General features: G+C 41.0%; 1 protein-coding gene and 1 non-coding gene across 2 annotated transcripts; both read right to left on the bottom strand.

Annotated features, from left to right (window-relative positions):
- Window positions 1-46068: 46068 nt before the first annotated feature.
- LOC148036761 (putative low-specificity L-threonine aldolase 2) lies at window positions 46069-114151 on the bottom strand. The gene is made up of 10 exons (XM_087675640.1): window positions 113608-114151; window positions 98748-98959; window positions 97867-97978; window positions 97698-97748; window positions 66316-66387; window positions 63993-64125; window positions 63866-63924; window positions 63682-63782; window positions 59309-59375; window positions 46069-46303 (listed from the first exon to the last, which is right to left on the bottom strand). The coding sequence occupies exons 1-10, from the start codon at window positions 113980-113982 to the stop codon at window positions 46235-46237; spliced, it is 1251 nt and encodes a 416-aa protein (XP_087531766.1). The 5' UTR covers window positions 113983-114151; the 3' UTR covers window positions 46069-46234.
- Window positions 75222-75323, bottom strand: LOC148036762 (U6 spliceosomal RNA). Its single transcript, XR_015690813.1, has one exon. It is a non-coding gene; the product is annotated as a U6 spliceosomal RNA (small nuclear RNA).
- Window positions 114152-144179: the final 30028 nt, after the last annotated feature.

Here is a 144179-nt window from a genome sequence, read left to right as displayed (position 1 = left end):
AGAGAGAAAGACTTGTACCTACCCATCTCTATATAACATTGTACTTGGTTGTCACTTTCATATGAGATGAATGCAATATCATGATGCTTTCTCTTTTCAGTTAGTGTCTTTGTTATTGTCAATTATTCTAGTCTAAGTCTCTGTCCTTGTTATGTCATCATGAGCTATGTCTTCATCTTCCATCCTCCATAATTACTGCCATGCTCTAAATCACGTGTTTTTCAATAATGTGATTCAAATACCAAAACAATATCATCAACATAAAGCATAATGGAGACAAGTATACCTGCTATCTCCACCCCATCATCACCTCCTCATGTGATGTGATCTTGTGTCTCATCTATGTAGAGACCAAAGAGTGTGGGGGAGAGAGGACATCCTTGCTTTACTCCAATGGTGCTAGAGACCATTCTTGAAAGTTCCTCCTAGGCATCTCACTCAGTCTACCATCCTCTCATATAGTGCATAGATATCCCAAATCATGTTTGATGGGATCCCCATTATCCTCTATAATAGTCTATCTTGTGAAATTGTATCAAAGGCTTATGGAATCTTTGTGATTTTTTTGGAGCAGTCTGTACACTGTCCACCACAGTGACCTCTATGTGCAAAAATGGCGATATCTCCTAGGCCATAGCTTTGATCTAAGAGATTCAAATAGAAGTAGATGATGCCCTCTTAAGAGGAGCTATAGGGTTCCTTTCCATACTAAATACATAATTTTCCATAGTAAGCTTTCTATAATTATCTTGAGATTCTTGCCAACTAGCACAATGTGTGTCCTAGCCCAATTTCTCATTGTTTGAGTGGTTTACGGGCTGAAAATCCCTAGCATAATGGTATCCAACATATATAACATACTGAGCATGATCTCACATACATCCAAGCATCCATTTACTCTATGAGCACTGCATATGAAAGCCTTAGTGCCATACATCCAACATTGATTGCAACTGCTATAGATAGATGCATTGGTCAATGCATGTGCCTCATATTTGAGTATATTTCATCCAAAATGAATTAATCATTGATTATATGAGAACCTACACATAAGTATCAAGCTCTAGATCACTAGGAGGTGGGCAAAGTTCTCCATAGGTCACGGGTGGTGCACCCCTTTAGTGTCTCAAGTGCTAAGGGAGGGTCACCTCTCTTTTTTCTTATCAGCCTTTTTCCTTGGCTGGAGTATACATGGCAAACATTTTTAATTAAAAAACCATCATGAAATGCATTTAGGAAAAAAATGAACAATGGTTTGGGTTGGAGAGAGGCTTACCTTGACAGTCTAGTGACTCACTAGATGCCAACTTACCCTATTACAATGGCTTACTAATTACTTTTAGGATCAAATCAATAAACACATTACAAGGGAATGTTACAGGCAAGAATCAACCAAATGGTCAAATTTTCCATGACTAATTTCATTCCTCGAGTAGTGGGTAAAGGAAATCAAATTACTAATTTTAGTTGGATAGCATTCATTTCATGAAAGAGTCATATTACAAGGCAAGATTCAATCCTTATATCTCTCCAACAAGTGGATTCAGCTTAGCAAGTGGAAATGAGAAAGAGAGACCAAAGAATGAAAGGAGTAACTTTTAGTAAGCTTAATGTAGGTTTCCTTCATAAGTCTGATGCAAATTCCTCTTCAAAAAGCTCCAATAGCTCTCCCATGATAGGTGGATGGACCCTGCTTCCTAAATTCATGCTCCATAATGCCCCATAATGCTTGCATGAGATTCTTGATGGTCAATCAACTCCAAGACTTCAATGCTTAATCCAATGTAAACATAAGATGACTATGGGGATCTCCAAGGTTCAATTTTTTATGGTTCTTGAAGAAAATTGAAGCTTCAAGAACTAGCCATGGCTACCCATGCAAAAATCCTCTTCATCCTTATGTAAATCCTTCCAAGTCGGCATCTAATTCTTCTATTATTGAGAGAGCTTGTAGGGGAGTGATCTTGGGATCAAAGAGCTAAAGCCCTTCAATTGGAGTGAGCTTGATTGAAGAATCCATGGCTACCCAAAATTGTCCACTACTATGTATTAGGATGGTCAAGGTATGGGAGCTCCAATGGTGAAGGAAAAAGTCCAATCTCGGAGCAAGACTCCCAAAAGGCCATGAAAGAAAAGCTTGATGAAAGCAAAGCATTGAAAACTATGGGGGACTACTTGGAGGCCACACACTAGGTGGGATAGTCAAATCACCACACTCAATCTCAAGCTTGGGATGCCTAGAATCCTTCTCTTCATGTCTTTAGTACCCTAGAGGAGGAAGAAGGGAGATCTTGGAGTTCTTGGCTAGGACATCCATGTCACCTCTCAAAAATCTTGGGAGGAAGAAGAAGAAGACTCACTTGTGAAAATTAGTCAGACACAAAACCTTCACCAAGTCCTCAGAACCTTTCTTGGAAAATTACCTCTTAAAATTTGAATGTGAGTTGAAAACAAGCTGCCATTTTCACTCCATTTTCACCTCTTTTCCTCTAGATTTATCCAAGCCTCCTACCATAGCTTGTGTGGTCTTTAAGAAAGTTTCCATTCCTGCATATAGTACCATGTGTACTCAAAATAACTAGGGTTTTCATTGTTCTAAAAGGGGAAAGTAGATTTGAAAGGAGAGAGAATGATCAAAGCATATGTAAGGTGCCCACCCATTGGCTGTCCAGGCATGCTTTTAGTGGTTTATCGAGAAACGAATCTAAGCGTCGCTCCTCAGCACTCCCATGGAATGTTTCCAGTTTTGTCGCCTAGGGTTTCCCAAATCTGCCTCGCAACGGAACGTTCACGACTGAACCCAGTAGGATCAACCTGAGTTTTTGAGCTCCTTGTGGCCAAGGTCTCCTAATAGCATTCTAGCATTAGATCTTGGACATTCTACTTTACGCAGAGATATCCAAGCTGAAGTAGACCCATGCCGCACTTGGTTCAAAGGGAATGGGAAACGAGAGGGATGCGCCACTCAACCTCTCTGCCCAGGGCATAGTCCCATTCTGGTCCCCTAAAACGGCATGAATCAAGGTTCTATCCTAACAATTTCTAAGGTCGAAGATGGTAAACCTTGTGAGAAGCCTCCTAGTTCTCTAGGACCACCCTGCCATAGGATGGACCCGTTGAGGGTTCCACCCACCCACTTCCCTTAATAGCTTTAGTTTTCTAATTAGGTCCTACCACATTTATGTGTGACACTTAAAGTCAGCTTCATTTATTAAGCCTTTTAGGAAACATGGTTCGTTCGCATAACTTATACCACAAACACAAAAACAAAGCAAGTAATCTATTGACAAACAAGTTCAAACAAGTTCCTTAACTTATCTTCAACTTAATCTTTGTCTCCCGCCCATACAGGAGAATTATATATCCATTCTATCCAACAAAAGTATCCCTTCTGCCCTGCAGAAGTAACTGGTCCAAATCACATGGCACCACAAATTCAACCCTTTATCTAGAATAGGATCTCCAAACATGCCCAGACATTGGGGGCCACGGAGGTCTTCAACTCCATTCTAGACCTAGCAAGGGGTGTCTAGAGCTCCACTTGACCTGCAAGTTGTCTAGGAGCGAAACATCATTCCCGTGTGGTTGGCCTTTTCACCACTCGACCTTCGGCCCATGAATCGAGCAGTGCCCTCTTTGGATTAATCCACAGTGCGATCATGGAGGTGATCCACCCGTGCAAAATATCATTCCTTAATTAAATCCTTTAAGAATCAAGCACAAACAAGGCATTCAGCCCTAATATCATTTTCCAAGAAAACATTTCTTTATTCCCATGGTGACTTGTCATCACAAAACCTTGCCATGCATTTACCATAAATCACAAGCACTTGGAATAATCATCCAAACAACAACTAACAACCAATTGAATGTAAAAGCATTTAGGATGTTGTTAGATCAACCAACAAAACCAATTGCATTCTTTCCAAACAATGCAAGAATAGACCATATAACATTTCCATCGTTTATTTGCTCTCCCCCTTGGGATCTAAGAGCATTACTATGCAAAAATGTTTCTTAACACTTCCTTTCTTTGGCTAGGGCATATGTTAAGGGTTCAAACACTATTCATGATGTAAGTTCTATAGGTCACTTATCTTGATTGATAACCCAACCTTGAATTTGGATTGGCAAAAGTCATCATTATCCGATGGATCTCAAGACATCTTAGTTTTAACCCTTATGATTAATTTCTTGTACTAGCTCTTAGTCAAGTCATGAGGCAAATAGAAAATTATCCTCATATATCAAAATATGTTATAGGCATAACGTGTAAATACTTGATAAGATAAGTGCGATATTATCTCAAGTAATTAGACTCCAACAGGCCTTGCCTTGAGCTAGAATCTAGTTCTTATTAATATTTGGGCTCTTAGGCTAAGTACTTTTGAGGTATCTAAACTAGTACTTTCTATTCATGATTCTTAATGTTGTATTCTTTTAGCAATTATGCTATTTATAACCCTTGACTATGCTTTAACCTAGCACTTGTATGCACAATCTTTTAATGTCATTCTTTTAATGACTATATCTTTCATAACCCTTGACTAATACTTCCTTGTAATTACTCTATCAACGAATAAGCCATATGCAACTAGGTGCAATTAACTTCCCTTGATTTATGCACTTCACAAGCTCCATCTTACAAATATGTGAGATGAAATTATCTATACTCGTGCATCATAGTATGGGCCTAACGTGTTGAGATATTAGCAATCACACCTAATGTAGCTTCTTTGTATAAGGCAGTTTGGGATGAAAACATGTAGGCTGCAAGAATCTCATATGCACAGAAAGGGAAAACAGTACCCATCCAACAACTATAAAGCATTGTACTTGACTACCACTTTTGATAGATGAATGAATACATGATGATGCTTTTCTTTATCAGTTAGTGTCAGTCTTGTACTTGTCAATCCTACACAAGATTGTGTTTATGAGTCCAAGATTCCATCTTGGAACCTAATTCACTTGTGTAACAGTTGGTCTCTCCTTGTCTATGTCAACATGATTCTTGCCTTCATCTTCCAGCCTCCATAGCTACTACCATGCTGTAGATCCGTGCTTTTCACATGGTATCAGAGCTTAGCTGAGCATGGCCCAACTCTCCTTTCACTCCTCTCAGTTCCTTTCCATTTCTGCTCAACTCAGTTTGAGTAGTAGACCCTATCTCCAACTTCATTCGCATTCCTACCTTCAATGAAGCTTCCATGGCGGCCATAGCTAGTAGCACCTTATCAGCTTGAAGCTTCCATATCTCTCTCCACATGCCAAATATCCCAGAACTTTCTTCTAGAGAAGTGCTTCTCTACTTCCAGAGCTCCCCCTGGCACCTCAATCATTGAGATTGGGCAACTATAGTTTCAGCATTGTCTCTTTTTAGAGTCACTGCCATAACTGTGTCTATGGACAACACCTATCTACCTCTGTTAGAGCACTCATATCTCATCAAACAGGCCATATCTCTTCAAGCTTTCTTCTCGAGAGTTGTTCTTCAGATCAAGACGCAACTTCTTGGCACAAAAATCAAGGAGATTAATGCACACCACACTCGAAATTTGCATTTTTTCAAATCTGGGTGCAGTTTTGACAGCGACCACTTTGAAGGCTTAGATCTCTCAACTTGGGCAAAATGAGTACAAGCCCTCTTAGGGGGAGTTAGACTCATTAGTGAGAATCCTCGATCTTAAAGGGTTTGAGCAAATTTGACCTGTGGAGCTCATTTACGAGTCGTTGGTCCCTGTTTTGACAGGACAGCCATAGCCACTTACCTTCAAGCTTATTTTTCCTTCATTCTCTCTCTCTTGTCACTTAAACCAAGCCAAGGCCACTCTAATCTAAAGCTTTCAGCAAGTATTCAACCATCAAATCAGCAAGGAGGAGAAGCTATGAAGAGTTTTTGAAGATCATCAAGTCAAAATCAAGCAACAAACATCAAATTTCAAACTAGTATCTTTTGATACTTCACTGCCATTACTTGTGTCTTTTGACACATACAAAGATCAACTCATTACTGGTTATTCTTAGTCATTTGAAGCTGATTTCCATCATGGGAATGACCAAAATCAAGTCTTTTATGAAGATGCTTCTCATGAAGAGTAACATTACTCTTGTTGCTCAATTCAACTACATGGAAGACTTGTTTATTCCGCTTACAGGGATGGATGGATTTACTTGTTTTGAAGAGCAATCGATGAATTTATTTGAAGATTTTGAAGACATTTCTGCTACCTCAAAGACAATGATACCTTTGCTTGAGGGGGACATGGACATAAAGACAGATGCAACTATTGCAAGAAAAGTCAATGAAGAAGCAGATCAAGAGGACCAAAAGAACAAGAATAAGAATAAGAAGAAGTAAAAAAATCATGAAGACTTTGAAGTGGCAAACAAAGTGAAGTACAAGTATAGGAAGCTAGACAACAAGAACTGCAATAAATTGAAGATCTATGTAAAAAAAAAAAAGCTAAAAACTGCAAGGGCCTTATGGTTCTTGATCATATTTTTTACTTACTTTTTTAGCCTTGTATTGCCTAGCTCAAATGTCTTTATCATAAGCTCGTAAACTTCTCATGTAGCCTTGTACTATAGCCTCTATAAGGCCCCTGCTACAGCCTCTCGATGACCATCATGTTTGTGGTACCCACACTTAGCCTTTTCTACGACAGCCCCTAGTATTTTTCCATGTTTATGGTGTGCCCACACTTTGCAGGTGTTACTTTCACTAAAGCCTCTACACACTTTGTACTTTCTGGTTGTGATTGAGGAGGGGTGTTGAGATATTAGCAATCACACCTAATATAGCCTCTTTGTATGAGGCAGTTTGGGATGATGACATGTAGGCTGTAGGAATCCCATATGCACAGAAAGGGAAAACCGTATCCATCCAACAACTATAAAGCATTGTACTTAACTACCACTTTTGATAGATGAATGAATACATGATGATGCTTTTCTTTATCAGTTAGTGTCAGTCTTGTACTTGTTAGTCCTACACAAGATTGTGTTTATGAGTCCAAGCTTCCATCTTGGAACCTAATTCACTTGTGTAACAGTTGGTCTCTCCTTGTCTATGTTAACATGATTCTTGTCTTCATCTTCCATCCTCCATAGCTCCTGCCATGCTCTAGATCCGTGCTTTTCACATAACGTATCTCATACGAGAATCAAAACAAGAATCTATCAATTTGGAAATACATTACTAACGACTGAAATCGCAATTGGATTGACAGCGATGCCTTCGTCCGAAGCTTCGTTGCTGGTTGTAGGATTACCATCCGCCTGCAACATTCTTCGCTTGGAAGCCATCATCGGCAAGTAGACTCAAGAGATTAAGAAGGCGGAATAGATTCGAGATAGGAGAGTGTAAGAGAAGATGGCTAAGTCGAGAATCAAGATAGAGGGAATTGAGCTAACTCTCTTCCTTGCAGCCTCTCGGTGTGACTTTTCTCTCTCCCCCCTCTCTCTCTCTCTCTCTCTCTCTTTCAAGCTCCCCTCACAATCTCTTGGAGAGGTATCCTTCTCTCTACCTCTCTCTTGCAGCCTCTCGAAATCTCCTTATCCTCTCTTGTGCCTCCCCATGCCTCATATTTATAGTGAATTAGAGAAGAGGGCTTGTGGCTGAGAAATGGAGCTCTTTGTGGAGAGGGATCTTGGAAAGATGAGTGATTTGATGCTCAGATCATAAATCTGATGGTTCCATTGGCTTCGAAAGGGGGGTAAAACCCTAAGAAACTTGATTAGAAAGCTCTTAGTTCACTCCTTTTCTCTGTTCGAAGTGTTGTTTTCTATCTATAGAATGCGATCGCTGCGCGGGCAATTTCGCAAATCCCTCTCTTTATTTTTTATTTTGATAAAATCTCCAAAACTAACTAAGACATCACTTGTATTTTCTTTTAAATGACATTCAATTCTAGAAATCTCTATATTTTTTTGGATAATATCTTAACTATCTAAAATATACTAGTTTTGCTTAAAATTTAATATTTTTGGACCATCCAAACTATACACATTAATAATAGTGATTAATATAGCTCATAAGTCTCGTTCATGTTGTAACTTACGTGAAGGGTGGCTATGGTCCTTGTCAATCCGAGAAAAATATCAGATTTACGACTTTTAAAAATTTTAACATATATTTTTAATTAAATAAAAATCCTTAATTATTAATGTTAGTTAGTTTTTACCTTAGTTAGTCTTTAGTTAGTCTTTAGTTAGTAATCTTACTAATTTATTATTTGACTAACTAACTTTCTAACTAACCAACTAACTTTTATTGTGTGGAAATATTACATCCTCCTCCCCTTAGAGAAATCGAGATGTCCTCATCTCGAGAAAAAACGAGGGTATCATTTTGGAACCTGTGGGTTACGGGCCCACCATGCTTTCATTGTGCTACTCTAATCACTCATAGGCATGTAGTCTTTTGAAACAACAACGTATTGTATTTGATATATCGGAGTCTTGATTACAATAGAAAATTTATTGTAGTTACATCTCATGGATATCTTCTAGGTTTTTCCTAAGCACCTAGTATATTCTAGATCATTGGAGCTTGTACAACTTCGTTTCTTGTAAGCTCAAGTTCTCTTCAAGTTCTGTTGGGACAATTGACGAAGTTATGTCCAATGTTGTGGCACTCGGAGCATCGGTGTTTATGGTGCTTTGGACTTTCCCTTTTGAAATGACCTAACTCATTTCACTGCAATAGAAACATCGCGAAACTTTATCACTTGTGGTCACAAGATTCTTGGTTGTCCTTGGTAGGATTTTCTTCTTTAGACCAAATTGTCCTAGGATTCTTTTAGCAGATCGAAGTAGTCTTCTACCTCGGAAACTATGTTCCTAGATTGTCCTCTTCTTAGTTCGGGACTGAGCTCCATGGACAATTGGCTTTACTTGTAATACTAAAGAATACTTCCAAGCTTCGACATTCTGGTAAGACCCAATCTATATTAGTTGAGAAGGAACGACTAAATAAAAATTCATTGTAATTTATAATTGTCATTCCTTGGTTGCCAGTGTATCTCTAATCATTTACAAGTTCTAGGCTCATAATAGATGCAACTCATATTACTCGAGTTAATTGTAGTTGCAAGAGTAAAGTTTATTCCAATACAAGTTGTATTTCATGTCGACAAAATTTCTAGGATTTCTAGTCATCCTGAAGAGGTGTTGTTGGTTCTAGGTCTTCATCTTCATATGATTCCTCTATATATCCATAGACTACACCTATGTAGCTTCGTTTTCTTAGAGGCTCAATGTCTTCTGGAATTAAGTCAAAACAGTCTCCTTGGACATGCCCTAGCTCATTGCAATGGAAGCATTGACGGTAGGGACATCTCCTACGTATGTGCCCTATTTCTTCGCACGTGTGGCATCTCTTTCCCTGATCTTGAGAAATATCTTTGTCACAATTTCCCGATCCAAGTTCTTGGATGATTGGATTCACTCGAAGTAATGCATCTTGCAAGTCCATTGGATGCATTGCTTCAAGACGGTGGTTCAGAGGAGTGTTTAGGCCATGGCAAAACTTAGATACTTGCTGTGCAATATCCATTGGTGGCACATATTTTAGTAGGGTTACAAACTTTGAGTAGTAAGCTTCCAAGGTTAATTCCAACTACTTGAGGTTGAAAATTTCATTCATCCTCAAAGTTTGGTAGGTTGACGGAAGGTATCGTCCACATACAACATCTTTCAGTTGAGCCCAAGTGACAGCGGCTTTGAAAATACATTGATCCTTGTACCATTGCTTCCACCATAACCAAGCCCGGCCAACTAGCTTAAGTTTGGCTATCATTGCTTGATTGGTAGAAGCAGTTCGTGAAGCAACAAAATAATCATCCATCGACTCAATCCATATCTCCGCCTCAGCTGCGACATCTATTCCTTCTCCATCAAACTCAAGTGCCTTAATTTGCTTGAGAAGAAATTTCTTCTCTTGCATGTTAGCATTAATGGGTGCAGGAGCTAACAATCAAGCCATACCATTTAGGTTATTATGTTTAGGATATGTATATGAACCATACATTAATCAATCACGCATCATTACAAAGCTTCTCTCTGATACCAACTCTAAGGTGCTCGCCCATTGGTTGTCCAGGCATGCTTTTAGTGGTCTATCAAGAAACGAATCTAAGTGTTGCTGGCTGGCACTCCCATGGAATGTTTCGAGTTTTGTCGCCTAGGGTTTCCCGAATCCGCCTCACAATGTCAGAACGTTCACGGTCGAACCCACTAGGATCGACCTAAATTTTTGGGCTCCTAGTAGCCAAGGTCTGCTAATAGCATTCTAGCATCGGATCTTGGACATCCTACTTTACGTAGAGATATCCAAGTCAAAGCAGACCCATGCCGAGAATGGAAAATGAGAAGGATGCGCCACTCAACCTCTCTGCCCGTAGGGCATAGTCCCATTCTAGTCCCCTAAAACGGCATGAATCGAGGTTCTATCCTAACAATTTCTAAGGTCGAAGATGGTAAACCTTGTGAGAAGCCTCCTAGTTCTCTAGGACCACCCTGCTGTAGAACAAACTTGTCGGGGGTTCCACCCACCCGCTTCCCTTAATAGCTTTAGTTTTCCAATTAGGTCCTACCACATTTATGTGTGACACTCAAAGTCAGCTTCATTAATTAAGCCTTTTAGGGAACATGGTTCGTTCGCATAACTTATAGCATAGACATGAAAACAAAGCCAGCAATCTATTGACAAACAAGTTCCTTAACTTATCTTCAACTTAATCTTTGTCTCCCGCCCATACAGGAGAATTATGTATCCCTTCTGTCCAACAAAAGTATCCGTTTTTTGCCCTGTAGAAGTAACTGGTCCAAATCACATGGCACTACAAATTCAATCCTTTATCTAGAATAGGATCTCCAAACATGCCCAGACATTGGGGGCCAAGAACGTCTTCAACTCCATTCTAGACCTAGCAAGTGGTGTCCAAAGCTCCATCTGACCCGCAAGCTGTCTAGGAGTGAAACATAATTCCCGTGGTTGGCCTTTTCACCACTCGACCTTTGGCCCATAAATCGAGTAGTGCTCTCTTTGGGTTAATCCATGGTGCGATCATGGAGGTGATCCACCCATGCAAAATATTCTTCCTTAATTAAATCCTTTAAGAATCAAGCACAAACAAGGCATTCAGCCCTAATATCATTTTCCAAGAAAACATTCCTTTATTCCCATGGCAACTTGTCATCACAGACCCTTGCGATGCATTTACCATAAATCACAAGCACTTGGAATAATCATCCAAACAACAACTAACAACCAGTTGAATGTAAAAGCATTTAGGATGTTGTTCGATCAACCAACAAAACCAATTGCATTCTTTCCAAACAATACAAGAATAGACGATATAACATTTCCATCATATATTTGCTCTCCCCCTTGGGATCTAAGAGCATTACTATGCAAAAATGTTTCTTAACACTTCCTTCCTTCGGCTAGGGCATATGTTAAGAGTTCAAACACTATTCATGATGTAAGTTCTATAGGTCACTTACCTTGATTAATAACCCAACCCTGGATTTGGATGGCAAAAGTCATCGTTATCTGATGGATCTCAAGACATCTTAGTTTTAATCCTTATGATTAATTTCTTGTATTAGCTCTTAATCAAGTCATGAGGCAAATAGGAAATTATCCTCATATATCAAAATATGTTATAGGCATAACATGTAAATACTTGATAAGATAAGTGCAATATTATCTCAAGTAATTAGACTCCAACAGGCCTTACCTTGAGCTAGAATCTAGTTCATCTTAATATTTGGGCTCTTAGGCTAAGTACTTTTGAGGTATCTAAACTAGTACTTTCTATTCATGATTCTTAATGTCATATTCTTTTAGCAATTATGCTATTTATAACCCTTGACTATGCTTTAACCTAGCACTTGTATGCACAATCTTTTAATGTCGTTCTTTTAATGACTATATCCTTCATAACCCTTGACTAATACTTCCTTGTAATTGCTCTATCAACGAATAAGCCATATGCAACTAGGTGCAATTAACTTCCCTTGATATATGTACTTCACAAGCTCCATCTTACAAATATGTGAGATGAAATTATCTTTACTCGTGCATCATAGTATGGGCCTAACATATCTCATACGAGAATCAAAACAAGCATCTATCAATTTGGAAATACATTACTTACGACCGGAACCACAATTGGATTGACAGTGATACCTTCGTCTGAAGCTTCATTTGCTGGTTGTAGGATTGCCATCCGCCCGTAACATTCTTCGCTTGGAGGCCATCGTCTGCAAGTAGACTCAAGAGATTAAGAAGGCGGAATAGATTTAAGATAGGAGAGGTGTAAGAGAAGATGGCTAAGTTGAGAATCAAGATAGAGGGAATTGAGCTAACTCTCTTCCTTGCAGCCTCTGGGGTGACTCTTCTTTCTCTCTCTCTCAAGCTCCCCTCACAATCTCATGGAGAGGTATCCTTCTCTCTACCTCTCTCTCGCAGCCTCTCGGGGTCTCCTTATCCTCTCTTGTGCCTCCCCATGTCTCATATTTATAGTGAATTAGAGAAGAGAGCTTGTGGCTGAGAAGTGGAGCTCTTTGTGGAGGGGGACCTTGGAAAGGTCATTGTTCTGATGCTCAGATCATAAATCTGATGGTTCCATTGGCTTTGAAAGGGGGGTAAAACCCCAAAACACTTGATTAGAAAGCTCTTAGTTCACTCCTTCTTTTCTCTGTTCGAAGTGTTGTTTTCTATCTATAGAATGCGATCGCGGCGCAGGTGATTTCGCAAATCCCTCTCTTTATTTTTTCTTTTGATAAAATCTCCAAAACTAACTAAAACATCACTTGTATTTTCTTTTAAATGACATCCAGTTCTAGAAATCTCCATATCTTTTTTTTGGATAATATCTAAAATATCTAAAATATACTAGTTTTGCTTAAAATCTAATATTTTTGGACCATCCAAACTATACACATTAATAATAGTGATTAATATAGCTTATAAGTCTCATTCACGTTGTAACTTACGTGAAGGATGGCTACGGTCCTTGTCAATCCAAAAAATATATCAAATTTACAACTCTTGATTTTTTAAACATATATTTTAAATTAAATAAAAATCATTAATTATTAATGTTAGTTAGTTTTTACCTTAGTTAGTCTTTAGTTAGTAATCTTACTAACTTATTATTTGACTAACTAACTTTCGAACTAACCAACTAACTTTTATTGCATGGAAATCTTACAACATAGAGATCTGACACCAATTGTAATGAAGGAGATCAGGGAGAGAGGTGAGAGAAGGAAGAAGACTACAGAGAGGAGAGAGAGAGAGAGAGAGAAAGAGAGAGAGAGAAGAAGAAAGAGAAATACTAGTAGAAGAGAGAGAAAGAGAAAAGAGAAGCCTTGGAAGCTAGAAGGAAGGAGAAGAATTAGTTTTTAATAATACGTGGATGGCCTAAACTAGGTCTCTTACACCTTTTATACCTTGGTCAGTGTGATTGGGTATTTACCCCTAGTTTCTATGCAGTCTCACTCTTTACACTACTAGTACTAGTAGTGATGGTGGTGATGGTTGCAAAGGATGGAAAAGTTGGACTATGTGGAATAAAAATATTGAAAATAGACAAGAGGGAATAGAGGTGAAGCACCCAAGAGCACACACACACACACACACACACACACCCCAAAGTAATGTAGACTTGAGCACATAGAGAGATAGGGCTGAAATCTTCCTCTTCTTCTTCTTCTTTCTTCCATACAAAAAAACTAAGTCTACGACATCATAAAAGACTAATATGAAAGTACCACAACATCTGTACATGCTATCACTAAGTGTGAACTTGCAAGGAAACAAGAGGTGGCACAATGAATGTGCCATAAACAAGGATAGACTACATGAGTGTAGTCCAACTATATAATCACTAGCATATCCTCATGTTGGTCATCTAACACACTAGTGAATAATATCATGCCACATCCCAAGGCACGTAGTGGATGCTAGCTCATGTAGAGCTCAACATCTCAACACTCCCCTTTGAGCTCAGCATGAGCTTGTTAACTCCAAGCGTAGTCCTAAAGCGTAGAAGCTTCTCAACTCCCAAGGCCATGGTAGAAATATCAACAGCTTGATCCTCTATACTGACATAAACCAAGTCAATATCACCTGCTAGAATCTGCTCCTGAATGAAATGGTTATGGATCTCTATGTGTTTGGTCCGCGCATGACACACTAGATTTCTAGCCAATTGAATGTTGTTAAGGTTATCACAGTAGATGATAACCTTGTTATCCACCTGCATCCCCAAATTAACAAGTAGCTTGTGTAACCAAGCTACCTCACATGATGCAATTGTAGCACTTGTACTTTGCCTCTATATTAGAACAAGCAACGCTCAGCTATTTCTTGCTACTCCAAATAACAACACCACTCTTAAAGGAAAATATAAAACCACTGGTAGATCTCCTCTCTGAAATACTATCATCCCAATTTTCATATGTGTAACCATAAAAGTCTAATGGTACACCTGCACCATAGAATAATACATAGTCCAATGTGGACTTGACATAATGCACTGTGCACCCCACTGCATTCAAATGTGGCTTTTGTGGAAGCTGCATAAACGGACTCTCCAAACCAACTGTGTAGTTTAGGTCTGGCCTAGTGATCGTCAAATAGATAAGGCTACCCACAATATTCCGATACATAGTGACATCCTCAATCAAGTCACACTCATGTGCACTGAGCTTAATATTAGCATCCAAAGGTATAGAAATAGGCTTGCAACTAGTCATACCATACTTCTTTAACATATTCAATGCATATTGTCTCTATGACAACCATATACCCACTGGAGTCCTAATTATCTCTATGCCAAGAAAATAGTGCAGTTCTCCTAAATCCTTCCTCTCAAATTTAGCCTTGAGAAGACCTTTCACATTGTCAATCTCTATCTCAATATCACCCACAATGATCAAATCATCCACATATATAGTAATGACCACAATACTCACATCACTCTCACATACATAGAGTGAGTGATCAGCTTGTGCTTTACGAAATCCAATGTTGGCAAGCTATTATGCAATATTGTCATGCCATGCCCTAGGTGCTTACTTCAACCCATAGACGACCTTATCAAAGCTTACATACATAATCTGGATGATTCTCATTCACATAACTAGGTACCTACTACACATAAACTTCCTCTTGCAACTCCCCCTACATGGAATTTTTAACATCCATTTGATGCATGATCCAAGCTTTTGATATAGCTAATGCTATGATAGCCCTTACAATGGCCATTTTAGCCACTGGAGCAAAGTTCTCATCATAATCAATACCATGAGTCTGTGCATATCCTTTGGCAACCATCCATGACTTATAGTGCTCAATAGTTCCATCTGCTAACTCAAACTTAACCTTGTAAACCCATTTGCAACTAATAGCTTTCTTCCCTTCAGATAAGAGCACCAACTCCCATGTGTCATTATCCATAAGTGCAACCATTTTTTCATCCATTGCATGATCCCAATACTCACTACCCATACTGCATTCTCAAAACAAGTGGGCTCCACATCTTGCATAACCTTAGCCATGTATGCATAATGATGAGCTACATAGTTATCATATGTCAATAGATGTGTTAGCTTTCTCACTCTACTTGAACTGTGTGGACCCGGATCACTACCAGGTGCTTTGGCATCCTCTTCTGCCTTCTACACACACCAGATGTTTTAATAGATGAAATTCCAAACTCCATCCAAGCTCTACTCAGAACCATCTGAATCAAAATCAACATGAGAGAAACTTGATGATACATCTATCATAATAGGTAAGTCCCCAACTTTGCCTTTATCTTGTCTTGATATCTCTGATGTACTTAGCGGTGTAATGTGTGACCTCAAATCTGCCAATCTAAGGTCTATCAATAGAATCATGACTAGGAAACTCTTGTGGTCCACTCAATGTCTGTGATTGTTGACCTACTTTCTACATAGCTACACTCTCATGCTCATCAACCCCAACTTCATTATGCACATTACTATACCAGCTACTCATTTCATCAAGAACAACATCCTACTAACTCTCAATTCATATGTAATAGGATTCTAACATCTATATCCCTTCTACTCAAGAGAATATTCCACAAATACACAATTTTTTACTTTGGAATCCAATTTATTGCACAACTCATTAGGAATATGCACTTAAGAAATACATCCAAATACTTTCTGATAGGACAAATTTGACTTTCTATCTGTAAACTTATCTTTAGGTATCATATCATCTACAGCAACAATAGGTGTCATGTTCATAATGTATACAGCAATAGCAACTACTTCACCCTAATAGTAATGCGGCAAGTTTCATTTTGACATCAATGCATGAGTTACCTATATAATATGCCTATTTTTTCACTCAGCAACTTCATTTTGTTGCAGAGTATATCTACATGTATATTGCCTTTGTATGCATCTTTTTGAAAAAGATTAAAAAATTCATTGAGAGATATTCTCCCCCTCCATTTGATCTTAGACATTTAATATGCAAACATGTCTCCTTCTCCACCAAAACCTTAAAGCATTTAAAGTGAGTGAACACCTCACTTTTCTCACACATAAAGTAAACCCATACTTTGCGAGTATGACATCAATGAAGGAAACATAATACCTACAACCACTCGAAGTTGAAATCTTTGTTGGATCCCATACATCAAAATGCACCAATTCAAGTGGCTTCTTGCATACATGCTTTTCATGTGAAAATGCATGCCTTTCTTGATTTCCAAGTTGACATGGTTCACAAACTTGTGTATTCCATCAACTCTAAACTTAGGCAAGCCATCCACAATCTATTTTAATTGCATGTCTTTTAGCCACTGCACATTGACATGACCAATTCTCTTATGCCAAATTTCAATATCAACCACAACACCTGAATCTTGTTCAAACATGGAAACATCCATTTCAGGTAGACTTACATCAAGAGCAAACAATCTGCCAGTACATTTTCCTTTTATAATCAACTTGCAATCATTTTTTAGATTTTCTACATAACAACCATTAGATGTGAAGTGAACCTACAATCCATGTTCTACCATATCTGACCAACAGAAACCATCCAATATGAGTAATGGGGTGAGTTGTATCATCTCCTATCTCCACATAGCCCAAAGACTCTTGATTGTGTATCTCTCTAAACCACTCTCCATGAGAACTCATGTGGTTAAAGTCACCTAAATCTACATACCATACATCATTCTTTGAACCATCAACTGTCAGTATTCATAAAGTGCTACATAATGAACACTTGTTCACTTCTGTCATCATTATTTCTACTATTGGGTGTATAGTTACCTTTTTTATTTTTCTCATTTCTAATTTCAACCTTGTTTTTGAAGCAATCTTTTAAAATATTGTCTTTTTTACCACAATGCCAGCATTGTCTGTTATCACCAGAATTCTATAGCCTATTAGAATCTACAACTTGTCCTCTTTAACTCCCCTTTCCTCGAGATTGTCCTCCTCTATTTTGTTGTGCATCATAACCTTGACCACAACCACCACCTTGGCATCTACCATAACCTCTACCTTTGCTAGTCGAGTAAAATACATGTTCAAACTTGTTCTTGCTTTGAGAAGAAGAGGAGTCCAAGCCAAGGTTCTTCTCCTCAAGTATCAACATAGAATCAAGTCTGAAAAATTAGGAATATCATCCCTCATATTCATAGATGACCTGAAGCTCATGTATTCATCTCCAAGTCCATCTAAGCATGCATGCACACCATCATCATCATCAACTACCACACTGATAGATCCAAGAGCTTCCACAATACTCTTGATCTTCAAGGCATAATCACTAATGGATAGGTTTTCTCTTATCACTTGGTTCCAACTCTGACTTGAGCTATAACTTTCTAACCTTTGTATTTACTTCGAGCAGTCTTGCCAAATTATTCCTTGCAATAGCAAGGGGTTTCAAATTCCTGCAAATAGCCCATCATGCTATCTGTGACATTGACAAATAGCCAATACATGACTTTACTATGTGTTTTCTCCCAATCTTTCTTAGCCTTTAACTATTCTATAGTAGCATTTTGTGCAGGAACTTCAAGTGCTATTGCCATGTCTCCTTTAATGTAATTCCAAGCACCTTTGCTCTTCAAGAAATTTGTCATCCTAAACTTCCATGCATGATAATTGTTCTTATCAAGCCTCCACTACATGATAATCTAGTTGAAGTTATCGGACATTTTGACAAAATAGAAAACCTTTCAAAAACCTATAATCTACAAGCAAGTTGATACCATGTGCACCATAACTAAACATGCAGCCTTTTTCACTGACTGCACAATAGTAACTACAATATACAATCTTTATGCAAATGTCTTTTGTGTTTGCAACCTAGCAAATACTTGAAATCTTATAAATTCAAAATCTGTAATGTGTGCATCTATAAATGGTGGACAAAGAGTTGAAACTATAGTATATCCAGAAACTGCTGTCAACACTACTTGCAGGTTCAGAAAAGAGGCTAAAATGACCTCAGATGCCAAAAATCACAGTGCGAAAAGCCTAAAGGGCTTATTTGTAGTACATACACATTTCTTCCTACTTAGCAAGTTTCACTACAATCGGAGATTGCAACCGCGCCAGCCTCAGGAGCCTCTTATGGTTATAACCTAAGGCAAATCAAGCAAGGTGGAAGAGCTTCATACTCATTGCTTGCTTGCTTGCTTACGTGCTCTGATTCCTTTACCTCAGCCTTCAATCAAGCTCCGCACAACCATAAGATAGCTTTAATACCATGAAAACAGACAAGAGGGGAGAGAGATGAAGCACCTAAGAGCACACACACACACACCAAAGTAATGGAGACTTGAGCACACAAAAACATATGGATAAAATCTTCATCTTCTTCTTCCACACAAAAAAACTAAGTCTACAACTCTAAGGTGTCCGCCCTAGCGACTATCAAGGTATGCTTTTAGTGGTCTATCAAGAAATAAATCTAAGCGTCGCTGCCCAACACTCCCATGGAATGTCCCGAGTTTTGTCGCCTAGGGTTTCCCGAATCCACCTCGCAATGGAACGTTAACGGCCGAACCCACTAAGATTGACTTGAAATTTGGGCTCTTAGTGGTGGCCAAGATCTCCTAACAACATTCTAGCATTGGATCCTGGACATCCTACTTTACGCAAAGATACACAAGCCGAAGCAGACCCATGTTGCACTTGGTTCAAAGAGAATGGGAAACGAGAGGGATGCACTGCTCAACCTCTCTGCCCGTAGGGCATAGTCCCATTTCGGTCCCCTAAAATGGCATGAATCGAGGTTCTATCCTAACAATTTCTAAGGTCAAAGACGGTAAACCTTGTGAAAAGCCTCCCAGTTCTCTAGGACTACCTTGCCGTAGGACGGTCCCGTCAAGGGTTTTGCCCACCCACTTCCCTTAATAGCTTAGTTTTCTCATTAGATCCTACCACATTTATATGTGACTAAAGTCAACTTCATTAATTAAGCCTTTTAGGAAACAGGGTTCGTTCGCATAACTTACATCACAGACATGAAAACATAGTAAAGCAATCTATTAACAAACAAGTTCCTTAACTTATCTTCAAGTTAATCTTTGTCTCCCACCCATATAGGAGAAATTATGTATCCATTCTGTCCAACAGAAGTATCCCTTCTACCCTGCAGAAGTAACTGGTCCAAATCACATGGCACCACAAATTCAATCCTTTATCTAGAATAGGATCTCCCAAAATGCCCAAATGTTGGGCACCATGAAGGTTTTCAACTCCATTCTAGACCTAGCAAGGGGTGTGCAGAGCTCCATTTGACCTACAAGCTATCTAGGAGCGAAACATCATTCCCGTGGTTAGCCTTTTTACCACTCAACCTTTGGCCCATGAATCGAGCAATGCCCTCTTTGGGTTAATCCGCGGTGCGATCATGGAGGTGATCCACCCGTGCAAAATATCCTTCCTTAATTAAATCCTTTAGGAATCTAGCACAACTAGGCATTCAGCCCTAATATCATTTTCTAGGAAAACATTCCTTTATTCCCATGGCAACTTGTCATCACAGACCCTTGCCATGCATTTATCATAAATCACAAGCACTTGGAACAATCACCCAAATAACAAACTAACAACCAGTTTAATGTAAAAGCATTTAGGATGTTGTTAGATCAACCAACAAAAAACCAATTGTATTCTTGCCAAACAATGCAAGAATAGTCGCGATAACTTTATCATCGCATATATGTTCTTCCCCTTGGGATCAAAGAGTGACTCTATGTAAAATTTACTTGACACTTGTATGCATAATTTTTAATGACATGATTATGCCATTCATAACCCTTGACCGATTTCTCCTTCTAATTGCTTTATCAAACGAAGAAGCCATATGCAACTAGGTGCAATTAACTTTCCTTAATACATGCACTTTGCAAGCTCGATCTTTTGAATACGTGAGATAAAATTTATCCCTTCCGATGACCTGTACTCGTGCATCATAGTATGGGGCCTAATGTATCTCATACGAAAATCCAAACAAGCATCTATCAATTTGGAAATACATTACTTACGATGGAAACCACAGTTGGATTGACAGTGATGCCTTTGCCCAAAGCTTCATTTCTAGTTGTGGGATTGCCATCCGCATGCAACATTCTTCGCTTGGAGACCATCGTCCGCAAGTAGACTCAAGAGATTAAGAAGGCGAAATAGATTCGAGATGGGAGAGCGTAAGAGAAGATGGTTAAGTCGAGGATCGAGATAGAGGGAATTGTGCAGTCTCTCAGGGTAACTCTTCTCTCTCTCTATGGTTAAGTCGAGGATTGAGATAGAGGGAATTGTGCAGCCTCTCTCTCTCTCTCTCTCTCTCTCTCTCTCTCTCTCTCTCTCTCTCTCTCTCTCTCTCTCTCTCAAGCTCTCTTTCAAGCTCTTCCTCACAATCTCTTGGAGGGGTATCCTTCTCTCTACCTCTCTCTCGTAGCCTCTTGGGGTGTCCTTATGCTTCCTTGTGCCTCCCCATGCCTCATATTTATAGTGAATTAGAGAAGAGAGCTTGTGGCTGAGAAGTGGAGCTCTTTGTGGAGGGGGATCTTGGGAAGATGAGTGATCTGATGCTCAGATCATAAATCTAATGGTTCCATTGGCTCCAAAAGGGGGGTAAAACCCTAAGACACTTAACTAGAAAGCTCTTAATTCACTCCTTCTTTTCTCTGTTCGAAGTGTTGTTTTCTGTCTATAGATTGCGATCGCGGTGCGCGATTTCGCAAATCCCTCTCTTTATTTTTCCTTTTGATAAAATCTCCAAAACTAACTAAAACATCACTTGTATTTTCTTTAAATGACATCCAATTCTAGAAATCTCCATATCTTTTTAAGATAATATCTAAAATATTTAAAACATACTAGTTTTGCTCAAAATCTAATATTTTTGGACCATCCAAACTATACACATTAATACTAGTGATTAATATAGCTCATAAGTCTCGTTCACGTTGTAACTTACGTGAAGGGTGGCTACCGTCCTTGTCAATCCGAGAAAAATATTGGATTTACGACTCTCGATTTTTTAACATATATTTTTACTTAAAAATCCTTAATTATTAACGTTAGTTAGTTTTTTACTTTAATTAGTCTTTAGTTAGTAATCTTACTAACTTATTAATTTACTAACTAACTTTCGAACTAACCAACTAACTTTTATTGTGTGAAAATATTACAACAACATCATAAAAGACTAATATGAAAGTACCACAATATATATACACGTGGTCACTAAGTGTGAATCTACTAGGAAAGAAGAGATGGCACAATGAATGTGCCATATCCAAGGATGGATTACATGGGTGTAGTCCAGCTGTAGAATCATTGACATATCCTCATGTCAACCACCTAACACGCCAGTGAATAATATCATGCCACATCCCAAGGCACGTAGTGGATGCCAGGTCATGTGTAGAGCTCAACATCTCAACAAATATAGGGGTTGTCAAAAAAAAAAAAACTCATTGCAAAGATCACTACAAAAGCTTTCTCCTTGCATACATTGGGTATGGGGTCAAACTTTCACCTATAAGGAGTTCCTAGTTAGGTCTATGTAATGATAAAGTCCCATGGTGGTATGAGGGGTTGCTTTTGATCGAATTGCCCACGAGAAACATTACTTAAAAGTTACATCATGAAGGAGAAAAAAAAAGAAGAAAATACAAAGCTAGGAGATCATTGTCACCTAGCAAGGGCTTGTTAGATACCTAAAGCATGGGGTTGATGTCTTGTGCTTCTTAGGATGAGACCTATATGTGGGGTCTAATAATGAAAAGAAAAAAGAAAAAACCATACATTGCCTTGTGAGATTCTTCTAGGATGAGGTGCTGCCTTAATCTCCTTGAGGCATGGATGAAAAATAAAATGGTTGAGGAGTCACCCCAATCAATAAAATAGTAAAAAAAGTGATGATGGCGATAAGAATATATAAAGGGTAAATAGTGGGCTTGATCATTTTTCCTTTAGGATCCTAAGTGGTAAGAAGTTGGCATGGGGTTCCCCTAGTATTAGTGCACCTTCTTTGGAGCAAGATGAGTCCTAGGTACATGTTAAGATAGTGTAGGTCTCCTCTTGTTTGATTTAGGTTTACCTGATGGGAGGAAGCATTATAGAGTGTTATTCTCTTGGGTGACTCTCACACTTAGACTTAGTCTTGGCTATGATCCATGTTTATGGGGTTATTATATTTTTTACATTCATAGTGGTTGTGCTTTCACCATGTCCTTGTTTTGGTAAGTTGAGTTTATAGAATCAACGTGTCACCCTATCTTGTGATCACCAATGAGAGCAGATTTTTGGGTGCACTTTATAAGTATTCTTCTGGCAATTTAAAGCATTTCATGAAGATTCACAACATATTGGAGGTCTAAAATTCAAGAAAATGTAATAGACATGACATTTTTTTGAAGGTATAAAAATCATATACTATAGAGAATTTAATAATCAAAAGTGGTATGTGGCACTGGTTAAAGTTGCAACCAAAAGTGGAGTGTTTAAGCGCAACAAAACAATACATTTGCATGAAAAATTAATATCAACATAGACATAGGATACTAGGAATAGGAGGGATCCAAAATGAAATGAAATTTATTTTTTTTTAAAAAGAAATGAAAATGCATTTTAATTTTTGAAAACTTGTGGTGCCAAAAAGCATACAGGAAAAATAAGGGAATAATAGGAAACATGCCAAATTCATGCTCTCCTTTCCATCATGTTCTTTATCATTTGTGCCCTTTCATTATTCTTTGCATGCATAATGAGAGCAATTCCATGATGCCACTTTTGTTGAATATAATAAATAATGTGCATGTCTAAAATTCTAATATTTCTTTCTTCTGTTTGTAATAATTCTCTCTCCTCTATCCATGCCAACTAGTTCTTGTTCATAGGGGTTGGAAAATGGAAAAAGAAGGAGTTAAGGGGATTGAAAGATATGTTTGTTGGAGCATAATGGAGATCGGAGGGATTGCATCAGCAATGTTTTAGCATGTTAGTATATTGCAAAGGCTTATCACATCCCACATACTAGAAAACACCCAAAAATTTGTAGACTAGACATGTTAGTAGTCATTTCTTTTATATAGTTCAGAAAAATATGGATCTTAGGTGTTTGCATGGGCTGAATTATGTTATTCTTACTATTTTTCATAATTTTTCTAATTTTATGCAAAAAATACTAATTTTTCTCATGAAAAATTTGCACAAAATAAGAAAAATATACAAAACCGTATGAAAAGCTGATAAAAATGCTTTAAAATAGCAAAAAGTGTACAATGTTCTTCAAATCATTCTTTCTTTAAAAATACACTCATTTGATCTAGAAAACATGAGATAATGAGTAATTAAGTGGATGTGTGATGGCTAGATAACACAACAAGGATCACCTAGTGCATCCCATGTTGTGTGAAAATGGAATCACGTAAACAAAGATTTTCATAATGGAATGAATATATTGATTATGTTGCTATTCATTTAGCATCATTATGTGTATTCTTTTGTGATTCTATATTATTATGGTAGTATGAGATAGGAGGTCTCTATGTGTAATGTCCCTCGTGCTTCCTTTCCCTCGTGCCTCATGAGAACCTCCCCCTAAGAAAAAAAAATCAATTTTTTAAACTTCCTCTCTCTCCCCCTGCTGACTGCATGGTAGGAGAGAGAGAGAGAGAGTAGTGGGAGAAGGGGGGCCATGCAGCCCCCCAGGTGGCGGGTGGCACCGCCTTGCCACCTCCCCCTCCACCTATAAAACAACGCCCCCCTCCCTAGGATGCCACCACCTCCCTGCAGCAGCAGCCCCTAAGGGCATCGACGACAACTTCTTCCCCCCCCCCCCCCCCTTGATTCGTCATCCATCGTGCAACAGCAGTGGCCTTGGGCATCCACCAGTACGCCCCCCCTCCTCGTTCATCAGGCGGCCAGGAGCACCCCCCTTGGGGCATTCCGTCAGCGTACTCCACCCCCCCCTCCCTCCCTTGAGCAGAAAAGAGGAGTGGAAGAGAAGAAGTGGAGGGAGAGAGAAGAGAAGAAGAGGAAGGGAAGGAGAGAAGAAGAAGGAGAGGGAGAGAGAAGAGAAGAAGAGGGTGAGAAGGAGAAGTGGGAAAGAAGAATGAGAGGAAGAAAAGAGGGAGAGAGAAGAGAAGAAGAGGAAGGGAAGGAGAGAAGAAGAAGGAGAGGGAGAGAGAAGAGAAGAAGAGGGAGAAGTGGGAAAGAAGAAGGAGAGGAAGAAAAGAGGGAGAGAGAAGAGGAAGAGGAGAGGGAGAGAAGAAGAGAAAGGGAGACAGAAGGGAGAAGAAGAAGAGGGAGAAGAGAAGAAGGAGAGGAGGAGAAAAAGTAGTAGAAGAGAAAGAGGAGAAGAGGGAGAAGAGAAGAGAAGAAGAAGAGGGAGAGAGAGCTTTTGAGAAATCATAATACTCAAATTTGATGGGTCGGGGGCTAGGTTTTGGTTTTGGGTCAATTCCCAACATCGTCTCCAAAAGGTCATAAGAATCAAGGATAGTTGTAATTTTAAACTTCCACAAAGTGTAGTTTGTACAATCTAACTTGCCTTCGCTAAAGGTTGGTGGAAAAATACTCAAGGTTTGAATTTTTGATACAATAGCATCACCACTGATGTGTCAATATGGCTACCTGATATAGTACAAGATATTTCTCATCTTCGCTATTGAAGCCCTTGTCTCTCACATATTGTTCACTCCTGATAATCTCATGGGACTTAATACCATCTAAAAATTACACCATGCAATGAATAAAATCTAAGCAAGGAGTAGAGAATATAGAGCAAATATGAGAAGAACAAAAACTACTTTAATTTCAAATGAATTGATACAAAGATGGCTCTATCCACCCATACACTTGCACTATGAAGCTTAGATGGCAATCTAAACAAATGATAGGTAAAGAGCTTAATGCTAGCTGGAAGAACTCTGACTGGGTGAAGTACAGATTGACAATAGCTTTGGAGGAGTCTTTCTTTTATAGCCCAGGATTTCTTTCTGACACATAGCTACTCGATGGGTCTTCTCTAATTGGAACACTGCCATGGACTCCTTTTCAGCTTCTAACTAAGTCACTCATTGCTACCTTCTTATCCTCCTTTTCTTTCTCTAACTACGAAAGAAGCTCTTGGACATAATCATCATAGTTTGTAGGGGGCATCATTGTTATGGAAATGGAGGTCGTGGAGGTTTCCACCCTCTACCTCTCTTAGGGTCATGTCTCAACTTGACATCTATGCTGCTACCGGTCTCTTAGTTCCTACCTTGGGAGTTCCTTCACCTGCCCCTTGGGCCATTTCCTTATTCACCAAGAATTGCACCCACAGGACAAGACATTGCTGGCATCGACTTTATGCATGGAGCCTTGGGTGGTTGTGGTTGTAGGGGTGGTGGTGGGCACTAGGAGAGTAGGGATGGGATCAATTAGGTCCTTGCCCTTGCCTTCTTTCACCGAAGGTAGCATGATCTCTAGAACTTGGACACTTAAGCATGGGCCTTCATCTCGTGGTGGGCTCATAGCACCCAGCTCATCCTGTCTGCACCACTGCTGTTCTATTGACATGCACATTGCTAGCGCAATATCGTCTTCTTCCTTCCTCTTCAATTCTTCCTCTTTTTCAGCTACTTTCCTCCTTTCTTCTTCGGCTCTTCTTGATTCTTCATTTAATCTCTCAAACTCTTCTTTTTCTTTTTTCTTCCTTTCTTCCTCTTCTTTTTTAGACTCTCTTCAAGCCTTTTGCAGATCTGCTTTCTCCTTTTTCCTCCTTTCTTCTTCTTGCTTCTCTTGTGTAGCCTTTTTCTTTGCTTTCTTAGGCCCTCCATGGCTAGATTGTGTTTCCTTTTCCTCCTCTTCATCACTTACTATTCTCTCACCAGATTGTTCTCATTCCTAGTAGGGAGGCGACTTGTCGGGTGTTTCATCAACTCCTTCTCCATCTCCATGTCCTTCCCCCAAGGCTTCCCTAATGATAGCAGTTAAGGCCCTACCAAACCCGATGGTCGAGGCCTTTGAGGATGATGCCTTTTTTGTTGCCTTAGAAGCAAGGGACTCTCCTCCTACTGCAGGTCTTCCTCCTATTGCCAATGCCTTTGTTGAAGACTCAATGGTCTTTCACACGAAACCATTCAGGTTTATTTCATCTAGAAATCTGGTGGCGATGCTCTCCAACATAGGCACATTGATTTGGCTCATTATTGAGTTGTACCTTTGGCTAGAGAGCAGTGCATGCACCATTTTGGCCCGCAACTGAATTTCTGGATCAAGAATATCAACCAAGCTGATAGCATCGTTAGTGTGGACCATCACTTTGTTCATTCCTAGCATGGGATACACGTCTGTCTTCGGCCATCTTTCCACCTTGTTGGGGGCTAGGCCCAATGCCTTCTCCACCAACTCGGGTGTCAACTTAATCTGTACCTGGTGGGTTTCCTCTCCTTTTCGCATGGTCCCAATGCCGCGGTTCATGTTGAAGATCCAAAGGAACTCTGCACATCGGTTATAGTCCACCATCTCACCAACTGTCTCCACATAATTTTCTAGATTGCATTGCTCCACAATCTGTTTTATGGCTTGCTCCTCGATGGCTATATCAAGACATGCATGTACTTAAACTGATTAAAGGCCCTCATTTCAACTGAGAGGTCATACTTTGCGTGCTCTTCCTCCGAGAATGGAAATTTGTTGGTCTTTTCCTGTCTTGCCATAGTGGGTGCCTATCATTAAACCATGCTCATGATTAGTTATCTTAAAACAATCTCTTGCGGAAAGAAAAAGATTATGTGCTTATGGACTATTGAAATGCTTAAGTATAGAAAGAGACGTTTCCTTCGAGCAGTTCTATCCATTTTCAAAATTTTATGACACTTTCTCTCAATCACATGTTGATTTTTAATCGTTCTTTTCTTTTGGACATTGATTGAGGCTTTGTTTTTTCCTTGCATATTTCATTCACCTTACATGTTTGATTCATCTTACCCTGTCCCCCTCCCCCTTGGAATTGAGAAGAATCCTTCCTAGGATTAAGGGTTGAGAGGTCAACGGCATTCAACTCGTCCTCTCAGTGCTTTACTTTTGCATGAGCCAAGCATAGAAGTTCAGATCATACTCCAAATTAGTATAATGGCCAATGTCGAAAGGGCGGATGCCTACTCGAGTGATGTAGGTGAGAACATCCATGAGGAAGTCACCATATTCTATTCGACTGGAAATGTGTAACTCCTCGTCAGTCAGAATTCGATCTAAATATGGATGGGTCAGGAGTGCTCTTCTAGGGGTCATTTATGAATGGTGGTCAACACCCTATAGGAGGTTGGAGCTACATAAGTGGGGTCATACTCCGAGGTTTGGATGGCACAGTGTTGCTCATCGTTACTCATGATTTGGTAGACCTATAGCTCCCATTGAAGTCAGAGAGCATACCATTTCCTCAAGAAAGAGGAGTCATTGTCAACAAGTCGCTTCAACTCCTCCATTTCCTGGTCGATGGGCAAGGATTGTGCTCTTGTCATAAGACGTAATGAGGCATTGTTTTTGTGTGTGTTCTCGGGATATCTCTATGGCAATTAATTCCTCGACTACCTGGGGAGCCTTAACAAATACAAATTTGGTTTCCTCCCATGAGCAAGGTAGCATATGTACCTCGATTGCTAAAGGCTCGTCCAAAAGACAGGCTAGATCTAGTTGATCATAGCTTTTCGCAAGTGTGGTAAATGTGGTGTCCAACCATCAAATTCCAATGCGGACTTCACCCCATTAGAACTTCTAATCAAATGATTTTTGGACAACTTTGCAACTAGCAGAAGTAATGTTACCTAGCCAACTCTATCTTAGTAGGGCTAGAAGTGACACCCAACTCATGAAGCCAATCAAAGACCCCCATAGTTATGAAGCAAGTCAAGAAGTACATGGAAGGAGATTATCTCTATAGCTTCATTAAACAATTTGAGCAAGTTTGTGAGGTTAACAACTTGTAGGATGCTAACAAAAGAGCATAATCATGTGGGCCATGTCTAGGTGAAAAAGGCCAACCTTGATTTACTAGCTACGAAGATGTTGAGAGGAACAATTTTAACATACTCAATAACCTATTCATCAAGAGATTCTTGGAAGGAAGGTATAGAGATAACCTCATTGTCAGAGCCCATGAATGTGAGTCAAAAGGACAAAGAAAATCTAGACTACATCATGCATGTGTGCAGTCTCTATTAGAGAATCCCTACTACTAAATGGCCTACATAAAGAGGTGTGTCAACACTCTTGTCCAATCTTTTCTCAGGGCCTTCTCGACTTCAGCCATGTCTATCTCATGGTATTGCAGTGCTTGTCTCTAATCGAGTGTTTGGCATTGGGGTTGGTCATGCATTGCCTTTGTTTGCTGACCACCCATGCATTCGTGTGTGCCACATGGCGTACTAATGGGACTTAAATGGCCCACTCTCACCATGTCAAGCTATAATGGCCTATTAGACAAGTTACTCTCCACCTCCTTTTTCTTGACACATCACCGAACCTCACTTCAATCTTTCTTTCCCCAAAGTCATTATTGTAAACCACCATAAAAGTTTCATGGCATCTAAAAGGATCGAAGAGCTTTCATGCATATGCATGTAATTTGAAACCTTTTAAAACAAAGTCTACAAATCTTATGAAGTCTGTCGACAAAGGGCACACTCTTGCCAAGGTGGAGTCGGCTTAAATCAATTTAGGGAGAATCAAACTTTAACGCCATGGAGTATATGCCATACATTATGAGGCGGCTCAAGGACTTAGAAAGATTTGTGGAGTTTCCAAATCTCATGAATAGGAACACATATGATGCCCTTGGTTGCACTTTGAGATCTTATTCCTAATTGGGCAAATGGAAAACATATGACAAGTTTTCGAATTATAATGCTTGGCAATTGCTTTGGTAAACAGAAAAATTAAGGAGTTTGAAGCAACGAGGAAAGATCAGTACATGTAAAGGCAACCACGCATAATTCGTATACAAGGTAGCATCAACGTGACTTGACTTGATTCCATGTCGAAGCATCGCTTAGCTTGCTCGATGCTTTGTGTTTTGTCATTGCAACTTGTCTCCCGAGTGAGTCCGCGTGGTGCCATAAAACGCAACCGAGCAAGGCTCCCTCGATCTAGATGTTAATCAAGAGATGGATGTTTGCAGGGTACGATTCGAGTACGACATCCTCAGGAATACTATTCGTGAATTCATCCGAGAGAAGTGGACACAATCTGTAATAGTTCGAATGTTTAATGGCATAGTTAGATATGCACTTCTTTTCTTGAGGTATATTAAGCGCACACTCTGTCAGCGGCTGCATGAAAGAAGAGATCTGTCAACCGCTGCATGCAGAATTAAGAAGTAGATCTCCTGATGCGTGCATGCCCGCCGTCTCGACGGTGATAAATTATAATTACGTAAAGGAGTGGCCATTGCAGGAGAGATCATGTAATGTACGGGTAAGCATCAGAACTCTATCATTTGAGCCGCTCGCAACGATTACTGGTAGCACACGATTACCAGTATTAAGGGAGCTTCCAACGAGGTGTTGGGAAAGAACTTCGAGAGAGAAGGCGCGCGCAGGCCGCAGGCACAGAGAGAGCGCGCTGTGTTACGTGGAGTAAAACCCCAGCCTCAGGCCCCTGCCTGTCTGAGACGCCTTGCTCTCCCTGATCTTAATTCCAAGAGTTCTGCGCAGATATCGACTTGGCCGGTTGGTACATCATGTACTGTGGATTTCCAAAATCAGACTTATAAATTGAGCATATGTGACATAAGCCCAGTGCTATGATAGCTTTTCTGTACAAGATACACGCTTGAGAATATTCTAGCAAACTGTATAAGTGGTGTGTATTCATGAGTCGAACTTCCTTATACCGATGAATGGCACAATTTATGTTCCTGCAACATCAATCTTGCATTCATGCCTTCTGACTATCACCAGACTTTCCATTCAAATCTTTTGCTGACTTACTTCTGGTGAAACTTGAAAATACACTTTTGATAGAGTGAGAAATCTTTCCGGTTATAAGTTGGATAGTCCCTTAAATACCCTATTGTGTGATACCATTGCAGCCATGGCTGCTTCACCTTTAAGAGCGGTGTCTATGGATGATACCATAGCTTTGCTATGAGGAAAGGTCCTGTTATGATTGAAATTTGCAAACATCTCGTTAGAGATGGGATTGCATTATGAACAAAATGCAAGCCAAATTCAATAGATGGAATGATCTAAAGATGAACATTACATCTAGGCTAGTGATACATAGTAGTATAATCCTTCACTATTGAATGTAATTTTTAGCCTATTGGAGGCCTCCCAAGAACAACCTCAACCAACTTGAAGTACTATGTAGAAAGTTGCTAATGTAACCTGGCAAACTTGTGTGCTACCAAAAAAACAAGGGGGTTTGGGGTTAATGAATATACATAACATGGCTGATAAGTTGGCGAAGAGCAAGTGGGTGCTTAAGTGTTGGGATTGCCAAGGAAACCTGGCCATCCTCTTCCTACACAATCTAAGTAACTTTGGAGCTACTAGCTACCCAAGACTTACCAAACTCCTGGTACACAATGTCATCTTCTCCACAACATAATGCTCCTTAGAGGAGGCTCTCTAAATTAAATGCATATATAATGGGAGACACGGAAGAAATACATGCCATATCTGGAATTCTTGGAAAAACTTAAAGGCAACAATTGGGCAGATGAAGACTTGATTTGGTACAACATCACAATAGCTCGTCGAGAGGCTAAAGAGTTCTTTTAAAACACTGCTTGATTGGATAGGAAAGGTGTCAAAACCTAGGGGGGATAAGTGGGATTTCAATAATAAATGTTGGTTACCAGATACTAGAGAACTCAAAGAAAGATTTAGACTTAATGTTGTGGATTTGTAGGTGTGAAGTACTAGAAAAGCATGCTGGGTTGAATCTAGTCCTAAGAAGATCCAATGTAACTTAAAAGTTATTGAAAAATATAGGAGGACCTACTCCCTATTTGGAACCTCCCCTTAGCTAACACATATTTGATCTATAAGTTGAATAGATGTGGCTCATTTAGTGGAGTTCAAGGCAATGGAACTATAGGTTCCAACCAATATGGTCCCAGTGCATTCAGCCCAAAATCTATTGCTTACTATGGCTCATTTTACACAAGAGTGTGTGGACCTAGGAAAAGGCATCCATGATTAGCCTCAGCAATGGACTTTTTCCTAGATGTGGAAATGAAAAAAACGGATGCATTGAAAATTAGAAGTATTTGAATTGGATGCAACAATCGATAATAATAATCTATCACCCTTACTAGCTTGGCTGGAAGGAGATTTTGCTAAGGGAAGCCAATAATTTTCCCCCCCTGATCTAGACATGCATTAGGGTGATATACTAATTTCTTGTTATCTAGAAATGGAAAATTTTTCTTGCAAAAAACGAGTGACAGAGTCAGAAATCTATATATATATATATATATATATCACATGTATTGTAGATTGCAGAGGACATAGCTAAAAAAGAGGTGGAAATCAAAATCAAAGATGCTCCAAGAAGCTAAGCAAGAGGGGGAAGGAGGCAATTCTCAACCATAAAGTTGAGGAAGTATCCCATATCCTCTCCAACATGAAAACATCACTCTATGGAGGAGTTCCCCTATACATGATCACAAAAGAGCAATGGACCTAGATGAGAGAGAAACATGAAGAGAAGCAGTCCATCACCTTGAAAAGATTTACGGTGCATGAGGAATGCAATCTCAAGATGGGATGTAAAGAGGCATTGTCTTTTGATCCTATAGTCCTCCCTGTTGAGATATCGAGCTCCACTCGTGATACGCCAGGGTGACCATTGTGTATTTATGTCACCGACTTGTCAGTTGCAGACGCGGTTGGTACACCGCCTATGAATAATAGCTACATAATAGCTATCCTTATCTACTCTAGTTCATGGCTCAGTTAGTATGCCACCTTAGTTAGTTGAGTTTGGTTTGAGACCCATATATAGGGTTCTTCTATTTCTTTGTACTTGAGTTCTTTTGGCTTACACAACTAAGAAGAGGAAAACTGTTTTCAGCCTCCACCCTTGTGTGTCTTCCCCCATTGTGCAAGCAAGAAAGCTTCAAGCGAGACTCCTTCCTTCTCTCCCACAATCTTGACATGGTATCAGAGCCTTGTTCATGGTAAGGAGCTCAAGAAAGCAAGCCAAGCTCGCGGTGTTCTGGTAAGAGGAGCAGTGTTGCTTTCATTTTCTGTTTTGGGAGCAGATCTCTGCAGGTAGCACAGCCGGAAAGTGCAGGAGTGCATTGTCTCAGGTTGAGACGCCCTTCGCGGTGAAGCAAGAGGGCAGATTTGAGGCCATTTCGGGGCCTGTTTTGGAGGCGGAAGTTTTCTGCACGCACTCAGGAAAAGGCCCAGTTTTATGCTTTGCAGCCACTGTTCTACAGGTCGGTGAAAAGTTACTGTAGAAATTGCATCGTATGCTTGTGTACAGAGACATTGGGAGTTACAGAATCATCCCTGTTGCCTGTTGATGCAAAATCGTCACTAGGAAGTGACTGTGTGGTCAAATACCACTTTCGCCAGTTTTGCAGATTTTCCCTTGTGAGGGTGAAGCTGTGTTTTTTGCAGTGACAGAATTTTTTGCAGTGTTTTGTAATGGCATCTGATTCTCTTTCACAGATTGTCACTGAAAAGCTTGACAAGAACAACTTCCAAGCATGGAAGTTTAGAATGACGAATTTCCTTATGGGAAAAGGATATTGGGAATTTGTTGCAGGAAATGAAGAAGAACCAGTTCTTCCTGATGTTCCCAATCAACAGCAAATGCAGGCATTTAAAACATGGCATGAGAGAGCAAGGAAAGTTATGTACTGGCTGTCTATCAGCATTTCAGACTCTATGATTGTGCATATTCAGGATGCAAGTACGCCAAAGGAGGCATGGGATACTTTGTCAAAAATGTATAGCACAAATACGCAAGCCAGGAAAATGTAGCTCAAGCAAGAGTTGCATAATGTGCAAAGAGAAAATATGAGCATCAATGACTACCACATGAAAGTGAAAAAGATTGCAGATGCACTTGCTTCCATCGGGTCACCAGTGGAAGATGATGATTTAGTTTCTGTGACCTTGAATGGTCTAGGAAAGGATTATGCACAGTTTCGGACATCCGTTTCAGTTCGTGAAAGATTTCCTGATTTTGAGGAGCTGATTGCTCTTCTAATTTCTGAGGAGCAAAGAAATGGTGGTGCATCTTCTTCAGGAGGAACTTCAAAAGAAGCTGTCTTCTACTCAAATGCTGGAAGAGGGTAGAGGCAGAGGTAGAGGAGGCCGATTTGGAGGCCGTGGCAGAAATCAGAATATGCAGCAAACTCAAGAAAACCAGTCCTATGGAGGAGGACGTGGTAACTCTAGAGGCAGGGGGAGCCAAAGAGGTCATGGTGGATGGCAAAGAGATCAAAATGCAAATAGTAATGTTGAATGCTACTACTGTGGTAAAATGGGTCATATGGCTAAAGACTGCTATAAAAAGCAGAATGGCATCATGAATGGAAAACTGCAACAAGGGAATTATGCATCTTCTAGCAGACAAGGTGATGACAGAAATGAGCATTTGTTCATGGTGCAGCACATGAACAATTCTGTGACAAGTGCAGAAGAAAGCAATGATGTATGATATATTGACTCAGGTGCATCAAACCACATGACAGGTCATGCAGAATGGATGGAGGATGTGAGAAAAATGGAAAAACCAGGATTTGTGGAGACTGGTGATGATACTGCACATCCTATTGTGCAGATTGGAAAATTTCCCTTGTCTATGCAGGATGGGAAAAAGAAATACCTGTCCGATGTATTTCATGTCCCGAATATCACCAAGAATCTGGTTTCTGTCAGTCAAATGGTTGAACAGGGCTTGCAGGTCAGATTTAATCCTCATGGATGCTTTGTTGAGGATATGAAAAATAAAGGTCGCTTGATAGCAAAAGGAAAGAAGAAGGGCAGAATGTTTACGTTGGATGCAGACATGTCTGAATTGAGTGCAGCAATGTTTGCACATGGGACCGGTGTAGTTGCAGATATTGATATCTGGCATAAACGCATTGGTCATGTTAATGTACAGCGACTTAAATCAATGCAGGCCCAAAATATTGTTGCAAGATTGCCAAAATTCAAGGTTGCAGAAATGCATAAGGTATGTGAAGCCTGTCAGTTTGGAAAACAGGCAAGGAAACCATTTCCTAGACATGTTCAAGAGAGTGAGAAGCCATTGGAATTAATCCACTCTGATGTGTGGACTACTAAAGCTGCATCTCTTGGAGGCTGTCATTATTTTGTCACTTTTATTGATGACTATAGCAGAAAAGTTTGGGTGTATTTTATGAAAAAGAAAAGTGAAGTTTTTGGGTATTTCAAAACCCTTAAAGCTATGGCTGAAAAATAAACAGGTCTGCAAATAAAATGCCTAAGGTCAGATGGAGGGGGAGAGTACCTCTCAAATGAGTTTGCAAAGTTCTTGCAAGAGCATGGCATAAAGCAGCAATATTCATGCAGTTATACCCCACAACAAAATGGAATTGCAGAAAGGAAAAACATGCATATTGGAGAGGTATCTCGTGCCATGCTCAATGAAAAAGACTTGCCAGATTTTTATTGGGCTGAAGCAGTTGCTACAACAGTCTATATAATGAACAGGACTCCCATTGCAGCAATACATGGGATGACTCCAGAGGAGAGGTATACTGGTAGGAAACCAGATATTTCTCATTTGAAAATTTTTGGTTGCATTGCCTATGTACATGTGCCAGATGAGTTGAGATCCAAGTTGGATCCAAAAGCTGAGAAGTGCATCTTTATTGGTTACTCTCTGCAGCAAAAAGGGTATAGATGCTATAACCCTTCTACTCGTAAGTTTATAGTGAGCAAAGATGTTTTTGATGAGATGAGTAACTGGTATAAACCAGTAAATGTGATTGATGATGTAGATGCACAAAATGGTAATGCTGCACAGAATTCACAGCAGCAGTCACAAAATATTAGTGGACCTGGAGCGTCCTCTAGCAGTGGTTCACATTCTTCGCCGTGGAGAGGCAGATTGAGATCAAGAGAATCTTCTCAAAGCAATGCAGATAGTTGTATGCAGGTATCACGAAAAGGAAAAGAGAAGGTTGATCAGCCCATGTTTGATGTGAATGCAGGTCACTCTTATGTGGATGGTGAATCCAGTGGCTCAGAACAGAGCATTGATGATGAGTTGGGTATTCCTTCTATTGTTACACCTGGAGTAAGGAAGACCAGGGATGTTTTGAGAGCACCTGGGAGTGAACCTACTTTGCGCAGGTCTACGAGAGCTAGGTATCCTGTGGATAAGCTGAAATATGATGGATTTACAACCATTCACTATGCATATATGGTCAAAGTGATACATGAACCAGAACCCACATCTTTTGAGCAAGCCATGGGAAAAGAAAAATGGGAGAAAGCCATGGATGAAGAAATGGATGCCTTGGAAGCAAATGCTACATGGGAGTTAGTACCTTTGCCTAAAGGTAAGAATGCAATTGGCTGTAAGTGGGTTTATAAGGTGAAGCACAATGCAGATGGTTCTGTGAACAGATACAAGGCAAGATTAGTAGTCAAGGGGTATGCACAAACATATGGCATTGACTATGAAGAAACATTCAGTCCAGTTGCAAGGATGGCAACTGTAAGAGCAGTCATTGCTATGGCTGCATCAAAGGGATGGTCTTTACATCAGATGGATGTAAAGAATGCCTTCTTGCATGGTGATTTGCAAGAAGAGGTCTATATGGAGCAGCCACCAGGTTATGTGCATGCTGTTCATCCTGAGTTTGTTTGCAGGTTGAAGAAAGCCTTGTATGGCTTGAAGCAAGCACCTAGAGCATGGTCTGACAAGATAGGACAGTATCTTGTCACTATTGGCTTTCAGATTTCCAAGGCAGATTTTTCACTTTATGTGAGAAAAACAGAGAAAGGTATTATGCTACTTGTCATTTATGTTGATGATTTGATTATGACAGGTGACAGTGATGAAGATATCCTTCATGTGAAAATGCTATTGAAGCAGAATTTTGAGATGAAGGATTTGGGAGAGCTGCGTTATTTCTTGGGCATTGAGGTGATTAGATCACCAAGTGGGATACAGCTCTTGCAGAGGCAGTATGGATTGGACATGCTGTCCAAATATGGGATGACAGGCTGTAAGCCTATTTCAGTTCCTTTGGAGCAAAATGTGAAGCTCAGCACGGATGCAGGTGAGCTTCTAGAAGACCCTACTATGTACAGACGCATAGTAGGAAGTTTGATTTATATGACTATTACCAGGCCAGATTTGAGCTATGCTGTTGGATTGGTAAGTCAGTTTATGCAGGCTCCAAGGAAACCACATTTGGATGTGGCTAGACGCATACTCAGGTATGTGAAGTCCACATTGCAGTATGGACTATTTTATGAGACTGGGGTTCAGATACAGTTGCATGGATACACTGATGCTGATTGGGCTGGTAGTATTTCTGATAGACGATCTACCAGTGGATATGTGTTCTCTTTTGGGAGTGCTGCAGTCACTTGGAGCAGTAAGAAACAACCTACAGTTGCCTTGTCGAGCACAGAGGCTGAGCACAGGGGTGCAGCAATGGCTGCATGTGAGGTAGTTTGGTTGCATAAGCTACTTTATGATATGCATCAGTCTATAGATGGACCAGTTGTCATTTATTGTGACAACATGAGTAGTATACACTTGGCAAATAACCCAGTCTATCATGCTAGAACAAAGCACATTGAGGTGCATTATCACTATGTGCGAGAGAGGGTTTTACTAGGTCTTATTGATCTAGTTTATGTCAGCACAGAGGATCAGGTAGCTGACATATTCACGAAGGCATTGGGCGCAGAGAAGCTGCGCAAGTTCACAGACCTGCTTGGTGTGCAGGAATTGGGATTGAGCTCGAGGGGGAGTGTTGAGATATCGAGCTCCACTCGTGATACGCCAGGGTGACCGTTGTGTATTTATGTCACCGACTTGTCAGTTGCAGACGCGGTCGGTACACCGCCCATGAATAATAGCTACATGATAGCTATCCTTATCTACTCTAGTTCGTGGCTCAGTTAGTATGCCACCTTAGTTAGTTGAGTTTGGTTTGAGACCCATATATAGGGTTCTTCTATTTCTTTGTACTTGAGTTCTTTTGGCTTACACAACTAAGAAGAGGAAAACTGTTTTTAGCCTCCACCCTTGTGTGTCTTTCCCCATTGTGCAAGCAAGAAAGCTTCAAGCGAGACTCCTTCCTTCTCTCCCACAATCTTGACACTCCCAGTTAATATGTATGTCTAGTTATGTTCCTTTCTCCAATCAACAATGGAACTTTAGAACCTTGGAAGCTCCCCCTTGGTGTTGATCTTCTTTTGTGGGCTAAGCCACTCTACTTGAAAAAAAACCTCCTTTAAACCTTTAATACATTTTATTGCAATTCTCTTTTTTAAAAACTTCGATAAGTCATCATGATGGAATATTAGGCAAGAAAAACAAGGTTATCAACCTTTCAAATTCTATCACCATGGATTCTTGGTGTAGGCTTGCTTTTGCATCATCTCAAGGGGGTGATTGACTTGAGACAGAGCGCGAGAGAGAGATATCCGTGATGCATTCCAAACCTCTCCTCCTTGTATCACTATAGACACAGGGCCTTCTTATTGGTTTGGAGATTCCCGAATCAAAACTTTAAACAATATGCAGAATATGGGAATTATATGTTATGGATTATAGAATATATATTATAGATACTTCCAAGATAGGCAATTAGAAAGGTTGATGATAAGAAAGCCCTACTGCTTGGTGGAGGATATATTATAGATACTTCCATGATAGACAATTAAAAAGGTTGATGATAAGAAACCCCTATTGCTTGGTGGAGCTTGGGTATCCATTGTATTATTTATCCCTAGTATCAAATGCTTTTGTGCATATTAAAGCATTGCTTATGCATATCAATGCTCCCATGATAGACAATTAAAAAGGTTGATGATAAGAAAGCCCTATTGCTTGGTGGAGCTTGGGTATCCTTTGTATTATTTATCCCTAGTATCAAATGCTTTTGTGCATATTAAAGCATTGCTTATGCATATCAATGCTCCTAAAAAAATCATAGTAAGATAACTTGTGTAGAGAATGTGTCCCAAGTGGTTAATTGAATTTGTTAAATAATTGCATATTGAATTATGCCATTTTCTATTAATATTAGGTGTATAATATAAGTATACAAATATATATATCAAAATAATAATATACATATAATATAAAATATATTAATTTATTACTTTGGTATTATAATTATAATCTTATATTGGATTATATGTAATATTACATGCACTTATATTTTGCACATGATTGTACAACATAATAATTAACATATGTGTATAATATAATTGTATTATCATAATTATATTAATAATTATAATATACATAATATGTTATGATAACTAGAATAAATGTTGTGTTGTATATATGCTGAAACAATCTCGTCTACCTCTTTACACAAGATGATAGCCTATGATGTTGGATTGTGTCCATCTCTCTCTTTTGATCCTATAGTCCTCCCAATTAATATGTATGTCTACTTATGTTCCTTTCTCCGATCAACAATGGAACTTTAGAACCCTAGCAACTCCTCCTAAGTTTTGATTTCCTTTTGTGGGCTAAGCCCCTTTACTTGTAAAAAAACCTCCTTTCAACCTTTAATACAACTTATTGCGATTCTCTTTTTAAAAAACTTCTACAAGTCATCATAATGGAATATTAGGCAAGAAAAAAAAGGTTATCAACCTTTCAAATTCTATCACCATGGATTCCCACTGTAGGCTTGCTTTTGCACCATCTCAGGGGTGATTGACTTGAGAGAGAGAGCAAGAGAGATGTACCACTATAGGCACAAGGCCTTCTACTAGTTTGGAGATTCCCAAATCAAAACTTTAAACAATATGTGGAATATTATGAGAATTATATGCTATGGATTATAGAAGATATATTATAGATACTTCCAAGTTAGACAATTAGAAAGGTTGATGGTAAGAAAGCCCCATTGCTTGGTGGAGCTTGGGTATCCTTTGTATTATTTATCCCTGGTATCAAATGCTTTTGTGCATATTGAAGCATTGCTTATGCATAACAATGCTCCTAAAATAATCATAGTAGAGAACATGTGTAGAGAATGTGTCCAAAGTGGTTATATCTATTCTATATATTAGAGGAAAATTTGTGGGGGGAAAAGTGCATGTCACCATCTAGACTCACCTCCCTTGCAAACCTTCCATAGGTGGCCACATGTCCAGGCCAAGTGTCTGAACACAATCTCCCTCCATCGTGCTTGACATCCCCATGCCCCTTGCAAATTATTGCGTTAATATATTATGTACATATATTATATTATAGTGTATTTGTATTCTATATATTAAACGAATGCTTGTTTGTGCCCCCCCCCTTTTCCCACCCAAACAAAAAGCCTTGCATAGTAGGTCGCCACGTGTCTAAACACAATCTCCCTTCATGCTTGTTTGTGCCCCCCCCCCCCCCCCCCCCTTCCCACCCAAACAAAAAGCCTTGCCTAGCAGGTGGCCACGTGTCTAAACACAATCTCCCTTCATGGTGTCCCCCTACCCGCCCCCAAGGACCCCCATTATTATGTCAATATATTGTATAGCAATATATAATATAGATTTATACATTACGTATTGATATATTATGTTAATTATAATACGTATATATAATATATATAAGGCATATACCATGTTAATTATTAATGTGTGGTGTTTAAATGGTTGATATATTAATTATTAATATATACTTTATTTTAATAATATTATATATTCTTATACATAATTGGATTTGTTAAATAATTTCATATTGAATTATGTCATTTTCTATTAATATTAGGTGTATAATATAAGTATATATACACACACACACACACACACACACACACACACACACACACACACACACACACACACACACACACACACACACACACACACACACACACACACACACACACACACACACATACATACATAATATTATTATATATAAATATATTAATTTATTACTATGGTATTATAATTATTTTCATATACTATATTATATGTAATATTATACGCACTTATATTTTGTACATGATTGTATTACATAATGATTAACATATGCATATAATATAATTTTAGTATTATTATGTTATATTACTATTTAGGTATTATTATAACTACATATAATTGTAATTTTAACATAATTATATACATAATAGTATGTATATAATATTGCATACATGCATTAATATTTGAGTATATAATAAGTATACGTGTCTGCACTCACACATGTGCATGTGCCCACGCGCACGCGCACCCACACGCGCACACGATTATATATTTAGTCTATATACCACAATTTCTATGAGTATAATTGTATGTATATGTCTTATTTAATTACATATACACTATTAATAACATGTTAGTACATATAACATTAATTAAACTTGTTCTCCTTTTTCTTCTTTTTTTTGGGCTCTTGTTCCTCCCCCTACCAAATGCAAATGGAACATAAGGGGGCCCATGTGTCACCTCCCTACTTTCTACCCTTGGTTCATATGTAAGCTGGGATAGCCCTTGGTTCCATGGAGTTTCTAAAAGTTTCTAGAAGATTATAAAACATTTTACAAGATATCTATATCATCACTTATGTCATCACTGATATAAGTGAACATTCCAAAATATATATGCATCACTGATGTTAGCATACCATTTGTAAGTATGCATGCTATGCCATGGATCAATGTGCATATCATGCCATGTAGCATCCTCTTGTTAAGACATGAGTTTCCCTTAACCTCCCTAGGTTATGATATAAATAGGGGTCATGGGCTACAAGCCTTTTAGTCTTTCCAACACCAATTATGAGGCTCTTACAAGGTCAGTATTGTTCCAGTTCTCGTCTTGTTCTAAAGATAATGTTAAATATCTTCTGAGCTCACTATGCCAAACGTGCACACACAATGAATTTCTCTCTCAAGCAATTGAATGTGACAACCCCCTATTTGAGAGAAGACAAGAAAGACATTGAGGAGCAACCTTGAAATCAAGCAAGACGAAGACTTTTGAAGACCCAACCAGCCATAAGACCAAGTATCTAAGGCAAAGCCTATGCAAATTGATATGACAGAGGTCAAGAAATTGACAACTCAAGAAAAACAAAGGGGGCATATTAATGGATTATGCATGTGTAATGAAGCTAGTTGGGACACATAGCTAAATATTGTCCTAACAACGGAAGGATGAGAATTTATGGCACCACTACTTCATCATTGTCGAGAAACATCAACGTCCACAGCCTCAGTAGAGACCATATGTCTAGACAAAGCTTCAAGAAACCCAAAATAAAGTCTCTTTCTATCTGCAAATCTAGCATTTATTTTTATGTTACTAATAAAGATTCTCATGGAGGGAAGATTGACAGAGAGACAAGCTTTCTTAGATTGAGGAGTCACAACATGCTTGATGGATAAGCAACATGATATAAAGCTTCTAAGCAAAGCAAAGCTAATATGTGCATAAGTAATTGATGGGCTCTTGCTCCAGGATACTTTACATATGAGACTCAACCTATAAAAGCATGTCTGCATTCTTCTTTTCAAACACATCCTTGAACTCTACATATTGAGTTGGGAGTGTTGTGTCCATGCTCTCATCCTTTGGCTTTTCCATTGGAATTGAATGAATAAAAAAGGATGGATTTTTCTTTGCTTGACACACCTTTTCCCCAATGTATGTTGATCGAGAATTCTTCCTTTTATTATTTTGCACTAGCTTTGGTTCAAAATTTCTAAACCTCCAACTTATGTCGAGATTATGTAATTCTAGCCAAGGTATCCCGATAACAACGTGACTATTTGGACAATGGATGATTTTAGATGCACGATCAACCATAATCAAGACAATTGGGTGAATCTATTATCCCTTGTTGATTTTGCATATAATAATTCCTCTCATGCCTCCACTCAATTCACACTATTCTTTCCTAATTATGGTCAACATCCAAGGATAGAAAACAAGAGAAGAATCCAACTACTATAGACTTGGCTCAACACCTCTTTGATATTCATAAAGATTTGCAAGCATAGATCAAACAGGCTCAAGAGAAATATAAGAGGAATGTAGATAAGCTTTGCATGCAACATCCACCATATAAAATTGGAGATCGATTTTAGCTTCTTTGACATGATCTATGTTCTTCTCACCCCCCCTAAAAACTAGATTATCAATGACTTAGGCCTTTCAAGATTCTTGGCTAAGTCCATCCATATTGCCTCTAGCTTTTCAATCCATAAAAATCATTTCAATCTTGGAGCCATGTCATACATCTAGTATCCCCTAAAGAATATCAAAGCCATCACCTCCAATCATAATTAAAGATCGCTAGAAATATAAAGCAGACAAAATCTTGGATCTGAGAATTTCAAGCAGTAAATTATAATCTCTTCACCATTGGAAGAGCTACAATGCAAGTGAATGAACATGGGAACCAATTTCACATCTTCAAAGAGCTCATATTAAGATTCACGAATTTCATCTTCAACACCCAACCAAACCAAAGCATATTCAAAAGCACACCACCGCCCCTAGTGGAACTTGATGCTAGAAAGGGCCGGGGAGGGGGGGAGGGGTTTTTGTAAATGTAACGGATGCTCATGCAAGGACATCCCTTGGTTCATATGTAAGATGGGATAGTCCCTAGTTCTAGGAAGTTTCTAAAAGATTTTAGAAGATTCTGGAGCATTTTAAAAGATAATTGTATCATTGCTTATGTCATTATTGATGTTGGCATGTCAACATGCATGTCATGCCATTTATCGACGTGTATGTCATGCCATGTGGCATCCTCTTGTAAAGACATGTATTCCCCTTCACCTTCCTAGGCTATAGTATAAATAGGGGTCATTGGCTACAATCCCTTCAGTCTTCCCAATACTAGTTGTCAGGCTCCTATAAGATAAGTCCTCTTTCAGTTATTGCCTTATTGTAGTCTTTTCTTCTATCAAGTCTTGTCTTGTAGTCAAGCCACTATGAGCATTCTCTTATCTCTTGCAATCAAGTTCTAGTTCAATTTCTATTTCAACTTCTCTTGTAAGTTAAATCTCCTCACTCTCAAAGAGCACATGCCATGCCCATAATGGATACTACAAAGAGGAGGATAATGATAATGATATTGTTGCTTTACATGCCTTGCAAGCCTTATGTGAACTAGTGGATATAGTCTCTCAAAAGGCAATCCCCACCTGTAAGCTTAGACGTATACTATCTATTCAAGATAAGCTTCTATCAACACAAACAATACCATGAAGTATTCAAGACATTTAATTTTAACTTTATTATCAATTTTATTTTAATCCTTTGTTCATTATTACTCTCTATTAATCAAAGGAAATGCTTTAACATTAGGTTATCAATACTACAGTAGATTGCAAAAATATTGATGGGAGTTTTCGATGAAAGTATGAAAAAAAAAACTATGCTTAATATAGTCGTTAGCATTTTCTATGCCAAGATCATCAAAATAACCCATCAATATATGTATTGATAATATAAGGTTGAATATTTCAACGTATATTTCAACTAATTATTGGTGCATATTCTGATGCCAATATCAGTGTGTGTGTTTATTTTGATATAGTCATTGATACAATTTAAATTTACCCTACAATCGAAAGATTTCTTTGTAAAATTTACATAAATACGAGTACCATGAGTTAAGGCATTCAAAATACTATGGTAAGAGCTCATTACCTCCATACTTTTGAATTTTTTTAATTTCTTTGCTTGCCTCTCTCTCTCTCTCTCTCTCTATGTTGTTGTTGAGAAAAACTATGGCTTTAAGGCATATTTTGATATTTTTGCATATATGCATAAGATGCGTGCAAGATCAATAAAGATAGAGAGAATGACAATGTACTTTGTTGTTGAAAATTTTTAGTTAATAACGAAATTTGTATGTAAGCAAGAGATAGAAAGAGAAAGAGACTAGATTTATGGTTTAGTTGTTTTAGAGAAAGAGAGATAAAATATTTTAGTTTGGTTGCTTTTATTTACTTGGCTTGTTTATATGAATTAAGTATCATCTTATTACAGATTATATATATATATATATATATATATATATATATATATATATATATATATATATACACGTATACGTGTTTTACAAATGAGGTATTTAATGCTATGGTTGATGGAGACAATTTGTATATATAAGAGAGCAACTAATTTTCTCAATTTTCTCCAATGAAAGTCGCTTTATGCTTTAGAGAAAACTTCATAAATGATTCATGCTTGCATGAGAGAGATAGAGAGAGGGAGGGAGAGAGAAAGAGAGAGACGATGTATAACATGGGCAACATGACATGGACACAACCTTTCACTATGTGACAATGACAAACGTTAGTATTAGGAATGACACATTCCTATTGACATGACAATTTTGGTGCCATGCATTAACAAGGATCTCTCGACATCGAGAGAATGGGATCCCTCCAAAAGAGCCATCTATGGCAAGTTGATCTCAACCTACCGACAGGTCACTTGCTGGCCAACCAAGTTTTATAGGATATGAAGGCTTCTCCCAAGTATTAAAGTCCCCACCATCACAAAAATCTTATTAATAGATTAATATGTTAATAAAATAATTATTCATTAATGCATTAGCATTAATTCACCTTATTAATTAATATATTCATTAATATTAGTACTAAGAACACATTAATTAGCATATTATTACCATGTTTATTACATTGTGAAGCATCGATCTAAACAACTTTCTTGATTTTATTCTAAATACATCCTAAAATCATATTGAAAAAACATTTAAATCCTATAAAGCATGTTTATATATGTATAAATCTATGTTCTCAAATACATCATTACTTATGAATAACACATAAGTTTTGGGGTCTCTTGAGATTTGTTTCTTTATGACTCAACCAACCATGAACCCTCTTGCCACATGAAACATACATTAGGACTCAAAGTGCCATAATTGTTATTGGCATTGGTGTTTCAAACCCCACACAAAGCATCGGGATAATCTAAGCATTGAGCGCCTAGTATACATTAATATATAAGTCTATTGTGGGACCTATCCTAGTCCCATAAAGTTTAATCAAAATTCTTGTTGCATGTGTAATAAACATACTACATTACTAATATATGAAACTTGAACTAATTGTGAGTTGCAATTTCCTTTACATGTTTCACCAAAGGTTCCAAGGAGCTTTTGAAAAAACATATCAAACATATGCATGCAAAAATAATGAGATGGAAATACATTGATCTTCAAGTGTAAAAGGGATCAAGATAAAATGAGGTGTTCATGTTCAATCCTTGAAACTTTTAACGTGTATTTGTTACCATTTTACAATTCTTGATGGTAGTTAAAAACTCTCTAATAATAGAAAAGAAAGCATGCAATAGACAACAATTGTGCACATTGTATAACTCTCTCTTTCATGACATGAATAATATCCCCTTGTCCTTGGAATGATTATTTCCTTACATATTCAACTCCATAAAACAAAAATTATTTACAACCAATATTCCCAACATTAGCAAATTGAGCAATGAAAATATTTTCTTTACATATAAAGTCAAGAATAGTTGGGTTGCTGAGTTGCAATGGGCACATGTCCATTTGGAATACTACCAGACAATAAATTCTGCAAGTGTAGAAACAAGACGTGTTAAAATTTGCATAACACCAAAATTTGCATAACAATATAAAATGGTGCCAAAACCTACTTTAGGAAAGACTTCATTGTATTCCCTCCTTATCCACCCTTCATACATTCTAGTAACAATATACGTATTTTGGCATAATCAAGTAGTTATATTTTCCACAATGCTTGTTAATATCTTTACAAAACTCCATCACCAAAGCTTGTGATCTTAATTCTTGAACCTCAATAGTCGCCTTGTTTGCTATCCTTGCTACCTACATTTATTGCTCCTGCAACCCGGCATCAAATCATCCTACAATTGTCGACCAGCTCTAGCTTGCTGCCAATGATCAGCTGCCATCATCTTCTGATAGTTACATTACTGAGTTTACCAATTCCAACCCTAGAGACTACTGTGTTTTGGTTTCCAGCCTTGCCCTTCCACTTTCAATATCATTGCAACTCCAACTAGTGGTTATAGCACTCTGAATCCATCTACGATTGACATCACTTTCAACTACTCCCTTAGCCTACTCCCACAAGAGTTATTGACTATTGCACAACTCTACCTTTGAGCATATTGTACTCTCTCCTTCGTTTATAACATTCATTCATTCACTTCAACATTCTCTTCTCTATTTGTGTTTTTGCATTGGCTTCTGTGTTTTGCCTTTCTCTTTGAGTTCTCAGTACTTCAATTGTGCTCGTAGACTCAATGTTTTCTTTTGCAAAACCTAGCATATCTCCATAGCAGGTTCTCTACACAGGGCGCTCCTACAATGGGGAAGCTTGAAGTGCTTTAATTTTCTCAATTTACCAACTAAGACTCTAAAGACAAAAGCTTTAAGGCCTTAGGGGGACCAAATCCATGATGGAGATCATTATGAAGAGAGTACCCCCGAAGTGGAGTATAGAGATAAATACTTTTGCACCAAAGGAGACATTCTTCTTGTAATGGTGGTTGTCACTAGGGAGCCTTAATTTTTTTAGTGTAGGAGGATGGCAAGATCATGAGAGGATTTAGATGAATGGATATATGCTACTAGCAAGTTAAACAAGGTTTCTCATAAGCATTCATGGCCAACTTGTAGAGGAGATTTGATGATAGCCTCAATCTCAAACCCTTTGGCTCTTGGCTTGACTATGATAGGTTCACATTCACTTGTGCTAGATGTGGAGAGTTAGAAGTACTCCTTAGGGGACTACCCAAAGGCCTCGTATATATGGAGGTGATCCCTCAACAAAATCTTGTGGTACATCAAAGATTATGGTAGCAACATCAAGGATGGTAGTCTAGGTCACAAACAAAGGCCTTGCATAAGAATATCCAATGACTTAGTCCTATCTCATTTTTTATCAACTTCAAACTTCTATGATGAAATGATATTTTCATGATTGGGAACTAATTACCAATATTATTGCTTGGTTCATGTGGATTGCAAAATATAGCCATGCTATAAAACTCCAAGATATGGCAAGATATTGACGAAGATAGTCTACACTTTCCATAAGAGATCCAAGAGGCTACAAGGTAGACTTGGAGACTATGAGGAGGAGAGATGCCTTTCTTAAGTTCTATGATTCTAACACTTACTTTCAATTGGAGTCAAATATGGTCCAGTATTATAGACCTCTTGATTCATTTAAATCCACTAGAGGACTACTAGAGTCCTCTATTTTATTGTATATTTGTCATATCTTGTAAATCCTTTACAAGGCTTATATTCTGCCTCAATATAATCTATTCTAAGGTAACTATTAATATAGGGATCTTGTAAGTCCTTTACGGGGCTTGTACTCTGCCTCAAGATAATCTATTCCAAGGTAACTATTAATAAAATATTCAATTCTTTGCAAAAATAGCAAGGTAGTTCTATATAATGACTTGATATCAAACATGACATAAAAATGGCCACATGAGAAGGTCAATATTACTGTGGCGCTACAAGCGATGTTCATGAAAGACCAAGACTAGCATCAAAGCTATCTAAAAAATGGATTAAAAACGTTAAAATTAAATGATTACGGTTACTGAATTTATAGAGTTAATAGAAGCGTATTTTATTAAATCCCATTCAAAGCCATGATTTTGTATGGCTAATCAAAAATGTTTTGCATGAACACTAGGTATAACAAGAAAAAGCAAGAAGGAAACGTAAGATAGAACACGTCAGGTTTGGCACAAGGGTAGTGTTTGTTAACAGTGTATATTTCATGGGTTTAGGCATGTTCATCAAGCTTATTATTGAGAATGTGTGGACAATTGGGTGGCTTATATAGAGCAAGCTTGTTTGTTCTGGTCTCGTCCTATAGGCTAATATACACCACCACTCCACTCTTGTTGCATCAAATCAATTCCACTTGGAGAGCATGAGACCGATGGTAAGCTACTCATCCCATGTGCCATCACCTATATGGTTTGTATGGTACATCTCGTCTCATATAATGGATTGAATTGCCCTTTCCTTCATTGTTTTTCTTATGTTCTCTCTTTCACTTTTCATTGATCTTAATGTTCAAGAGCAGTGATTCTGTCACTAAATTGATTGCTTATTACGCATTCTATATTTAATAAATTTATGCCAATAAATTAATAACTCACTTTTCTTTTAAGTGTTGATGATGATCTAGCATGGCCATGAGACCATTTAGAGACCAATATTCCTAGTGCATCACTTACCGGGATGATTAGAGCACTGTGATGGGGATATCTGGTACAGACAATACATGTTATAAAGGGAGAAAGAAGTGTTTGCCAAGTGTAAGATTGTGCACAAGAACCAAGGATTTACACATAAATAAAGATGGATTAAGTTCTAAGAAGAGGAAGTGCATTAGCATTGTGTAGATGTATTTACGTGTGCACTCGGGGACGCATGGGAATGTTTACTTGTGTGTAATGAGCATTGCATTCATTTGGGGTCATCCTCTCCCTTACAAGTCAAGGTTTAAGATCTTTTATTTCATTAAGAAAGACGAGAGAGGTAATTCTCTCACTGAGAAAGATGAGAAACATGATCCTCTAGAAGTGAAGAGAGAAGTGATTTTCTCTTTCTAAGGTCTAAAATGACACAAGCTTTTGTGTGGAAGTCAATCTTAATGTTGAGGCCCAAGGCAATTTAATGAACTCTCCTTAAGGTGGTTGCATGGACCACAAGTTAAGAGTACAAGTTTGAGAAGCTATTTTTTTTTTTTTTAAAAGACATGGTGAATCCATTTTTTAAAATATCTCGCGATAGAAAGATGATCTCTAAAAATGGCCCACAAGGTTATCGAAAACAACGATATCTACAACTTTCGTGTTGAGCGTTTTTTCATCCGAGCAACACACAGAGAGAGATCTTGAAATTGGTGCTGCAAAGTAGGTCCTGGAACACCCACATCTTGCATGAAGATCAACTCAAGTCTCTCTCCAAGAAGAGAAGCTCTTGAAAGCCTATAAAAGAGGAGACTCTCCTTGGGTGTGATAGAAGCAAAGGAAGCATCACTTTGCAATCAAGTTCCAAGAGGAGAAGAGAAGGTGCAAGTGTTGCAAAAGCTCTGTTGAAATTAAGTACTGCGGAAGCTTTGCTGAAATCAAGTGTTGCAAAAGCTCCACTAAAATCAAGTTCCAAGAGGAGAAGAGAAGGTGCAAGTGCTACGGAAGCTCTGCTGAAATCAAGTTCCAAGAGGAGAAGAGAAGGTGCAAGTGTTGCGAAAGCTCTGTTAAAATCAAGCGCCAAGAGGAGAGCCCTACACATATTGTGTAAGAGAGAAGGAGACTCGAGAAGGATCAAAAGGTGTCAACTTCCAAGTTGTGCAAGTGTTAGCCGGTTGTATATCGTGCAAGGAACCGTGATCTTATCTCCAAGATCTACAAGTAAGAACTGGTTTATGTGTAGCGAAGGAGCTTGCTCCTTATCAATAATATAACTCCACAAGGGGAGGGACTCGCCCATCTTCCAATCCCTAGTGTGTTGTCAATTTCTCTACCTCTCTCTCTACATCTTTCTTTTCTCATCTTTTCTCTCTGCACCAGCATAATATTCACCATATATATTTTAAGTATTATAAGAAAGTTGAGCGTGTACCTCGGATCTTCTAACAGATTCTTCCACGTCTATTGTTCATTCTCACATGACAGCACACAACCAATGTTGCTAGTTTTAATGCCTTTGTGCTACTACAATCCTTGTTTCAGATTTCCTACTGCCAAGGGTTATCCATAATTGTTGCATTTTAAGCTAGGCAATCTGTTTTGAAGGTTGACCAATGTGTTTTTTGGCTCTGCTAATGATCATTATTTCCCCTCTTTGGAAACAATCCCAATATGTTGTAACTGTTGTGTTTTGCACTAGGCGACCTGTTGAGTGTTGGTGGGGAGCTTCTACTTGCTTGGTGACCAAGTTTTCACGCTTAGCTGGCTAGTGATAGGAAGGCTCAAACATAGAAATTGAAGCTCAAATAATGCTAAAAATGCAGGTTATGTGACCGACTACCTCCAGCCACAGTCATGCTTAAACTGTCATAATTGTTGCATTTTAAGTTAGGCAATCTGTTTTGAAGGTTGACCAATGTGTTTTTTGGTTCTGCTAATGATCATTATTTCCCCTCTTTGGAAACAATCCCAATATGTTGTAACTGTTGTGTTTTGCACTAGGCGACCTGTTGAGTGTTGGTGAGGAGCTTCTCATTGCTTGGTGACCAAGTTTTCACGCTTAGCTGACTAGTGATAGGAAGGCTCAAACATAGAAATTGAAGCTCAAATAATGCTAAAAATGCAAGTTATGTGACCGACTACCTCCAGTCACATCATGCTTAAACTGTCATTTTTTACTTTTGAAGTTGAGGTTTTGGCATGTCAACATTCATTAATTCCACATGATTGGTTTTTTATGGTTTTTAGTAACTTTGTTTGGATTTATGCTTTAGAAAGGGTTCGCATGTGTGGGCTGTTGTGTTCTTGCACTACACTCTCTACATTGTTACCTCTATGTGCTTTGATTGAACTCAAACATTTCTAATTGTTTAAGTTGGTTGACCACAAGAACCCAAGCATCTCTTTTTCTATTCTCCATCATCCTACATATCACCAATGTTCGTTATGACTTTTCTATTTGAGTGGCTTAAGATTTCCTCACCATGATCTAACCTTTGATCTTTTGAGGCTTCCTTTTTGAGCAATTGCAAATTCTATCTTCTCCCTCAGCTTGTTTTGAGCTTCGCAGATACTCTCCACCTCTCTAGTGCTCCTATGTTAGGATTCACCAGCACATGCACACACATACACACTCAAAGTGAACAAGTGAATGGCAAGAGAGAAGAGAGTGCTAGAGGGTGACATCCACTATGTGCGAATGATAATCACACCCACTAATGGGTGTTCACAGTGGGAAAAAAAACCCTTCTCTGACTAGAATGTACAAAGTGCCCATAGATAAGGAATGTATACAAGGTATTGGCAAATCAATCCCCAAAGGCTATGGCCTTGCGAAAAGCTTCAAACTTCTCTCTAGAGAGAGATTTTGTAAACACAATTGCCAAGTTGTTCTATGTGGGGACATAAACCAAGCCAATCTCCCTTGCATGGAGCCTCTCTCTAGCATAATGATAATGCATCTCAATGTGCTTAGTACAAGCATGAAATACTAGAATCCTCACAAGTACCATGGCACTCTTAACTATCAATATGGATATTCAATTTGGGGTCTCACAATTGGCACACTTCATACACAGCCTTGCTACTGCGCATTGGCGAGCAATCAAACATGTCTTTCACTATCTTAAAGGTATGCAAACATTGGGCATTTTCTATCCTAAAGGCACTTACTTCTCTTTTGCTTGTATGCATTCACAAACAATGACTAGACTAGATGTTTTAACATGCAAGTGTCCACTAGTGGTAATTGTTTTAAGCTTGTGAATCATGTGTCTCTTGGCTGAGCAAGAAGTAACCTACATATCTAGCTATGAAGCTGAATATAAAGCAATATCTACAACTGCATTGAAATGTGTATAGCTCAAAAGCCTTTTAGTCAATGTTAGTGCGGGACAGCAGGCACCCCGGCCAAGTATTACACAAATACAATAGACAGCCAATCACCTACTGATAGAGAAGCATCAAATGGATCATCTACATCTTCTAGTATAAACCTATAACATGTCTTAACTAGAGTAGAGATAGGCTTGCAATCTTGCATTTGAAAATGCTCAAGGATCTACCTAATGTGCTTAGACTATTACAAAACAGTACCTACCTCAACTATAGTAAACTATATCCCAAGAAAATAGTGCAAGTGGCCAAGAATTAAGATTTGTGACATCAAAAGCATGCTGAAAGTCAGCCTTTAAGGCTGCAATCTATGTCTCACAAGGTCCAATCAAAAGCATATCATCCACTTTAAGAATGAGAATTGAGAGATTATCCCCATCTTTGCTAGCATAAAGCATGCTTTCAATGTATGAATTACTGAAGCCAAGAGCAATAAAATATACATGTCTTTTCATACCATGCCCTAGGTGCCTATTTCAAACCATAGAAAACCTTGTGCAACTAGCACACTTTGCTCTCTAAGCCTTTCTGACCAAAGCTAGGTAGTTATGTCACATAAACCTCCTCGTGAAGATCACCTCTAAAAAGCAATCTTCACATCCAACTGATACACATGCCAATCAAAATGGGCAACCAAAGCAATAACATTGTGAATGGTAGTCATACATGAAGTGGGTGCAAATGCCTCATCATAATCAATCCCTTTGGCAACAAAACATGCCATGTAGCAATCAATACTCTCATCAAATCTGAGTTTTAATTCGTATACGGACTTTTGAGTCTATAGCATGTTTACTAGCAAGCAAGTCATATAACTTCCATGTGCCATTTTTATGAATAAAGTCCATCTTTGACCGCATAGTTGCCATCCAATGCTCATCCTCTAACGCATTCTGTAAGAAAACAGGCTCCTCGTTGCATGCAATAGCTACAAGTGCCTACGCAACAAGTTCTACCCGGAAGTGGAATGGACTATTTGTTGTCACATAATGTATCCAACACACATCTAGGGACTGTTTTAGCTTTCCAAATAGCAACCCTCTCACTGGCCACTTTATCATCAGCAATACCTAATCAATGGGCTCAAAAGCAAGCTATTGTTCAGCGTGTGTTTGCTGCCAATTTTGCTACTATAAACCCTCAACAAGTTGCTAAAATTAACCCAAACCAAGTACATTTTGCTGAAACAATGGCAACAAACTATCAAGCATATCCATAGGCCCTACATTGGGCTGATTTTTGCAATCCATGAAGGGCAACCCTTTACTTTCTACACTAAAACCAATGAAAATGCATTTGATAGCCTGGTCTTGCAACGTACATCTTTGTGTTACCAAGTAGGCCAGCCTACACCTTTTCAACATTCAGACCACACTCAAGTCAATCACCTCCTTTGGGACACACCTAGAGTCACCATGCTAGGCACTTCATGCCACATGTAACACCTAGTCACCCCCACTTCTATCCCATGCTATGTTGTTATCCACCACCTCACACAACCATCCATCCATCCATTTGCATCACTCAAGCATGCATTTATGAATAAGACTCATTTTAACACGTCTAACTTTACCACTTAATCTAATTTGATATTACATCTTCTAGATTCCTAAGGCTTGTGGAACTTTTTCAAGGGCAAGAACCCCAACCTAACCATCATTGATTCTCATATGAGGTAGTTCCCTCTTGAAAGAGCAAAAATACCATAGCTATTGTCGAATTAATGCAACGTCTTATACTCGAGTTTCACTCATAACTTCAAGACTTTTGACCTTGCATTTGAGTGTTGGGAACATTTCGTCAACCTCCATCTCACCATCATTACCCAACATATCAACCTCAACCACCTACTCTAAGGGTTCAAAATCACTGAGAGGATGAATTTGCCTATCAAGTTGGTTGAGTATCGACTATTGCTCGCTATATTTACCACAACTAGCTTACCCAAGTCAATAGATGATTAAATCACCTTGTTCATGAATAAGCTGCCCCAAAAACATTTCAATTTTATCCAACAAGTTATCTCATAACCGCAGTTACCCACCTTCTATAAGTTCGAATGTCAAGACTTCCATTTCACAAGGTTGACTGATCAATTTCACAAGAAATCCAATTTATCGTATTCTTAAGGGGGCCTTGACTTCCCAGAAGGTAAAGCAAGAAGATGGAAAATACAAAACCAAAACCGAGATGGGTAATGAGTAACAAAGTAACTCCACTTTAGGATTGAAAACCACATTGGCGAAATTATCCCCAAAAGGAATAGGTAATGTCAACATTACTAAAATGCTACTCATTTTGACGACGAGTATTGCTCAACCCCCAAAACACACCAAGGGTATGACTTGTTCAAGGGCTTGTAAGGACTTGTTCCACGAGGAAATACCTTAGTCTGACCCTCATTAGTTCTCATATGAGGTAGTTCACTCTTGGAAGAGAAAAAATGTCATAGCTATCATCAAATTGATGCAAGGTCTTACACCCGAGTTTCGCTCATAACTTCAACACTTTGACCTTCCATTTAAGCATTGGGCACATCTTGTCAATCGTTATCTCATGATCATACCTAACATATCAACCTCAACCACGAACTCTAAGAGTACAAAATCACTGAGAGGATGAATTTTACTATCAAGTAGGCTACGCATTTGCTATTACTTGCTAAACTTGCCACAATTGGCTTTCCCAAGTCAGTTGACAATAAAGTCACTTTGTTCATGAATTGACTCCCCCCAAAATATTTCAATTTTATCTAGCAAGTTATCTCACAACCCTAGTTACCCACCTTCTATGAGTTTGAATGTCAACTCTTATATTTCGCAATGTTGTTCGATCAATTTCACAAGAAACCCAATTTTTCATATTCTAATGGGGCCTTGACTTCCCAAAAGGTGAAGCAAGAAAGTAAAAATAACAAAACCAAGACTAAGACAAATAGCGAGGAGCAAGGTAACTCCCCTTGAAGATTGAAAGTTGGCAAAATATCCCCAAAAGAAATAGGTATTGCCAATGTTGTCAAAAAGGCCAATCATTTTGATAACAATTATCACTCGAATGCCAACAGAAGCCTCGTCTACAACTAGGAACACAAGCACATCAAGCAAGAGCACTTCTCCTCCACGTCCACAACCAAGAGGGAGTCATCCTCCACACCAATAAGGAAAACCCACTAGGAACATGGCTTTTTGGGCCGACTCCCCATGCCACACCCAAAACATCGGAGGGGTCATATGATTAGTCTACCATCACTACTACTTTAGACTTTGGTCCTCTAGCACTTCTCTTCCTTGAGAATAGACTAGATTTATCCTCTACTCTTTCTCAGTTGCCATCTACATCTAGTGTGCAATCAAAAGCATTTGAGCCCACTTTTCTCTAGAGACCCTTCAGTTGAACAGATTGTGGAGCATTCCTCTGTTTCAAATATCAACAATATTAACCATATTTCCAACACACTTCCCACCTAGATTACCTTTGATTCTTGCAAGGCAAGCTCAAGCTTGTATTCTCTCTTCTGTTGCACATTCCTACTCTTATTTTCCCACATCTATGTATGTTTTATGGACTTATATAGTAATTTTGCTACTCAATTGTCTTTTTAGTTTGGCACTAACCCCTACAAAACCTACCGATTTGATCAGAGTGGAGACTTGGATTGGTTGGCACTCCTTTATCTTGGCTTTCCTTCTTTGAGAAAGGCTACCTTGAAGGCCATTCATTTCACACATTTTCAACTGGACATGCATCTCATTCGTCTTCTTTGATGCTTCTCCCTCCCCCCCTCCCCCAAATCTACATCTACATCTACACCTTGGGGTGAGAGGAGATGCTTACTTCTCCAACCATTCGATGGTGAGAGGGAGCAATATTCTTCTCTTGGTGCTTACAGACTCTTGGTCCTTCATACCTTCATATTATCATCTATTTGCATCTTGATGATCATGACTGTAAAAAGGAGCTTGGGCAAGTGAACACTACCCCTAGGAGGGCATTGTCCAAGTGGCACCATTGCATTGTATTTTGCTTGAGCATGACACTCTGCATTGGCGCTTGCAATGATATTCTATTCTTGTAAGCATGCATCTTTGTATATCTATCCATTTTCCTTCATCAACGAGTAGTTGACTTGGATCCACCATATTCATGGCAATTCACATACCATTCTCTATGGAAATATTCCACCTATGGCAGCATACATGACATACCTACATATTTTCTTCATCACCAACACCTATGGTTGGTTGGGATAGCTTTCTATTTTGTGATATTGAATCTTACCATCCCCTATTTTTCCCATGGGCACAATTACTTTCCAAAAGAAAAAAAAGTTCAAAGTGATTTCATCACCTTTAGGCCATGGGCAACCGATGAGCACCCTTTGTCCAATGTCTTGGCCTCTCTAGGGTGACCTTTTGGGCTCCCAAGGTAAGATAACCATCACATTTATGGTCTTGGTAGGCCACTCAATAGCTGATGTGCACCCTTTTCCAATGCCCTAGCTGCTTTGGGGTGAGACACCTTGAGATATTTTGAGTTGAACTTTGCTGGGCAATCCCTCTTGGGTTCCAATATTGAGCCTAAGAGGGGGTATTAAGCTAAAGAGGAGCATTACACAGGCCTCACCCTTGAGATATTCTAGGTTGAACTTTGCTGGGCAATCCCTCTTGGGTTCCAATATTGAGCCTAAGAGGGGGTATTAAGCTAAAGAGGAGCATTACACATTTAAAACCTTACTTAGCTTTTTAAAACAGCCCCAAAACAAAAAATTACCATATTTCCTAGAGATTACCAAAGAGTTTGTGTCCCATAAACCCTAAGTTTGGGAGGATCCACATCTATAAAATTTAAATGGAAGGGCAGCCTTCCACCCAGCCTGTCCTTGTTTTGCAGATTTCTTAATCAGCTAGCCCCATCATCCACTGCTATTTACACCCATCCATTGGTGGATACCTCAGTTCGTAGCACAGCCAGCCATCGCCTCACGCTGTGTTTACAACAGGCAACTTGTTTTCAGGCCATCAGGAGCAAGTTGCAGCAGCCACCAACCTCTATAGGTTGCATTTTACAATGCAGGTCATCCCCAGGCAGCTAACATCAGCATTCTATCAGTTGCCAGCATCTATGCAGTATGCAGCAAGCTGTGTTTCCAGCATACTGCTGCCACCAGCAACATTCTACCCCTCTTTTGCCTGATGCCCATCTTCCAGAGCTGCCTGCTGTGATTCAGGAACCATTCAGAGTATGACACACTCTCCAACTCATCTCTGCCCCGGTCCATTCTAAGACATGAGAGTTCAAGGTTTTGTATTTACCCTTGCATAGTGTGTTTACTACATTGAGCATCATATCATTCATTATTCATTCCTCAATCTTCATGATCTCTAAGTTACTCTTCACCTCTTTGTTCCTTCATCATCACTTTGTGTTTTATCATACACTTGTGTTTATCTTTGGTGCTCGGAGTGTTTCTTTACAATTTTTGACAAACCTTCTATGGCATGGGAAATGGTGGGGTTTCCTAGAGACTTGTAAGCCTACCATCATTACATGTGTCATTGCACTAATTACCCATGATCTAAGAGAGGGTGTGTGTTGTATATATTTCACGTGTTTTTGGTAAGTTTCTTAGGCTTGTTATTGGGTGCCTATATGGGAAATTAGGCGGCTCATTTAGGGCTCCTACAACAAGAGGGAAGTTGGGCGGCTTATTTAGGGTTCCTTCACTCTTGTTGTATCGGATCACATCTACTTGAAGAGGGAAACTAGAGGTACTATTGGTCAACACGCATGCAATCACTTGTCTGGTTTGTGCAACACATTTCATGCTTCACGTTACGAATTCCATTGCCCATTTCATTCATTGTTTGAGTTCTTCTGTTCTCTCTTTCATTGCTCATTCATCTCAATGTTCAACAATTGTGATTCTTCCATTTGCATTGCTCATTCTCACAATGTTGTGTAATTCTCTGGTGAAACTCAACTTGGCAATACTAGCATAGTAACAAGATGGTTGGAGGGCCAAGCATCAAGCGCTTTACTTGGTCAATCAAGCCAGGGGCCGTCTACAAGCTTTACCCAAAGGCTCTGAATGGCATCTAACAAGAATATAACCAAAATGACCTTAACTTTGTCAAATTAGAAACCTCTCGCAATTCACTTGACAGTAAACCTCAATTTTCCACAGACACTTGTTTCTGAAAATCATTGACAAGCTGGAGAGGACCTGCATCTAACTTCAAGGATGGCAGCAACCCTAAACTCACCACCTCTCCTATAAGAGTTTTAATTGCTAATTGTTAGGAGAAGCTAATGAAGACAGTGATTCGTTCCTTTTCCTAGCTGTAAACAAAGGCAAAGACCCTACAGAGGACACATATGACTCCTTGTGTTGCAATATCTAGAGGAGTCATCACCATTGCACCAATAACAATGTAAGATGCCCAATGAAAGGTACGTGTACCAATCTTATTGATACAAGAAATTAATAAATTGATAGGTACTGCTCTACACAGTGAAAGCATCAGTAGCCTGATACATAACTTGAGAAGCTTTGTACCATATGTTTGGAATATCGAATTTAGGTATGTGCATTTACAAATAACAAGAAAAAATAATCATCTCAGACCAGGATGCAGTGCGGCCTAGGCATAAAAACCTTCGTGGATGATGGCCCTCATTAAGAAAAGTGTCTAGTTTGAATTGTTCTAGCTATGTGAATGTGAAGACAAGAAAAGTGTTCCCTTTAGAAGTGTGAAGCTTGTAGCTAAAAAATAGAAATTGACAAAAGAAATAACATCCAGCTCTAAGAAGTTAAAATACTCTTAATAATCTCCCCCCCCCCCTTCCCACCAAGACATGCAAAAGAAGTAAAACAACTTACACTTTACCAACCCAGCACCCAGTAAAAGGCATGTTGCACACATTATCTGCGAAGCAAAGACACACACTTGTTTTACAAAAAATGTGAAACTAACCTGAAAGCAATTGATTGCATACTTCACATCATCTTCAGATATTTGATGATGCAGCACAGCACGGAACCTGCAAATGTTGGAATACTTGCATTACTCTATATACAAAACAGTTTTTGTGTATTAAGAATGAACACATACAAATAACTTTCTCTAGTACCATAAAACAAACATGATGTTACAATCATTTGAACCACCCTATACATAATAACATTCTCAGGGAAGCTTTAATTGAACCAACTCTCATCAGAACTTGCACTCCTATACTGGTTATGGTTAGAGAGATGCACTTCAAACAAATCTTGCTGCTTCTGATTAACTGCGAGCCTCTAAAGTTATCATGTAGTGTGACAGACAGTTATGTGGTGTATCATCAGAAGACATGCTTGCAACAACAAGCTGTAAACCAGGAAGATGCAAGAAAAACAGGTGTATAGCATACATGTTGTCACGGTCCTTAACTAAGGAATTATTGTGAGCACTAGCTCTTTTTGGGCCTGTAATGGATATCTTTTTGAAGAAGAAGAAAGAACTACTCACAAAACGCAATTTGTTTGCTTCCAAACACAAAGGAAGCCATCTAAGACATCCTTATCCTCTACAAACATTCCTAATCTTGCCAATGGCCTGTCAAGGAGGGAATATGTATAGCTGGATGGCTGTCTAAGAAGGTTTGTTTGTATTTGAATTTTGCCCACTTTCTAGACATACCAAGCTACTTTACCATCTCTTTTGCCTCAATAATGTCTGCCACTCCTATGTCTGCATGACAGGTCATCAAGTACCTTATGTGACATCAATAGCCAAGCTGTCTGCAAAAGCAAATGCAACTGGGAAAGTCTTCTCTGGAATGGTCTTATGCTTGCCAAGCTACTAAGTTGTCTATAATCTCCCATCTTTGGCAGACACTCCCCTGTAAGGGGGATTCCCTCAAGCCGTGACTCAGAGGAGCAACCGACAATGGAAGAACTAACCCTCAGTGATGAATCCAACTCCAGCAACCATCAGAGACAGTGATGCACTCCAGCCATTGAGTTCCCATGCTTGACATTATCCCTGAAGACCAAGTCCCTCCTTCAACTTCCTTGGAAGTATCCTCTTTGTCTCGAAGGGTGGTTGGAGACCAATCATCCCTCATGAATACTTAAAGACGCTCCAGGCAGAGCTCTAACAAAAGGCTCAGCCCAAGTTATGCCAGTCTCGAAAAAAAGGGGGTTTTCAAAGTTTAGCTTGGCAGCTCTCAGCAGGCTGAGGACATCCGTAGGAAAAGCCCCCCAGGGCCTTCACACAGTACTATCCTTCTTCAATAGTTGGATACAGGCAAAGGACTTCTGGCTGCTTCTTCATACTTGCAAGGACTTCAGTCCCTCCCCAAAATCAGCAACGTTTAAGGACAATCAATTAAGAGAACCCTATGTAAATGCGGTAGAGAAGGGAGCCCTCTTTGGGCTCTACCTCACTTCACCTCACATAGGTGATTTAATATATCGATGCACTAAATGTGTGTAGTAGTGTACTAAATGTGCACAATCTTGGGAGTTTTGGGTGGCCCTTTTTTTTTCAGGAGAGTGTTTTTTCAGGGTTTTGTTCACCAGGGGGTGCGGGGCATGCTCTAGGAGCCACAGACAATTAGACTGTTGTCAGACTGGAGAAAAGGGCTAGCATTAGGATGACACTGGAGGATAGAGAGCCCTTGCTAGAGGAGTGAGAGCCCTGCCATGCCTAAGTATATGGACTTGGCGTGCAGGGGCTCTGCAAGTGCAAGTAGAAGCCTGTGGTCATGCTACAGTAGCTTGCCAGTTGGGACTTGTGTGGACCCCGCCACACAGCACACCATTTCAGCAATATAATTTACAAATAAGAAAAATCGATTAGATAAGCATTTCGGTTGGGGGGGGGGGGGAGAGAGAGAGAGAGAGAGAGAAGAGATTTCTGTGGTGCCACATAGCCACATAGCAAGGCTTGAAGGAGTCCTTGTAGTCCCTCTAAAAATGGAGGGACTACAAGGACTGAGTGAAGTTCCACAAAAAATGCTGATGAGTGGGCCCTGGTGCTTACACAGGTCAAGTATAGCTTCCACGCGGGCATAAATTTTGACTTTCTGGACTCGCGTGGCCTGACTCTGAGATGGATGGAGCAAGGGTCTGAAGAGTGATCTTTGACTTTTGGCATATGCTCAAACCACGTCCCTTGCTCTATTTAGAAATGCAAGATTCTAGGAATCCCTGTCATCTTTAATGAGCAGTTGCACCAGAAAACCCTATGTTTTGGCCATTGGTTAGTTGATCTTAACAAGATACTAAGTGCTTTGTTTGCCCATAGTTCGACCCTCATCTTTGATGATGCTACGCACAAACATATTTGTCTGGTCCACCGTCCACAGCAGGATTCAGGAAGATGATTTACTGGCCAGCCAGTTTTTTTGAACAAATTAATAATTTTCTTCTATAGGAGCACAAGCTCACCAATTCACAAGCCATATGCATTTGGAAGGTACTCCAAGGAGGGGTCTTTTACTTATTAAATGTATTCCATCAGCACTCATTGCCAAATTGGGCGAGTGTGCAATCTAATTGGAGAAAGTATTCTTTCTTGCATCATAGATTGCATCACAATTGTAGCAAGAAAAGCACTTTCGATGACACTAAGACATTAGGGTTTCTTGTATTGGGGTCCTCAATACTGATGTGGAGGTCAACCCATATTGGTACCATTAGTATCGATGTGAAGAAGTCCATCCCTACTGGGATCCTCATTCCTCAATATCAACACAAAGAAGTCGCCTATTTTCTTCAGTACTGAGAGGATGCAAGCACGCACACTCATTTTTGTCTTTTGTAAAACCAATGATCTTACTTTGTAAATATTTTATAGTACTATTTTGGAAACCAAAATGAGGTCAAAAGGGGTGAAACCACCATAAAATACAGAAGCTAAATAATGCAACTAAATCCCTACTCATAACAAAGCACAGAATTGAAAAAATAACTAAAAGAAAATCTTACTTTACTCAAAAGGGCAAGTAGGTGACAGCTTTCTCATTAAGAATTTGCAATGGCCAGGAGTTGCTCAGCAAAATCCAAGTCGTCATCAAATATGAGATAACATTCATCAAATGAAAAGGGCAATACCCTAATGAAGTAGCAAGCATCTATATAGATTATGCATCCACCTCTGACAAATGGGGAAGGTCCAAATAACTAGGATTTTTGTGAGAACCAACCAGTGAGAAGGTTGGACATTTTCAGTCCAATCCATATCAACTACTGTGTCATAACCCAGTTGTTAATGAACATGTGTGGCAGTGGACTCCCACTTTTGGTCACTTGAACACTGACACCTAGAGCTGGCTCCAGCATTGCCTAAAGAGTAAGAGTCTCCTGTGTCAAAGTCCCCTCCTATACATTTTGCATCTCGTGATTTCCATTTGAATCATGGTGAACGTGAATCTGCATTGGACTTGCCTCTCTAGGCCAATCATCTTTTCTCACCACGGGTTAGAGAAGGAGACCATTAAAACAAAGTCCACCTTTCCTTCCTCTTTATATCAACCTAACAGATGATTAGCAATGTGTTAGGAAGGAGACCATTAAACCCAAGTCCATTCTCTCGGTGTCTTTGTCCACACATGTGGTAGCACTGCCTTGCAAAATAACCTAGCAGATTAAAAAAGAATTTGAATAAGAACTGGAGTTCTATGCATTAATCTACATCTATGTCCACATTGAGGCATCCCAAGTTTCATTTTCCATATTCCATAAAAACACAGTCTGATATATCTCTTCACGAAGATAACTCTTAGGTACTCTTTCCAGCAATTCCACGAAGGAAGAAATCTGTAGTAAAAGGTACATTTGCAATGGTTTAAGAGTCACCCATACCAGACAAAATATAGACATGTATCATATCATTCTAATGCATCTTGTGCCCAAATACGTCATCTCTTCACCTCATGTAGCCCATAAATTATCTGGCATAATGATACCACATAGGTTATTGCTTTCTGTGCAACATAGTCTAAAAAGTAATTGGAAGCATGCCTTCACCATCATGCGTCCAAATACGAGTGAAGCTCTAATTTATTCAAGTTAAAAGAAGTAAAGACCTTCCAAAAAGATCCTTATGACTGTGAACCTATGCCCTGCTACTAGAGGCCTCTTTAAGGTACACAATGCTTTGTTCAAGAAGTGACTCTCTTGCAGGAGGTAGGGGGCTTCAGATCTATAAGTGACCTTACTGTATGCACTACACAACAACTGCACGTCTATAACCATCTTCAGGACTCACGACAAATGCTAGGAAACTTATACACAACTTCAAACAGATTGAGATCTATCATTTTCTTCAAATTTAATGCCAAATGCCAGAAGACTTACTTATTTGAGTGCCAAGCCATAAGCATGACACCATGCTGCTTAACTGCCTCACAAATTTCTTCAACATTATATGCTGATTCTTCTGTGACATCAATGATGACCTATTTTGCAAAAACAACAGTGTCAGCTATTAATCCAAAACATGTTAATGGTGAGAGGAAATAGATGGCATCATACAGCTTACCATATTGGTTTGCACTGATTCTAGATCAACATGCAGACCTTGCAAAGCGTTCAGCTCCTCTGAAACACAGACACGTGGTAAGGAAATGTTCTTTCTTTTTTGTTGAAGCATGCTGACCTGCACATACCTGCAAACAGACGAGCATTTTGATGGTCTATATGGAGCCTTCCAACTATGTCCCGCAAAGAGATTAAAGCTGGGGCAGCCAAAACACCCAGTTGCCGCATGCCTCCTCCAAGTGCTTTCCTCAGCCTGCGCGCCTGATTAGTTTTCTTATTAGTCAACAAATGATTAACAAGTGCAATGGTCACTCATTTTTTGCAAGGATTATGGTACAAAGTTGGATAGACATTCAAACATATCATCACACTCACCAACTTTTCAGCTAATAAATCACTTAGAAACTCATCCAAAAAGAATTGAATGATTGTACCCATTTTGACTAGTGATTTTCTTGAGTAAAAAACATGTAACTAATGCCTGATTCATCAAACAGATTTTGTACCGAAGATGTGAAAGAATCAGGGAAAAATGCGAAAGTTTTTCCCTCAGTGCACAGGCTCCAATCACAGGTGTTACTCGAGTTCAATAATTAGCCTAAATGCACTTTAAACATGGACAATGAAGCATAACAACAGAACTACATGTTTTCAAATGAGCATCTCAATGTCAGGCTTCCAGTGGGAGTTAATGCTTTACTTTTGGTAGTTTTGTGGCATGTTGAAACCCCTCTTCCAATCTATCATCCATTTTAACATCATCAATGTGTCCTAGAAGCTCCACAAAACCTACTAATACTCTTTATAAGAAGGCCCATGAAGTCCATGCTTCCCCCATGAAGTCTCAATGCAGCCATTCATAGGCCTTCATAACATCCAAGAACGAAGAACACCATGAAGATCTATAGAGGATGCTCCAATCTTGGACAATCCTATTTGAGTGACATGGATAGCATCTTGAAGCAAGGATCAAAATTCTCCAACAATGATATTTCACCCATGCCTTAAAGGCAACTAATACAACAGAGATGGCATCCACCAACTCAACTTCAATATACATGGCACATTTATTGAGGATGAGATGAGTGCAAGAAGTGATGGAGGCAGCACATTGCAACTAGCCATGATAAAGAATTCGAAGGGAATGAGGTGTCGGTATTGTGATAAAAAGGGTAGTACAGTTAAGTTCAAAGCTTCCAAGGACAATGGCCATATCAACAAATGGTTCAACACCTAAAGGCCATCATTTGGCATTCTAGATGGGGGGGGTGGTTGTAGGGAGCTTCCAAAAGAAGAGTTTTCAGACATAGATTGAGTACCTCAAGCTTGTTCGTCTATCTTGTCTAACTTGATATGGAGTATGAGAGTCATCCTCCCTGACAATGCTCTTAATGCATGTGCATCCCATCAAACCCAATCAATCTGTTTCAAAGTAGCAGGAACAAAAATAGCAAGAGTATAAGACAAGTAATACCAGAGGAGGAACAAAAGTAGCAGGATTAGAAGAGCACGTAACACCAGAGGAGGAACAAAACTAGCCAGGGTAGACGAGGAAACATCTGATGCATCTATACTCCTTGACTGACTCAGTAGGGGCAGCATTCTGGTCACAAATCCATAGCAAATGCAATAGAGTACAACCAGAACAAGCTTCATCATGTATGTCTCATTTAGAATATGTCCCATCTTGTTATCCTTGATGATAGTATGCAGACATCATTTTCCTATCAGAATGCCCACACCAATGGACATGGCGAAGTACAGTTGCACAAAGTGCATTCCAGCTGCAACGAGAAAAATGTGGGAATTGTTACACTGCTACGCTCGAAGTTCAAGATGTTCACAGTTCAACCAATGATATGGCACAGAAAATAATGGTATGGCAATCAGCTGATAAAGTGGCAAGGGTCTCATCATGTGGTGCTAGCCATACAATAGTCAAATCTGACATGGTATTTTTGCTAGACATGGCAGATATCATGACGTGGTGCAGCAAGCTTGGTTGTCACATTGTGAATCAGCAAATACCACGATGAGCCCCCAAAAATGCAGAGATATACAGAAAGAATCAAGATGACAAGAGCTCAGCACAACGACAAGTGAGCTACTGGGCCCATATGTGTAGGTCCTTGTGCAAGCTGCAGGAGGAGGAGACTGTCCATGGTAAGCTGCACCTGACATTAGGGCTATTGCAGCAGGAATCACCAATGGTGAGGTGACGAAAAGGCCCAAAGGAGGCAGCACCACATTGAAAACCGACACTATACAAATTACTCAAACACTTGACATACTTGTGTGCCAACATAACATTTTGCCAAAAACAAACAGGATCCTCACTGCTTGACATTTTATTTACACAAAAGCAAACAAGATCCTTGCTGCTTGACATTTTATTTACACAAATTCCAATTCCAAAATTGTTAAATGACAGAAACTGGAGGACTCGCATACCTTTGCAATGAAATTTGAAGACCCAACAATTACAGAACCAATTGGTGCTCCCAATCCTTTTGATAAGCAAACCTATTTAACAAATGATTGGAAATGCATTAGAAAGACAGATTGCAATGAAAGCATTCTTTTCTTATTTTTCCCCAAAGCATCCTCATTTGGTTTTGCCAAAAATAAACCATTCTAACACTATTAAGTAAGAGCTAGACCTTACATACTTCCAGAACCTCCAGTATATTTAGATGTCCAAAATTCCAGTAGAACCTCAATTCCATTTCAACACATGTAGAAACTTTTACCCAATATTAACACCTCGATATCAAACAAATTTTGACAAGCCATTGTCATAAGATCATACATAGGTGAAAGCAACCACTCTGAAAGAAAATCCTTGTCGCAATATTGGTAGGCCTTTCCCAACCTTAGAAATGCCTACTTGAAGGGTGCATAGCGTGACAACTGCACCTACAAGAATGCATCAAATGCATGTCGCAAGGCTGCACATCTCTGGAAGGAAAAGAAGTTTCTTGTGTCATGTCAAACACAACCAACATATCCAGTGACACTAATATCACCATATAGCAAAAATATAAAAAGTGCTAATAGTCATGGTCATCTCCTGCTTGTGAGCTCTACATTGCATTGGTAATGAGGGAGATTAGGAGCTTTTTCCATTCATCTTCACATTTGTCCAATTTTGGTCAGTGTTCTACTTTTGGCCTACCCACTATTTTCAGGCACTGGAGTCAAGGTCATCAAGCCATGTGCATCTGTTTAGAGATGCCCACTCAGTCAAATCCTTCGGGTCTTCTTTTGCATGTACACTCTACCAGGTGTAAGGCCTGCATTCAATCAACCTTCTTCATCACTTTTGCTAATTATTCAGGGCTTTTATGAACTCTTCAGTGGTCAGTCATTATGATGGAACAGAGATGCAGAGTGGACGGCTAGGAAAATTTGAATACAATGATGATGTAGGCAGAAGAACCCAGGCTATGGACTCCAGGTTGAAAACATTGAATGAGAATGGAAAGTTCAATGTAGGGGTACAGCTCATAAATAGTTATTAGCATAAGAGAAAATGGCAGGCCTGGAAATAGAGAAAAAGTGCCCACTTAAAAAACAGGGCCCATGGAAGGGATTGAAAGGTCTCATATGGAGCTGGGCATCCCCAAACTCAACACTCCTCTCAACTACATATCCCAAAGTGCCCACCATGCATGCAGGAAGTGTGTGCACAGTGGATTCAAATGTGGGAATGAACTGACTAGGCATGGGCATGGTGACTACATGAGTAGCCAATGGAGGAGGGATAATAACACACCGGGTAGAGGATGAAATTGCTGTGCAGGAGTGACCCATGGAGTGTGTGATAGTGCAACATAAATAAAGGATGAGGCCTACCCCCATTACCTACCTTTTCCCTCCTACAGCACTACCGCTCCTATTGCTATGGCCAAGAATGCCTTCACAAATAAGACTCGTTTTAATGGGTCGAATTTCACTACTTGGCCGAACTTCATACAACAAGTGCTTAAATATTATGGACTTTGGGACCTCATCGCTGGTCTCGAGCCTATGCCGAACCCTCAATTAGCTCATCCTAAGCACATCCGTCAATTGAGAGCCCACAATGCCACAGCCAATGTTGAGTTCATGCAAGGGTTGTTTCCTAAGTTTCACTCTCAATTACAACATTTCCCCCTCGCATCTGAGTGTTGGAGTCATCTTATTGATTGTTGCTATGCGGCACAAGATACACTTTGTATCAATCTCGATTTGAGCTTCATGAGTTTCCATTAAGGAAGGGGATGATCTAAAAGTCAAGTTGACCGAATATTAGTGCTTACTCTCTGAGATTGCCACTACTCACTCACCAAAGTCAGACGTAGGTCACATTCTTTTTTGAACAAGCTGCCTGAAAAATACTTTCATTTCATTCAGCACATTATCTCATTGCCCTGATTGCCCTTTCAATGAGTTCAAGTGTCAATTCTTACATTACGCAAGTCTGCATGATCAAGTCCACAAGAAGTCTTCCACATACTCTTATTCCGAGAGGGGTATGCCTCTTCTTCGCAAGGGAAAACCGACGGTGGCAAGAACCCACAAGATGTGAAGGCATGCCCAAACAAGGGTAACACCCCTTCCTCTGACAAAACCAAAGAAACAAAACCCATATAGCAACAACTTCCTAAGAAAAATAGGTTTTACACACACTACTAAAGATCCGGCCATGTGGACGAGGAGTGTCATACCAAGACCCAAGGTCTCCTAAGAAACCCCAACAAACCACTGCGACTCCCTCTACTCCTATTGGACAACCCAATGGGGCTACACCTCCCATTGTTGCCCCATCTGCTCCTTCAGCCCTAAGGGCCGCTAGACATGTGGCACGCAGTCAACCTCAACAACCTATATCTTTCAATACTCTTGAAGGATTAGCTGATTGGTCTGCTAGCTCCCCACCCATCGCACTCTTTGCATCCATTCCTAGGTCATCCTCTGCACCTTTATCTAGGACCACTTCTCCACCTCATCAAGCGTTTCATTGGCATCGACCTACTAATGGATGCACGCGATGGTGGCCATGTCTTTAGTTTTTCCTTCTTTAGTGTTCCACTGCATTCACTTCCACATACACTCTTGTTCATTGTTCTTTCATTTTACTTTACTTTCTGTTTTGGCTTGCCTTGGAGCATCTCACTACTGACCTCTTTTTTGCAAATTCTGATCTCTTTTGCAAGGTTTTGTATTTCAGTGTAGGGCTAATATGTAGGTTTGCACCCATCCTTCTTGGGCTAGAGACATGGGATGCACATCATTCCTTTCATGGTTTCATCTTCATAGAATATTTGCTCTTTTCTATCAACATGGAGGTTTTCCCTCTCGAGGTGGATCTTGTAGCATCTCTCTTGATGCTATCATGGCAGTGGCTTCTACCTTACTCTTCCAATCAAGGTGCTTCATCCTCATCTTCGTCTTCATCATCATGGTTCCCAACACTACACAAAGTCTAACATTATGCTCCTCTTCCTCCTTTGGCACCAATATCCAATTTTGAGAGGGGCTTCCTACACTTTCATGGTATTCTACAGGTTCTGACACTTGTCTTCAACATCAATCTCCCTTCCCTATTGTACCTCTCCTTTGAATTGCATCATTTCATCATCTTTGTAAAGGGTGCTTAGGCAAGTGAGCAATTTCCCCACAATGAACACTATCCAAGTGGCACCTGCTACATGAGCGTTCTCAGCATGTAGCATACTATGTATCTCATTGTGCAGAGCACCCCAAAGCAGATCCCAAGCTATCTTCACCGGCAGTTCTTCACCACCTTACCACCACCTCGCCATTCTTCATCACCCTTTCCCTCCCCATTGACACCTGAGTGGTTGGGTTAGCTTGTTTGTTTTAAGGTATGTTGGATCTGACCATCCCTCTTCATTCTCCCATATCGGCACAGTTAATCAATCAACCGCAAACCATCTCTAATCACATCTTTTTTTTTTTTATAAAGTTGAATGTGGTTCCATCCACCTTTGCAAGACTGGGTAGCCAAAATGCCTGGCCTCTCTAGGGTGACTACTTGGACTCCCTTGGTAAGATAAACCATTGTCTTTGTAGTCTTGGTGGGCCACTAGGTAGCCACCGTGCACCCTTTGTCCAATGCCTTGGCTACTTTGGCGTGGGACGCCTTAAAATAAAATTGGGTTGGCCTTCCTTTCTAGCCCTATTTTGAACCTAAGAGGGGGTATTGAGCTAAAAAATGCATCACATGCTAATTGACCTCTTAAATAGCCCCAAAACATACTTAATTAATGAAAAACCCTAAAACAAGGAGTGGTTCGAGAGAGTTTTTGCGTAAACCCTAATTTGGGAGGGTTCATCCACATCTATAAATAGACAAGCTATCCACCATTCAACCCATCCTTTTGTGCAAGTTTCTCACTCTATCGTGCAGATTTTAACCATCAACCACCAATCATCTACTATCCAACCATCACCGATTGCAACCCATCACTATCCAACCCTACGTGGCTTGTTTTTTACCATCACCCTACTGTTTGGAGGTTTCCATCTATTGCGTCATCATAGCACCTAGTCAACCTACGTTTTCAATAACTCATGCCAAGCAACAGGCTATTGCCATCTCTCCCACTAGGTGATTGCTATAGTACCTGCATTTTTGTTGTCTAGCAAGCCGCCCACATCAGCAAACATCTCTCCTGCTATCACCTGACTGTTCTCTTCCTCGGGTGATTAGTTTTCAGCCTTCTCTAGTGGTACACCACTGCGTTTATCAAAATTTAGCCTCCGACTACTATGTCTTAGTGACCAGCCTGTTGCCCTTCATTATTCAACACTCTCTCATCTCCTACTAGTGGTTACAACACTCGGGATCCATCTCTAGTGGATATCACACTCCGACACTGCTACTTTGCCCTTGAGCATTCTGTATACTCTTGCATTGATTCATTCACTTTAGAGTTCTTCTCTCTCTCTCTCTCTCTCTCTCTCTCTCTCTCTCTCTCTCTCTCTTTTCGTAAAAGGTAATTGTATTAATTACGAAAAAAAGGTACAAGATTACATGATTACATGATTACAAGAGACACGAGGGCCCTAGGCCAACGTGTGGGAAATCCCCGTACTAATGCACGAAAAAGGTTACACCAATCATGGCAACGACCCAGAGGCAATTGCCATGTGCCCTCCCGAGGGAGCAAGTCGGAGTGCCGGATGAGATCTATCTGCCAATGCAAGAGCCCTTTAAGCCTGGCAATATGTCTCGGTACATTAGAGGCCGAATCAAAGAGAAAAGCATTGCGCGTGGTCCAAATGTGCCAACATCCCCAGTATCTGAAAAAGTGAAATAAGATCTTCATATGCAACTGTGGCGGTGTGGGGTACTTTGGGCGCACAAAAACCCAATCGAAAGGAGTTAGTGAGGACCCCACCACTGCGCGCCAGATTTGCGACAAGAGTGACCAGATATTCTTGGCGAGCGGGAAAGAAAGAAATCGATGTCGGGCCGATTCCGCAATAGTGGTACAGAAGAAACAATTGCCATTCGAGATTCTACGCTTGGAAAGGGCCGAGGCAAGAGGAAGACCACCAATCATTACCCGCCAAAGAAAGACCTTGCATTTGAAAGGTGCCCTATTCAGCCAGCCCTCCATCACTGTTGCCTGCCACCATGACTGCGATTTCCGCAGTCCCCAAACAATATTAGCTTTCACACCCAACCATTGATGATCTTGAATCAGAAGATGATACACCTAATTAGTAGAGACCTTTTCCAGACTCAACCGGCCTGCAAGGTCCCAGTCCTGCCAAGGACGATCCACAGCCAGGGCAGGAAAGGGTTGCCTACCCTGAAGCTCCGACAAAAGCTGTTCCCATAAACCACGGTATCCGCGCGGGATCCTAAAAAGTCTCCTAGCAGTCCGAAACGATGCGAGGACATTGCGAGTGGCAAGGGTAGCATCCGCAATCGAAGTCACACCTAAACGGGCCATGCGGTTAAATCTCGATCTGAGCTGATGTTTGTCTTCCCATGAAAGTAATCGCGATACTGCCAACAATTCCAACTGAAAGGAGTTAGTCTGCAAGCGGTCTCCCACTGGATACCAACGGGCCTTTTGGAGCACCACTTTCCAAGAGCCGACCAAGTGCAGTAACAGAGAGGAAGAGGGACTGGAAAATCGAGAGTCAGCATTAAGGACATGCCACCAGGAGGCCCGAAGTGGTGTATTACCATGGCGTAGCCCGCTGTCCTCAAGAAAATAACGGGCTATAATGGTCCACGGGTGATGATCCACACACATGGCACGAAAAAGAGACCAACGAAGAGCCAGCATATGAGTTTCTGCATCCAAAATAGCTCCACCGCCCATGCGTTTAGGGGTACATGTATGTGACCATGAAATCCACGAAATACCTGCCTGCAGTGAATCCTTCTTCCATAGCATGAAACGAATGGGATGAGTGAGAGCCTTCAAAGTAGTAGGCGTCCACGGCAGCAGTGGCAGGAAATACGTTAGCATTGGTAGCATAATTATCTGAGCCACTTTGAGGCAGACATGGAATGGCCACGCTTGCGACTTCCAATACATAAACTTCGCCGCCAGTTTTTGTGAAATCCACTCCAGTAGTTCCTTTGGTCGTACATCCACCCCCAATGTGTATCTAAGATGCCTGACAATGGAGCCACGGGAAACCATTTGGCCCTGCCAACCTAATGACTGTAAATCAGGCTCCGTGCAACTGAGTATGGCTGATTTAAAGGCATTGATGCGAAGACCAGAGGCCTGACCAAAGAGTGTCCAAACATCTAATGCCTTTCGAATGTTGTCCCTGTCCGCCCGCAAAATCATAAAGGTGTCATCAGCCAAAGATTGGGTAATGAAGTGCTGCCCCAAAGGAAGAGACAATCCTGCCAGCTGAGCAGAAGCCGCCATTGAGGATAACATTGAAAGGACCGGGTGAGTCGCCAGGGCAAAGAAGCGAGGACTCAAAGGGCAACCCTGTCTGACCGAGCGTGCAAGGAGAAATGGCTCTGTAACCCCACCATTGAGCATAACTCTTGAAGAAGCCGCAGCACTAATGGTGTAGATCAATCGGGACATCCGAGTACCAAAACCCATAGCAGACATGAGATCTGCAATGAAAGACCAGTCCACATAGTCAAAAGCCTGTTCCAAGTCCAATTGAATCAATACCACTTCCTGACTGGAGTGCCGCGCATAGTCAATAGCCATTTGCACATTTAAGATATTATGCAGAATGTTGCGGCCCTTAATGAAACCATATTGGAGAGGATGCACAATAGCTGGAAGGTGCTTGTGAAGCCGATTCGCCAGCACTTTGGAGAAGATTTTATACATCGAGCCCATCAAAGAATTTGGTCTCCAGTGTTGCAGCCTTGACGGCGAAGGGACCTTTGGAATCAGTCTGATAAGGCCTTCTTTCCATGAGGAAGGCATGACCCCTGTTTCCCAAACCTGCTGAAACATAACCGCCAATGGCTTCACCAGCTGCGTGGCCGAGTTCTCAAAGAATTCATTAGTGAGACCATCCCAACCAGGACTTTTATCCTTAGCCACGTGTAACAAAACATCCATAACCTCCTCCTCGCAAATATCCACCTCCAAAGTGGCTTGCATATCAAGTGGAACCTGCTGGCGGACCAGATGATAGAAGACCGAGCGGGCATGCGTAACCTGGCTAGAAGGCGAGGGAGAAGAACCAAGAAGTTCCATAAAATAATTTCTGCACATATTGACAATGGTCTGCGGATCAGTGACCATGCGACCTTCCAAATCCTGGAGTCTAGTCATATTTTCGCGAGCGGGAGAAGCATGCAAGGCGCGAAAGAACTTATGAGACTGGCAGGCACTATCTTGCAATGTGGCAGTCAAGTTATGCAGCTTGGCCTGCTGATAAGATTTCAACTGAAACGCTTGAATAAGATGGGCCAAACGCATCTCCAGTGACAGCAGAAAATCATCATCTAGGGTATCCACGAGCAACGAACGGACCAAAGCCAATAAGTCCTGTGCTGCATGTCGACGTCGCCGACAAAGAGAGGCATGATGGATCCCATACTTCCGAGCAACCCGTTGCACATTAGAGAGCAGCCGTGCAAATGAAGCCAAGCCCTCAGAGGCGAAGTCCAATAAGAACCTCTCAATCAATTGCTGCATATAGCCCTGAAAAATTGGATGCTTCAAATAAGAGGAGTTGAAACGTAAAGGGAGCCTATCTAGCAATTGCATAAAAGGTGCAATAGGTTGTGCCCGCATCTCAAGCTGGAGGGGAAATGGTCCAACAATGCATATTGCTGCAAGACCTTCATTTCCAGCATCTCGGGAAGAAAATCATCCCCGTGTATGATATACATTCGGTCCAACCGCGACCAAGTAGTTGCATATTGTGCGGAATGAAAAGTAAACCCTGAAAAAGAAGGGTGAAGCCACGACCAAAGATCTTGCTTAAGTACGCGCAAAGCAAAGGAATTCCACACCCGGCTTTCCGGCGCATCCATTACCGAATGCCCTGAAGTGGACTGAGAAGAGTCAACACACATATTGAAATCTCCCATCAAAAACCCCCTTCGGCCAAGTGACATCGAGCCCTGCAAAGTCGACCAAAGATCCCGTCGGGATGCGGAATCATTCGGAGCATAGAGGCCCAGCAACCATAAAATCTCTCCTTCAAATAAGACTTCAATTACCAGAAAGCGGCCCTGCACATCATTTTTAACAAGAACAGGCTGGTATTTCTCATGGACAATCATCAACATGCCCGAATAGTGCGTAGCATGTGTCCCTGCATAAAACAGATGGAATCCATGACAATCCACAACTTTTCCTGCTTCACCATGACTTTTGTGCTCAACTGCACACAATACATCCCACTGGTTTTCATGCAAGACAGTCCACATGGCATGTTGCTTATGGCGAGAGCAAATGCCTCGCACATTCCACGTGGCTATCTTCATATATCTTCAAAAAAAGGAAGCCAGGAACGAGGCGCCTGTTGCCTCGATTTCACCTTTTCCGCGAGAGCATCCAGGACACCCTCATCCAGAAAATCAGCCAATACTGCAAACGAATTCTGGCGACCTGCTTTAGAGGTAGAAGGAAAATCCGCTGCCTTGGGAGTGGGGCGGGGATAACGCCGATCCCAGGGTGTAATCACATTACCTTTTGTATCAAACGCCAGCTTAGCAGGTGGGCCCTTGGGACCGTCTGTATAGACTTTCCTTGTAGACTGATTACAGGGGGCAGACGGGGCCATAGTACGCACAGCATGCTGTGAAGTGAACAGTTCTTTCCTGCGCATATACGTGCGCACGGAATCCTGTGAAGCATTAGGCCCAGGATCCACCAGGCCTGCATCCAAAAAATTTGGACCATTTCTCGATTTGTGCATGTCATCCTTGCGCAGGGGCCATGCTAATCTTCTCTGTATCGTTCCAATTTTATCAGATGCTCCGAAGAGACTCTCTCTCTCTCTCTCTCTCTCTCTCTCTATTTGTGTTTGTGTTTTTGCATTTTGAGTTTTGCATTTGGTGTTTAGGGTTTGAGTTTTACACATCACTCTCTGTGTCTTTGTGTTTCTATCATGGACGTACGCTCTTTGTTTCCTCAATGCAAACCCTAGCAATTTCTTCACATGGGGGACTCCTAGTGTCGATGTTGCTGGCCCAATGTGACTCTAAGTACCCCTATAAAATAGTACTTTACTACTAGAGATGTCTACCTTTGACATAGTGAAGGATTAGCATGTTGAATTGCCAATGAGTCAAATGAGAAGAAATAGAAAACTAACTTGCAATGTTAAGTGAAAAGAAAACGTACAGCCCGGTGTTGGCTAACTATTGAAGGAACTCAATATTGGGTAGCATCAATCAACTCTTCAGACTGTTTAAGCATAAGCCTAGTGTTCGGATTCAAGTCTTCATGCTAAGAAAATAGTGAGCTAACCTAAGTCAATCATGTCAAATACAGTGCAAAGTTGATACATTGCATCATCTAGCTTGGCAGTGTGTAAACTTATAACAGTCAAATCATCCACATAAAGAATAAGGAAGAGTAGATGACACTCAACTAAACACAAATAGAGATCCATATCCACATGACTATCAATGAATCCATGTAAAGTGAAGAACGAGTCAATCCCATGGTATCAAGCTCAAGGAACATGTTCCAATCCATAAAGAGCCTTTTACAAGCAGTAGTACATCTACGAAGGCACTTTTAAGGTACATCTAGTAAATGGGCCACCAATAATGGGGCCCAAAAGGTAGGACCAATCTTATGATGGTCACCATAGAAGCAAGGTCTCTATGTAGTTGATACCCTCCTATTGAACATATCTTTTGGTCACTAAAAGGCTTGTACCTGTCAGAGTGCAGCGGTGCGGAAGCGTAGGACTGAGAGAGAGAGAACGCAGAGAGAGAAGGGAGAGAAAGAGACAGTGGACAATGAAGATCTGCTGTATAAAGAATGCTGAATACAAAGATATACACGGGCGCAGTGCGCTGGACTGCGTGTCTCCACCTCGACGATGCGACCTGCTGTCCACCTCGAAGTCTGCTACAGTCTGCACCGTCTGCTGTCTGAAATCTGTGAACAGAGACAGAAAACTGCGCGGCACCGGTCTGTAATCTGCGACAGAGAAAAGTGTCCAGACTGCTGGAAATGTTGACTATAAATAGTCGAAAACTGCCATGAACTGGGGCGCCAGAAATAGGGCGCAGCCTGGAATAAGTCGGCTGCATTAAATGCAGCCGACTGGGCTGCAGACAGTCGGACTGCCACGTGGCAGTCCAACTGCACAGTCCGACTGACTGTGCAGCTGCCCTCCAAAACAGGCTATGATCTCTAACACCCCCTCTCAGAGCCTGGACAGGGCAGAAGCCTGAGGGAGCTGGAATGTTGCCGAAGTAGAGCCTGAGGAAGCGCCTTCGTAAACAAATCCGCAAGATTGTCCTCCGTCTTGCAATACTCCACAGTGATGGTCTCATCCAGAAGCTTTTCTTGGATGAAGTGGTACTGAATCTCAATGTGCTTCGTCCGGGCATGAAAAACAGGGTTCCTTGCCAAGGCAATGCAACTCTCATTGTCACATCGCAGCAATGTAGGACGAGTCTGGGGGCACCCAAGCTCCTCCAACAATCTCCGAAGCCACACAACCTCGCATGTGGTGGAAGACGCGGCCCGATACTCTGCCTCAGGAGACGAAAGGGCTACCGTGGGCTGCTTCTTGCTACTCCATGAAATAACACCTGCACCCAAAGTAAACCAGTAACCTGTAGTAGACCGCCTGTGGTCCACGTCACCGGCCCAATCCGAGTCGCTCCAACCTGCAAGTACAAGATCTGACCCATCTGTCCCTGCGGGGTAATGAATCCCCAAATCAGACGTCCCCCTCAGATACCGAAGTATCCTTTGAGCAGCCTGCCAATGCACCGTCTTAGGTTCACTCATGAACCCTGCCAAGAGTCCAACAGCAAAACATAGATCAACCCTGGTGTTGAGAAGCCAAATCAAGGACCCTATCAACTGTCGATAGCGGGACGAATCCGCCAAAGGAGAAGCTGAATGAGAAGTGGCCTTCCAGTTCGGATCCATAGGAGTAGAGAGGGCCCGACAATCTTCCATCTCAAAAGACACCAAGAGCTCCTGTACATATCTCTGTTGGGAGAGAAAGATCCCCCTCTGGGACTGATAAATCTCATGGCCTAAAAAGAAATGAAGTAGCCCCAAATCCGTCATCTCGAACGTCCGATGTAAAGCTAACTTTGTCTCCTGGACCTGCTGTGCATCATCACCTGTGACAATCAAATCATCAACATATAATACAAACAGCACACAACCATCCTCGGAAGTGTGAACATACAGCTGCGGATCGGCCTTGGACCGCCGATATCCCAACTGAGACTGGAGGAACGAATCAATCTTCTCGTTCCAAGCTCGCGGGGCCTGCTTGAGGCCATACAGGGCCTTCTTCAACCTGTAGACTTTCCCATCTGAAGAACCAAAGCCAGGAGGCTGCTCAACGTAGATCTCCTCCTTCAAATCACCATTCAGGAAGGCCGACTTCACATCCAACTGATAAACAAGCCATCTCCTATGGCCAGCCAAAGCAAGAACAGCTCTAATGGTTGCCATACGAGTTGTGGGGGCAAAGGTGTCATGGCAGTCAATCCCTGGGCGCTGGGCAAAACCCTTAGCAACAAGGCGAGCCTTGTGCTTATCCAAAGTACCATCACTGAGATATTTGGTCTTGAAGACCCACTTGACTCCAATCACCTTCTTCTTCGGGGGGCGTGGCACAAGTGACCAAGTGCCATTCCTCTCAATAGCCTCCAACTCAGCTTCCATAGCTTTCTTCCATGGGGCAGACTGTAAAGCCTCCGTTACGGAGGTGGGCTCTCGGTCCTGCATAACACGGGACATCAAACAATAATTGAAGCAAACAAGCTCCGAAGAATGCGCCTGGTGCCTCCGTGACCGCGGCGGACCATCCTGCGGTCCCCGCTCCTCAGGAACCCCCTCGATCCCTGAATCACGGAGTGTGTCACGGGCCCAACGAGGAGGAGGCCGAACCTCCCCTCGTCGTTCTCCATCAGCAGAAGACTCTGGAATATCCACCGGTGGTAACTCCTCAGAGGGGTCCGGTGGAACAGTAGACTCTGTGTCAGAAACAGAATCATAATCAAAAGGCACGGGCTCCAGTGGAACTGTAGAAGGAGCCCAACTCTCCCCTGGATCTCCAAGAACGGGATGCTCCTCACCCGTTGAAGAAGCCGGAACCTCCACAAACCGCACATCACGGCTAGTATACACATCCCGCTTGACGGGATCATACAGTGGGTAGCCTTGGGACTGGGAGCTGTAGCCAACAAATACCTGTTTTCGGGAAGCCGCTTCAAATTTATCACGGTGAGCCTTGGGAATGTGAACATAGGCATCACACCCAAAGACTCGAAAGTAAGAAACATCTGGCTTCGTCCCAAAATAAGCCTCAAATGGAGTCATCCCTTCCACGGCCGAAGTAGGGGATCGATTAAGAATGTGGACTGCAGTAGCCACAGCCTCGGCCCACAGAACCTAAGGGGTCTGTCGGTGCTCCATCATGGTGCTCGCCATCTCGATCACACTGCGGTTCTTCCGTTCTAGAATACCATTTTCTTGAGGAGTATTGGTATTGGCAAACTCCTGGTGAATTCCTCTATCTGCACAAAACCGAGCAAATTCATTAGACACAAATTCACCTCCCTTGTCGGATCGCAAGGTCTTCAACTTCCGGCCTGATCGGTTCTCCTCAAAGAGAAGCCAATCCTTGAAGTGCGAGAAAGCTTCTGACTTTAGTGCCAAAAAGTAGGCCCATGTCATCCTGCTGTAGTCATCCACGATCAGCATGAAGTACGAGCTCCCACGCAGGGACTCATTCCTCATAGGGCCACATAGATCCGTAGATACTAGCTCCATCTATGAAGTAGACTGCCGCGAAGCGGTGTGGGGAATGGCATCTCTATGCTGCTTCCCCCGTATGCAGGAGACACATGGCTGCTGGCTCACCACTATATCCGGCAACCCGCGAACAAGCTGTCCACGTGACGCCCTCCGAAGATAGTCATAGTTCAGGTGACCAAACCGAGCATGCCATAACTCAGACTGTGACTGTGAGGTAAGAAGAAGAGTAGAGAGGGCAGTGGAAGACTTCAGTTTGTAAATGCCGTTCTCCTCATATCCGGATGAGAGAACCTTCCTCGATCCACGATCAAGGACTCGCACAGTAGAACTGTCAAACTCCACCAAAAGACCAAGGGAGCAAATCTTATGAACTGAAAGGAGATGGTACCCTAATCCTGGTACATGCAAAACCTCTGAGGTATGGGTGCCACCTCGTCCATCCGGAATAAGCTGCATCTTACCCCGACCTACAACAGAAACTGAAGAGCTGTCTCCAATGAGAACCTGCCCACGCGAAGGTCGCAGCTGGGCAACACCATCTGATGAAGGAGTCATGTGCCGTGAGGCACCACTATCAACAATCCACTCTTGAGCTTGGGGAGCCGTCATCGCAACATCAGAAGCATTCGGTGAAGCGTCCTCAATGACAACTAGATGTAGAAATGCAACTGATGAGGGTGCAGCCACCGCTCCAGAATCCTTGGTATCCTTCTTCTTGGTGTCCTTCGTGTCTTTGTCAGGGCAATCCTTCTTCCAATGGCCAGTCTTTCCACAAATATGACATGTGGAGTCTTTGTCCTTGTCCTTATCCTTGTCCTTCTTGGACTTGTTATCCCCCTTCTTCTTCTTTTGGTCCTTCCCCTTCTTCTGAGAGGCTTGACCTGTCAACGCCTCCGACTTGGAAGCATTCTGTCCCTTTAACTGTTCCTCTTGGTCCAAGACCATAGGAACCAACTCTTCCCAACGAAGAGTAGACTCTCGCCCCGAAGCAATAAGAGCAGAGTAAAATGTACCGAATCGTGGCGGCAACTGGGACAATAGTGTGATCGCCATGTCTTCGGAGAAAATCGGCTTCCCCGCATTCTGAACCTGCATCTGTAGCTGCCTTAGCTTGTTAATGTGTTCCCTTAGCGAAGAAGACTTATTGACGGACAAGGTCCGCATCTGTACCTCCAAAGAAACCCTCTTCATCAGGGTCATCCGATTGTACATTTGATCAAGCTCCAGCCATATCTCACGAGCCACCGTCAAGTGCTCGATGTGAGCGATCACGGCTATAGTGCATGATAAAAAGAGAAAGGATCGAATCCTGGCATTCAGTTTGTCCCAATGAGACTGGGCCCTGGCCAATTCCGCACGAGCATCGAAAGAGAGTTTGGACTCATCTCTTACCGAAGGCCGGTCAATATCCTCCTGTACCAACTCCGCCAAATCATAGGACTCAAGGATGGCCAACATCATAACGCGCCAAATGCGGTAGTTGTCGCCGTCGAGCTTCTGATCTGTAGGAAGAGCCGGTAAGACAGGCACCTTCCGGTCCATAATCGCCTTGAACTCCAAGTCCATCTCTGTAGACATCTTCACCTGCAATGCCTTCTCAAACGCAAAAGCAGCCCCCTCTGACTGGGCAAACTCAGCCTGCTAAGGCTCTTCCGCGTCCCGAAGCTTCTTCACCCGCCGGAGGCGATGAAAAAGTAAAACCTGCACTTTTAGGTTGAAAACTCAAACTTCCTCCGCGTCAAACAGCAGTAACAGCAGCAAATCCACCACCTGTACTCCTTTCCTGTGCGCCCACACTCGTTTCAGCCTTGTTCCAAGGCGCAGCCCTCCTGTCTACCCTTAAACGCAAAAAACGCAAATTTGTGTCGCGATGGAAACTCCTCTTCAGGTTGATTCTGCGCTCAGTCAACCCTCAAACACTGCTCTGATACCATGTCAGAGTGCAGCGGTGCGGAAGCGTAGGACTGAGAGAGAGAGAACGCAGAGAGAGAAGGGAGAGAAAGAGACAGTGGACAATGAAGATCTGCTGTATAAAGAAAGCTGAATACAAAGATATACACGGGCGCAGTGCGCTGGACTGTGTGTCTCCACCTCGACGATGCGACCTGCTGTCCACCTCGAAGTCTGCTGCAGTCTGCACTGTCTGCTGTCTGAAATCTGTGAACAGAGACAGAAAACTGCGCGGCACCGGTCTGTAATCTGCGACAGAGAAAAGTGTCCAGACTGCTGGAAATGTCGACTATAAATAGTCGAAAACTGCCATGAACTGGGGCGCCAGAAATAGGGCGCAGCCTGGAATAAGTCGGCTGCATGGGCTGCAGACAGTCGGACTGCCACGTGGCAGTCCGACTGCACAGTCCGACTGACTGTGCAGCTGCCCTCCAAAACAGGCTATGATCTCTAACAGTACCTAGTCGAGGTACCATCTAAGTGGAACTTCACCTTCTTGAAGGTCCACTTTTGGATTGATGATTTGTTGATGCAAGGGTCTAACCATCAAGACGCAAGTCTAATTCCTAGCAATGGAATCAAGCTCCTCCTCCATGGCTTATCTCGATTCTCCACTCATACACAATAAGGGCATCTAAAATTGAAGAGCGATCACTTGTCTTCGAGATAAGCATGACTCTTTGAAAGGATGGCACCTCATGTTGGTGTGTCACAATGGGTCAAGAATGGGGGCCTTGCTAAAGGCTTTGGCAAATAAGTGATGCCAAAGTCTTGAAGGGTCTACATAGAATGGATATGTGTGAAAGGGAGGACGAGTACAAGAGTGAGGTAGAATAGGCAAACCCTACAAATGGGACAACCAAGAGGAACTAGAGGCACGGGGAAGCCTAAATGAAGGATGGAAAAAGCTCAGGGGAAAGAAAGGGGTGCCTAATAGGGGCAAGGGTGGGTTGGCCATACTTGGAACCTAACACTTGAGATCTAAAGTAGAGAGTGTCTTGTCTTGCAACGATAGGAAAGGATAGGGCTCAAGATCAACCCCATTTAAAGAATAACCATCGAGAAGCACATCATAATTGGTGACAACAAACCACACAATGCAAATAGACCTTGGACACCATATAGAGGTTCGATGCAAATATGTTGTTTGGACTTAACATCCAACTTCATCCTCTTCCTCTACATAGAAAGTCCTACATGAAATCGATTCGACATACTAGAAAGCAAGGAAAGTTGACGGGTCGATTTGGCTCCATGAGCATTCAAAAACAAGGAGAAAAATGAGGATCAATGATGCTAGTCACTATTTTAGGTTGGATATTGATGTCGGCCACTGTTTTGGGGATGAAAATCGGATATTTCTCTCATGCTATTCTCCCTTATCTTTGTTAGATGCATGATAGAATTTGCTGATAGAAATTGAAGATTTGAGCCTTGAAGTTGAACCTAAAGTGTTGCTGACGGGGAATTGCTATCAGCTGATCCCAAGTCTAAAACCAGCAAGGTTTAGGGTTTGCATGGCTACATTAGGATGCATGCATGCATATCTCAATATTCTATGAAGGTTGTGGATGCAAACTTGATCAGTGGACAGCAGGTTAAGTGTGTTTTTCAAGGACTCCAAGGCTGATTTTCATGCAATTGAAGAAGATTCAATTTGGGACTTCCTTGAGTGTGGAATCGAGGGGTGAATTGGATTTTATGGCTACTAGTGACAGAGAACAGCAAGATATTCCAAATATTCTAAGGGAATTGGCTTCAACAATAGAGAAAGTTGGAATCTCAAAGCATATCTCTTGAGTTTGAGGCAAGGCTTGACATCGTCTTAGGGATTCAAGCCAAATCTCAGTTTTACAATAGGATTTTTTAAACTTACGTGAAAAGGAATACTGCAAGGGACACCGATGTTTTGGGACCAATCACACGTTGGCTCGTCTCAATTTCTTGATTGAAGTTGAGGGCAATTTAGCCTAAAGTGTTAAAATGTGAAATTTCTCAATATATTATTTTATTTTTTATAAGTTTATTGCTTGCCGCAAATTCATGTAATCAGTACTATCTAGGATTTCACCACCCTTTCTCAATAAGGAATGCTTGTTTCATTCATTCAAACCTCTACAAACGGCACAGATACATCTACATGCATGAGCACAAAAAGAGAAATGAGCGGGCTCGTGAATTGAGCTGATCCCATCAAACTACCAAGTCCAAGGTCACTCCAACATGGGGATCTAAGGTAGGTCAATGATGAGGGAATGTGAAAAGGCCCCATTGGTCAAAGGTGCTAAGGATGCACTCAGCTTTGTAGGACCATAGAGAATAGTTGGTCCCATCCAACTTTTCAAAAGTAGGGAGAGAGGGTAGGACAAGCTTCTAAACAAGTGGTGCCATAATTGCCAATCATGGACTCCAAGCCACAAAAGGGAACAAGGAGAGAATAATATGAAGGTGGTCCATCAATCGATCAACATCACAGTCTCTACCCTGATTTTCAAGGTCTTTATAATGCTCATCACAGTCAAAGTGGTCAAAATGTTGGTCTTCACAACTTCAATTGACACTTTCATGGTCCTCATGATGCAAATCCACATGATCCTACAAATTGTAACAGTCTCGAATTTGTTAAAGTGTATGGTCCTAGAGGTTGTGCTACATGCATAATCAAAGAGAGGAAAGTGTGTTCAAGCTAGAAAGCTATAAAACAATGTACTTGCAGACCATCAAATCAATAAGCCTCTTTCATGCCAACATGATTCCCTACTTTTTCTTCTTTCTACCATAATCTATTGTTATCTTCTTGCTTAACCATGTTTTTCAACATGGTATTAGAGTCTCCTTCCTAGAGGTTGTGAGGTTGTGGGAGCTTCCATAGCTGCTATTCAAAGTCCAGGAGCTCAAGCATTGGAATCATTCTTCTCCAACAAGTCCTTGAAGTGAAGATTGAAGTTGGAAGTGCCAAGCTCATTGAGAACACAAGAAGGCTATCATCCATTGAAACATAGCTCTCTATTGTGCTCATATCATATTTTTGGTTCACTTTGAAGACTTCCATAATCAAGAGGAGGAAGAAGGATAGCCATTGAAGTGCTTGTACAAGGTTATTTGGTCAAGCTTTTTGTGTTGTCTACCATCTACAAGGGGAAAACTTATCAACAAGTCGAGGCCCTGCTTGAGACTATAAGCTCAAGGCTTGCTTGTCACCTAAGCACAAGGTTTGCTTCTGTCACACAAACAGAGAAGAAGGAAGAGTAGCTTGACTAGTGAAGCTCTAATGCTTCATCTCGGCATCGTACAGTAACTCAATGTGCTCTCAAGGAAAATTGGGGCAAAAAATCTACTTTTTGGGCTTTGAATGAATTTTTGGCACTAGAATAGGCGTCAGCCTGTTTCAACAATTTCCTTTCTTAATCTTTTCTTTAAAATCCTTACTTCAAAGGCTCAATTAAGCCACTATCCAAATAATCCCCTTTCACACCTACTCTTGAGAAGAAATGTCAGAGAATTCGTGCAAGAGCTGCAGAACACGGGGTTCAAGATACAGCAAAGAAAGAGGCTAACAAGAAGATCTCAATATTTGATGCCAAAGTTCACTATATTGCATGTCATAATCGTAGAGTTACAACAAAGAAATGGAGCAAACTCATGTTCTTTATATGCTGTCATGAACAGTTTTGGTATTTCAACAAGTGATCCTCTCCTTGGTAACCAAAGATCCATATATTTTATAAGTGGCAAAAAGCAGCAGCAATTCCCTGATTGTATTTGTCTAAATCCTTCGGCTAAGTGTTGAAGAAGAAATTCAGAATTTCTCTGTAGTCCAGGAAACCAATGAAATCTTGGACTTGGGGATAAGAGCACCAGAGAATAACTGAGTTGACTGTAATTTTGGACCTTGCCAGGACCAGGAAACTAATGAAAGGTATCCAACAAAGTCCAAATTCACTGAGAGGAGTAATTATTGAATTTCTTCCAAAGATATCATACTCTCCAACAGAGATCCAGAGGCCAATGAATAAAGTCTGTAAACATTATTACCAGCACGAATAGGTAAGAAAAATAGATTTATGGAAACAGACGGTTGTAGGGAACACTTGACCCCAATGACTCTCTCTCTTTTCTCTCTGCTTTGACCAATTTAAGCATGTCCTGTAGATATGGCTGAAAAGGGGTTTGCTTGCCCTGCAGCTCCTTTGGTAAGTGTGAGTGCTTCAAGGAAAGGTCAATAGCCCGTCTGAGGCGTTGATTGCGAGCATTGACCACAGACTGAGGAAATCTATTCAGTGCTTCCTTCACATCAAGATCCTGATTCTCATCATACAAGTCATCATAGCGCAAGCCGTAGCTTCTGAGCTTGGCGCCTAGAGCCACAGTGTATCGCTATCGTTTTCCTACTATTTTGCCTCCCATCCTCTGTTGCTGAAATGAATTTCTTCTTTGGCATCACTCCAGGACCTGTATCTATGCCTTCCTAAGCAGTGGCACCAGTTAATCGTTCATCAATAGACATAAGATGGCGAATAAGAGGTAAATATGCAGGCAAGTCATTGCTGCTGGGCTGTGTCTCCCAAGAGCTGAAGACCTCTTTGACATGATTCCATGCGACACGCTCTGAATCAGTAGGATTCATGGCAACATAGTTGAGAAATTGGGTAACACTCACAATGGGTCTAATGATCTCCTCGTAACTCTTGCGGGGCTTCACAAGCCGAATCCAATACTTCTCTTATCAGAGACTGCCACCGCATCCTCAGCTGAGTCCGCATACGGCAGAGTGGCAAAGGAGATGGGATTCTCGTCGCCGTCCTCGAGCCGCACAGAGCCTCCGCGTCGAAGCTTCATCCCGCCTTTCGTCACCTTCCTCATCCTTTGCTCTGCAACCTCCTCATCTTCTTCACCTTCTGTGTAACATCGTCTTCAGCTTCACAACATCCTTTTTCCATGATCTCTCCTCGTCTCCTTCTACTATGCCCTTAATCTCCACTTCCTTCTGCTCGATCAAGGAAACGATGCGCCCAGAGGCCCCTTATCATTGGTGTTTGTGATCTTCTTCATCTGCCCCGCCGTCTTATCCTCAGCGGAAACATTCAGAATGCCGTTGGCATCGATATTGTAGCAGACAGTGATTTGAGGCACACCACGAGGAGCAGGGAATATCGATCCCACACACCATGGAGTCTCCATAAAAAATTGGGTTTTTATTTGTCTCGATCTGCGTGGCTCTAAGACTCAATGTTGCAGTTAATAACGACCTTCCCTATCCTTGTCATGAAGAGCGGAAGCAATCCAAACTCGGTAGGCAGGAGCAGTCCCTTCTTATCATCGACAGTTATGGACGATCTTGGAGCTTCCTTCCGGCTCGCTTCTCTGCTTTCGCCCCTCCCTGTAGGTAAAGAGGCTGATAAATCACCTCAGAAAGGCCATCTAAGGCCACAAGCATGGGCCCGTCATGTACAAGCTGTTGGATGCCGCACAAGCTATCAGATTTGCTGTTGGGTGCCAAGCCAGGTGCTGTCGCTTTGTTGAAAATGCGTATGATCCATTAGAATCGGATCCACAGTTCTCATTTCCACGACGAGGATAGCCAGTTAGAACTCTCCCGCCTCTAGAAGGTGTGCTCTGTGCAGACCGCCTACTTGGAGTCCTCGTAGCCTCCAAAGTTGTGGCCTCTCCCTCTCTCCCCGTCAATTCGAATTCTTTCCCCAGAAAGCGAAAAGGAAGGGCCTTCCCCATTCCAATTCAGGCGCAGCCCGCCACTTTACCTTTTTCAAAAATATACCCTTTTCTCCCAGAATAGACACAGCATCATCATCCACTTAATCTCGTATTAAGGGCATTCATTTTGGTTCATGTTCTGCATAAAGCTTTCACGGTTTTCGACCCCATACATTCTTGTCAGATAACCAAAAGATCAATTGCTTCTTCTGTTAGCTTGATTCATAACAAGCAATGGATGTATCCATAAGACTTTACAATGTAAAAGCTTTCACATATTACCCTTTGTTCATCTCCTTGCTTCTGACGTAGTGATTTTCCACAACATCTGATGTCTGACATCTCTTTGCAATCAGCATTTCAGTCCTATTGATGGAATTCATCCTCCTCGAAACCTGTTCAGCCACTGTGACGGCCTCTGTCAGTTTATATTTGCCTCTGATAGTTTATATACTATCAATCTCTCATGAGGATTTCAGTGAGAAAGGAGCAATGGTGAATGAGCCTGTAAGCAGGCTAGAGGGCAGTGCCTTGGCTGTTATTCAAAGCAGCAGGACAAAGATCCTTTGGCATCAGTTTTTCATATTTTTCTAATACACGCACATCATGCATCCAAACAAAATCATGCGCATGCACTAAGGGAATATATACATTGGATGCGGATTATTAAAATGCATCACACAAACAATGAATCACACGCGGAAATTAACACAAATGCACAACAAAAGAAATGGAGGTGTATACGACTCGGATGCGCAGCATCACGACATCCAACTAGTTTATTGGTAACCCATGTTTACACCGTCTATTTGAACTAGTTTAATCTTCAGCATTGTCCACACTGCCCAATTTTAACTCATTCTTACAACATGCTATTTACACTACTTACTACTCCAAAATTGGATATAGTAAAAGCGAAAGTTTTTATACATTGATATATACACTTGTAATCTTTAAATATTTTCCTTTCCGTGTAAACCAAAGTTAGACTGCCATATGAATCACCCGTAAAACCTTTTCGTTTCCAAAATGTCTGAAACAAAATCAGTGGCCAAATTTAACGGTCATATTTTTATACATGGAGGATGAAAACTATGTACCACCTCATGCACAAGGACTTATGGGAGTTATTTCTAGAAATGGAAGATTCTAATGATTTGCAATGGAGAAGAAAAAATAATAAGGCATTGCCAATTATTGCATGGGGCCTTTCAGATGATGTACTCACCACATCTTAGATATAAAAAGAGCAAAAGAAGCCTAAAAGAAACTTGATAAATTTTTTGGTTCACAAGCAAAAAATCCAAATCTCTTAATGGACTTTTTCATATTGGACTTGAATGGCTTTGATTCTCTCTCATCACTTATCAACAAATTCAAAAGCCTAAAGGTGCAACTCTTATCCATTGGAAAAGATATTAAAGAAGATGAGGCAATAGTTGTACTCTAAAACAATGTTGATAAACTAGACAAAGGCTATGAACAAGTTGTGGCTATACTAAGAATGTACCTGATAGAAAGCTAAATGCACTAGAAGTTGCTTTATATAGGCAAGAGAGCAAGATTAAAACAAAGACCCAAGAGACTACACCGAGCCCCATAGTATCTACATTCTATAGAAAAAAATCTTCAAAGATTGTTTGCAAGACATGCAAGAAAGCTAGACACGAGAAGCAAGACTACTGAAACAAGGGAAAACCCAAGTGCAAGAATTGCAACAAATACGGACACACTGAGAAGAATTGCTAGAATGAAAAAGCCAACCATGCACAAGAATTATCATCCTCTGAACAATGTAATGACACTCTTTTCTAGATAGTTGTAACTTGTATTGCCTACACTTTGTTTGTCACTACATGAGCTAAAGTCCTTGGAGGCAATCAAAGAGAGAACATGCATCCTTAGGTGCACTTATCTAGAGGGTGATCTAGCACCAACAAGGGGTGTTGAAAGTGTATGGTGCTAGAGGCTATGCTAAAGCACATGACAAAGCATTGCATCCCATAAGCAAAGAGAGAAAAGTGTGTTCAAACTAGAAAGCTATAAAACAAGGTACTTGTAAACAATCAAATCAATCAAGTCCCTTTCATGCCAACACGATTCCCTACTTGTTCTTCTTCTTTCCACCCTAATCTACTTTTATCTTCTTACTCAACCATGTTTTTCAACACAATTTATATCCTTCAAAAAAACCTGCAAAAAACAAGAAAAGGTTGTCATTGATGTGGAAAATGACCTGCAAGATGATGACATCAACCTATTTACGGTCCACCTAGATGCTAAATGGCAAAGTCTTGAGACTTAACAGCATCAACACATAGGACAAGGAGTATCTAAGGAAAATCTAGCAAAACGCTCCTATATGATTATGCATGGCCGTAGAAGGCAAAAGGGAAGGTGCCACGACAGAAAAACATAACCATGGGAATGATGGGACTGACCAGACAGAGCAGCTTGTGGCCCTTCTAATGTGAAATGCAGCCTCATCTAATGTCACCAGCAGTCTAGGATGGTTGCACAACACCCAGATGGGTCTGCCCATCAAAAAACCATCAACATGATGATTTTGCAAAGGGAAATGGAGTTGGAGCAGATTGAAAACTGGATGTTTTGCCTAAAAATGCTGATCTGCAGCTCTTAGATGGTTGCCCACCTATGCCACAAACAGATGCTTCTCTTCAATCTTTTCTGTTGTTAGGTCCTATGATGTTGCTTTCGGTTGTTGCAGGTCTGCCTGCTTCTTCCCTTGTTCCTGATCAATCTTTTCCTGTCTGCTGTAGCCTAGGCAACCAGTTTTTGGGTACAAGCGGCCTGTTTCCAGCCTCCTACCATCTGCATTTTGATCTGCAGTCTGCATTTTTAGGGTTTCTACCTCCGTTCCTGCAATACAGGGGTATTTAATGCATCTCCTATCTGCAATTTTACGATTTTTCCCTTGTGCACGCTAGGGGACTGTATTTTCAGGCTTTTGTCAATGTTTGGTGGCTATAATCTCTCTGACTAATCCTTTTCTAGCTGTGTTTTACAAAAGCGCCTGTGGTACATGGTTTCAAGAGCTATTACGCATCCCAAGAAGCAACCATGCTGAAGCAATCCTTACATGGGAGTCTAATGATACACATGTTTATTCTACTCTTCTCAAGTGTATATCTAGAGAGGTCCTTCTGATGGTTACCTCCTGTAGAATAGCTTCAAATATATGGGAGAAGTTACAAATGTTGTATGAGGCTCCATCCACCATGGTTTGGACACAACCTCTACACTTGTAGAGCAAACAACCACCAAAAATGGTAAATTGTTTCTACTTGATTCCATGTTGAGCACCCCAATTCTACAATATTGTGGTAACAGCTCCTTTTTAAAGAAGGCCCTAAACTCAAGATCTTTATATTCATGGATCTCAATTCCCAAAATGGATTTCATAATGCCATACTATATTACCTTGTCCCCCCATCATCTTAACCACATATTGATGCTAACTAGATAGTTAGAGAATCTTCTAATTTTTTGACAATGGTATAAATGATAAAATTATGGGTGGCTAGATCCTCTATCATGATTGTAACCCCATGATGGTTGACCATCCAAAGGATACTATTCAATCTTTTCTACTTCACATTACACAAGTACATGACCAGTAGAGATTGTGCTCTATAAGCTCTCTCTAGAGTTTGATGGAGTAGCCAATGCTCTGCAAGCCCAAACATCATCTATACACATGAGCTTTACTCATATGTCCTCCATGTTGTTTGAGCATGAGGCGTCTGTGGTTACACAGGACGCTCAATCTCACTATGGTAGCCATGAGGAGGCTTTTGTCACATTAGAAAGGGCTGAAAGAAAGAAGACGAAAAAGGCCCAATGTTATCACTTTGGTAAGAAGAGACATATATGCAAGGAACTGAGGCATCACAAAAGAAGAAGAAGAAGGATATGGACTCCTCCAATCAATTGTCATCCTCCTCCAACTCCAACTCTGATTCAAATCCTCCAACAAAGACAAAAACTAAGGCACAGAAGGGTTCATCTTCTTTAGTGAAGGGGAAGGGCATAGCAGCTCCTTCCTCTACTACCTTCTAGTGTTGGCGATGCATGTCAAGAAAAATGATGAGAGGGTATGCGCTCATACCATATCAAAGAGACAATAGGGTTTGTGGGGAGAAACCTAGAGTGTACGGCAAATGCTGAGAGAAAAAAAACTCAAAAGAAAGTGGAGAATGATGAATGTTGAATCGTGCTAAATAAATCATGCCGATACAATGGAGCAAATCTTGAAGATGATTAAACTATCCTGGCTGATCAAGCGGCAATATCTGTAGGGCCCAGTGAAGGGAGCGAAGCACAATTCTCCAGATAGTAGGATATTGAGGTAAATGCTGAATGGTGAAGGACAGTTGCAGAGGGAGCGGAATGCAGTCTTCGGATCCTGTCTGAGTGCTGGAAGAATATCACCAGCAACCACCACACTCCAATGTCTAAAGGACAGCAGGGCAGCTTGCCTCCAGTTGAAACACAGCAGTAGAGGACCCAACAGCAGCAAAACGCAACATATTGGGTGTGCAAACTACATGTCAAAGACGATGCAGATGCCAAGGAGGTGCCACACTGCAAAAGGCAAATCCTAGAGGGTGAGGAAGATGACACATGCTGCAACCCTATGAACGCCAGTCAAGCTAAAGGTGTAGAGCAGCTAGGCAGCACCATCTAACCAATAAACCCAGCTTGCAAAGTAGAACAGGCCGCCAGGCATTAGACAGCTACAAAGGATCGTCCACAAACTGAGATGCCTTCTTGATAGGGGTGTAAACAACAAGGGAGAGGCTAAGGAATACAACGGAGACTAATAGAATGGAGTGATCTAATAGAGAAATTGAATGAATGAATGTGTGGCAATGTGTGGAATGAAGGGAGTCACTACCCTATTTATAGGCACAAACAATCTAGAGTGGCACCCAGCCCTTTCTGGGGCTATAAGAGTGAAACATAAATGAATTAATGAGAAGAAATGCAATTAATGAATGGGTTTTTCAACACCCCCCCGCAAGTTCAAAAAGGAGCCATAAGAGGGGTGTGAGAGAGAGAGAGAGAGAGAGAGAGAGAGAGAGAGAGAGAGAGATCAACCCTGAAATCCAAGCGTTCCACCTATCACCTATGAGGTGACCTATAGTCAAGAACAATAGACAAGATGAGCTTATAGTGCCCGAAACTCAACCTTGAGAGGCTGCTCAAGAACTCCATACTGGAAGGAATACAAAGGCCTAGGCACCAAATCATGGCTACAACATCAAAGGCCCCAAACTAGGAACAACCTGTATATCTTGGATACAACATCCAAGGCCCCACACTAGGAACAACTTGTAGATCCTGGGTATCAATGGGTGAGATGGCATGGAGATGTCAATCACCCGAAGAAGATAAAGGGTGTGTGAAGAACTGTATGATGAGTAGGGATCCCCTTTTGAAGTTGGAAGAATGGGATCCCCCTAAGTAGAAGAAAAATGAGCCTCCATTGAATCCCCCCTCTAAGAGAGAGAGAGGGAACCTAAGAACTCATGGATCACGGCCTCCATAGTGTGGGATGACAAAAAAATGCGGCCAATAGTGTTGAACAAGTTATATGGGGCTCCAATGGAATGGAAGCTACATAGCTCCCAAAGGTGGCCTCTCGAACCTAAGTAAAGGGGGGGAGTGGAGGGAGGGGTATCACACAAAAACTCCTCAATACCCGCATCTCGGACTTGGTGTCTGTGGACTTTGGAGCAATACAAGGGAGGGGAAATGGGTAGCTCCTGTTGAGCCACAGGTGGAGAACAACCTCTAGCTCTCAGTGGAGTAGACTACGGAGCCAAAGGAGTGGAAAGATTTGAACAACCACTCTCTCTCGAAGGAGCAAACTATCTAGGAGATAGTACCCAAGAGCCACTATCTCTAGGTGGAGCGGACTACAAAACCGTGTCCTGTGAAAGCCACTGGACCCGAAAATGGGTGGGGAAAACATCCGTAGCACATTGAAGTGGCCTCCAAGAGGGTTTATCACCACGTGGGGTCTTAGAGCCTCCTTTTGCTCGCAAGGGCTTAGTGCACATCATGTGAGTCGTATTGCCTTGAGCATAAAAATTTGATAGCCAATGCAGAATGAGTTTGATGGCTTAAAAAGGTGAGGTGGCACAGCTCAAAGATGATTACACTGTCTTGGTTGATCAAATATCAGTATGTGCAGGGAATCTACATAGTGAAGGAAGTGAAACACAATCCTCCCAGCAATAGGGTATCGAGGTAAATGTTGAATGGTGAAGGACAAATCTAGAGAGAGCCAAACACAGCCCTCAAATGCCATCAAAGTGAGGGAAGAAGATCACCAGCAACAACCGCAGGTGATCGCACTCCAGAGTCTGAAGAACAACAAGGTGGCCTGCCCCCTCTAGCTGAAACACAGCCATAGAGGAACCAACAGCAGCAAAACGCAGCATATTGGGTGTTCAAATTGCCTATCAAAGACGATGCGGATATCAAGAAGGTGCCTAGCTGCAAAAGGCGAATCTTGGAGGGTGAGAAAGATGACACCTACTGCAATCCTATGAATGCTAGTCGACCTGAAGGTGTAGACCAACTGGGCAGCAGCATCTGACCAATAAACACAGCCTGCAAAGAGTAGAACAGGCCGCCAAGCATCAAACAGCTACAAAGGATAATCCATGAGCTGAGATGTCCTTTTGGTAGGGGTGTAAACAATAGTAAAGAGACTGATGAATAGACTGCAAACTGATAGAATGGACTGATGTGATAGAAAGAGTGAATAAATGAAATGTGGCAATGTGTGGAATGGAGGGAGTGAGTGCCCTATTTATAGGCACAAACAGACTCAAGTGGCACCCTAGAATGTGGGCATCCAGCCCTTTTTGGGGGCTATAAGAGTGAAACCTGAATGAATTAATGAAAAGAAATGCAATTAATGAATGGGTACTATTCAGACTTTTCTATGCTCTACTAGCCCAAATATTATCTACACCCATTAGTTTTACTCATATGTCTTCCATGCTACTTGAGCATGAGGCATCTTTGAGGTTATAGGGGAGGCTTCGATCTCACTATGGTGGCCATGAGGAGGCTTTTGTAGCATTAGAGACAGCTAATAGGAGGCAAATGACAAAGGCCCAATGTTATCACTATGGTAAGAAGGGACATCTATGCAAGGATTGCAAGGAACTAGAGGCACCACTGAAGAAGAAGAAGAAGAAGAAGAAGAAGAAGAAGAAGAAGAAGTAAGATTGTGTGCTCCACATCTCTCCGAGCTTTTCATCATGATGGCCTATTTATGACCAAGGCTCCCTCCTCGTCAAAAACATCTTCAGCATACTCCATTACTTGCAAGTCCTATTGGAGAGAGGGAGCCAATGCCAATGCCTAGGCCCTACATTTGCCAATGACTCAATACTATTAAGTTGCATTGTCTCTTGTGTTGGTATATGCATTCCAATTCCTGACCGTTCTTCTTTTGAGTTCTTTTGCAGTGTTCATATTTCTTTGCAATCTCTCTTTTCTATTAGTTGTGCTATCTATTACAGGAGATTCATATGCTTTCATCGTTGCATCAACTTTTGACAATAAGAGAATTGCAGCAGAGTGAAGGAACAAAACTAACAACTAACTAAATGATAAAAGCCACCACATAGCTCAAAGCATCAATGTGGAAACCAAACAAAGTCAAGAGGATGAGAAGATGATGCAAAGGGCTGGTTGAGAATGAACAACTCATCGACCAGTGGAATGGGAGGGCAGCCATAAATAGGGACTCATCAACAAATTGGCTGACCATTTAATGCAGGTCGGACCATTAAAAAGTGCAATAAGTGCCAAAGAAAATGCACTAATACTATCTCATTGCCCTAAGATGTCCACCCTAGCAAGGCAATGAATGCCTACCCCAAAATGGGGAAAACAAGCTGCCTAGACTGAAATGTAGGTGTTGACCTCCACCTTAAATGTCTTTGACAAATGGAATGGCATAAAATACACAGTCAGAGCTCCAAATGTCCTTGTCTAACTGAAACTAAGCTTCACAAGCAAGAGATGACCATACCTGACACACATGATTGCCAACAATTTCTCGGCAGGCATTTAGCTCTAGCTGTTCTAAACCTGCCTCCAAGATGAAGGTTTGAACAATGGATTGATATGCCAAAGCTAATGGAGGAGAATTATGAGAAATTCCATGCAAAGAGATGGCTTGCATCTTCTAATCGTCTCTATTCTCTCTCTATCTTAAGATTTCACAATATTCTTCAGAAGAACTACAATAGTAATCCTTCTATTCAAGGTATTCCTTCTCAACCCTAGTTGAAGAGTTAGAATACCACTTGCTCAAAACCTGTAAAGAGGATAAAATAGGAACCATGGGAGAAGGCTCTGAGAGGGAATGCTTTAGTGAGGTTGTTTGAGACGTCTTCAAAAGTGTTTTCGTATGCTCTTGGATTCCAAGCTTTTCAAATCTAGGTTCATGTGTCAGTCAAGAACAATGTAGGGAGAAGCTATAGAGAAATATAGAATGTATGACACAATAAACACAATCTAATGAATGCTCAATGAAGAAGAAGGCATATAGAAATGAGAATGATACAATGGGACCTTAACCTATCTCAAGGACCGGGGGAAAAAGTGGGCTGAGAGAGGTTTGAAGATGCCAAGAATAACTGGGGGAGAGAGAGAGAGAGAGAGAGAGAGAGAGTGTGTGTGTGTGTATGTGCACGCACGCGCGTGTGCCTGTGTCTTTGTGTGTCATACCCAAGACAAATCCTGAAACACAGCAGCGCCAGTCCACCATGAATGATGATGATGTCAACAGCAGCAAAGGGAGCAAACCACAGTCCTCCATGAAACAATCTGATGAAGAAGACTCCTGCAGCAGAAACACAGTAGGCAGGCTGGAAACGCAGCCTTGATGACGGCAATGAGGCAGCAGCTAATAGCGATGATAATGCAGGGCAAGGCACCACCCTCCTCCTCATGATGGCAATGATGCAGGCAGCAGCTCTCCACGGCAGGCCACAGCAGAAAACAGTCCACCAGCAGTGTGAGATGACAGGTCATGGATGAGCTGGAGGCTGGAACAATCTGAATTGATGGGTGACAGCACAGAGGATGTTGGTGGCTGATGGCAAGAGGCGTGAAGATAATAATGATGAGGGATGGGGAGGAATGCCCAAAACATCCTTTCATAGGAAATTTTTTGGCATTTATCCTACTATCATTAAAAACATTGTTTTCCTTGATTAATTCTTTTTGGGGCTGGTTCTATGGAGTTAAATTAGGCCAAAATGCATGATAATTTTTCTGTAATCAGGTCTTTGCTCAACAAATACTTTTAGAAAAGTATGAAAATAAAGTTGTTACATACCTGATAAACCTCCATGAATATTTGTAAGTTTCTTTTGTATGACTAGGCACTACTCTGGTATAGGAGTAAAACTCTAAAACTCCCTCGCAGCATATGCATATAGTCTAGGATTAGACATTGCCTTGTAAAAGGTAAGACCTTCTTGCTAGAATGCAGTTCTGTTTCATGTCGTAGTCGGGAATGTTATGAGTATTTTTCCTCATGTGAACACACTTATGTATGTGAATGTGCCTCTTTAGTGTGTCAATACGTAAAACTATTTGAACACGCTTTAGGTGCATTGAATAGAGGTCAAGTCAGTTGGTGTGCTTCTAGGGCTATATAAATGAGGCCATGGACATTTACTGTGCATACTCTCTTCCTCATTTTATCAAGAAAAACTCTCTTGATTCTTTCTCGCTCTTTGAGCCTCGTGCTTTCTAATGTTTCAACTCCACTGATTCCAACATTGCTTTCTAAATATACCTGCAACTGGCATGATGGAATTTTGTGTTTCCCATGGAGTGTCTGTTTGAGGACCTTCTTCAGGGTAAGAGCTCTAATCATGGACTTGCAAAGTAGATCTTGCTTCAGGACAAAGCTTACTGTCGCTCATAGGCAGCCATGTGGACAGCAAATACTCCCTTTGGAAAACAATGGCACTTTGCACACTTGCAGGTGCCAGGGCCAGATTTCAGGCTTCTATTCTCAATATAGAGCTCGTCTTAAATCGTTGCTTTCTAGTTTTTTCTGTTTCAGCAGTTGCATTTGTAAACCATATCAGGAGAATTTTGGAATTTTTGAAAATTTTGGAAAAATTACTTCCAAGTTGATGTGTGCTTTCTAGTGTTGATTCCTACATTTCTTTCTGACTATGCCTGCAACTGGCATGACAGTATGACTAATGTTAGTTCAGACTAAACCACCAGGTATGCACATTGCGGACTGGCAATGAGCACTGAAGGAACTTTGACCAAAATGATAGGAAATTTTGCATTTCACACAGAGTGACTGTTTGAGGACCTTTTTCTTCAAGGTAAAAGCTTTAATCATAGACTGGCAAAGAAGATGTTCCTTCAGGGCAAAGCTTACTGTTGCTCATAGGAAGCCATGTGGACAGCAAATGCTCCCTTGGAAACCATTGGCACCTTGCACATTTGCAGGGTCAGATTTCAGGGATTTATTCTCAATATACAACTCCTGTCTTAAATTATTGCTTTGTAGGCTTTTTGTTTCAGCAGTTGCATTTGTAAACCATATCAGGAGAATTTTGGAAGTTTTGAAAAGATTACTTCCAATTTGGTATGTGATACTTCCAAATGCAGAATCAACATAAATGTATATAAGAAGCCTCTTACTGAGACAGAATCTGCAGCTTGTACTAATCTTTTAACTGGTACTCCCAAAGCCTGCAAATGTAAGGCAAGAATGGCTATGTGAGTGTTGATAATGCATCTAGAAGAGAAATTGAGCAATAGAACTTGAAACATAAGTTTTGGGTGGTTAGGACATCATATAGTAACCTACAACTGCAGCATTGAAGATCCTTGCTCCATCTACGTGAAGCTTCAATCCATAGCATTTTGCCAGGCATCCTATTTTGTCTGTGTATTCAACACTAATACACCTTCCTCCAGAACTGCAAAATCCAGAAAATATGCTTCTTAAGACATCCACAATCAAGTATGTCAAAAGAAGTTTCAACAATGAGAACTATAATGTTACTAAACAGGTTTCCAATCCATAACTGCATTATGGCCAGCTAGATGTTTATGTCCACCTCAATTAGTGTGCAGGTGGCATCCTGCAAGGAAGAGTGTACAGATTACAATGCTCAGAAGATTGACTTTATTTATGTTTCCCACTGAGCCATATAGTTCCTCTCACAGGCAACGGGCCAACCTAAATCAGTGAAATAGAATTCTCTGCGAAGATGCAGAGTACCAATCACTAGAACGTAAGACCTCATGCACCTTCACTTCTACAGTGGCATCCCCGATTGAATGTGTATGATAGATGGGAGGTAATAGCATATAATGCTGTTGCCGATTTTGGAATGCCATTCTTTCATTGTCAGATGCCTAACCACTGTCACTAAAGTTTGAGAGTCACACACCCCCTAATTCCTCTGTCGCTCTCAGAATTGAGCCTGGACTTGTAGTTGCAAAGAGCCTGCCTGACTGATTGAAGAATGACTCCCTTACTGAGTTATGAACAGTAACTTATGGCCAGCCAGATATCCGCTGGAAATGAGGATGTGCATGGGACAGTGGGAGTGCCACCAAAGTTGAAACAATAGGATGCAGTGCACAAAGGTTTCTTTGTTTACATTTTCAGATAGGTCTGAGCCTACTTAGGGAACTAGAACACTTGCATAGCAGTCCAAATAAATAAATTAAGGAGTTCACCTGGCATGCGTGTTTTCAATACAAATGAGCTGAGTAACTGGTACATGGATATTATCAGACCGAATTGCAGCCTCCACCTTTCTTAAGTCCAGAGTGCCATCTTTCTCATTGGGAATCACGTTTGAATATACACCACCGATGGTAGAAATTCCTCCTTGTTCATATAGATGTATATGACTTTCAGAACCAATTATAACCTCACTACCTCGCACCTGCTAAATTCAAAATCCAGGGCATTATATTTTGATTCAATTAGTATGTTTTCAACATCAATCAGACATATCGCAAAACAATATAGCTACACTTGTTTGGCTCAAAAACAAAAGCTTCACCCAAAAAAAAAAAGAGGTACAGTTAGAAATGTTGAAATTCTCAATAACTGCAGTCAAAATAAATACAAATCAAAGACAAAAAACAAGCCACTTGTAGAAATTGAGCATTGTAGTAATATACTGCAGCAATATTATGTATATAAGGGGAACATTTGCTTGATAATATATCCAGGCTACTTCCATCTCCAGTGCATTCCTAAACTCTATGCAGCATATTCACAGAAAACACCTGCTGAAGAAGGAGGAAGAAATAAAGAAGAAAAGGAAGGAAAAAGAAGAGGAAGAAGAAAAAGAAAGAGAAAGAAAGAAAAAAAGTGGAAGAAGGAAGGAGGCACAAAAAAGGCAGACTCACCTTCACGTTGCCATGGCATCAACAAAAGACCACCAATCAGTCGTGATCAGTCCTTCAACAGCCGCATTCACAATCTGGCAACTCCTGAACCTCCTACTGTTCGGCACTCTTGAGTAGTCAGTGGAGTCTGCTTATGAACTCCCACTTGAGGAAAAGACTTCAAGGCTTTAGGCAAACTTGATTCGAATGATCAATGAGAAGTGCCCACATAGGCCAACTCAACTATTGACACGTCCCACAGCAACCTCCACACCATCATTGCTGTCAACATACCAGCCATGCTTAGTCCATCCTTGCCTGCACTGCGCCCAAAAGCTGCTATGAACCTTTACACTGCAGTCAATCTCCCAATCCGCCAGATGCTCCACCAACCAGACCATACACCATTCCTACCCACAGTAAGCTCAGCACAATACACTTCCACCACTCAAACTATCTGTTATTAGCTGCACTGCACCTGTCTGAGTTCACAAACTCCAACTTAGCTGCTTGAAGATTTGCCACGAGACTTTAGCCCATGTAGTCAACCCATAAAATCTTTTTTTGCCTTCTCTTCTAAAAGTTTCCTCATTCTTAGAATGATGTAGTGAAGGACGAAAAGGGATTTAGAAAAAAAAAAGGATGAACCACGGGAAGGGTCAAACACCAATCTTGCTCCCCATACAAACCTCCATACTCTTGGTGAGAACCACTGTTCTAACCAAACGTGGTAGCACACAAGGTGCTTGAATGATGATGTGCATTGTCTGCCCTCAAACTCAATGCCATCCCTAACAAAAAGGGTTTCTTCAGTTAAGGCAAGAGCAAGTTCTTTAGACATTCCTCCTAGTGCTCCAAACATCATCTGGTGTCTGTAGACTCCCTCACAGTTCAGAAACCACCATTCAAGATAAAGTCATTTAGCTTTGCACAAGAACCATCATTTCCATGCATGTCGCCTCCAATTGCAACTATGACCTCTTCCTATGAGGATGAAGAAGACATTTTTGTGCCGATATTTAGGCCCTAGGGTGAAGAGAGAACTTTGGAATATGCCAAACTCCAAATCCCCATCAAAGCTTTAACACAATGGTAAAGCTAGGGAACAAATACAAGAGCCCTTTGACCCAATGTGCGATGACACTTGGTGTCAAAAGATGACGTACCAACAAGACAGTAAGGTTTGCAAGGAGGAACATGGAGTGAACTCCGCGAACATGGAGAAGAGAAGAGAAGAGAAGAGAGAAGAAACTCTCATGAATGGAATGATGAAGTTTTGAATCATGGAGTGAATGTGATACAAGGGAACAAGGGTGCTGTAGCACAAGGAAGATAAAGACAGCCACGAACCATGAACCACAATGTCCTCCTGAAGGGGGGTGAGGGCAGTGGAGAGGCTAGAGAGTAGAGGTAACAGACTGAATGAATCAACCGTGAGGAATAAATGAGAGAGTGACCTATAAATAGGCACAGTCACTCTAGGATGGCGCCCCTTTTTGGGGCTACAAAACCTAAACGTAAAACGCAGAAACGCAAACTATAGGTGAAGGGTGAAGGGTTTCTCAACACCCTCTCTCAGACCCAAAAAGGGAAAGAAGAGAAGAGTGAGGTGGAGATGGAATGCTACATACTGAAGAATGCTCATGCAACAAGTGCCACTTAGATAGTGTCCCCCCTGGGAAAATTGTTCACTTGCCCAAGCGCCCTAGTACAAAGATGTTGAACACATGCAATGCATAGGAGGAATGTCGGACTTTGTGTGGTGCCAAGAACCATAAGGATATGCCCGTACTCGATCTCAAGAGTTGACTCCATGCTAACCAAGTGACCAAGGCAAGAAGAAGAGAAGAAAGAAGATGTAGAGGATCCCTAAGATCCAAGATTTCCACCTAAAAGGTAACCTACATTAAAGAACAGTGGACAAAATGAACTAGAGAACCCGAAACTCAACCTCGGGAGAGAAGTCACTAGCTCCGCACATCAATGCGAGAAGGAATGCGAAGGCCTCGTCACCAAGTCACGACTGAACCTCCAAGGCCCTGATCTAGATAGATTCTCGAGATCCTGGGAATCAATAGGTGAGATGACCACTGGAAGGAAGCCACCCCATCCAAGGGTAGAAGAAGAAGGTAAAAGGCCTCTGCCGAGGTGTGCAAAGGACTGAGCGGTGGGTGGGGACCCCCTGTGAAACTAGAGGAATAGGAGTCCCCCCTGAAGTTGTAGTAGATGTAGATGCCCCCTCGAAGGGCAAAGAAAGATCATCCCCCTCTAAGGTAGATAGGGAATCCAAAAACTCATGGATCATAAACTCCTAAATGTCTGAGGATAAAGGAAGTGCCGCCGGTCATGCCAAAGAAGGTATCTGGGGTGGTGAAGAACTCCCAGAGGTGGCCTCTCGAACTTGAGTAGACGACGGTAGAGAAGGGTGAGGCTCAAACTGAGCAATGAGTGGGCAACACTCATTGCTTCTCAATGGAGCAAACCGGGAAGCCAAAGAAGAGGCAAGAGTCAAGCAACCACTCTCTCGAAAGAGCGAACTGACGAGGAAACGATATCAAACAATCATTGTCCCTCGATAGAGCGGACTGCAGAACCACGGGCCGTGATAGCCACTGTACCCGAAAATAGGCGGGAGAAGACTGCCGCTGGCATTGCGACGATCTCCAAGAGGTCGTAGCACTAATCGATCCTCCATGTGCTCGAAAGGACTTAGTGCGCATCAGATGTGTCTTATTGCCTTGAGCATAGTACTTTGATAGCCGATGCAAAACAATCTCTGTGGCCCAGAAAGGAGAGGTGGCACAAGGAGTGCCTGGTGAAAGACGCATATACTCCGGGGAGGTTGGGAGCAAAGGTCGAAATCGGCAATCTTCGATGAGATAACCGTTCGAGCCACAATAGGAGAACCTAGTAGCCTAGTCATCTGTTGGTAAAGAAGCCATGGATACCAGTGTGCCTTGCTGAAGAAGGAAGAGGTCAGCCATGAACCATGAAATACAATTTCCACCTTAAGGGTTGGGAGGGCAGTGGAAGGGCTGGAAGTGAGTTGTCAGTGGAAGGAGGATGCGACCAGCAGTAAGAAGTTGCAGCCAGTAGAAAAGTGCCTGTGAGGAGAGAGAAATACTAAAAAAGCAGGCTGCAAAAAGGAGAGAGAAAATAGCAAACACATGCAATGAAGAGAGAAAATCTGCTACGACAAATTGATTAGAGAAAATCCGTTGTGATAGGCTGAGGAGAGAGAATCTGCTACAACAAGCTGAGAGAGAAAAACAGCAGCAACAGTAATGAGAGAGAAAGACTGAAAACGCAAGGTGCAAGAGAGAAAACAGCAAACGCAGGTTGCAAGAGAGAGAAAGACTAAAAACGCAGAAAAAAAACCAGCAGTAGTAGTCAGCATGCTAAAATTAGCTCCAAACAGTGTGCGATAGGCTGGAAATAGGCGCCAGACTATTGTAGATAGCAATGGCCAACTTGGACCACGATGTCCTCTGCGGCTGGGGTGTAGGCAGCAAGCTGAAATGCCTAAAATCTGCAAAAACGAGATTGTTTTTTGAATGGAGAGCGATCAGCAATAGTCACTCTGCTGTAAACAGCTGCAAACTGTGGGTGGAAGGCTGGAAACAGGCGCCAGGCTGTAGATGACAGCAAGGGACAGCTGAGACTACAATGTCCTCCGCGAAAGGGCTATGGCCAGCAAGTTGAAAACACCTGAAACCTGCAAAAAACGAGATTTTGATACAGCAGAAGAACAAGAGAAATGGATGCCGAACCCGCCACCGATCTTTGCCGTCACTGGAGTGGAGAATCTTTGCCACTGTTTGAGCAGATCCAGCTTTGATACCATGTCAAAAGATTACGTACCAACAAGACAATAGGGTTTGTGGGGAGGAACACGGAGTGAACTCGACTAACATGGAGAAGAGAAGAGAGAAGAAACTCTCATGAATGGAATGATGAAGTTCTGAATCATGGACTGAATGTGATACAGGGGAACAAGGGTGCCGTAGCACAAGGAAGATGATGAAGACAGCCACAAACCACAAACCACAATGTCCTCCTAAAGGGGTGTGAGGGCAATGGAGAGGCTAGAGAGAAGAGGTAACGGACTGAACGAACATGAGGAATGAAAGAGAAAGTGGCCTATAAATAGGCATAGTCAGTCTAGGATGGTGCCCCTTTTTGGGGCTGCAAACCCTAAACGCAAAACTCAAAAACGCAAAAAATGCAAACTGTGGGTGAAGGGTGAAGGGTTTTTCAACACTTGGGAGGGTGTGGCTACTAACCATTAGTCTACAACTAAGGGTCCTACATCCATTATATCAAACAAAAAATTACCCAAAATTACAACAAATAAACAAGAAACAAACAAAATTTGTGTCACAACTTGCAATGTCAATCTTTCACTCTTCATTTATCATAATTTGCCTTTGATGCCAATTATAAGACAAATGTATCCAAATTCGCACAGCAAGTGTAGGGTAGATGAGCGTGGTGCGGCCCTTTCCGCAAGTCCCAAGCAAAACACCAAGGGAAATGGTTGAATAATAGATATGAGATGATTTTCTTTATAAACAATGAGTTGCAACTTACACATTTATACCATGCAAATCCTTTCATATCAACAAATGATATCTATCATATATGCAGTGTCTAAAAACTCTCAAAAAAGCAAGAAAAAACAATTGTTTTCCATTTAAAGATTATGTTTCAATCAACCATTTCACTCAAGCGTTTCGCGTTTTAGTGAAACATTTAGAATTTCAGTGCCAATAAAACGTGTTTCACGAATACCATGTGTCAAGAAATGGCTGAGCAACTAGAGAGACAATAGGGTTTGCAAGGAGAAACATAGAGTCTGTACGGCAAACACTGAGAAGAGAGAAGAAACTCAAATGAATAAGATGATGGAGAACTGAAATGATGAATTGAATCTAATACAAGGGTGCTGTAGCACAAAAGATGCCTTGGAGCAAGGAGATTGCCAAAGAAGCCTCTGAGTCTGCAAACACAAGGATGATGAGGTGAGGTGTCGCCTAGAGCATGAAGACTGTTGAAAAAGAGGAGCCTTTGAATCTGCAACGCAAGGATGAAGACTGGTGCCTAGAGCAAGTAGACAACTGAAGAAGCCTCCAAGTCTACAAACACAAGCCTAATGAGCTAAAGCCAACAACTAGATGATGAAACTGAATCCGAAAACACAAATGAAGACAGCCTCTGATGATGATGACGCCAGCTGAAGGTGTGACGCCTAATGGAAGGGGAGCAATCCCAAAACCAAAACACAAGTGTATAGAACCTGAAAACTGATGCCAAGCTGTGATGAAGAGGCTAGGTGAAGGAAGACCTCCAAGCAGCCAAATGCAAGGGGTAGAGTGACACCTAATAGGTGGAATATGACACCAGGCAAGTGAAAGCTGACACCAAGAGGGGGTAAGAACCAAACACAAGGGGGAAGGGCTCAAGGAAGCTGTCGCCTGTATGTAGGAAGGAGCGCCAGCAGAGAAGAAAGCCACTACAACCATAAACGCAGCCCAAGACTAACACATGGCAATAGGGATAGAGATGGTGGAAGGAGAGGGGGGAGAGAGATGATGGTCTCATGAAAAGGAGAGAGTGATTGAGTGAAGAATGAATGGGTGGTGCCGAATATATAGGCACAAACAGTCTCGAATCTCACCCACTAAAGTCTTTGGAGTGGTGTTCCAACTCTATCAGAAGGCCCTAGAAAGACTTTTTGGGGCTGGAAATGGAACCAAAAATGGAAATGAAGAAGCTAAACTGTACAGAATAATGTGGTTTCTCAACACCCCCTCTCATGCCCAAAAAGGAGCACAAAAAGAGAAGTGAGGGGAAGAGAAGAAGATCCAACCTGTAATTCGAGAATGCCACCTGAAAGGAGACATGTGAAGATAGTCAAGAGACTAAATGAACAATAGAACTTAAAACAAAATCTCAAGTGAGAAGCCACTAGCTCTGTTACATCATGTTGAAAGGAATACAAAGGCATAGTCATAAAGCCGCTATTGCAGATCCAAGGGCCCCGATCAAAGATACAACCTGTAGATGTTGGATTGTAGTGGAGGTAAAACTGCTTGAAAGTTCCAGACCTTGGAAGTAAAAGATGTGGTGGGAAAAACTTCAAGAGTAGTAGGGTCCCCCTTTGAAATTGGAGATGGAGGAGCCCCCCCGGCCCTCTGAAGCTGAAGAAGGAGATACCCCCTCTGAGGACAAAGGACCCCCCTCTGAGAGAGAGAAAGTTCAACTCATGGATCACGAACTCCAAGGTTTTTGATGACGAAGGAAGTACCACCGATCATGCCACAGAAGGTATCTGAAGCTCAAAAGGAGCAAAAGCCAAAGAGTGCCCAGAGGTGTCTTCTCAAATCTAAGTAGAAGAGGGTGGGATAGGAGGAGGCTCAATGTGAGCCAAGGGTAGAAAAGCCAAAGAGTGCCCAGAGATGCCTTCTCAAACCTAAGTAGAAGAGGGTGGGATCGGAGGAGGCTCAATGTGAGCCAAGGGTGGAAAATAGTCACGTGCTCTCAATGGTGTGGACTATGGAGGAGGTGGGCCACGGTAGCCACTAGACCTGAAAATGGGAGGAGGAAACCTCCGCGCAACGTGGTGGTCTCCACCAAAAAGACTGATCACCTCGCAAGGTCTTAGTGCCTCCATTTGCTTGTGAGGACTTAGTGCACCTTGGATGCACCTTATTGCCTTGAGCATAATAAGCCGAGAGCCAAGACAAAACGATCTCTATGGACCAAAAAGGAGAGGTAGCACATGGAGTGCCAAGTGGAAGATGCATATACTCTAGTGGGGTAGGAAGCAAAGGTCAATGTCAACAATCTTCGAGTGTATGATTGTTCTTACTGCAATAGAGGCACCTAGTAAACAAGCCATCTGTCGGTGGCGACACCATGGTACCGAAGTGGCAACTTGTAAAAGGGAGGGTGGGAGGGAGAAGAAGGATGTCTCCCAATGATGCATCAAAAGTAGAGTAATAATCAGATGTTGATGCTGAACTAGGAACCTGTCTTTGCCTTCTCTGATGAAGAGGATCTTCGCAACTCACTTAATACCTTTGGCTTTGATACCATGTCAAGAAATGACAGCAACCAGAGAGAATAAGGTTTGCAAGGAGAAACACAAAGTGTGTACGGCAAACACTGAGAAGAGAAGAGAAACTCAGATGAATAGATGATGGAGAACAGAGATAATGAATTGAATCTAATACAAGGGTGTCATAGTATGAAAGATGCCTAGAGCAAGGAGACTGCCAACGTGTGCAAATGCAAGAATGATGAGGTGAGGTGTTGCCTAGAGTAGGGAGACTGCCGCAAAAGCAAAGCCTCTGAATCTGCAACACACAGATGAAGACCGGTGCCTAGAGCAGGGAGACAATTGAAGAAGCCTCCAAGTCTGCAAACACAGGCTTGATGAGCTAACCCTAGCAGCTGGATGTGAGCCAGGTGGTGATGATGAGCCAGAATCTAAAAACGCAAATGAAGACAACCCTTGATGATGATGACACCAACTAGAGGTGTGACACCTAATGGAAGGGGAGCAGTCCAGGAATCAAAACGTAACTGTATGGAGCCTGAAAACTAACGCCAAGCTAACGAAGACACCAAGTGAGGAAAGACCTCCAGGCAGCCAAACGCAAGGAGTAGGGTGATCCCTAATAGATGGAAGATGACGCCAATCAAGTGGAAGCTAACGCCAGGAGGGCATGAGCATCAAACACAAGGGGGAAGGGCTCAAGGAAGTTGTCACCTATGCGTAGGAAGGGGCGCCAGCAAAGAAGGAAGCCACTACAACCATAAACCAGCCCAAGGGAGCTAGAGACTGGCACGTGGCAATAGGGATAGAGATGGTGGAAGAAGAGGAGAGAGAGATGATGATCTCATGAAAAGGAATGAGTGAGTGGTGAAGAATGAATGGGTGGTGCTGAATACATAGGCACAAACTGTCTTGAGTCTCACCCACTAAAGTTTCTCATGTGGCACTCCAACTCTCTCGAAAGACCCTAGAAAACCTTTTTGGGGCTGGAAACACAAACCAAAAATGGAAACGAAGAAGGGAAACTGTATGGAATGATGTGGTTTCTCAAGACCATGCTTTGCATTCAGCCATAACCTCTTTGGTATGCCTCAAGGTCACCTCTAAAAATGCATAAAGAATTTAGAAAGGTATTGCACAAAAGGGTGAGTTGGCCTCATGAAGTTGAAGAGACGTTAGGAGGAAATGCATGAGTCTACAAAGAAAGTTCTGAGAGAAGTCCTCAAAAAAGGTTCGGGAAAAGTCTAGAGGAATGCAAAAGTCTAAAGAAAAAGAGTCTGGAGAAAAGTCTAAAGAAGTCTGCAAAAAAGTTTGAGAGAAATTGGAGAATTTGGTAGGAAAGGTCCAAGAGATGTCCAAGAAAAGAAAAATCTGAAGTAGTTTGACAAAATGTCTACAAGAAGTCCAAGGACACAAAGGTTCAAAGAGGAGCCAAGTGAAGAGAGAACAAACATGAAAGAAAATGCTAGAATAAGGTGGCAAGAGAGAACAAAGAGAAGAGAAAATGCAAGAAAGGGACAAAACAAAACAAAGAGAAGAGAGAATGCCAGACAGAAGTGATGAGAGAGAGAGTTGGAGAGAGGGTATTCCAAGATGATCCTTTATATAAGAGAGTTGCCCCCTTTCATAGAAAAGGAGGGTGACACCAAAAAATTTTCTACATCTTTTCTCTCTCTCAAATCTTTTACGAAACCAACTCTAAGAAGTTTTGGAAATTTTTCCCTAGAGAAAATAAAAATCACCATGGAGAAATGAGGACCCAAAGTCCAATCCTAATTTTTGGGTTTGTTCCAAAAATATAGGTTCGGTCCAAAAAAGGACCTGACTCCAAGTCCAAAAAGGAATCAATCTAGAGTCCAATTCAAAAAAGGACAAGAGAAGTCTCTAGAAAAGTCAAAGCTACCTAAAGTGGCTTAATCTATAAAAGTAACATAAAAGCCAATTTCTATGTTGTATACACAGGTAGTGTACCAAGCAATCAAAAGCATGTTCTATGTTGTATACATAAATGGTGTATGGCAACACATGTAAGAGAATTCAAAAGAAATAATCCTCCTCCTCGTACATCATAGGAAGACTAATGCTTGCATAGAATATTATATTTCTAGCCTTACCCTACTTGTGGAATTGTTAGCAGACGTGTCTTGTACCATCTTCTCCTACTTGTGAGTCTTAGTCTGAATCAGATGAGGACATTAGGAGCTCTGACATTGTATTTATTCATCATTTTATGTGCTTTAGGTACTTTATATGGAAGGCACATTAGTGCATTTCTTTTTGGGCACTGTGGGCTGTCCTAGGTGCCCACATTTTAGGCCTGGCCACTTTTACTCTTTGTGGCCCCAATTTGCCTATTTATAGGCAGCCTGCCCTCTCACTCTCATTATCCATCAGCCAGTCCTCCTCACTCTCATCCCCCTGCTACCATCTGGCACCCACACTAATGCATAGGGCTGCGTGTTGGGGCTGACCATTGCAGCCTTGTACCTTTCAGTCATTGCTATCGGATTGTTCCTTCTCTCACCTACATTCTCTTTCAATCTCCTCCACTCCATGTTCACTTTCCTTTCCGTTGTGCACTCTCACATGATTAGAGCCACATGTGGGAGCCAGAGTTTCTCAAAGATGAGCAGCTGTCCATCTTTCAACCAGCTGGGCGACATTTCTCAGGTGTGAAGATCTGTTTTTGATCATCAATCAATGCAGGAAAGCCTGTTTCTTAGCCCCTTACTGCTGCATTTTTGCAGGACAGCCACTGTTACAACTGCATTTTGTGCAGATCGTCACTTTACCTGCTGCATTTTATATCTCCTTGCAGCTGACCTGGGTGGCAAGTTTACACCCTGGGTGACACAGCTGCAGGATGGACTGCACTTATTTCAGGTGGACAAACCCATTTCAGATCTGCATTTACAGCCTGGGAGCCTTCTCCTGCAGCTAGACAACACATCAGCATATTGGCCGGCACATAGGACAGACCATGCAGCCTCTTTGACAAGGACATCTTCATTTTTTTCCTGCATTTCAGTGCAGGCAGCCCTTTCGTGTTCAGCATTTCTGCATGGGCAGCTTACTACTACTCGGGAGACTGCTGTTGAGCAGGCCATTGCAGTTCTGGGCACTCCTAGTCCTCTATCAGCCCCTCAATTAGCTGTGTTTACAGGCTGAACACCTGTTTTCATCTGCGTTTACTGCTCCGCCTCTCTATTCGGCATCGTGTCACCTCTCACACCTTGGATACTCCCTATCTATTCTACTATACATCCACTTTTGTTGACCACCGACGGACCCTGAACAGGTGAAGATCATCCCAATTGCAGCATCTTCTTTTGATTTCTTGCAGGTATTCTTGTTGGACATCTATGGCCAACATGTATGCTTTGGCTGATTGTGTGGATTGGCATCGTGAAAACCAACCACCATCCTATCATTCTCTCCGGAGTCCCTTCATATTCTCCGAGGGCTTCTAATCCCCACTTGGCAGTGATGGCACCCCCCTATGCAAGTGCCTGTCCTACCCTCTCTACCTGCATCCAAGAATATAGATGGGACGACCTACCCCCTATGGTTGTGCAAAGTTGAGTGCATCATCAACATCTATGACATTTCGGATCTTGTCGCAGTTCCTATACCCAGAGCTACCGTGGATCCTGTGATGCAACGATCTCAAACTCGGTAGCTTTATGGGATTGGTTGAATGCTAGAGCCTACTCCATTCTCTTTTTGAGTTCTACAAATTTTGTGCTCATTCATGTAAGTCATATCTGCACTATTGCAAAGGTTTGGAAGAGATTGGCAACTCTTTGTCGGATCCAAACATTTGGGTATCATCTCTCTCTCGAGTTGCAACTACGATAGCTCTCTATCGCAAATTCCCCTACAACGAGGGATCACATCCGCAAGATGGAGGAGATACAAAATGAGCTTGCAACCCTTGGTTGGGACATCTTTTCAAACAACCTAGCTATGGCACTTCTCTCTGACATCTTCCATCACTGACCTTCATGTGTTCTACACCAATCTTCTCACCTCTCGTATATGGGAGACTTATCACTTGGGAGGCCCAAGCCCCGAGCTATCTTTGTTAAGAATTCTTCTACAAGAACCACTCTTGTAACAGGTTAGCAAGAGAGGGGGCTATACATGCAAGAGAAGGGGCTGCATTCCCCTTCCCTTGTTAAGGGCCCTACAATGTAGTTTTCCATTGCTGCATTCGTTCCCAAATAAGCACCCCCCTTTCCACAAGTTTCATTCCATCCCCCACCATCTCTTTCAATGGTTCCCTTTTACCTCCAATCTCTTTTAGAGGCGGACGATATTGGTGATCCAACTATGGATTCCTTGGCCCTCTCCGTCTCAGAGGAGGATTCCCAATGATTGTGAGGAGCTTCTTCGCAGATTATAGTCTACTTTGGGCCTCTCCTTTATGCGGCGACCTCTTTCCTTCATCATCAAGATACTAGCCCTTGCCGCTTGGTCCTTGGTCCCTGTTTTTTCTATGCAAGTTATGATACCTTTGATAGTTCCTTACTATCATCTCACAGATGAGTCAAAGGCTTGGCTCACCCAAGAGCTTTGGAGAGTGATCCATTCGAGGCCTCTCTATTTCCATTGGCCTATGGTGGCCTTCCATTTGATTAGTTTTCATCTAGAGGGGGGGTCTTGGTCCTTGGTTAGCATTCTTTATCAATGGACTTCATCGGCATCGGCACTCTTCTAACCACCCTCGAATCCATATCTTCTTTGTCCTTTTGCCACATTCAAGATCTGAGAGGGGGTCTTAGCAAACATATATGTCTTCTATCGCCATCTCTTGCCCATAAGCCTCAGTCTGAGTCTAACAAGGACATTATAAGCTTTGATATTGTATTTGTCTATCATTTTATGTGCTTTAGGCACTTTAAATGGAGGTCACATTAGTGCATTTCTTTTTGGGCGTTGTAGGCTGTCCTATGAGCCCTGAGTACAGTCACTTTATTACCAATCGTGGGCCCAGTTTGCCTATTTATAGGCGGCCTGCCCTCTCACTCTCATTATCCATCATTGATCTTTTGTAATCAGCCAGGACTCCTCATTCTCTCATCCCCCTACTATCGCCCAGTACCCACACTAACGTGTAGAGTTGCATGTTGCAAGTGACCATTGCAGCCTTGTATCCTTCAGCCATTGCTATCATATTATTCCTTCTCTCACCTAAATTCTCATTCAATCTCCTCTCCATATTCACTTTCCTTTCCACTGCAGACTCTCACAAGAATGGTCCCCCAATAACCAAACACTTTCATAATCTAGTAAAAAAATATTCTACAAGCAATCACAACTCTTTGCATACAATCACAACTCCCTAATGATGGTGCAATATTAGAAGTGACATGGCACAATTTACACCATGAGAAGCCATCCAAATCCTATCTCATTACCAATCCTTCTTTGTCATCTTTCAAGGTCCTTGTAGGGGACAGAGCTGAAATCTACCTTGCACCTTCAACTCCACCCTAGGTTGCAACAACACTCCACAAAGCAACAAACTCGTCCAACATTGTAAAGACAAAGGAAGAAAAGCTTTTTCATTCGGCTATTGTCCCCTCTCCCCTACTCCTTGGTTGCGATCCAATGGAGAACATGCAGCATTTTCCCACCATAAGATTGTAGCAATTTGGCTTAACTTGAAATTTCGAAAGCATATTGTCAATAAAGCCACATGCAACACACTACATATCATCAATCTCTATCAACTAAATTTCCCGTACATTTTGCACCAAAAACCCAGAATAACTCTGCATTCCAAGTGTTCTGTTTTTCTTTTTCTTTTTCTTTTTCTTTTTTAGGTGATATTTTGAAACATCCACCTAGAATCCAATCTACACACGAGACATGAAACAAGCTATATTCACAAACATATAGGGACTCGACATCAAACTCATCTCCCTTACTCAACTAGCAACACTCTGGGGTCATAAACATGTCCCAAGAAGGCATCCCATACCACCAACCCACACCATCACACATCGGCCTACGGGCCAAGAATCCAAGAGTGGTGATCACACAATGATGTGCACAATAAGGCCTTGAATCCTATAAATAGTATTTGGCTGCCCTAACCCCAACTTGCCCTTAGTGCACTCACACTAAGTCACTTCATGACCATGGTGACCAATCCTACAAGTGCCCGTCCGGGTATTCGAGGATGTAACACCCTCAATATATCAGTGTGTAGTGCAACTTTGTACTTCTAAGTGGGTTTAGGCTTCTCCCAAGTAAGATGATGTGATTCACACTTGCATTTTCCATGTAAAGGCATTCTACAGCCACTTTATTGAATCTTTGGAGCCCACATACTCTCTCAATCAACTCTGCCCAACAGGAATATAAGTTGTTCTGTATGAACTTTGAAAGACTCCACCTCCATTGTTTATATCTATTTTTTTTTTATTAAAGTTTTGAGTTATCTCTGCAATATATATAGCATAAACAGATATTTTTCTTTCAATATCAATATGCTGCACTTACCACAAAAGATGTTGCAAATTCTTCAAGTTGTAAAGATTCATGAGTCATCCAAGTCACACGACATTTCCAAGTTCAATGACTCTATTTATCACACATCGCAGCAGTCACTGGATCACTAGAAAGTCAGAGGCTTCAAATATCATGGTATAATAGGATTTCCAAAACCGGCCACTGAGTCACTAGGAAGTCATTACAGTCAGAGACCTCACATGTCATGGTATAATACGCTTTCCAGAACCATATATCATGTCTTTATTGACACTGGGATTAACAGTAGGCTACACAATTAATAGCAGAGGGTGCCCACAAATTTGCTCAATTTTGCAGATGCGAAAGACTGCGGGGTCTGAACAAGATATTGGATTCTAGTCGTTACACAGCTTCACCTACATTCCTTGCTTGTCCTCGACTGATGAGAAACGTAATCTCCTTACACCTAGTACACAAAGCGAGCTCTACAGGCCAATAATAAGGTGTAATTTTCTATGAAGTCCTCTCATGCGGAGTGCTAACTGATGAGGCAATCAGCGTTAAGCACGATGCTCGGGTAAGATCAATGAAGCAACAATTATCCAGCTCTTCGATTATGAAATTATTTTACCGCATTGACAGGCCCTTGTACGTTACCTCGCAATGCACAAGGACGCTGATGAGGTTGCCCATGGTGCCCGAAGGCACGAACAGGCCAGCTTCTTTGCCACATATTTCGGCCACCTGCTGCTGAAGCTTGTGTGCGGTGGGGTCGGAACCGAGCACGTCATCGTCCACCTCCGCGCTCGCCATGGCCTCACGCATTGCCGTGGTAGGCTTGGTGACCGTGTCAGAGCGCATGTCCACAACCCTGGGAGGCAAGGCAGCGCCAGGCCGCTGCGGAGGCTTTCCTTCCTCGTCATTACAGCCGCATGCTCGTTCAGGTCGCTGCACATGCTTTCCTTCGTCATCGACTGCATGGCCGCATGCTTGCTGGTGGCTTGGGTGATAAGCACCCTTTACGAAGGACATCTCGAAGCTTCTGCTGTGTTTTCCTGTGACAGGAAGCGCAGCTCTTTGCGGTGCTTCTTTGTGGGAAGGAAGCTCTCGCAGACTCTATCTGATCGGTCTGTCTACCTTCCCGTTCGCGTTAAAGAGATTACAGCAACAACAAAGAAGCCAAAGAGCTGGGAAATTCCCATGCACGAAAACTCTAATAAACGAACATTTTTAACGCCTAATAATAATAATAATAATAATAATAATAATAATACAAACAAACAAAGCACGCATGCAGCACTCTCCCCCTCCCACTTTGCAATTTCGCCCTTTTCCTGTGTTTGTGTTTTTTTCCTACGTGGCGCGCACCTACTTCGCACGTGCGAGATGCCGTCCACACTCTGCCATCCTACGTGGCCTTGTCCATGTCTAGCCCACAGGAAAGTGGAAATTTTCCCCACTCTTAGGCTACCTTCTTAGGATACATGTAGCTCCTCCGACCTTTCCAACAACTCATATGGCTGACATAAGGACTTATTTTTAAAAAGCTTGTATGGCTGGCTTTTCAGTTCTTCTCGTACACCATTACTCATTTTACGTGGTCATTAAGAAAATACCTTCCTCATTTTCCAAAATAAACACTATTTACACGTGCAGCTTATCACTACCTTTTTTGGTAAGAATTTTTGTGGTTTCTTTGAGTTTATAAAGCCTCAATATATGTTTTGAAACAATATGCACTATACTTGATTAATTCTTTTAAAAACACCTCGCCTCTATCACTCTTGCCAAATTAATTAAAGCTTAGGCGGTCACTTTGTCTCCTGACACGCTTTTCGTATTCCACGGTGATGTTGATGAGGGTTGAGGGGTATACACAATAGAGTGCTTGAAGCAAGGTGAGCAGTGATGTGATGCAACTTTTGTTGGGGCTGGTGGTAGTTTAATAGGGAGACCTTGAAACTTGAGTGGCTTAATATTTTGGTGCTTCTGCTTGAAAACATGTCGAGGATGCACTCCCCTCATGGCCTGTTGCTTGCCTCTTCCAAAGATGTGTTGTCTTACGACAGCTAGTTTCCAACATTTCCAAATTTCAAGATCATAGAACTAGCTATTCTGCTAAGATTACTAACTTGTTGCTAGGACATCTACAAGAATGCGACATGGCACACATGAAATCCATGCGATGATGACATGATGCAATGACAAGCTCAAGTGAAATCCATGTGATGACAACACAATGCAACATCCAAGTGTGACAACAAATTAACCACATGATGCAACTTTGACTATGTGATGACAACACAATGCAACATCCAAGTGTGACATCAAATTAACCACATGATGCAACTTTGACTATGTGAGACAATGAATTGACCGTGGATGGAGGTGAGATTGATTGGATGTCCTATGTAGTATTAACTTCATGAGAGATGACCATATGGTGCAAGTAGAAATGTGAGACAATGGCTCTACTACCATCAATGCATATAGCTCTATCACCACCCAAATAACTTAAACACACAAATTAATATCTCAAACGTGTCCATAGACACATCATGGCCTTCACAAATTGATCAAGGGCATGCCCACTAAAAAGACTCAATAACATAAGGCGCATCTATTGGTATGAGCTTACTTGCGAGGTACAAGCTTACTTGTGTATGAGTGTATCAAGGATTATGCAATGCTATCAAGTGAATTTTGGCTAATATCATATGTTCAACGATGCATGCTTCTCTATTGAGATAAAAGCAATGCACCTTGCACCATACTTTTTACATGTGCGTATATATGCACCACAGTTTTTACACGTAAGTATGTATTATGCATGAGTTTTCTATTGTGCAGTTCAACTTTCAAGAGCAAGATATATGCATCACGGTTTTTACACATAAGTATGTACTACGCATGAGTTTTCTATTGTGTATATCAACTTTCAAGAGAAAGATATACGCACCACAATTTTTACATGCAAGTCTATATTATGCATGACTTTTCTATTGTGCATGTCAACTTTCAAGAGCAAGACATACAATGTATGCACTAGAAGAGGAGCAAGCTACACAATGTATGCGTTAGTAAAGGTTAATATTGCTTGCAAATTCCTAAGCTCTCGACAATAGCTCTATCTCTTGCCTACTTTGAAAAGTTAACATAGGTATTGGAATTATAAGCATTGCTTGTCTTAAACTCTCAACAACTAATATGCATTACTATACATTTTTTCACCTTGGCTTTTTTATATGCCTCTTATATACTGATATGTGATTTTTTTAAATTAGAACTAAACTTTCAACAAAATAAGAAGATGCACATGACTTATATACTATGTCAGCTCAATGAGTTCTAGTTCTTTCGCTTATTCTTACAAAACAAAATAGTACATTGATTATCTTTCAAAAGCTTAAGGGGAAAGGGCACTCTATCTTATAATTATGAAATTTGGAGAGAGCTTGTGCCACCTTTGCACCATGCTATGGAAGTAGCATGTTTTTGTGTTTCGTGTTGATTCAATACTCATGTATGTCATAATTCTATATACATGTTCCTTGCACAAAAGATTGTGTAATGATTGTACTCTTCAAACATTTAACTTTGATGTTTTTTATATTTTGCAAGTGTTGTACTAGAGACTCATAGAAGTCATACAGCCAAATTCCTTATTGTTATTTAAAAATGGTATATTCTTATACTTGTCTTCTAGTTCCAAAATAAACAATGAGTTGTACTTCTAATAAGTGTATAAAATACAGAGAGAAGATCTGCTCCTTTAGGACAAACAAAACATATGTATTCGTGATTATTTTTCAAAATGCATGTCATGTATGTTTAACGTTGATTGATAACTACACTAGTCGCAAGTGAAGTATAGCTCAGGCCAACCTCATGAGTAAAACTTTTGTGGGTTTCTCAAAAACATTTGTATACTTTAAGTTATTATCAAGTATAAAAGCTAATTTGGTCAAAAGCTTATTTGAAAGCTAAGAGCTATACCAAACTCAAATAAGTATATTTGTGGTTAGAGACATGATGGCATTAGGCATGTTGAGGTCAAGTGATACCAACATATAGAACCCTTATGGTCATTGGTGATGTGCACCACTCCTTATGAAGAACTCCCAAGGGTGGCACTCAAGTTGCTATCAACATAGCCCTATACCTCACTAGTTCCCTTCATGTCTCTAGAACTATGCTTTGTGGCCTTGGTGACGTGCTACCCCAAGTTTAATAACTAGACCTCCATATGAGCTACATTATGGCCTACTTTGTATACATTGCAATTGGTTTCTTATACACATGACCCACGCTGACTTGTGAGACACCTAAGCTATAGGTTTAGGCATTTGGACTCATGCACATGAAGTTCACATGGACCTTGGTGATCACTTCTAATCGGTTGAGTCCTTTTGTTGAAGTCATACTGCATGTGACGATTGGATCTTGTGTGGATGTTAGCTCTTGAGAATATTTATTCTCACAACTCCAAGAAAGTTACTTTATGTTGAGATAGCAAGCACAACATATGTGAACATTGATGATGGACCGCGTGGCTAGATGGGTTTGCACGTCTACACTTAGCACGTTGATAGTCATTATGATTCTCACATGGCCACTGACTTATCACTTATTATATTTACTTTGTTGCACCTACCTATAGCTGGCATAGTTATAGTGCCAGTCGTCGATTAGTATAGTCAGATATATATTGTTTGACTTAGTGGGCCGCTTTCCTTTATATTGTATCTTATCTATGCTTTGTGTACATTGTATTGTGTGTGGAGGAATAAGAAGAAACCAGCAATAAAATTTTTTGGCCTCTATCTCTCTCCTTGTGTTTTTACGTGAGCTTCTCTTGAATGTATGGTGTGTGTTTGGCACAGCAACTCAAGAAAGTCCCCCTATCACACAATTTTGGACTTGGTATCAGAGTAGTGCCACACTGAGAGAGGCTAGTTTTGAAAGCTAAAGTGAAGGAGAAGAAACAAGGATTCAAGCAATGAGTAAAATGCTCTCCCATTCTTCCACTCTTTCTCTTGGATAGTGCCTATGGAGGCACTGGAAGTAGGGTAGAGTGAAAATCTCAAATTGATGTGAGATTTAGTGTACGAGTATGAGACTGTATATTTTACAAATTTATCCTTTAGGGCTTTTTCACTGCTTTTTTGGGGATGTAAGGCCATTTCGGGCCCTATTTTGGACAAAAAAGGTAGCGGACGACAATTTTAACACACATTGCAATTTCGATTGTGTCAGCCGAAAGTGGGAGCATAGGTTATAAATTTCAAATCTGTAAGTTCTGAGGTGTTTGCAAGAAGTACACATAAGTTTTATTTGCAAACAAGTTACAAATTACATGTATTGATGAGCAGTTAAGTGAAAAAGGCTGCTTGGTATATCGATGTGCACTTGTTGTGAAATGTTGCAGAAGACTTGCTTACTATTTGGTATCATTTTTGTGATAATGATAGAGAACAATGGAAACCCCATTGTTGAGAAGTTGAACAAGAATAACTACCATCATAGAAGTTCAGTGTGATGAACTTCCTTATTGGAAAATGCCTTTATGAGTTCACTTTATGTGAAGAAAATGAGCCACAATTGAGTAACCCTATGAATTAAAGGCATGGAAAGAATGGAATGCAAAGGACAAAAAGGTGATGTATTGGCTATCCGCAGTCATTGATAATACTATGTTGGGGCATATCAAGAATGCAGAAACTTCAAATGTAGCTTGGATAATTTTTGTGAATATGTTTTCAGTAAATATAAAGGCATGGAAGATTCAACTCAAGCAAGAGTTGAATACTTTAAAAAAAGAAAAAATGAATGTCAATGAGTATGTTTTGAAGGTGAGAAGCATTGCAAATGCTTTGACAACGATTGATACAGTGCACGATGATGATGATTCGGTTTCATCCACTTTGGGTAGCCTTAACAATGAGAAGGCTTGGAAATCACTTGTCACTTTTGTATATGTACGAAAGCCATTTTCAGATTTTGATGAGTTAGTGTTTCTCATGATTACCGAAGAGTTCAATATACAATGTGACTCTTCAGAAAGAAATGGTGAATATGTCCATGCATTTTACTCAAGTTCAAGAGGGAGATGTGGTAGATCCTATTCGAGAGGCCATGGTATGGGACATGTTGGTGATAACAAGCAAAACATGTTAAATTGGTAATTTGGTAAAATGCAGGTTTCCGGAGGTCATGGAAACTTTAGAGACAAGGGGAGCTCTAGAGAAAGAGGTGGATGGGAGAATAGAGGTTCTAGAAATTCTACTGTTGCTTTCCATTATTGTGGCAAAACAAGTCATATTGCAGCACATTTGTTATGCAATTACACAAAATGTTGCAAAAATATAATGTTCTCTCATTGACAAATAATAGATTGAATAAATTGCGCTTCATCTTAGTAACAAATGGTGCCTAAGTTAATATATTGAAAGCTACATAGATTATCTATTTTCAAAATTGTTTCCAATACTTGATCGGGCCTTTTGCTTTATGTTCTTCATCACCTTTTGAGGTTGGAACCTCAAGTTTTGATTTTGGAATCCTTTCAAAAGCGAAAAAGATGCATAAATTATGGTCTTTATTTGGGCCTTTTCCTTTGTGTTCTTCATCACCTTTAGAGGTTGGAACGTCAAGTTTTGATTTTGGAATCCTTTCAAAAGCCAAAAAGATGCATAAATTATGGTCTTTATCTATGGTGCATCAACTTTATGAAGTCACAACAAATGTTTCGGCATCATTTTAATAAATGTATTAAAGGCAAAAAAGGAATGAATTTACAATTCATGGAATATTGAGGTGGAACCCATGGTTCACAGAGTCAGTGATGAAGCAACTTGTTATTTTCAAACGTCTTTGTTGATTCATGTCTTTAGGCATTCCACTCAATGAAACTTTTGAAGAATGTGCTTCGATTCCTCAAGATGTTTCAATAAATTCTCTATATCAACATTTATTGGAATGTACGTTTCTAGATATGGAAAGCAACAACATATTATTCCTTTATTAAAATTCTTCTCAATGATTCAAGACTAGAAAGGGTCACTCCACTAACTTCACACACACACACACACATTAATATGTCCAAATGGCTTCTTGCAAATAAAAGTCATAACAAATTGAGATTATGCAAAACTAAGAAAGTAATCCAAGCATGTTGCTACAACTTACTCTTAAGAGACCTTGTGAAAGTCTTGAAGTAAATTGGACATAATGTGGGATGCTCCCTTTTCTCACTAAAAGTTTGGCTACCTTTACTCTCTCTCTCTCTCTCTCTCTCTCTCTCTCTCTCTCTCTCTCTCTCTCTCTCTCTCTCTCTCTCTCTCTCTCTCTCTCTCTCTCTCTCTCTCTCTCTCTCTCTCCTTCCTTTAGTATATGATATTTTGTTTGTAGCGGGCAATGCTATGGGGCATGAGTGAGATGCCATGTTAGAGTTAATGGAATCAATTAGATTTGACCGGCCTATCTAGGAGCATTAACATTGAAATAGCAAAATTAGAAACACAATTCTTATTTGCATTTAGAGCAACATAAAGATATTTCAAGAAGAATGATATTGCCGATGATTTACTAACTACACACCAATGGAGACTTGTGTAAAAGACACGAATTTGACTAGTTTTACACTAGTAAAAATGCGTTGCTAAAGGGTTGGCTTGGTAGCTATTGTAAAATACAAAAGCATAAAAAATATTGCATTTGCAATATTTCATGAAGTATGGACACAATTATTGATGGGTAATGGATAAAATAATAATAATGTAAGTCACTTGTCAACATTGTGACCATATGTCCAAGAGGAACTATGTTTCTAGAAAATTTTAATACTTCTCCTCATATGAAAAATGCAAAGTTTATAGAGGGAATCTATGAGAGATCCATTGCAAGGTTGAGGGGTCTCGCGATTTGCATTGTCATAGTCTCTATCAATATATCTACTTATAAGTTGCATGGAGAGCTCATAATGACAAAGTATATTGAGATAATTTTGGTTTGTTATGCTACTCATGCCACAGTATCCAAAATTTGGTTTGTTATGATACTCATGCCACATCGGTTAAATTCTAGTGCACTTATGTACGTGCACTTGCATGTTTTTTTTGCACAAAGAAGACATAAGGACTAAGAAGCATATCCATGTCTTAAAACAATTAAAGTTTATAGACTATCTCATTGTCCAATCATATGCATTGCATTTTTACACATCTTAGAAAAGTTAAATTCAACATTGCCTTGTGCTTATGGTTTTTCATACAAGAAGGTTTATCAACATTTGGTTACCATTAATCATTGCAAGCATAAGACCTTATGGTAGAGCACTAGGAGCAATGGTTGGCAAAAGTTCTATTTGTGGGAAAAGTGTGAAACGGTTTTATATTTATATGAGTTTTTATGGTGTGTATGTGCACATGTACTTGTCTAACATTTGAAAGTGCACATATCCACAATGATCTCTCCACCACCACCCATAGCTCTCATGTGATGACCACATGTGTGGGGTGAGTTGGGGGTAGATGGGTGAGGATGTGTGTGATCCTTTTGTTTCCTTTGTATTGCATGACAATTAGCCACATACGGAGTTATAAAAAGATGTCAATATATATCAATCAATAAGTGATCCTATGACATTAGTGGGACCTCAATGAGTGGATAGTAAAGTAATGTTAGAATCTAACATTTCATCACCATATTATTCTCTCCACAGAAAGAATATTGACTCACAAAAGTGGGATCTACATACTTTAAAGCATAATTTAGATATGGAATTTTCGTTGAGGATGGGACAGCATCTTTCCCACCCTTTCTTTACCCTATGAAGGGATTACTGTTATGTTCTTAGTCTTTATGATACCTCAAGCATGCCCTCAAATGATATCTAGATTTCCTTATATCGACATGTTCACTCTTCTAAACACAAACAACCTTTGCATTTCCCTTTTATATGTAAATCTTAGTTTCTGAGGTAATTGAGGTCTCATAATCTTTTTATCATTCTACTTCATTGAACATTATCCACAAATTAAGATATGTAGTTTGAATCAAATGATGCCTCTACAACTTCTTTTCTATGGCCTTTTTGTTTATCTCACTTAAGCAATTGCTAAAGAAAAAATAGTGAGAGTAAAAGGAACCAAAAGTCAACAAATCTAGGTTAGTATGTCATGGCATCAAAATTGGGTCTTTTAATTTAGCCACATATGCAAAGCAAGAATGAGCATAATAAAAGGATCCATGTTTAAAAGACTCTCAATGGTCCTTTGTAAGAAATCTACTCACACATTAAAGAAGTATTCATTTATTTTTACATCCAACTTGCACTTTTGTAAATGCAAGTTGCATAGGTTGTATAGGCTCTTTTAGCTTAGTACTTAAAATTAAAGTCCCAAAATTAAGTAAGATAGTGGGTAGCCCACTCTGTTGTTGCATTCTCTAAAGTGCAAACCATGCTCACATATAAAATGATGCAATTGTGCTGCACATTATTGACATTAGAATACATTTGGTATTTTAAGAATGGTGTGATTCAAAACAAGAATAAAATGCCCATTGCACATTTTAAGCCCACGATGAAAATTTAAGATAAACTTGGTGAGAGTAAACACTAAAGACCCTTCCTACGCGTGCTTATCAAGGAGCTTGCTGAAAAAATTAGCAAAAGAAAACAAAACTTTGATGGAAAGCAAATATCTCTCTCTCATGTGTGTGTGTGTGGGGGGGGGGGTGCACATGCACACATACACACACAAAGAAATAGACTTATATTTGAAAAAAAAAGAGCATGGTATAGAATTGGACATAATATCTTCCCATTCTAAGAGTGAGCTCTTCCCTTAGCATTATTTAGTGCTTAGACTTAAGCACATTCAAATTTGACAAATATTCTACTTTGAGTAAGTCCAAAGCACTATCTAGTTTCTCATGATCATAAGACCCAAATAGAAAATTATTTTTTGGTGACCAAATGAATCTTATGGTTATAGTAGTTAGGAGATTGATCAACTTCCAATTGCTATCATCTATTGAGGTTTGATTAGCAAAGAGGCTTCCCTAAGCCATCTTTTGAGCCCTCTCCAAACATGCAAATAGTCCCAAAAGAGACGTTTTTCCATCTCTTGTGTTCTTCCATAGAAAGGGCATAGGGGGAGACTTGGAATTTCTCAAGTACCTTGTAGCATAAAGTAAGTTTTTTCAATACCATAGCCACCACCTCATGAAATTAAGGTTGAATGATGCATGGCATGGCTTTCAAAAGCTTCTTGATACATCTTCTCCATGTAGAGGCTTTAGTGAAGGGGAAGTCCTTTTTCCATTTGGTTTGGAGGTTGATGGAGATTGCTAGGGAAGAAGTGCAGAGATCTCCAGCCAATTTGCAATGCCAAAGATGTTTCCTTATTGGATTGACAAGAACCCTCACTAAAGAATTATCTTTTTTTGACTATTGATGTAGACCAATCATCTTTCCTTTGTTGTATACATATGTTACAATATCTTTTTTCCACTTTCATAGTTGGAATGATTGATTTTGGATCTCCATTGGGTGCCATGAACCACCATTTGAATTCCATACAACATTTCAAATTCAAACTCCCTTCTCATGGAAAGATTTTGGAAGTCTAGGATACTTATGGATTGGTGAGTGTGTAGCATCCAAGGCAAATAGAGATAGCCATATACTCCTGTTAACCCTCAAACGAACAAGGTGAAAAAGCCGAAAAATCTAAAGCAGAAGACAAGGCCAAGGCAAAAGTGAAACAAAAGATGAAGGCGCGCCAATAAGAATCTGGAAACACAAGAAGTGCAGAAAAGTCCTAAATCAAAGAGAAAGGTGCACAAGAGGAGCGCAAGTTAATACTCGTGTAAAAGATCGCAAGGGCGCACCAGGATTTATTTTAAAAGAGTGCCGGGCTCTCATTCGTGTAAATTGTAAAGGTAGGTGAGCGGTAGGAAGAAAGCTAGGAAGATAGGAGGACAATAGAAAAAAGGGCCTAGGCCACGGCCGACCATGTAAAAAAGGGGATAAGGGGATGACCGCCCAAAAGGGATTTAGGATTTTGTATATAAAGTTGGAAAGTGAATGAGAAGCTCATTCTTGTGTGTGGCCAAAAGTGGCTCTCCTCTTTCTTCTTCTTCTTCTTCTTCTTCTAGCTTGCTTGAGCTTGTGCTTGAGAGAGGGAGTGTGAGAGTGTGAGGGAGTGAGTGTGTGAGGGTGAGGGATCGGGGAGGAGAAGCTCTCAATTTTCTCATCTCTTCTTCTCTTCTCTTGACTTGCTCACAGCAATGGAGCTTGGAGCGTGGAGCTTGGGGATGGAGCTTGCTTGAAGCTTGCACTTGGATCATGGAGCTACCAGAGTGCCCGTGAGAGGAGGTAACTCGATCGATCATGGCGGTAAGCTCACTACACCCATAGAGATGGATGGCACATCGACTATGTGAGAGGTAGCCATTAGTGCTCGGCTTGGAACACTTGAAACAATAAGTAGTCAGTGGTTCCTGGCGGTTGAGCTAGAGCTCCCACATTTTGGTTCCATTGCCGGGACAAATAGATTCAAGCCTTGAGCGCTTGTGCGCTTCGAATCGAGCATTGAAGTAGGGTTTTTCTCGAACCAGTCCTTGAGGTAGATAGGTAGGAAGCGAGGGAGTTTGAAGAGGTATTCGATCTCCTTAGCAAGTAGGTTTTTGGTGTTTTGGATTTGGAAAAGTATGTTGGAGTAGGGAGGCATTCTCTTTGTGATTCGGATGCATTAGGGTAGGAAAAAACAAAGAAAAAGAAGAAAAACAAGCGTTGGGATTTTTGATGTCATAATAGGGCAAGAGGGTTTGATTTGTTTGCTGATTTGCATTTTGGAGTTTATTTGCTATTTCAGGTATATACAACTCTTCCCCTCCACCCATGGCTTTGATCTAGAGGTGTGGGTGATAGGCCGTGACCTAAATTGTATGATTTGAGTGATTTATTGTTGTGCCAAGTGTTGAGATATTTGCAATCACACCTACTTCAATCCCTTTGTGAGGAGCAATGAGGGCTCAGGACTAGAATCCCATATGCATAGTAGGAGAAAGTAGCACCACTCAAATCCTATAAAGCATTGTACTTGCACTCTTTTTCTATTGCAATGATAATACTCTTTTCTTTCCAGTAAAGTGTCATGTCATTGTCAATATACAAGATTGTGTTTATGAGTCCAATATACAAGATTGTGTTTATGAGTCCAAGTCTCAATCAAGATTGTGTAACAATTTGTCCTAGTCAAGGTCAATGTCTTCATGAGTTTCTTTTTCCTCTTTCAACCTCCATAGCTTCCACATTTGCCATGCTCTAGATCCCGCGTATTTCACCGGCCAAAATTGCATTGCGTTTGGCCCGCTGTCCGAGTGACAGTGATTCTAGGTCGAGTCCCACAATCGGCCCTCAGCGGCCAAATCAACCATTCGGCCCATTGTATTCGGACGCCCTTTGCTCGGCCCGTCTGAATGAGGCATTCGTACCAACCTGATATTTGGCCCAACCCCACTCAGACAAGTTGCCATTCGGCTTGGTGAATTCACCATTCGGCCCTTGGCCGGTCCTCGGCCCACTTGGCCACTTGGCTCTCGGACACCCATACTCGCACCGGTCGAATTCGACATTCGGACCAGTTACTTTCAACCCTTTTGCATTCGGCCCTCGGCCATTCAAACAGGCCGAATCGGGCATTCGGCTCCTGCAATTCGGACCTATTGGGCCAAATTTGGATTTTTTTCTAATTTTAACATGTAGACCTTGAAATTGATCGAGGGACCATATAGAGCCGAAACCACACTATAGATCTATCATTGGGCTGAAATCTAGAGCAAGTAGTTCAAAATTTGGCTATAAACGGTCCTTCAATTCAACGGCCCTATGGGCCGGGGGGGACTATCCTCCCCCCCATGTGGACCCTCGCAGAGGGGGCTCTCTCCGCACCTCCCCCAAGTAGGTTGGAGTTGGAGAGAAAACGTGCACCGTGATAGGTCCTCCAAATTAGATCCTATTGTAGTAATGGCTCTACACAAGCATGGATTCTCACTTGCAAAAGAGCAACCAAAAGCCCATATCCGAACAAAGACAAAGAGAGACCCTAGAACCTCAATGGGCCAATCTAGCCTATAAGGGAAAAAAGGCCATACCACAAAAACATATCTAGATTGTGTTCAGACTGCATCTAGTTAAAGAGGAATGGAACAACATCAAGCTACGACTGCGAGGATGACTAGACATGACAATCTTAATGATAGATGCACCTTGAACAGCACTGCACAGACGACCCAAGACATCAATGAAGAATCCATATCTAGTTGTGTAATTGGGGACTCAAGGGCATGTATTAGAAGGATTTAATTTACAAGCCAAGACCTGGAAGACGAAGATATAGTACCACCTGCTTATCTTAGGGTCAAATTCACTGCAAAAAAAGGGAGCACTGTGTCGATGCTCTCATCGACAAAGGAGATGATTTTAATATATTGACCTATGAAGCATGGACTTTGCTAGGCCAACCAGAGCTCACACCGACTAATGCAACTCTTAGTCCCTATTACGGGGGACACTCCCAAGCACTTATGGGAAAGTGTAAAATCCTTGTAACCATTGAAATGGAAAGCTTGCCTATCATATTCCATGTTCCTCCAAATAGTGCTAATTGTGGAAAGGAGACCCTCCTCGGATGCCCTTTCAAAAGGGCGATGAAGTGTGAGGCCGACTATGTAGCACAGAGGATACACTTGACGATATCATGTGTGAGGATAATCACAACCTTTAGTAAGGATGACCTCATCAAACCTCGAGGGAAAGGCAAGGAAGGTGCTGACATAACAGTCAAGCCTACTAACGAGAGCAAGGACTTGTTGAAAGAGTTGATACAAGCACATGTCAAATAGAGAGAACCAGTGAGCGAGGCCATGCTTGAAACAAAAGGGTCAGGAGACAATGCCAAGGACAAGCTTTGGACTTACAGATATCATAGAAGACCACAAAAGAATCCCAAGCCTTACAAACGAAGGCATCGATGGAGAGCTAGCACAATACTAGGATGGATATCCAAAGCATTGCAACATGCTCAAGGGTATTATGTAGGTAACCGATGGATTTGGATACCAAAGCCCCTTGCTAAATCACCTCTATTAGCTGAAGGCCAGATCGTGTCAAAAGAAAAGAAGCAAAGGAGGAAATCTAGACGAAAATCCAAGTCTTCACTCAACAAGGTTGGAGTGACTGAGCCCCTCACGAAAATCAAGAAACTAAACATGACTATTCGAAGGGTAGATTCTTAGCCTAGCATGCTTAACAAGCCAATATCATATGTATCTATCAAGTGTGCACAAAGAACACTAGTGCCCAAGGAGCCTTTGATTTCCAGGAGGATAATGAGCACTACAGGCACAACGTTGCTCATGGTAAGGTTGATTGTCAACAAAGCACATGGCAGAATTATCTAACAGCCGTGAGCAAATCTTCCAGCCAGTGCCAAGTCCACCTAGGAGTCCCAAATCTCCTACACCCTCTTTCCCTAAATGGACACAAGAAGCACAACAATAGTCGTCAAGTGCAACTGCTCAATCCCAATCTATATCTCCAGCTAAGCTTCCAAATGTCCAAGAGGTGGGACATGACACCACCCATAGCTCTCTGCCCAAGGATATGCATGTGCGATCTATTGTGACTAGATCAACTGAGGCTCAATTTGCACAAGTGAATGCTCCAAGGGCAACAAAAGACTCTACCACTTTTGATCTGCCTAAGGACTTGACACTGCAGTCTACCAACAGTAGCCAGTCCATTGAACTAGCCATTACTACTTCCAATTAGGGATCACAGCAGTCATAGCCTTTGGCCATGATGACACCCCTGCGGAATATGTCCTTAGCAATTCACCTATGGAAGAGGTGTCGCAACCAACATCCTTGATACCTCCAACACTTCCAAAGGACCTAAAGCCTAGGCTTGAGGAGAAATCTCTCAAAGAGGTGGCCAAGGAGAGGGCGCATCTGACCAATCAACCTAGCAAGGCTATTCAGCAGGCCGCAATCCTGCCCCATGAGGACACGCTAGAGAAAGATAATGCTGAGGACCAACCAAAAATATCAACAGTTGACCTGGTTTAGGGTCCTGACTCCTTAAAGGATGCACCGCAATTGCCCAAGAGAAAGAGAAGAAAACAACGACAATTGCTAGTGGTTGTAGATAACAAGAAGATTGAGATCAAAAGTGCTGATGAGTTGAGGAATAAAGCATCGAGTCCATCTACCAATGAGCCCATTTCCATCTCTCCTAACAGCGGTGAAACCTTAGACACATCTGTGTGTTCTGATAAGTCAAAGCAACTATCACCATCCGCGGTTGCTTGCAACACTCAATCCACCGACAAGAACTTGCATTGACCAATCAAGAGTGGACACAACACTGTCACAACAGAGTGACACATCTATACCAGTCGCATCCAAGGAGAACCATGACGCAATAACAACATAGCCTCTGGAGAAACATGGAAATCGTGAGGACATAAGCAATCCCAAATTTGACCAATCTTGCTCATCTAGGCCTGAGCCCTCAGCTATGCTAAAGCCTAGGGAAACTCTTAGAACCTTGAATGAGATAGCAACCGAGAAAGCCCTCATTGAACATAGAAGTGTCGCATAATGCTTAACTAAGTTGGATGCTAAGCTCAAAGAGTTTGCACGTGTCTACGTACTGGCAGGGAATGGGCGCATTCCCTAGGGGAGCAGCTTGAAGAATACTTGCCATTTTTCCTATCTTGGGAAGAGCAAGAACATCTCTATGAGCACTATGACAGGCTCTTGCATGAACGCACGTGACTCATCTCTAACGAGGAAGCCGACGAACTACGCTTAACTGTGACATTCAGTCATGTGCTCTGCCAATCAAATATCTTAGAGATAGAGCAACTAAAATGACAATCAGAGGGTCGAAGTCAATTTGAAAAATGTTGGTTTGAAAACCCCGTTACAATGGCCGAATTGGGAGCCCAGATTATGAAAATCTCAAAGGAGCGATTGGCCAAATGGTGGTCTCAAAGAGACCCAACTTATGTGGCACCGACTTCCTTTCGAGTACTAACTGCCATTCGGGGTATGGACTTAGCCGGAACTAGCCAAGAGAACTCTCTAATTGATAAAGTTCTCACTGAAGAGGAGATACCTACGACCAAGACCCTAGTTTTCAAACTGATTGGAATAAATTAGTTTCAAATGACTAGATTCTAATTGATTCATTGTCTTATGCTGATGGATTTATATTCTATGAAAAAAGATTATTTGTAATTGTTCTATTTCGATCATTTGTTTTGCATGAAATTCCTTGTCCCCCATACCAAGGCCATAGAGGAATTATTTCTACTTTGTGTTAGAAATCAAGCTCACCGTCAGTGTGTCTTCATCTATGACCGACATCTATGACAACTAGTGTGTACAGCTGTCTACATGTGACTACATTAAATAAGTCGGGTTAGTAGTCAGTCAATGACCTGACTAGAGTTAGTCAGTCTCGTCTACATTTACACTAGGTCACTTTATCTTGTAGTGTGTGTGTGCTTTTCAGTATAGTGTGTGGAAATGAAGGAATGAGCTTGAGAGCCTGAAGGCTCATGGATATGGAGTCTTTCCCTTTCTCTCTCTCTACTCTTTGAACATGGTATCAGAGCTTCATCCATGAGGCTGTGGGAGAATGGGCATGACAACCTGCAGTGCAAAGGAGATGGAAGTAAGGAATAAGGAAGAAGCTGGACACTTGCAAATGAAGCCATAGTCAAAGGAAGGAATCGGCGTGGACTGCCTTCTGAAAATCGTGGACTGCCTCCTGAGTCTGAAAATCGTGGACTGCCTCCTGAAACATGTGTCCTGAAATCGTGGACTGCAACCTGTGTCTGAAAATCATGGACTGCCTCCTGAAAAACAGCAACCTGTATCTGAAAATTTGCGCCTGCTGATCTGAGTGGACAACAACCTGTCAATCTTCAGTGGGGCACCTGGACAAGGTTCATAGAGCATGTATGCTCACTATTGAAGGTATTTGAAGTGTGCAAGGAGTAAATGCTTGTGTGGGAGCTCTGTTATGAGCTGGAGTGACAGACACAGACCTGTAATCATTTCTGAACTGCTGTAAACATGAATGGACAGCATGCATTCAGTCATTACTGACACACAGGAGCCTTGTACTACTCAGAAGGCATCTTTGGAGCACAAGAATGTCTCAAAGCATGTATACATTGGATCAAATGTCTTGGAGCTGAGATCTTTTGCTCAGAATACTCAGATCTGAAAATCAATGACAGGTTGAAAATTGTCATACACAGTTGCTCAGAATACTCAGATTTGAAAATCAATGACAGGCTGAAAACTGTCATACACAGTTGCACAGAATACTCAGATCTGAAAATCAATGACAGGCTGAAAACTGTCATACATAGTCAATGACAGAATACTCAGATCTGAAAATCAATGACAGGCTGAAAACTGTCATACACAGTCAATGACAAGTACTGTGCATTATTGAAGCAATACAGGTCATCTTGGGGGTTCCATCATCTATATGAACTAGCCTATACATGCTGAATGCATGGAGAATTGAAGCAAGCAATGAGCATCATTGAAAACTAAATTTTGAAGCTAAAGTAAATGCAGTTACACTGTCCTGGTTAATTACAAACAGCTCATGTATTGAACTTGCCACTACAAAGTAAATGTATGACATGGTCAAAAGACATTTTGGAGCTGCTTGGAGCTTGGTATGCTGAATTCTGGTTGACTGCAACCTGAAACTGAATTTGTTGACACACTCAGTTTTGGACTTGAAATTGCTGCTGGTTACTCACAGTTTACAGTTTTCAGACTGCATGTATGTACCCTGGCAGTGAGGTTACATAAGCTTAAGCTGAAGCAAACACATAGCTTATGTATTGACTGTTATATCTACAGTTGAGACCACTTGTTTGAGGGTTGTTTTGGAATGTCAGTGGGCTGAAATACTCTGGTTTTTTTCTGCAATTTAGTGCAGAAAACTGTCATAAACTGTTACGGACTGAAGTTAGTCAGTCATACTTATTGGACTGCAGGGAGTCAGGCACTTGATAGATAGTCTATTGCATCATGGCTAATGCACATGGGACTGATAATATCACTCACATAGCTGGAGAGAAGTTGGATAATAAGAACTTTACATTATGGAAATTCAGAATGAAAAACTTTATGGTTGGCAGAGGTTATTGGGATTTATGTACAGGAGATGAAGTTGCTCATGAGTTGCCTGCACACAATCCAACAAATGAACAGAAAAGAGCCTACAGGCTATGGAATGAAAGAGCATGCAAGGTGCTGCATTGGTTTTCCTTATGTATATCTGATGCTATGGTAATTCAAATCACTGGATGTGAGACTCCGAAGGATGCTTGGGACATACTGATGAAAAATTATGGAACCATGACACATGCAAGAAAGATCCAGTTGAAATAGCAGTTCAACAACATGTCTAGGAATGGCAAGAGCATCCAGACGTATACCATGGAGATTAAGACCATAGGTGATCAACTTGCTACTATTGGCTCAAGTGTATCAGAAGATGATATGATTGCTGTTGCTTTGAATGGCTTAGGCAAAGAGTACAAAGCTTTTGACACTTCCATTTCTGTCAGAGAAGAGCCCCCTAGCTGGGAAGAGCTAGTTGCTTTGTTGCTGCATGAGGAAGTCAAACTTGGTTTGAATACAGGTTCTAGTGTATCTCAGAGTAGAGACACTGTGTTGTACTCTAGCCAGCATGGCAGAGGATCTAGAGGTCATGGTTCATTTCGATGTCGTGGTGACACTCGTAATGCCTATGGACAGCAGCAGCAGCAAGGAAATTGGCATGGTGCCAATACACAGGGCCAGCGAGGATCTGGTGGTTTTAGAGGCAGGGGGAGATCACCTCGAGGAAGAGGAGGTGGATCTGGATCTTGGCAGTTTACTGATCAGTCCAACAAGGACAAGGACTGTCATTATTGTGGTAAGTATGGGCACATAGCGAAGGAATGTTACAAAAAGCAGAATGACATGAAGACAAAAGGGAAACAGCATGGGCATTATGTATCCTCTAGTGGTGGTCAAGATGATCAGGTTGATAGACTCTTTGCCATGCAGCATGTGTCCAAGACTGTGTCAAGGCAAAATAGAGATGACAGGTGGTACATTGACTCTGGTGCGTCAAACCACATGACCCCGCATGGAGAGTGGTTTGATGAGATGGTTGCAGGTACACATGGTCATGTATGTACTGGGGATGATACCCAACATGACATAAAGCATAAAGGGATTGTTCCATTGATGATGCCTAATGGCAAGAAGAAAGGCCTGCATGATGTCTTACATGTACCGACCATAATAAAGAATTTGTTGTCTGTGGGTCAAATGGCAGAACAGAATCTACAAGTGAGGTTTAATAAGGATGGATGTTTCATTGAGGAGTATGGAAATGGCTGCAAGCTAATTGCCAAGGGCAGAAGGGATGGCAGGATGTTTACTTTAGAAGCGACCATTCCTGAACTTAAAGTAGATATGTTTGCACATGATGAGAGTGCCATTCGGGATGTAGAGATTTGGCACAAGAGAATCGGACATGTCAATGTACAAAAGCTGAAATCTATGCAGTAGAAAGAAGTAGTACTTGGATTACCTAAATTCAAGTATAATGATTTTGGTCATGTATGCCTTGCATGTCAGTTTGGGAAGCAGGCACGGTTTCCTTTCATGAGACATGTAAAAAATAGCACTAGGCCTTTACAGTTGGTACACTCTGATGTCTGGGGTCCTTCACATAATGCTTCCTTTGGCGGTGCACGATATTATGTCTCATTTATTGATGATTTCAGTAGGTACACTTGGCTTTATAACTTGAAACATAAGGATGATGTGTTTGATGCATTCAAAGACTTCAAGAAACATGCTGAAAATGAATTGGGTTGTTACATATCATGTTTGAGATTAGATGGAGGAGGTGAATATGTCTCAAACTACTTTGACAGGTATCTTGCTAAACATGGGATCAGAAGACAGCTCACATGTAGTTATACACTGCAGCAAAACGGTGTTGCAGAGAGGAAAAACAGGGTTTTGATGGAGTCAGCTAGAGCTATGCTGAATGAAAAATGTTTGCCAAATGGTTATTGGGCTGAAGCAATGATGACTGCTGTATATGTGCTGAATCGAACCCCTACGGCAGGGATTCATGAGGTTACTCCGTATGAACGGCTGTATGGTCATAAACCTGATATTTCACACTTGAAGGTATTTGGCAGCATTGCATATGTGCATATACCGAATGAGAAGAGGAAGAAATTGGATCCTAAGGCAGTGAAAGGTGTGTTTATTGGATATGCATAGGAACGGAAAGCTTATAAGTGTTATGTACCTTCTACGCATGAGACACTCATAAGCAGAGATGTGGTATTTGATGAGTTAGCATCTTGGTATGGGAATCCTGTTGCAGTGCCTACTGATGGCTCACCCAGTATGAGTCATGCTGAAAGTACTCTTGCAGAGAGTACTTCCATGACTAGTCAGACAGGTGATGTATCATCTACAGTGAGTCCTTGGACAGGACGATTACGGAGTCGCACTACTGCATCCACTGACACGGATATGTCAGTGAGGGGGAGAACAGATAAGGGAAAAGAAAAGGTTTTTGAAGATGTAACACGTCCACTCACTGCAGGTTATGATTCATCTAGCAGTGACAGCTTAGATAGTGAATTGGGGATTCCGTCTATTATGACGCCAGGTGCTAGACACAGCCGTTATGTGCCGCCTCATGAGAGGCAAGCTCACAGTGAGCCACAACTCAGGAGATCAGAGAGGGTCAGACGACCTGTTGACAGGTATACTTACACTGGATATTTAGCCCGTCATTATGCTTATATGACGAAAGTAACAGGTTTTAGAGAACCAAGTAAGTTTGATCAGGCAGTTTTAGATGAGAATTGGCGTGCTTCTATGGATGAGGAATATTCAGCTTTGGCTGAAAATTGTACATGGGATTTGGTATAGTTGCCTGAGGGCAAAACACCTATTGGATGCAAGTGGGTGTATAAGGTAATATGTAAATCAGATGGATCATTGGAAAGATATAAGGCCAGGCTGGTTGCAAAAGGGTATGCACAGCAGTATGGTCTTGATTATGAGGAGACTTTCAGCTCTGTAGCAAAGATGGCTACAGGTAGAACTGTGATTGCTTTGGCAGCAGCTAGAGGCTGGAAACTATGGCAGATGGATATAAAGAATGCATTTCTCAATGGAGAATTACAGGAAGAGGTTTACATGGAACAGCCTGAAGGCTATGTACATCCAGAATTTCCAGCACATGTATGTCGGCTGAAAAATGCATTATATGGGTTGAAACAGGCACCCAGAGCATGGAATGCTCGCATCAACAGTTATTTACAGCAACATGGTTTCCGATTGGGAGATGCTGATCATAGTCTGTTTGTGAAAAAGACAGATAATGGCTATGTTTTCCTAGTTGTCTATGTTGATGACTTAATCATTACAGGAGATGATGAAAATGGGATTGCTGAAATAAAGATATGTTTACAGACTGAATTTAAGGTCAAGGACCTTGGAGAGTTGAAATATTTTTTGGGGATTGAGGTTGTTTCTACACCTCGAGGCATATGGCTGCTACAGAAGCAGTATGCTCATGACACGTTACAGAAATATGGTATGGCTGATTGCAAGCCTATGGATATGCCTTTGGAGCAGAATGTCAAGCTGCAGATTGATGTTGGGACAGAGATTGAGAATGTTACTATGTACAGACAGATGGTAGGCAGCTTGATCTATCTCATGATCACTAGACCTGACTTGGGTTATGCTGTGGGGTTGATCAGTCAGTTCATGCAGAAGCCTCGCAAACCACACTTGGATGCAGTCAAAAGAATTCTGAGATATGTAAAGGGTACCACAGATCATGGGCTGTTTTATGCATATGGGAAAACCCTTGACTTGATGGGGTACACTGATGCTGACTGGGCTGGTTGCACATATGACAGGAGGTCAACCAGTGGCTATGCATTTGGATTGGGTAGTAGCATGATCAATTGGCAGAGTAAGAAACAGCCTATAGTTGCATTGTCCAATACGGAAGCAGAGTATCGTGGTGCAGCCTTAGCGGCCTGTGAAGCTAAGTGGTTACAGAAGTTACTGAATGACTTGGGAGTACACTTGGACATCAAAGTCAAGCTGTACTGTGACAATTTGAGCAGTGTTATGTTAGCAAGCAATCCTGTTTATCATGCAAGATCAAAACACATTGAGGTTCGCTACCATTTCATCAGGGAAATGTGAAGATTGAAGACCAGGTAGCAGACATCTTTACCAAATCACTTGGTAAAGATAAGTTCATTCACTTTAGACAGCTACTTGGAGTGATGCAGATGATTTGAGTTTTGTTTTTGAGCTTGAGGGGGAGTGTTAGAAATCAAGCTCACCGTCAGTGTGTCTTCATCTATGACCGACATCTATGACAGCTAGTGTGTACAGCTGTCTACATGTGACTACATTAAATAAGTCGGGTTAGTAGTCAGTCAGTGCCCTGACTAGAGTTAGTCAGTTTAGTCTACATGTACACTAGGTCACTTTATCTTGTAGTGTATGTGTGCTTTTCAGTATAGTGTGTGGAAATGAAGGAATGAGCTTGAGAGCCTGAAGGCTCATGGATATGGAGTCTTTCCCTTTCTCTCTCTCTACTCTTTGAACACTTTGCGTACACTGATTGAAGATTTTTATTGGCCACACATGGAATCTGATGTATCTAACTTTGTATCTGAATGTTTAATTTGCCAAAGATTTAAACGACACCATGGTAAACAATATGGTTTATTAATGCCTTTACCAATTCCAGAACGACCATGGGAACGGATCTCAATGGATTTTATCATTGGTTTGCCTAGGTTTAGCAAACAAGCATATTTCATTCCATGCAAGAAAACGTTAACTGCATCTCAAGCTGCTCAATTGTTTTTGAAAACTATTTTCACTAATCATGGTTTGCCAAAAGTTATTATTTTTTACCGTGATTCTAGATTCTACAATAATTTTTGGATTACTTTGTTTGCTAATTTAGGAACAAAGATTGATTTTTCATCTGCATTTCATCCGAAAACAAATGGACAAATAGAAGCTACTAACAGTACCATTTTAGATCTTTTGCGTGCATACATAATTTCAAAACCACAAACATGGGATACACATTTACATTTACTTCAATTTGCATACAATAACACACCACATACAACTACACAGAAAGCACCATTTAAAATTATTTATGGATATAGATTGCCTACACCTATTACATAATTGTCAAACAAAGTTCAAGCTACTGATAATATTACTAACATACATGCTACTATTTTTGATGAAGTTAAAGATATGATTGCGAAAGCCTAGTAATCATACATAAAACAAGCCAACAAGAAAATAAAAGCTACGAGTTTCAAAGTTGATGATTATGTTTGGTTACGTATTGAAAAGCAAAGATTACAAAGTGTTGACAAACACCCTATTGTAAAGTTAGCTCCTAGATTTTATGGACCTTTCAAGATCATTCACAAAATCAATGACAATGCATTTAAACTAGAAGTACCACAATATTGGAAAATCCACAACACTTTTCATATTAGTTTATTACAACCATTTAGAGGCCAATTACCTGTACATCCTGCCTATGAAAACCCTCCTTTGCTAGAATAAGAAACTGAAATCCTTGAACCTAAAACTATTCTAGATATTGACTTTATGACCACTAGAACCGGCCGTAGATATTCTAGATATTTAGTTAAGTTTAAAAATCATCTTGTTGAAGAGGCCCAATGGATGCATGCTCGAGACTTAAGTGCTTACCCTTCACTGCTAGCTCCACATTGAGCTAATAGCAATTGAGGACAATTGTTATCCCAACCCGGGGGTATGATGCCAGGAGGCATATTCCACGGTGGATTCTGTGAGGTTTTGCGGTGGATTCCGTAAAATTATACTTGTTGCCGGGGCTCATATACAAGGTGGATTCCTAGTGCGAAAAGTCGATGGGGACGCCTATCCTTTTCGGGCATCTTGTTAATTTAATGTGCAAGTGGGTGATTCCATAGTGGGTGATCCCACAAAATACATATTTAAATTAATGGACGTTTATGAGTTTAGAGTGCGCACTTGTAATAAATTAAGGTTAGGATTGAGTTCTAACCAATTTATTTATTTTGTAGCTGAAGACTACTAGGTATTCACTTTTGTCGGTTCAATTTTATTATTTTTAAACAATTGCGAATGCTTGAGTTGATGTGTAGAGCAGGCAGCGGTGCCGTTGGAAAGCATTGGGTGAAAGCGTGTATTCAAGTTATTTAGAAGAAATTATCATTTTTAATGGGCACGCATCATAGGCGTGGCGCCAATATCTATTTTTACGCGCTTATGTATTGAAGCACCTGACATTTATTTATTATTTTGTATGTGCATGGGCGCACAATTTAAATATTTGTTATTGGACATTATATTTGGGCACAGACCAACTCTTTGGGCGCCCAATCGCTTTAATTCTTTAGTGGGACAAAAGTAAACACAAAAGTAAGCGTGCTAATTTTAAATTAGGCTATTTTTTGAGCTTGGAGATGAATAATATATCAAATACATGCTTTGTGGAGCGCTCACACAAGGCATTGGGGGAGATTGTGCCCAATTAGTCTTTATTTCATGTCATGCAAGTCTTTCTCTCTTGTTTTTTGTGCAAAAGTAGAGTTCTTTTGTTCTTGGGGACCTTCCGGTGCTCGCTATGTATGCATACATCATCCGATCTGTACACTAGATGAATCCATGCATAGCATAAGCAACATATGGGACACTAAAGTATTGAGCATCAATGAGTCTTTGATTAATCTTTATCGAGGATAATATTGTTTAAGGTTCGCAAATGCATATAGACGGTACATACATGGGAGAGATTATGTGAACTTTATATCGATGACATGCGACTCCTTGCCTTAGGAGAAAGGAAGATAAAGCCAAGATAAAATGTTACATAACAGGGAAATGCTAAAAGATAATTGTCACTTAGAGAAGAGGTATAAATGCTCTTGCTAGATTGATTAATTTACATTGGAATGATAGGACTTACGTCATGTATAGTATTGGAACCTTTAGCATATGCCTTAGGCTAAAGGAGGGAATATTAAGTAAATTCTACTCTTTGGCCCCAAGGGCAAGAGCGAATATGCGATGGAATTATTATCGCGTCTATTATTGTATTGTTTGGGAAAAATACAATTAGTTTTGTTGGTTGATTGAACAACACCCTAAATGTTTTTCTTTCAATCAAGGGATTGTTGCATTGTGATTTGGATAAATATTCCAAGACTTGTGTTGATGGCAAATGCATGGCAGGGGTCTGTAATGACAAGTTGCCATGGGAATAAATGAATGTTTTTCTAGAAGATGATATTAGGGTTGATTGCTTTGATTGTGCTTGAATTTTAATTGGATTAATTAAGGAAGGATATTTTACATGCGTGGATCATCTCCAAGATTATACCGCGGATTATCTCGAGAGGGCACTGCTCGATTCACAGGCCGATGGTTGAGTGGTGAAAAGGCCAACCACAGAAATGGCATCTCACTCCTAGACTACTTGTGGGTCAAGTGGAGCTCTGGACACCCCTTGCCTGTCTAGAATGAAGTTGGAGATTCTCGTGAGCCCAACATCTAGATTCCCGTGAGCCCAACGTTTGGGATGTTGGAATATCCTATTCTAGATAAAGGATGGAAATTTTGGTGTCATGTGATTTGGACCGGGTACTTTTGTTGGACAGAAGGGATATATAGTTCTCTTGTATGGGCAGGAGACAAAGATTAACTTAAAAATAAGTTAAGGAACTTGTTTGATAAAAGGATTGCTTGTTTTGATTTTGTGTATGTGTTGTAAATTACGTGAACGAACTCTGTGCCCTAAAAGGCTTAAGTAATGAAGTTGATTTTAAATATCGCACATAAATGTGGTAGGACCTAATTAGAAAACTAAAGCTATTAAGGGAAGCGGGTGGACGGAATCTCCCGATGGGTCCGTCCTACAACTAGGTGGTCTCGAAGAATTGGGAGGCTTCTCACAATGATTTATCGTCGGATGACTTTAGGTATTGTTAAGTTAGAACTCGATTCATGCTGTTTTAGGGGACTAGAATGGGACTATGCCCTATGGGCAGAGAGGTTAAGTAGTGCATCCCTCTCATTTCCCATTCTCTTTGAACCAAGTGCAGTATGGATCTGCTTTGGATTGAGTATCTCTGCATAAAGTAGGATGTCCAAAACCCGACACTAGAATGCTATCAGGAGACCTTGACCCTAGGAACCCAGATTTCAGGTCGATCCCAGTGGGTTGGCCGTGAACGTTCCGTTGCGAGGCGGACTCAGAAAATTCTAGGCGACAAATCCCAAAGCATTTGATGGGAGCGTCGGGCGGTGACGCCTAGAATCGTTTCTCGATAGACCACTAAAACGTGATTGGACAGTCGATAGGTGGGCACGTTATAGTTGGTATCAGAGCGAAACTTCATGGTGATACATGATTGATTAATGTTTAGTTCATAGACATATCCTAAACAGAAATAACCTGAGTGGTATGGCTTGATTTTGTCAGGCATCTTCTACACCCACGAATGCTGACATGCAAGAGAAGAAATTTCTTCTCAAGTAAATTAAAGCATCCGAGTTTGATGGAGAAGGCGTAGACGTCGCAGCAGAAGCGGAGATATGGATTGAGTCGATGGATGACTATTTCTCTGCTTTAGGAACTTCCTCCATGAATCAAGAAATGATTGGAAAACTGAAGTTAGTTGGCCAGGCTCGGTTATGGTGAAAGCAATGGTGCAAAGATCAAGGTGTTTTGAAGCCGTGTTACATGGACTCAGTTGAAAGATGCTGTACGTAGAGGATACCTTCGGCCAACCTACTGGACCTTGAAGATGAATGAATTCTTGAAGCTCAAGCAGCTGGAATTAACCCTGGAAGCTTACTACTCAAAATTTGTAACCCTATTAAAATATGCGCCACCTATGGATATTGTACAGCAAGTATCCAAGTTTTGCTATGGCCTGAACACTCCTGTGAACCACCATCTTGAAGCAATGCATCAAACAGACTTGCAAGATACATTACTTCGAGCGAATCCAATCGTCCAAGAACTTAAATTGGGCAATTGTAGTAAAGATGATCCTCGAGATCAGGGTAAGAGATGCTATACATGCGGAGAGATAGGGCACATCCGTAGGAGATGTCCCTACCGTCAATGCTTTCATTGCAATGAACTAGGACACATCCAAGCAGATTGCCCTGACCTAAGCCTAGAAGACATTGAGCCTCCAAGAAAACGAAGCTACACAGGTGCAGTTTATGGATATATAGAGGAATCAGATGAAGACGAAGATCTAGAGCCCAATATACCTTATCAGGAGGACTAAAAATCCTAGCTATGGTTAATTGGAATAATATGAGTGCACTACTTGAAACATCAAGAGCAGTGCAGCGGATGCATGGTGGGTATTAACCCACAGGCCCTAAGCTCCATTAGTGCTTGTCTTCCCCAATTTCTCTCGAGATGAGGACATCTCGATTTCTCTAAGGGGAGGAGGATGTAATATTTTCACGCAATAAAGTTAGTTGGTTAGTTTGAAAGTTAGTTAGTCAATTAATAAGTTAGTAAGATTACTAACTAAAGACTAACTAAGTAAAAACTAACTAACATTAATAGCTAATAATTTTTATTCAATTAAAAATATATTAAAAAAATCGAGTCATAATTTCGACACTTTTCTCGGATTGATAAGGACCATAGCCACCCTTCACGAAAAGTACAATGTGAACGGGACTTATGAGCCATATTAATCACTAGTATTAATGTGTATAGTTTGGATGGTCCAAAAATATTAGATTTTTGGAAAAAAACTATTATATTTTAGATATTATCCTAAAAAGATAGAACAAAAAATCATTTAAAAGAAAAGACAAGTGATGTTTTAGTTAGTTTTGGAGATTTTATAAAAAGAAAAATAAAGAAAAGTGACTAGCAAAATCACCTGCGCCGCGATCGCAGTCTACAGACAGTAGACAGCACTTCGAATAGGGAGAGAAAGGAGTGATTTGAAAGCTTTCCAAGCAAGTGACTTGGCATTTTACCCCCCTTTTAAAGCCAATGCAACCATTAGATTTATGATCTGAGCATCAGATCATTGAGTCTTCTAAGAGCCCCTCCACTCTTGTTCTCAGCCTTATCCCCTCCTCTTTAATTCATTATAAATATGAGGCATGGGGAGGCACAAGAGAGCATAAGGAGACCCCGAAAAGCTACAAGAGAGAGAGAGAGAGAGAGAGAGAGAGAGAGAGAGAGAGAGAGAGAGAGAGAGAGAGAGAGAGAGAGAGAGAGAGAGAGAGAGAGAGAGAGAGAGAGAGAGAGAGAGTTACCCCAAGACATTGCACAATTTTCCTCTATCTCGATCCTCGATTTAACTATCTTCTCTTATGCTCTTCCATCTCAAATCTATTCCACCTTCTTTTGCAGACAATGGCCTCCAAGCAAAGAATGTTGCATGCGGATGGCAATCCTATAACTAGCAATGAAGCTTCGGGCGAAGGCATCACTGTTAATCCAATTGCGGTACCGGTCGTAAGTAATGTATTTTTAAATTGATAGATGCTTTTTTTAATGCTCACAAGAGATACATTAGGCCTCATACCTTGTGGTGCTAGAATAGGTCATTGAAAATGATAAATCGCATCTCAAATATTCAAAGATGAAGTTTGTGAAGTGCTTGTACCAAAGGGAGTTAAATTGTACCTAGTTGCTATGTGATGAATCCATGCATAGCATAAGCAACATATGGGACACTAAAGTATTGAGCATTGATGAGTCTTTGATTAATCTTTACTGAGGATAATATTGTTTAAGGTTCGCAAATGCATATAGATGGTACATACATGGGAGAGATTATGTGAACTTTACATCAATGACATGCGACTCCTTGCCTTAGGAGAAAGAAAGATAAAGCCAAGATAAAATGTTGCATAACAGGAAAATGCTAAAAGATAATTGTCACTTAGAGAAGAGGTATAAATGCTCTTGCTAGATTGATTAATTTACATTGGAATGATAGGACTTACGTTATCATGTATAGTATTGGAACCTTTAGCATATGCCTTAGGCTAAAGGAGGGAATATTAAGTAAATTCTACTCTTTGGCCCCAAGGGGAAGAGCGAATATACGATGGAATTATTATCGCGTCTATTATTGTGTTGTTTGTGAAAAATACAATTAGTTTTGTTGGTTGATTGAACAGCACCCTAAATGTTTTCTTTTAATCAAGGGAATGTTGCATTGTGATTTGGATAAATATTCCAAGGCTTGTGTTAATGGCAAATACATGGGAGGGGTCTGTAATGACAAGTTGCCATGGGAATAAAGGAATGTTTTTCTAGAAGATGATATTAGGGCTGATTGCTTTTTTATTGTGCTTGAATTTTAATTGGATTAATTAAGGAAGGATATTTTACATGCATGGATCATCTCCAAGATCGCACCGGGGATCATCCTGAGAGGGCACTGCTCGATTCACAGGTCGATGGTCGAGTGGTGAAAATGTCAACCATAGGAATGGCATCTCACTCCTAGACCGCCTGTGGGTCAGGTGGAGCTCTGGACACTCCTTGCCTGTCCAGAATGGAGTTGGAGATCCCCGTGAGCCCAATGTCTGGGACGTTAGAAGATCCTATTCTAGATAAAGGATGGAAATTTCGGTGCCATGTGATTTGGACCGGGTACTTCTGTTGGACAGAAGGGATACATAATTCTCTTGTATGGGCAAGAGACAAAGATTAACTTAAAGATAAGTTAAGGAACCTGTTTGATAAAATGACTGCTTGTTTTGTTTTTGTGTATGTGTTGTAAATTACGTGAATGAACTTTGTGCCCTAAAAGGCTTAATTAATGAAGTTGATTTTAAATGTCTGTTGAGAGTGGAAAAAGACTGAATTTTTGACTAATTTTTGTTGATTTTGAGGTCTGAATGATTGATTTTTGATGAAATTAAAGTCATGTATGGTTGTTAAAGGAAGTGTTTGAGAGTGTTTTGGATGATATTGATTGTGTTTTGGAAGCTCATGATGATTCCCAGTAGAGATATGAAGCTCTGTGATGTTCTGATGGGTTCTGTTGAGGTTCTGATTGGTTATGTATACCTTTTGTATAGCTTCAGTTTTGTTCTGATTTTCTTCTTATGAAGCATGGATTGATGATTAATGAAGATTGAAATCTTTTGTAAGCTTATTAAATAGTTTTTGATAGTTTGGAATGGTTTTAATATGAGTTATGAGGTTCTGATGACCTTCTGTAACCCTCTGTAAACCTTCTATAGAGCCTCTATCTCTGCTCTGTCTCTGCTCTGTCTCTGCTCTGTAACTATTCTGTATCTGCTCTGGTGCTGTACTGTATTGTTCTATAGACCTTATGTAAGTATTCTGTAGAATGTATGTGTGACTTTGGAAAAGTTTTCTAACTTTTGGAAAGGACGAATCTAAGTTCAAAGGAGCTAAAACAAATGGAAGAAGCAGCTGCTGAAGACTAAAGAGAAGACTGAGTGACAGTGACAGTAGTGAGCTGTGAAGAGACACTGTAGTGGCTCTGGTGCCTCTTCACATCAGATATACCTCTTGGGAGGTGCATCCACGACCTAAGAAGGATTATTGAGAATTATTATGAGAGTATTGTATGATGTACTATTGATTGAGAGAGAGAGAGAGAGAGAGTCAGAGATAGTCAATTTTATCAAAACAATGTAACTGTATATGAGAGATTGAGAGAGAGAACTATGAAGACATTGAAGATGAATAATATGTGATTTATATCCATTCAAAAAATGGTGTATTCTTTTGTTTTCATTGTTCTATTGGTGGATTCTATGAAGATATTGAAGATTATGGTTGATTCTATCAAATCCGTGGGAGATATCTACTATGATGCTACGTGAAGATTTGCTGTTTTCTTTGTTGTGGTTATCAAAAGAATGAAATGAAAGCTTGTTGATGTTACAAGATAGATTTTCTTGCAGTAGAATCCCCTTTTCCTTGGTGTCTCTCTTGGGGCTCCAATGTCGCACATAAATGTGGCAGGACCTAATTAGAA

The sequence above is a fragment of the Lygodium microphyllum genome, chromosome 4 (assembly GCF_053477565.2).
Source record: "Lygodium microphyllum isolate KBCC chromosome 4, Lygodium_microphyllum_v1.1.10, whole genome shotgun sequence".
Classification (NCBI taxonomy): domain Eukaryota; kingdom Viridiplantae; phylum Streptophyta; class Polypodiopsida; order Schizaeales; family Lygodiaceae; genus Lygodium; species Lygodium microphyllum.
The sequence above is the reverse complement of the archived record's forward strand: the minus strand, read 5'-3'. Positions and strand labels throughout refer to the sequence as shown.

Coding starts and splice junctions, on each gene's coding strand:
- LOC148036761 (XM_087675640.1), bottom strand. CDS start 113,982: ATGTCCTTCGTAAAGGGTGCTTATCACCCAAGCCACCAGCAAGCATGC. Junction 63,925..63,992: donor AAATGCTCGTCTGTTTGCAG/GTATGTGCAGGT, acceptor TCTGTGTTTCAG/AGGAGCTGAACGCTTTGCAA. Junction 63,783..63,865: donor AATCAGTGCAAACCAATATG/GTAAGCTGTATG, acceptor TTTGCAAAATAG/GTCATCATTGATGTCACAGA.